This window comes from Bufo bufo, chromosome 7 (genome assembly GCF_905171765.1).
Source record: "Bufo bufo chromosome 7, aBufBuf1.1, whole genome shotgun sequence".
Lineage (NCBI taxonomy): Eukaryota > Metazoa > Chordata > Amphibia > Anura > Bufonidae > Bufo > Bufo bufo.
Window position 1 is genome coordinate 197,060,379 of NC_053395.1, and position 144,179 is coordinate 197,204,557.

At 42.2% G+C, this 144,179-nt stretch overlaps 1 protein-coding gene across 1 annotated transcript; it reads right to left on the bottom strand.

The window, feature by feature from the left end:
* Positions 1-1,864: 1,864 nt before the first annotated feature.
* Positions 1,865-112,337, bottom strand: SLC4A10 (solute carrier family 4 member 10). Its single transcript, XM_040441519.1, has 21 exons — positions 112,149-112,337; positions 79,247-79,338; positions 66,689-66,846; positions 61,470-61,557; positions 58,933-59,079; positions 56,831-56,931; positions 54,960-55,134; positions 54,727-54,860; positions 51,987-52,232; positions 49,779-49,884; positions 45,323-45,484; positions 45,004-45,117; positions 40,373-40,534; positions 39,812-40,063; positions 33,809-33,877; positions 32,839-33,012; positions 31,143-31,265; positions 28,499-28,566; positions 23,178-23,294; positions 18,594-18,673; positions 1,865-2,670 (listed from the first exon to the last, which is right to left on the bottom strand). Exons 1-21 carry the CDS (start codon positions 112,333-112,335, stop codon positions 1,865-1,867), a joined length of 3,561 nt encoding a protein of 1,186 aa, XP_040297453.1. The 5' UTR covers positions 112,336-112,337.
* Between the last annotated feature and the right edge of the window lie 31,842 nt (positions 112,338-144,179).

Sequence of the window (144,179 nt, forward strand, 5' to 3'; positions counted from 1 at the left end):
CGAGTGCATCGTGTATGAGCGGCATAGTCTCCACTCATTTGTATGGGAGTTCAGAAAAATTCTGAGCGAGCGTGCTCAGCTATTTTCTGAACCTACTTAGAAATGAATGGAAGGTGGCAGCGCATGTGCAGCTGCTCTCTGTTCCGTTCTGGAGATAGGTGCGGGTCTGGGACCAATACCTTTCTGGCCAATGTCTCAAATGGGACAACCACTTTGAAGGGCATCTGTCAGCCAATTTGTGCCTATGACACTGGCTGACCAGTTACATGTGCACTTGGCAGCTGAAGGCATCTGTGTTGGTCCCATGTTCATATGTGTCCGCATTGCTGAGAAAAATTATGTTTTAATATATGCAAATGAGCCTCTAGGAGCAACGGGGGCATTGTATTTACTTTGGCTCGGCTCTCTCTGCAACTGCCACATTCTTTCCACTTTGATTGACACAGCACCATCACGCTTGGTCCTTTCAAAGTGGAGAGGGACTGGTAGTTGCAGAAAGCAGAGCCTCTAGGTGATGATGATGATGATGTATAGTCTTGTGTACACGCAGTCTTACCCTTAGGGCCTTGATGCGCTTAGTTGGCTGATTCAAGAAGGCATGACACTTTGCCATGGGCCGTAAAGGCCTAGAGAATAAGGCACCTATTCCAGAGACCAATTTTCTAGCACTTATCAAATGGAGAATCAAGAAAAAGGGAGGGAAGGTAGGGGGATCTCAAGGTTTAAAGGGTTCGGACGAGATATAGAGAATGTGAAGAGAACAAAATTAATAAACGTGAGGAAAAAGTATCTTTAAAATAGAAGGGACATTACCAACCGTGAATTTATAGACTAAAATTTAGGAAAACCCCCAAAATTATATGAACCAAAAATAAGTGTTATATAGGAAGATCAAACGCCTGTTTGAAAAGTAAGGTTTTCAGTGCACGTCTGAATGAGAGAAGACTGGGAATCATTTTCAGGGCCAGAGGTAGGTGGTTCCAAAATCTGCCCCCTTGAGCCGAAAAGGATCTACCTCCACGTATGATCTTGTTAACTTGCGGGATGTTAAAATTTGCAGAGTTACTAGACCTCAATGTCCTCAACAGGGCGTACCTGGTGAATTTACGTCACAGGTACAGGGGCCCCACACCATGGAATACCCTATGCATGAAGCATCTAATCTTGAACATCACCCGTTGTTGGACGGGGAGCCAGTGCAAGGCATTAAGAGAGGGAGTGATATGCTCTCGACGGGCAACACCCGTTAGTAGCCTTGCTGCGGCATTCTGCCCAAGTTGAAGTCTATGCAATTTCTTCTTAGGAAGTCCCATGTACAAGGCATTACAATAGTCCAACCGACTGCTGATCGCTGCTCCGACCAAGGCTTTCCTGAGAGGGGATTCGATGTATTTTAAGATCCTCCTCAGAAGTTTCAGCTGGTAGTGACAGGTACTAACCACCTGATTTATCTGAGGAGCAAGGGTTAATCTGGAGTCCAAGACCACTCCCAAGTCCCTAACCTGGATGGCTGTCTCAGGGACAGGTCCAAAAGACAATGGCCATTGGGGTGCTGAGGGTGTAATTTTCTGGTCACTAAATGTAATACATTCAGTTTTGGTGCCATTAAGCTTTAGATGATTGGCACTCATCCAGTGATCGATCTCCAAGAGACATCCGGCCAGATCGACTTGATCAACTGTTCCTTTGGCAAGCCTAAAGTACAGTTGTGTATCATCCGCATAAACATGAAACTGAAGATTGTGGCTCCTGATGAGGTCGGCCAATGGTCTCAGATAGATGTTGAACAAGACTGGGGATAGTGCCGAGCCTTGTGGTACTCCACAGGACAGTGAAAGATCGGTTGAGTGAAATACCCCCAGCTTCACTCGTTGTACCCTGTCCTGAGAAATGAGACTATCCATGCCAAGGCCTTTCCATTTAATCCGGCTACCACTTTCAACCGGTTCAGTAACACTTGATGGTCAATAGTGTCAAAAGCGGATGATAGGTCCAGAAGGACTAGGACCATAGAGTCGTTCTGGTCTAATGCCATCAGTAGATCGTCCTGGACATTGACCAGAGCGGTCTCAGTACCCCTTCCGGGTCGGAATTCCGACTGGAAGTTGTCAAGAATGTGATTGGCCTCCAGATATCCCTGTAGTTGTGCAACAACCTCCCTCTCGCCTATCTTTGCAGCGAACGGCAGTCCCGAAATTGGTCTAAGGTTACTCAGATCGGTCACAGGTAGCGCCGGTTTCTTAGGCAGGGGTGTTACCACTGCCTGCTTCAGAATAGCCGGCACCTGACCGCTGGAAACTGAACTATTTATAATGTCTCGAATGTATGGTGCCATTGCAACCGCGGCGGACTTCACCACGGCAGCCGGGCATGGGTCTAGAGGCGAGGAGGAGGATCTAAGAGCTCCAATGATTTCAATCGTTCTCTCCTCAGAGATGGGCTGAAATTCTGTGAGGGAATAGGGTAAGGTTGAGAGTGAAGAAGAAAGTGTCTCGTCCGTCCTATGAAACATAGGGATATTGTCCCTAAGTTTCTGGATTTTTTCAGCAAAGTAGTCGGCCATTTGCTGGCACAGTGCTTGAGAGTGCTCCGTCGTTGCAATCTTACATCTAGAATTGGCTAGTTCTTTAGCCACTTTGAAAAATTCTCTGGTGTTGTTAGCCGCATTGCCTATTTTATTTGAATAGTATGTTCTTTTGATATTTTTTAATATTAATCTCTATACTTTCTCATACTTATTTTGCATTTAATTTTGGTGTCTTCTATGGGATTTTTTCTCCAGGCCTTTTCAAGGGCTCTGGTAGTCTTTTTATCCTCTCTTAATTCAGCAGTGAACCAAGGCGGGTTTTTATTAGGGGGACGAGGTTGCTGTTTATGTTTCATAGGTGCTAAGGTGTTTAGTGTGGCCTCTATACAATCATTAAAAGCTGTTAGCTTTGCTTCCGTGGATTCTATGGAGCGGAATAAATCTATATTCAGATTCTCCTTAACGCTATTGCCAAATTCCTCCAAATTAAGAATTTTCTAATTTCTTTGTTGGGTGAGAGTCTTTGTTGGTTGTAATAACAACGCCCTCATTGCTCCTAGAAGCTAATTTGCATGTATTAAAATATCAAATTTCTCAGCAATGCGGACACATATGAACATGGGACCAACACAGATGTCTTCAGCTGCCAAGTGCACATGTAACAGGTCAGCCAGTGTCATAGGTACAAATCTGCTGACAGAGGCCCTTTAAGAAAAACTAAATTTATTCATTTAAATTCAAGTTCATTCTGAGTTTTAACGTCAAGGAGGTAGTCCTACTGTTGACCAGAGACAGCCACCTCCTTGACTTCAAAGTTTAGAATGAAAATGAACTTAAATGAATAAAATACTGTATAAGTTGTACTAAATCTTTTCCCACAGAACTATATATCAATCTGCTCATCTTCTCCTGCTCCATAACATGCTGCCCACAGATTGCTCTGCACTTCATGATGACGGGAACATATGATTGATTATAGACGTTTTATTCTTCTACTGATTGTCAAATACAAACCAAAAAATGTGTCCGCAATGAGTTCAAAGTGAAATTTGTTGGTCTTTTCTGTTCTTTTTGTGTTGACCTAGAGCTTGGCGTCGAAGCAGATGTTGAATTCAAACAGGTCACGACACAGCGCAGATCGTTCTACTAAATATTTATTGTCACATGACAGAAATGTCTATGCAAAAAAAGCACACAACACATAAACATCTGTATTAAATTACATCCAAATCTGGGTGATTTTGACAAAATAATTGAAAATTAAAAAGTAAATCTAACAATTTGCAATCAGCTTCTCATTCGATGCAATTTTACACGGCTGAAACAAATGGTGAAAATGTGCTTAAAGCTGACATTGTTCTAGGAAGAAAAGAAACAGTCAATGGAAAAATGCAATGACATTTACATGTGTATTGCCCTTCCCAGTCAAACAGGCTATCAATATGGAGAAAGGCTACTCTGACCCTTCAACATGACCAGGTTTTTTTCCCAGTGGTTTTCCTTGAAAATGTTTTAGAAAAGTCAGATCAGACAAGTTAAGAAGGTTGTCCAGGATAAGAAAACATGGCTGCTTTCTTGCAGAAACAGTACCAAACGTGTCCACGGGTCAACTTGGAGCTGATCTGTGTTACCTGACACAACCTGTGAACAGGTATAGTGCTGTTTACAGAAGAAAGTATTTTTTTTTTCAATTCTGTACAACCCCTTTAAGAGTTGGACTAGTGGGTGCATTCAATGTATAGGAATTATAAAAGCCTATGAGTGAACTCTTAGGCCACCACCTATGTGACTTTCATGAGACATAAACAATGTTATAAAGGTCTTTTTGTGGAAGGCCCTCTAAGCCCATGTCCTTACAATGAGGAAATGCGTGAGACCTTCAAGGGAAGAATATTTGGTATCAAGTGGGTCATGTTGGAGGGCCAGGATATTACTGGTTCCTTTAAGTGTTCATTAACAATTTATAAATAAAGTCACATCTAAAATCTTACATAAATTATCTTAACAACAAATAAACCCAGTGGTCACTGGAGAAATATGCAATAGACTGGTAAAATATGCTTATCTCATTTATATTTTAAGTCACACAAAAAATGAGGTTAGACTAAAAAGTCAATTTTGCTGGATTTGTCCATAGATAAATGCACTTTATTTTCTTGTGGCCAAACAAATACATACAACAATCATTAGAAATCAATCATCATTAGACATTATCTCCAATTTACCAAAAGTGGTTATGGGTTGGAACAAAAAATTTGAAAACTGTCAACCAAATGTATAATAATCTTTTCATTTAAAAACTATTTAATCTTAAATAAGTGATCTCAATCACAAAGACAAAGAGTTACCTACAAAACTTGGTCCCATCACCCACCAAATCCAAAAAGTCATTGTGATTTGCTACTGGCCATGTTCACATCTTGGGCACTTGGAGTGGAAACTTGCCCTTCTCCTGTGACTAACACAATCTGGTGCCCACAGAAGCACAGAGACCTTTTGTAATCATGAAATACTAAAGGGATTTTCCAAATTTTTGATACTGATGACCTATCCTCTTGAACTGTCATCACTATCTGATCAGTGGAGGACCCCCACCAATCAGCTGTTTGAGAAGGCTATGGCGTTCCTGTGAGTGTCATGTTCATCTTGCAGATTACCATAGGCCAGTGATGTCATGTTCATTAGTCATGTGGCCTAGGCGCAGAATGGAGCTGAGCTGCGATACCAAGTGCAGCCACTATACAATGTATGGCGCTGTGTTTGGTAAGCTGTGAGAATGCAGCGGTTTCCTCAAACAGCAGATTGGTGGGGTTCCCGGGTGTCAGACCAACGCTCATCACTCACTAATGACCTATCCCGAGGGTAGTTCATCAGTATAAAAAAGTCAGAAAACCCCTTTAAGGACTTCATACTGAATAAGTACAACTGGAGGGTTCCTGTAATGCTTTTGCTATGTAGTGTAGCTGGCAGAAGTATTCCCTATACTGCTCTTCAAGAAATGCATATTAGTGTCGCTTGGTGTTCATGGCCAACATGGCTTCAGCTTTGGACTTGTAGAGGAATTCACATAATTAAAACTTTGTAGGATATGTAGAATTCTCAGTTATTGCCCAAAGGCTGATTTTTTTTAATAAGGATTTTTCATGTTAAAAGAAATGTCTCATGATATTGTAGAGAAAGGTTCCCAATTGTGATCCCCCTCTATGAGCCAGAGCATTCCCCATTCTGGATGTCAATGACAGCCATTCAGCTGAGAGGTCATCATAAGACAGATGGTCATAGCTTCCACTGGTAAAACCAACTGTTTGCTTGCATGCCAGGAGATGGACTCACTGATTAGAGAACCTCAATACTGGAGAACGACCCCACATTTCTTTTACAGAAATCCCTAAAAATGATCATAGCTGAAGAGCCGCCACATGTCAATGACACTTGTGCATCATGTAGTTCTCAACCAGAAGAAGCCCATCCTGGTAAATCCATTGTATTGTACTGGAAATGTCTGCATACTGTTTGAATGCCTAATGCTATTGCAAGACGAGCAAGTTAATGTCACAGCATCTGAGATTCTTTCCTGTAAATTATAATGGTTTTCAAATTTGAAGAATTATCTTGAACTTATTGATTATAAAGATGAATTCTAACCAGGAATACAGTATCATTTACTACATGATTAAAAAAGAAGCGGTCACAGTCGTGGCCCAATTGTCTTCCCATTCAAGATTTATTAACACTATAATTATATACCTGGTAAGTAGCATGGGTCCATTACTTACTACTACTATTTGTATCACCATTACTGGCTATTAAGATATTTAATAATACTTTTTTTTTCTTATTTTTATTTTTTTTTTACATTTATTTGAAATTTGGCAACTCTTTTTTATTACATTTTGAAATATTAACAGTGAACAGTCTGACAAAATTCTAAAAAACCATTAGACAAAATTAAAGAAAGTAGACCTAAAACCGTAGGTGAAGTCATACATGCATATTTATCTGAGATCCAGTTTTTGCCTTACCCGTAAATTAAAAAAATGTTGATCTTACTGACTATTTATACATTTACTGACAATTTGCAGCTAAAATCTGTTAACATAATTTGGCTCTTTGTGTATTTCTAAGTTACTCTACATCTATTTACAGACTACATTATAAACAGATTTGGTTCTTATATTATGAAAATGTGATATATTTTCAGAAATATTGTGTATCATTTATGTTCATAATATAATATTATTCTTATTATAAATCTTAACAAATTATAGGTTATTAAATCATTAAAATGGTTTTGACTTTTACATTGGAATATGTGAAACTGTAGTGCCAAACCTAAACTACAGTTACAAAACACAGATTTAAATAGATTATACATTATATCTTCTAGAAAAAAATGTTAAAAGCATAAATGGAATACTCTAAATTTAAAAAATTCCCCAAAAAGTCAGGTGTCATGAGTATGTGTTTTAATTCCAACATTGTTTTTCCCTGTGAACGCTTAATTTTCCATCTCTAAGCCCCTTGAAGAGGACAGAGAAGGGAAAAAAACAGCAAATAATTCACCAGCTTCAAAAATGCATACAGCACATAAATACTGAATATCTTATGGTGGTTAAAGGGGTTTTCTGATCGCTGGGGGTTTGACTTCAGGGACAAACAGCCTGTTCGGCTGTTTGCGAAGACACCAGTGCTCACATTAACACCACAGACTTCTCTCAGATCACCAAGCACAGCGTCGTACATTGTATAGTGGCTTTGCTTGGTATTGCAGCTCAGCCCCATTCACTTCAATGGGGCTGAGCTGCACCTAGGCCACGTGACTGATGAACGTGACATCACTGGCCTAGGCTAAGCTGCAAGAAGGCTGTTTCACTACTGCGAGCACCGATGCCTTCTCGAACAGCTGATTGGCTAGGATCCCGGGTGTTGGACTCCCACCGATCAGACACTGATGATCTTGGACTTTGGAATGAAAAATAGACCATTGTGTTTTTTCTGAGAAAACCCCTTTAACGCTTAATATCATGTTTTCACAGTTTTTCCAAGAGCTAAAGTACCGACTCTGTATGTACAGGGTGGGCCATTTATATGGATACACCTTAATAAAATGGGAATGGTTGGTGATATAAACTTCCTGTTTGTGGCACATTAGTATATGTGAGGGGGGAAACTTTTCAAGATGGGTGGTGACCATGGCGGCCATTTTGAAGTCAGACATTTTGAATCCAACTTTTGTTTTTTCAATAGGAAGAGGGTCATTTGACACATCAAACTTATTGGGAATTTCACAAGAAAAACAATGGTGTGCTTGGTTTTAACGTAACTTTATTCTTTCATGAGTTATTTACAAGTTTCTGACCACTTACAAAATGTGTTAAATGTGCTGGCCATTGTGTTGGATTGTCAATGCAACCCTTTTCTCCCACTCTTCACACACTGATAGCAACACCGCAGGAGAAATGCTAGCACAGGCTTCCAGTATCCGTAGTTTCAGGTGCTGCACATCTCGTATCATCTGAAGGCAATCGTCTATGCTGTGAAGATACGAGATGTGCAGCACCTGAAACTACGGATACTGGAAGCCTATGCTAGCATTTCTCCTGCGGTGTTGCTATCCGTGTGTGAAGAGTGGGAGAAGAGGGATGCATTGACAATCCAACACAATGGGCAGCACATTGAACACATTTTATAAGTGGTCAGAAACTTGTAAATAACTCATGAAAGAATAAAGTTACGTTAAAACCAAGCACACCATTGTTTTTCTTGCGAAATTCCCAATAAGTTTGATGTGTCAAATGACCCTCTTCCTATTGAAAAAACAAAAGTTGGATTCAAAATGTCCGACTTCAAAATGGCCGCCATGGTCACCACCCATCTTGAAAAGTTTCCCCCCTCACATATACTAATGTGCCACAAACAGGAAGTTTATATCACCAACCATTCCCATTTTATTAAGGTGTATCCATATAAATGGCCCACCCTGTATATTTAGATGCTGTACATCCAATAACTATGGCTTCCAAAAATTTCCACTCCTTTCCATCCTGCATGGGCACACTCCTCTGGCTGTAGCTCACCTTCCTTGAGAACAGGGTTGGAAAAATCCATTATCCAGAGACGGACACCATTCATTGTATGCCTACCAATCCTACATGTCTATTGGAAGGGGGTAAGTGGTTGATTTGCTACTAACCGCTATGAGAAAGTGAGTTTACCTTTATGCCTACTACAGAGTTTCCGTGTTTTATTGGGCAACTCTTGAACCCTGGATGTACGGTATGTTTCCATCCATATCGTGTTCTACATTGGCACCAACTCTTCATGTTCTGAAGGTTTTGATGGTTTAGTGCCCTCCTGCCTAGGATGTTCATTAAACAGGGACCCCTGAGTGTTTATTTCTGAAGGATCTCTTGGCCTTTAGGTGTATTAGTGGGCGTCTGGGAATAGACAACCCATTATACAACTGGTGAATTCACCATAACCCATAATTTGCCTAGGAGCACTGTCTACTATTTTTTTTAACCTATCAATTAGGATCAGACATGTTGAAATCTAACATCCTGATCCTTTGTTTCTCAAATCCACACACACGAGATAGCCATCAGGTCACACAAATTCAGTGGATTTGGCCTACATTAATTGAACGTGTAAGGCCAGCTTAAGTCTAACTTTAGAGTCATATGCCAGATAGTGCAGATAGTAAAATTATTAACAAGTGATAAATTACTATAGTTCATGATTACTACTACTTCCTGTTTAATGCTTACTTACCTATGCAAGTAACAAAACCTCTAATGCTTTCTTCGTCAGCTGTACATGTACATTAGATGTAGTGCAGCCAGAGGTGTGTCTAATCCACATATTGTGAGTCTTTTTCTTTCTTTCTTCTGCTTTCTGATGTCGGTAGCTGCAGCTGCATATCCCTCCTCTCCCCTCCTCCCAGTTATCTATCTACTGCTTTATATTAAATGACTCAGTTTTTAAACATGTATGGAGACGGAGAAAAGGGAAATTACAGGCTGAGTGATACAAAATAAAAAGATAGGTATAGATCAGAATCATTTATACTATGCCATTCTTTCATCTGAAGAGGTAAACAAGAACATATTACTTTTCGGTCTCGCTCCTAGATAGTATTGAACTTCTACAGAAATAGGACTATAACAACCATAGACCTTTTGAAGGCGAGAGATGATGTCATTTATAATAATTTATAATCCGTGTGCAATAGGGTAGAGCTCATCAATAACCAGACTTGGTGCCTATTATTGTACTTTTTTTTTTGGAGACTACTTTTTAGCATCCACCGCACCCAAACAGTGTAAGTATCAAAGGAAACTCTATACTTCTCAGCACAGGATGCGAAAATGCTCCGACCAGTGGGATATACTCAGTGACATAGGGGCAAATTGCATAGGTACTGCATACTTTGCACCATTATGTGTCATTTTTCAGTGTATTACGGTTACAATTTTCAATAAAAAACAAACATAAAGAGGTGCTTAGGAACAAGACTCTGGGAATTCAGAACAAAGCTCTGATTTATGTCTGAAATGTGCTTTTTACAGCAAGGAATTTCACTAAGCAGTCCACTAATAAACCTGACAACAGTAGGCCACCCATATGTCAGGAATATATTTAACACATGAAATATATCAGGCATATGGCAGCCAAAAGATTCCTCGGTATATACGGAACAATAACATAAAATACAATCAAAACTATACATTGATTTCTAAATAAATAAAACATAAATTAAACTGTAGCGTGTAAGTACTTTTCACTAGTATAACAAATAGATTGCGATAGTTCCCCTTTAATATATACTCTGTGAGTGAAGTCAATGAGTCTAATGGAGAAGGATGAGTTAGGATGTGCATTAATGACAGAGAGACCTACCATTGTCTTTGTGAGAATATTCAATATTTTTCTAAAATAGAAAATTAAAGGAGGTTCTCAAATTCGTATTTAACAACCCCTATCTATTGGACATACAGTATTACAGCTAGGAGGATCTGGCAGCAGATTTCCATTAACCTCGATGGGCACCAAGTCATGTTGTGTGCTTTAGAAACCCCATTTTAAAATACTCTATTAGGGAGCCAATAGAAGAGAATTTCCCCTTCAAGATCTTCATCTAGTGGAGTGCATCTTGAGGACCTGGACAACTTACGGGCATTAATGGGAAATGTTTCCTGTCTCATTTTTTCTGTGGTGGCACTGCAAGAAAATTGAAGACTTGCTACCCTGTGATTAGCTTATTGTTGGGGAACCCTTTTAACAAGAATACATGGAAACTTCTTTAACTTTCTCTGCAGTGAAAGGTTAAAAAAGTAATTCATATATAATATCTGAACTCTGGAGAACTCCCATCCAGCAGCTGCTTGTGGGGCGTCCTGCTGCTTTGACCGGAAACAAAGCTGAAAGCCGCTACTTACCTTACATTTAATTGTAGAGGAAGTTAAAAAAAGTTTCCAGTTTGATTTTATAAAAGATTTTTACCTCTTATATTATTTTTTTTCTTCGCTGCAATGGGACGTGTTCTTGGTCTACTGTGTAATCATGAATGATGCTGGTGGTCGACCTATACCAACACTCAGCACTAAAATGACGATATGGTTGCAATTGGAGAACCTCCTTTAAATCAACCTGCAGCAATGACTTACATTTCAGCGTCCATCTTTGTTCTGATCTCTAGCCACATACAAATGGGATGGAATCGTGTAGAATACCAGTTAGACCTGCTCTCGTTGAACCCTTTCCAGAATACCTAGTAACTTACCTACACACAGTTGAGGCAGACATTTTATTGAACGTAATATCCACGATAAAGCGTTTGAGGAACACGTGACAACTCTAAGACACTCGTCTCGTTCCTTGGTGATATCACTGCTAAAAAGTGCTCTGATTGGTGGTCCCAGCTTGGTCAAACTCAGTTCCACAAAATGGCCGCCTACACTGTGTTTAGGTGTCACCTAGAAACTTGACTTTGATATGGATGAGATAACAACAATGTAAAAATAAGAACAAGCCTAAGTGAAATGAGAACCATGAAATCCATACAGCATTTTCTTCGAAGAAAGTTACAGTAATGAGATCCCCCTCTGTCAGGAAGGCTTCATTGCCGAGTTCTCTGACAGCAAGTGAGCTAATACATTTCTTAAAAAAATATTGCACTGCTATATATTGCACTGCTAATGGATGTGATGATTTACAGTGTAAATAACCCACATAGAGCGGCAAGTATATTCTTTAAATTTGCTTGTAAAAATAGACTGAAGAGCAAGTCAGAGACATGTCTCCCTGTCAACACCTTTCCCTGAGGCAGCTTTCTTCTCTGTCTTGCTTTCAGAGCTGGAAACAAACAAAAAAAAAAGTCAGAAAATTAGTCAAGCATTAAGCTATCCCTTTAAATAACAACTCAGAGGAGGCCATTTTGTGGGCTGCAACCCCAATGCACTAAAGGGCTGATGACATCAAATGAGGACTTCAACAGAAGCATTGACCAAGGCCTCGACTAATAACTTGTACTTAGACATAGGGCACCCTGATCATTCTTTATAGGTGATATCACTTGCCTCTAGTCTTTGTTTCCATATCGATGCAGGACACAAAATGGCTTCCTCTACGGCATCAATGACAGGACATTTTAACAGTTTTGATCATGATAGGCATTGATTCAATATTACAGCAACATATTAGCCATGCCATGCAAGACAATCTGCAAACAATCAGCACGAATGCTGGGAGGAAAGTAGAGTAAGCAATTTGCCGAAGAATTAGGCATTGGTAAGGCAGCTGTGGCATGCAGACAAGCAGATATTCCCATTTACAGAAGCCAAGCTGGTTGACAGCCATAGGATTTTCGCATGCGTATTATTAGCATTTAGATTGGTTTAAGCATTCCAATGATTTCCATAGAACAAGACAATGAAGATATTGCTGATGTTAGGTTAAGGCTACAGCAAAGTTCTGGTATCCTAGGTGGCAGCATAGTTACTGCCATAGATCTAGTTCCCCCCACTGTTGCTTTGACTTTTCCAATCTAATGTCCACATTGATAACAGATTAGATAATAGATTAGTCTATAGATAACATATTAGTCTATAGCTTAGGCCAGGACTGAAGTACGAATCCCACCATGCTCCTGACTGAAGTTGGGTATCAGAGCATAGTGGTAGTTTTGAGACTACTGGCTTAGGCTATAGACCTCAATGAGATGCTGTCACCATGTTACCCTATGATTAAGATTATGAGATTGGTAGAAGAATAGATTTTCGTGGATTGGCGTAACCTGGAGCATTTAAGGTGTCACATAGTCCCTTTGAAGGTATACTTCCCTTACGGCCACTTTCACGCAGCAGGTTTAGCAAACCTGTAATGGCTGCAATAGCCTCACACTACTCTCTGGCGCTTGCATATTCTACATATTGGTAAGTTTTCCTGTCAGGCTGCTCAGCCATGATGGCATATCATAGGCAGGATCGCATCATTACGATTTATCATAAGGCAGTGCAGAGTGTAATGATTCTCTGCTCCCTCACCATCCCAGGCACCTCTGCAAGTGGTGGCACCCAGCCCTACTTATATTCTAGGAGAGGTTGCTGGCGGCCATTTTAAATCATTCCCGGGGAACCCCTTTATGAGCTTCCTGCATGCTGCTGAATGGAATGATAACACAGTAAGCAGTAACCTCCTAGGCTCCCTCTAGTGGTGACTGCGGGCATCCAGGATGTTATTATTTATGTCTATGGAGCTCTGCACCAGACAAACTGAGCTGATGGCTATAACGATATTTAAGAAATGAATTGGCACAGAGTTTGGATTTAAAAACAGTGATCATAAAGGATGGACATTCACTTTAAAGCCTCATGCACACAGCGCTCCCACAAAAAGGTTTATTCTCTGGCCCGTTAGAAAGGTACAAGATGTAAATTGTAGTGAAGGTAGACTATAGTTGTGAGTTATAACCTCCCTTCTGATCATCAGCTGTGTCATGTGTAGGTCACTTTATTTTCGAGCTGGGCACAATTTTTTTAAAACATTTATATAATTTATATAACTATGGATATCTAACCGTACGATTACCGCACAGATTTCTTACTATTTACAGACAAGTACCAATATATATAGAAGCAATTCTGGGTGACAACAAAAAGGAAAGCAGATTTTAATCAAATCCAAACACAATGTGATACAGTCTCATGAATTCAGTCTTTCGGTCACTGGAATTGAGCGAAAAATTATTTTTTAAGTAGCCAATTTTATTTATTTATTTCTGATTCTGAATCAGAATCTTTCCAAAACCCAGCGACATCATAAAGCAAGAGTTTTTATACAAAATTGAGCCCAAAGTCACTGAATTGGCGTTCCTAATTTTTGTACCTGTAGCCAGATTTCCTTTTTGTGTTCCCACTGGTAATCCATTGCAGAGCAATCAATGCGTATGGAGGCAGACAGCTCATGGTCATACAAGGGTTAATGCGATGGCATGTAGATGCAGAGAGATCTTACCTTTAGGGATCAGCTTCTACAGTGATTATGAAGGGGAGCTTATGGTGGAAATGTAATATGCAAAACATTAAATAAGGTCGTTCTGCATGGACACAGAAATTCAGATCATGCTGAGTCTATTGGGTAACGTGTGCTATAAAGGTCTTCTGCCTGTGTATTATAGTACGTACCCTGAAATTATCAAACGTGTTGGAGGAAGGGGTTGTCCAGGATTAGAAAAACATGGCTGCTTTTAACAAAAATACCACCACACCTGTTCACAGGTTGTGTGGGGTATTGAAGCTCAGCTCCCTTCACTACAGTGAAGTTTAGCTGCAATACCGGACACAATCTTTGAGCTGATGTGGCACTGTTTCTGGCAAAAAACAAAAACAAAACAGTAATCTTTGTCAATCCCTTTAACCTTTAAGAATCTGTTGTGCACATTTGGTAGAGATGGGTTTAGGTTAATTTTTTTTTTGTATTTGATGAGCTCTACATGTCCAAAATAAAGGGCCACATTTATTAAAAATGTCTAAGAGACCGTTCACATAGTATATTTTTGTACAGAATTTTGGAGCAGACAGCTGCGCTGAAAGTTTGTCGAGATCCTTCCAGAGGCCACGTCCTTTATGCTTTCCCTTAATTTCACTGGGAAGCAGCTCTAAAGATTTGGGAGCGGTGTTGTGTTTTAACGCCGTGCCCACATTAGTAGCGGCGGTTTAAGTCAAGAATGGACATGTCCGTTCTCGGCACAGCCGCAGCTGTAAACCTCTGCTTGACGATCTTCAGCGCTGCCTCTCATTCTAAAGAACGGGAGGCAAAAAGGACGCCTCCGCCGGCGAGAATTCCGCTGAAGGATACACTGTGTGAACGGACCCTAAAAGAAAAACCGGCCTTGTTGTCAATATATCCGAGCTCATTTGTTAACAGGGTTGTCCAGATAGAAACCCCATTTCCAAACACCTCACTGAGTGGACACAGAAGGAAGTCCTCAGTTCAGGGCGGAGAGAGAAACCACAAGTAGTCATTCTTCTTCTGGAGGACACAGAGCATTCATGCCTTACATCAACAGCCCACAGATTTCAATGGGAACTGTGCAATGCTTTATGTCACCTGTTGGGGCAGTGTAGGCCAACTAAACACTCACTGTAAGGTTCCCTTAGGCTGAGTTCATATCACCGTTTAGCTTTCTGTTCTTATGATCCGTCAGAAGAAGAGAAAAAAAACTAAATAAAACAGGATCCTGGACTGTACTGCATGCTGGACTTTTTTTCCGTTTCAAAAAACGGATTTTGGATGGAAATGGCTTTAATGGATGATATCTGATGCAACAGGATCTGTTTTTTTACAGGCTTCTGTAAAAAGATGGATCCTATGCAATCCTACGCATAAGGGCGCATTCACACGACCGCGCTGTATTTTGCACAGAACAGGCGGCCCATTAAAGAAAAGCCTATAATTATTAATAGGGGCCACTTAACATGGTGGATTTGGTGATCTCTGTAATGGGGACACCCCTTTGCTCGGTTTTCCTTCCTTTGAGGGATATCTGGCTTTCACTGTGTTGAAGACCCATAACTGGGGCTCCACAACTATTTCGCATATCACTGTTTCCCAGGGAGCTTTGCACTTTGGATTGCTGTCTTGAGACTTTTAAATGAGGCTCCACAGTGTTTTCTGTAGCTGGTCTCCCTAAGATCAGCCATTGCTTTGTTTATCATTATTAATAGGACATGCTCTATATTTTCTGCGGGCCCGCGGAACAGAACAACGGATGCTGACAGCACATGGTGTGCTGTCCGCATCTTTTGCGGCCCCACTGAAATGAATGGGTCCGCACCCGTTCCGCAAAATAAGGTCATGTGAATTTTACAGGATCCTGTTTTTTTTTCTCCTTTCTCTTCTTCTGATGGATCATCAGAACGGAAAGCTAAACGGTGATGTGAATGTTCTATCAGCTGGCACAAGGAAATATGTTGGCCAGCAGAAAAAGATAAGTAGCAGGTCACTGAAGTGTCACTTGCTAACAGACTTTAGATCTCTGTGTTGCATATAAATGATGTGTCTGTAACATGCTGGGATTCTTCCACGTAATGTATCACAGGGATAGGTAATGGCGTTCTGCGCTAAAATTTAGTGCAGTAAGGCTGGAATTGCACATTTAGTTTTTGATGCGATTTCTGCAGCCAAAGCCAGAAAGGGGTCCTATATGAAGGGGACGTATAAAGGAAGGAATGATATGTTTCCATACTAAAAATTGCATCAAATCTTAAAGGGCATCTGTCAGCAGATTTGTACCTATGACACTGGCTGACCTGTTACATGTGCACTTGGCAGCTGAAGACATCTGTGTTGGTCCCATGTTCATATGTGCCCGCATTGCTGAGGAAAAAGATGTTTTAACATATGAAAATTAGCCTCTAGGAGCAACGGGGGCGGTGTCATTACACCTAGAGGCTCTGCTCTCTCTGCAACTGTTGCCCCCTCTGCACTTTGCTTGACAGGGCCAGACAGTAAAAATGTGATGGCCCCTGGCCCTGACTTCAATTAAAGTGCAGAGGACATAGCAGTTGCAGAAAGAACAATGCCTCTAGGTGTAATGGTAACGCCCCCGTTGCTCCTAGTGGCTCATTTGCATATATTATAACATCATTTCTCTCAGCAATTCGAGCACATATGAACATGGGACCAACACAGATGTCTTCAGCTGCCAAGTGCACATGGAACAGGTCAGCCAGTGTCATAGGTACAAAACTGCTGACAGATGCCCTTTAATGTTTACGACTCCTCACAAGGGGTGAGCCATATGTCAACTAAAGGGGTTGTCTGAGATAAGAAAAAATAAAATCATGTGTCTTTTTACCTAGCAATGATGCAGTTTTGGGAATAAAAAAAAGCCATTATGTTTTCTAATTAGAGACAACTTTCTGTTTTAAAAATAATTGTATTCCTCATTAAATTACAATTTTGGAGCATCTTTACTTATGACTATGCTGTGCCTTTCCTCCATTATTCCTACAAGAAGTTTATGAGCAAATTGCTAACTAAATGTTTGTTTATTTTTGTCAGAGGAATTTGGCGAGGAATCCATGCCAAAAAAGCCTGAACCTGTCTGACTTTTTTTTTCAATGGTAGGCAACACTGCACTTACTGAGAGACTGCAGTTTATAACCACGACCACATCAAGAAAGGACATGTCTGGACGGACACCAGTCTGTAAGGCCTGACACTGTCTAATCAAAGACATACTGACCTTGTCCAGTGTGGGGATGCACCAAAAAGTGTTAACACCCAGTTGGCAAATCATTCATAAACTTCTAGTAAGGATAACAGAGGAATGACACTTTTAACTGGTCAATTGGGCCCCCGGTCTAGACAGCTAGACTCACTCTTAGAATGGGGGGACTCTCTAATGCTGGGGGACTCTCTAATACAATAATCACAGGTTGCTGGGGGACTCTCTAATACAATAATCACAGGTTGCTGGGGGACTCTCTAATACAATAATCACAGGTTGCTGGAGGACTCTCTAATACAATAATCACAGGTTGCTGGAGGACTCTCTAATACAATAATCACAGGTTGCTTAGTAAAAATAGCAAATTTACTTTATTTCATACTTGTTTTACAATATATTGATCAATATTTAGACAGACTATAATTGAACTACTACGTCATTCATATTGTGTACACCAGTATCCAACACACAAACGGCCACACCTTTTTTTAAAGGGGTTGTCCAAGATACAAAAAAAGGAGCAGCTCTTGTCCATGGTCTGTGTCCGGTATTGCAGTTAGGCTAGGGCTACACAACGACATGTGTCGCGCGACAACAAATCGCGAGACACATAGGGCACAACTACACTGCAACATGTGTCGCGCGACATTGATGTCGCACGACAATTTTTATAATGATAGTCTATGGTGTCGCACTGCGACATGCTGCGGCTGCGACATTCCCAGAAAAATCCATTTTGGATGAGTTTTTTGCGACTGTCGTGTCGCAGTGCGACACCATAGACTATCATTATGAAAATTATCGCGCGCCATTGGTGCGACAAAATGTTGCGGACAAATGTCGTCGTAAAGCCCGAGCCTTATTCACATGAGGCTGTAATACCAGACACAGCCTATGGATTGGAGTGCCGCTGATTCTGAGAATAGTCATGGACAACCCCTTTAAGAATATAGGATTGACCGTGACATGAATAGGCCAAGATCTACTTATAGAAAAATAAGGTAAATAGGCATCAAATCTAGAACCAATAGAAAAATGAATGTAATGAAAGTAAAGGAACAATCACTGACAAACGTCTGAAGCCATCATCTAGTACATATGATAGGGATGAAACTAATCATACGACACATGATATATTACCCTCAGCCTGCTTATGAAATTATGACTAGGTTAAATGAATTACAATGAACCCGGTCAAATCTCAGCAAATTTAGACTAAACCATGTTATGTCATTAAAAATAGCTGTCTCCGTTTAAAGAGACGCTCCAGTTCAGAGGCAATTTAATAAATTTAAGAGAGAATTTCATAAATGTATATTCTACTATTATCACAATCACTCCCTTTATAAGCAGTGGCTGGTTTGATTATGAATTGGAGTTCTGGAGGGATTTTTCTTTTCCTCGCTTGCGTGCTGTAAAAGTCATACGTTGGATACTGGAGAAGATGTTCATGATTCTGTCAGTGCAAATGCTCTAGTGCGTGTTTGTAAATTACATGCAAAGACGACGGCTGTTGTGGCGGTGCAAACCTGTGCAGTTCAACGGCAGGGGGTTTGAAACTCCCTGCAGGGTTATTACCTGCCTATAGAGGGAGTAATTCTGATAGTAACATTATATTAGGGAATTCGTAGTTGTGCAACTCCCTAATATAAGAAATAAAACTGGATCCAAAAGACGAACTAAAAGGGAACCTGTCATGAAGAAGATACAGTCTCACCTGCCAGCAGCATGGTATAGAGCATGAGGAGCAGAGCAAATTGATATATAGGCTTGTGGGGAAAGATTCAGTAAAACTTGTCATTTTTCTTTCATTTGGAGCCCTGCTCATTCTGAGCTTAGGAGTCCAGTGGGCAGAACTACTCAGTAACTGACAATCACAGATTAGCGCCGCCCACTGGACTCCTGGACCCAGAATCAGCTGGGATATACAGTGACGAGCAAAAGGGTAACAATGTTCTGAACTTTTGACTTTCAGGCTCCATATCTCACCATCCACTACAGCTTCGAACTTGAGACTACCATCATTTTATAGACAATCATCTTGGCTATCTGATACATAAATTAGACTTGCAACTATTTAGCATATGATTAGTTCTGCAGATTCTTGTCATGTGACTGCATTGTTACTGTTTTGCTCCGGGTGGTGGAACACTCTTTTTCTTCTTGTAGACTACAAATTACAACCTGTTTTCCCATTCCCTAATAGCTCAGTGTGTTATTAGGTTGATTCCCAAGCGAAAGGTCACTGGTTCAAATCAAGGAGCAGTCATGAAGAAGATTTCCCAAGAAAAGTGAAATAGCATCATCCAGCTCATCTATAGCGGTATCTCGACCAAGAAAATTGGCAAACTGCATCATGTGAGCGCCATCAGTGTTGAAAGAATACGAAATGAAGTCCGTTCATCCATTCCAGAGCCAAGAGGTGGACGTCCGGGCAAAATATCGGAGTCGACAAATTGCTCACCACAAGGTCCATCAGTTCTGGCGCGACAAACATGGCAGTGGGGGTGGCTTGTGTGCTTTGTAATAGTTAGGTCACAGATGTCCATGTAGACACCGCGTGACGCGCATTACACAAGTCTGAAATGGTGGCCCAAAAAAAAGGTGAAGAATATTGTCATAGCGCTGGCTTTAGTTTGCAAAAAGGTATGAACAGTGGACAGTAGAAGATTGGAAACAGGTGATTTGGAGCTATGACACGAAAGTAAATAGATTAGGCTCTGATGGGTGCAAACGGGTCTAGAAGAAACAAGGGAAAAGGGGGCTAACGGATCGAGAAATCAAGGGAACTGTCAAGTTAGGTGAAAGAAGCCTGATGATATGGGGTTGTTTCACAGCCAAAGGGATTGGATACTTGACCAGGATCGATGGTGGTCTCAATGCTGAGTAATATGTGAGTATTCTACAAGACGAGTTACTTTGTACACTCGAGTACTATTGGTATGAAAAGGACGACAGTGTTCCAGCAGGACAACGACCCAAAGCGTTACGTCAAGATTGGCGAAGAAATTGTTCAATGACAATGAAGTAGAGGTGCTGGATTGGCCACCACAGTCCCCAGACCTCAATCTAATCGAACACTTGTGGATAGAGTTGAAGAAAAAGCTATTTTCCTATCCAAGTGAGTCGACCAGTATGCACCAACATTGGGAACGTGTAGAAGAGACCTGGGAACAGATTTCGGTCAAGATATGCTTGAATCTGATCGAGAGCATGCCCAAAAGGATTCAGAGAGTGTTGAAAGTAAAGGCGGATTTACAAAATAATAAAGATTAAATTTAGAATTTTAGGAACAAAACTTGACAGCAGCAAATCAATGGATGTCGTGTATCTGGACTTCGCCAAAGCATTTGACACTGTACCACATAAAAGGTTAGTATATAAAATGAGAATGCTCGGACTCGGAGAAAACGTCTGTAAGTGGATAAGTAACTGGCTCAGTGATAGAAAACAGAGGGTGGTTATTAACAGTACATACTCAGATTGGGTCACTGTCACTAGTGGAGTACCTCAGGGGTCAATACTGGGCCCTATTCTCTTCAATATATGTATTAATGAGTTTGTAGAAGGCTTGCACAGTAAAATATCAATTTTTGCAGATGACACTGAACAGTGTAAAGTAATTTGCACTGAAGAGTACAGTATATTACTACAGAGGGATCTGGATAGATTGGAGGCTTGGGCAGAGAAGTGGCGGATGAGGTTTAACACTGACAAATGTAAGGTTATGCACCTGGGAAGGAATAATGCAAGTCACCCGTACATACTAAATGATAAAACACTCGGTAACACTGACATGGAAAAGGATCTAGGAATTTTAGTGAACAGCAAACTAAGGCTACTTTCACACTCGAGTTTTGGTGCGGATCCGTCATGAATCTGCACAGATGGATCCGTTCAGATAATACAACCGTCTGCATCCGTTCAGAACGGATCAGTTTGTATTATCTTTAACATAGCCAGGGACGGATCAATCTTGAACACTATTTATAGTCAATGGAGGACAGATCCGTTTTCTATTATGTCATAGAAAATGGATCCGTCCCCATTGACTTACTTTGTGTGTCAGAACGGATCCGTTTGGCTCAGTTTCGTCCGACGTACACTAAAATGCTGCAAGCAGCGTTTTGGTGTCCGCCTCCAAAGCGGAATGGAGACGGAACGGAGCTAAACTGATGGATTCTGAGCAGATCCTTTTCCATTCAGAATGCATTAGGGCAAAACTGATCCGTTTTGGACCGCTTGTGAGAGCCCTGAACGGATCTCACAAACGGAAAGCCAAAACGCCAGTGTGAAAGTAGCCTGTAAAAACCAGTGTCAGGCAGCTGCTGCCAAGTCCAATAAGATAATGAGTTGCATCAAAAGGGGCATAGATGCCTGTGATGAGAACATATTCCTACTACTTTAAAAATCATTAGTCAGACCACACATGGAGTACTGTGTACAGTTCTGGGCTCCAGTGAACAAGGCAGACAGCAGAGCTGGAGAGGGTCCAGAGGAGGGCAACTAAAGTAATAACTGGAATGGGGCAACTACAGTACCCTGAAAGATTATCAAAATTAGGGTTATTCAATTTAGAAAAAAGACGACTGAGGGGAGATCTAATAACTATGTATAAATATATCAGGGGACAGTACAGAGATCTATCCCATCATCTATTTATCCCCAGGACTGTGACTGTGACGAGGGGACATCCTCTGCGTTTGGAGGAAAGAAGGTTTGTACACAAACATAGAAGAGGATTCTTTACGGTAAGAGCAGTGAGACTATGGAACTCTCTGCCTGAGGAGGTGGTGATGGTGAATACAATAAAGGAATTCAAGAGGGGCCTGGATGTATTTCTGGAGTGTAATAATATTACAGGCTATAGCTACTAGAGAGGGGTCGGTGATCCAGGGAGTTATTCTGATTGCCTGATTGGAGTCGGGAAGGAATTTTTTCCCCTTAAGTGGGGAAAATTGGCTTCTACCTCACAGGGTTTGTTTTTTTCCCTCCTCTGGATCAACTTGCAGGATAACAGGCCGAACTGGATGGACAAATGTCTTATTTTGGCCTTATATACTATGTTGCTATGTTAAAGCAGTTACATGACAATAATCTGCTTAAGTTGCAAGTCCAATTTATGTGTAAGATAGCCAAAATGATTGTCTATAAAATGATGAAAGTCTCACATTCGAAGCTGTAGTGGATGGTGAGATATGGAGCCTGAAAGCCAAACGTTCAAAACATTGTTACCCTTTGGCTGGTCAGTGTAAATGAATAACATATGTTTCCCACCAAACTATATATCAATCTGCTCAGCTCCTTCTGCTCTACAACACACTGCCCATAGATCAGACATGATGTTCAATGTGACCAGTTCCCTTTAAGCTTAAAATGGTTCCCATCCAATCCACGTGTGGCATATCCACTGGCAACCCCATAAATGCCTGATAGGTATGAGTCACACCTCCAATTAGTGGGAGAACAGGCATATCCTGGCCCCTTTTTGCCAGCATAATTCAGTCACCTGGTGCTTTGGGCTTCCGCCGAGGGGTGGCTATGCTCCATTGAAGTCTACAGCAATGATGGAAGCAGCGCTGCTTGTTGGCTCTTTATGCATGGCCTTATCACTGACCTCTCCACTGAAGTCAAGGCAACCAGTGGCTTCTGGCATCAGCAAATGGGAGTCAGAAGAGCCTTGTCATCCTTGGGGTGGCAGTCCTAAAGGAGCGACCCACCACATTTCAGGCATTTGTGGCATATCCTGTGGATATACCACAAAATACATCACATGGAAACCGCTTAAAGATATCTAAATGTGTAGTATGGCTGAATAAAAAAAAAAAGTATTCTCTGCATATATTACAGAAAAATGTTCCACTACTAGAACTATGCAAAATGAGGAATGAATGTACTAAGAAAAAAAATTAAAACCTTTTAGAAGAAAAGCTGGATTCCTTAGTCTTTGCATTTTCTGAGGTTATTAGCAGAGTCTTCCACACAGAGGTTTTTGCCATTTCATCAGAAATGTTTATTACTGATGGGTCCTCTCTAGACAGAATGGACACAATAATGCACACAATGAATAAAGGCAATCTCTGGTCACAGAGCTCTCTCCCAAGTGAAAAATATTTGCAAATTGAAAAATACTGAAAATTTTACATTCAAAATGTGGTGAATACTACCGACACGGTGTGGCAACAGGACTGCAGTGTATAACCAGTCTGACACATCCACTTATGGTATTATGTCTAGGGGGACCTCGAAAAAAAAAGGGAGGGGGGTTCGTTTTTTGGTCCCTGCCAATACAGTGGTCCCTCAAGTTACAGTATTAATTGGTTCCAGGATCAGCATTGTATGTTAAAAACATTGTAACTCAATGGAAACTTAAAGTCCCAAAATGTCATCCCAAGTTAAGAGAAGATGAAGATTTAAGAAAAATAGCTAAGAGATAAAACAAGTTGTTACATATAAAATAACAGTCAGGATTAGATGATCGAAGTTGTAAACCACTTTCTATGATGAGGACAGGAGCTTCTGCAGGGTTCTGTATATCACACGTATTGTACCAGAAAAATAAAATTGAGTATTCCTCACTTGACATCCAAAGTAGCAGTTCACCCTGGTACAGACAGGGCAGTAGAGGAGATGTACTACCATACTGTACTGTAAAGAAGAGCTACTACACACCAATACAGTGTTTTACCAAAGAAATTCCCATGTTGATTGGCTGGATCTGAATTTGAGCCTAGTTTCAACTTTCAATGGTCCAGGAAAGACCCATGTAAGTTGAAATATTGTATCCGGATGCCATTGTGTTTTGGGGGACCACTATACATAGTTGGCATCAGTCCCGAATTTGGAGAGACAGTGACAGTGACAGTCCCTGCAAATTTGGGCTACTCAGGGTTGAAAAGGAATTATACTGAATATGCACATAAGTGGGCAGAGCTGTGTGTGTTTAGGGGAAGAGCTTACATGCCCCCAAATTACCAATTATAATGCTGGTAATTATGCCAATGCTGCAAGCATAGATGACATGCTGTATGTCATAATTGCCACTTCTACAAACAAGTTACATGTATAACAAAGCACCATCTAGGTCTAACCCTAATCATCATAGGGTGTACGGATCCATGAATGAGAGACAGAGGTACAGATTGTCTGAACACGTACATGGAAGGAGCAAAAGGAATGCAAATTTTGACACAAATTTAGGCACATGTCAACCGTTGAGCATCATTGTGTTTTTAGGCCTATGATTCCACCAGCCTACAGCAGCAACTAGGGGGATTCTTGGCGTTTTTTGCATACAGATGTGTTAATGAGTTTAATGGGAGCTCTATATAACCACATAAATAGAGCTCCCCCTTGTGGACACTACAGGCAGCCAGAATTTTATCAAAATGATGCTCCAACCCATTTTTCACAGGACATTATTGTGGACTTAAAAATGAAATGATGCTCAAATTTGGAGAGACACTTCAAAACTATCGCAACCTTTGCATCTTTGTGTAATTTTATAGATGTTTTACAGAACATTTATACACAAGCCTTTAGCCCTGTAAAATGGTATACTCCCTTAATTATATCGCCCGGTTATTAATAGCACATAAGCTATTAACCAACATACCGTGGATAGGTGATAAATGTATATTTGCTAGGGGTCCAACTGCTAGGACCCCAACTGATCTCGGGAATGGGGGTCCCTACGATCTCTGTGTGAATGGAGCAGTGGACATTTATTTCTACTGGTCAATGACCATTAATCCGAAGTGTTCTACTGGGCAGAGTGGAAACGCTGGGAGTAGTTGCGGCTCCCCTTGGAGGCCTCGGCAAGGGAGGTCCCTCAGACTTTTCCATGTTAAAGTAACATAAAGAGGTTTTCTAGGTATGATTGGTGGAGTATATTACAATACATAGGTTTTTTTAGTGAATTCTATGACATGAAAACTTACTGATCATAATAGTTGCATGTACAATTTAGAACATTGCTGTTGTTGACTGGGGAAGAAAAACAAGGATCAACGGGTCTCCCGAATTGTCTACCTTAAAGGGAACCTGTCATCAACTTTATGCTGCCCATACTTACGGCATCATAGAGTAGAGACAGGTGAGATGATTTCAGCGGTCAGTCATTTATAAGTTAAAAGTAAGTGGTTGTCGAGAACCAACATCACAATCATTGCAGACTGGGCCTGGAAAAGAGTCACGGCCACCTGAGAAGAGTCATGATTATTCATAAATTCCTGCTCTCCCGCCCACCTGCTGATGACTGACAGTCTTCTACCTAGTTTTCTCCCTTTCTCTCTAGGAGAGAACTGCCAATCATCAGCAGATGGATGGGGAGAGCAGGAGATTATGAATAACCAGGACTCTTCTCAGGTAGATTTGACTCTTTTCAAGGCCTCGGCTGCAATGATCATGATGCTGGTTCTCAGCAACCACTTACTTTTAGCTCATAAATGACACACCGCTGACATCAGCATTTCTGTCACTATTTTATGCTGCCCTCAGTGAGGTCAGCATAAAGTTGATGACAGGTTCCCTTTAACAGAATTACAATTTAAAACTTTTTGAATTAAGTTTTAAAATCCCTTCTTTTAGGGTACGGCTACACAGTCAGGTTTCTGCACGCAGTTTTGGAAGCCAAAATCAGAAGTGGATCATAAGAGAAAGTATAAAGAACAGATATAATGTCTCCTCTTTTCTGAATTCACACAAAGTTCTAGGCTTCCAAAACTGCATGCAGAAACCTGACCATCTGGCCGTACCCCTAACCCAAAGTATCGCTAGGATTTCGGAGCACATGATAGGAGGTAAACGTGTGCTAACAATGCAATGCCATATACGGTTTATCCTATTTTAGGACCACTAGATTGCATTAAAAAATATACATATATTACAGTGAAAGTGCTGATTTTTCTTTCACAGTTCAGCCGGCTTATCTCCGCTCTGCTCTCAGCTCTGTGACTTAAAGGGGTTGTCCCATGAAAAATATTCTACAGTTTTTAAAACCAGCATCTGGATCTGAATACTTTTGTAATTGCATGTAATTAAAAATTTTGCATAGCCACTGAGTTATTCAATAAAATGTATCTGTGTAGCGCCACCTGGTGTTCTGTTGTTTTCTTATTTCTTTATCCAGCTCACTGAGATGGCCGCACATGCTCAGTTTCATCCTTCAACTGCCTCCTGAGCTGTGATAGGTAGAGCTGAGACACGCCTCCTGAGCTGCAGCAGAATAGACACTCCCCTGAGCTTTCAGCTTGATATAAATCAAGCAGAGAAATGAACGAGGAGATCTTTGGATCCATGTGAGGTACAGGGCTGGTTCTAGCTTTGTTGGAAAGATATTGTCACATACTAGAAGATGTCTGGTCCTCATTTTTTACATTAATCAGGAGATAACCCCTTTGAGGACGACCTGTCTCCTCTCCTGACATTTCCGTTTTAGTAACTACTTGAATTCCCCATGTAATAACAATTCTGGAGCTTCTATTTTAATGACTCTATGTTGTGTCATTTCTTCATTATTCCTGCTAAAATTTTATGGATAAAGGTACAACTTGGTGTTACCGGTTGGGGGCATGTCCTTGCACAGTCTGACATTGTCCAGTCGGTGCTGCGAGTGTTATCCTCTGCAGTGACAAACCCCCCCCTGTCAACATCCAGTTGTACCTTTATTCATAAAATCCTAGCAGGAATAATAGAGGAACAGTACAGTATGGAGTGATAAGGACAGATGCTCCAGAATTGTAATTTCACATGGAATACAATTATTTACCAACATTAAAACAGACAAATCAGGGGAAGTAAAAGAGCCTCTGTAACAGCTTAGCTATATGGCTCTGTTCACATAACGCTACAGCTATACAATGGAGATATATGTACAGAGCATTCCCCAACATATACCTCTCTGACGTATGTCACAATGTTAGACAGCAACGTATTCTGCTTGGTATACACTTTATTTTGTGGTGCGTACTGATGGAGGACAAAAAGCACACTCTTTTGGCCTCTGGCAGGTGAGTGGGTGCATACACTAAACCTGTTCACATAGTGTCTTACTATGTCACTTTTATTCCAGCTCCCACAATACACTGTTCTCTGGAAACCCAAAAACAAAATCTGCAGAATTCTGAATTTAGCTTTGGACATAAAAAGAAAAGAAAACATTGTGTAATTCAACATAAAAGTAATTGCAAAGTTATTCAACATTTTAGGGTGGAATTTACCTAACGGGGGTTGTCCCATCACATAACACAATTTCTGAATGCCCATTTTAGGGAATCGTCCCATGAGAACAAACCCTTTCAATTAGCCTTAATAGGGTATATGAGCGTCATATGGGGGTGTCCCCCACTTAGAGCACCCCTCTATTCAGCCTTATGAACAATGCTGAAATACAGCTTCATTTTGCACAGACCAGTAACATGACACCTATAGAGGGGCATGGGGCCATACTGTACCTTTGTATAATTCAGGTTTATATATATATTTTCATATATATATATATATATATATATATATATATACACACACACACACATATATATTGTCTGATCGTTTCTCCCATAGACTGCAATGATTTACTATGACTTGGATCAGCATGATCGCCGATCCCAGTTGTTGAATCTGTGTGCGCTCCATACACTTTACACCACACCACAACGTAACTGTACATCATGGTGTGTGTAAGGGTTATACTGGTTGTCCCATGAAAATTATTCTACATTTTCAACTAGCACCAGGTTCTGAACACTTTTGTAATTGCATGTCATTTAGTATAGTAACTGAGTAATTAAATAAAATGTATCTGAATAACACCATCATCTGTTTGCTCTTTTTCTTCTTTCTTCTGTCCACCTTGCTGAGGTGGTCGCACATGTTCAGTTCCATCCTTCAGCTGCCATCAGCCATATATTGTGTTAGGATCTGTGACAGTTACACAGAGAGAGCTACAGCAAACAGGACCCACCCCCTGAGAAAAGACATGCCCCTGAAGTGCCACTAATGTGCTGGCTTGAAATAAATCTAGCAGAGCAATTAAAGCAATTAATGGGGAGATCTCTGGATCCATGTGAGTACAGGGCTGGTTCTAGCTTTGTTAGAAAGAGATTGCCATGTGCTATTTGATGTCTGCTTTTCATTTTTTTACATTCATCATGGGATAACCCCTTTAAGTAAGTTCTGCTGTGTCATTTGCTTTGTGCTTAAATAAGGAAGGTGCATTAACAATATCACGAGATTACCTGCAATTCTCTTCCATTGGTAACTGAACTGTCCCTTCGTCTTCCAACACAAGCATACTTTGTTCTTCCTAAAATGTCAAAGTACAGGAATAATGTAAGGCCAAATGGTGCAATGGTGTCACATAAGCTGAGCTGATAGCAAAAGGGAACCTAAATCCCACAGTGTAACCAGCAGAAGTGGACGTTATCTCCATGCAAACTAAGCAATCGCTTGAGGTCTCAGAGATCAGAGAACAATCAGCTGGCTAAAAAACAAAAAACAAAAGGTGCAGACATACCACCAGTTCAGTTAGTCCAGCTGCACAGGGTCCCCGGATAAATGAGGGCCCTTCCCAGCTGTACAACGGTAGCAGAAGTGCCCAGTCTGCAGTGCTAAGCTGAGTATGGGGCTAACTGGGTCTGCATAGGTGGAGCTAATGGGTGGAGGGGAGCTTAGAGGTGTTACGGGGTGGAGCCTTGTAATGCAACAGGGGCCTCCAGATATGACTTTGCTTGGGGCCCCAGAAATGGAAAATTCTCACTTGGTAACCAGAGCTGAAAGAATATGGTATTATTCTACATCAGGGGTCAGCAACCTTCGGCACTCCAGCTCTTGTGAAACTACAATTCCCAGCATGCTCTATTCACTTCTATGAGAGTTTTGAGAAGAGCAGAGCAAGTATGCATGCTGGTAGTTGTAGTTTCTCAACAGCTGGAGTGCCGGAGGTTGCTGATCCCGCTTCTAGATACTAAGCAATCAGTCAGATTGTGTCTTTCTGAGCTTTGTCCCTACATATTATTGGCTTACTCAACTCTCTAGAGCAATGATCTCTAACCTGTTGCTCTCCAGCTGTTGAACACTTACGGTAAAACTCCCCTCATGAAGGTCTGTGTCCATCAGGCATGCACTGTTTTTGAGTACCTAGTTAACTTTCCGTTTTGTGGGTCGACAATGATGAGCGAAAATCCAGTACAATAGTTATTTGTATTTTTCTTTGTGGAGAGGGCTAGAATTGGCGTATGGAGTCTTATAGGTCAGGCAATAATCCCTGGGAAAAGGGATATGCAGATTAACTCACTTCTAAGAGAAAGTAAGCTGTGGTGCTAGCTCTGTAGTGCCACCTAGTGGAGGAAGCTACCCTATAGTCAATGACCGACCCTTTAACCAGAGTTGCAACATGACTAAGGACATTGGGCCAACCTAGAGACTCCTCCAAAATGAAAAGCCCGTTGGATTGGCTAATATTCTTAGTCATGTTGCAAGGGCTATTAAAGGGTTGGACATAGGCTAACTACCTCCACTAGGTGGCTCGACAGGGACAGCTTCTTTCTCTTGGAAGAGAGCTAATCAGCATATTGTAACAATGGATCTGACTTCATAATGCATAACGGTTACCTTAAAGCAAATGTGAGTTTGAATTGAATATTTTGCCCAAAAAAAACTTATGGATCCTGCTAAAGCGCCATAAAAACAATGCTTATTTATACACATGTGGCAACTGCTATGGACCCCTAGGAAAGAGAGAGCCTAATCTTAGGTCTTATCCCCTTTGCAACTGGGTGGTGAGAACCTGTGAAGGGGTCTCGTTTCTCATCTCTCCATTACATGACATTTTAAAAAGTGAGTCATAAATACTGTACCTTTATTTTATTTTAGGCTATTTGCAGTCTCCTGCACCATTTTATTACAGGTCGGATAACCGCTTTAAATTATCTTTTGCTAACATTGCTGCAGTTTCAGTAAACCTTACCTTTCCAGGAGTACAATATTGATGGCCTCTCCTCAGGATGTGTCATCAATATCTGGTCTGTGAGGGTCCGACTTTTAGCACCCTTGCCCATTAGCTGTTTGAAGAGGCTGCAAGGCTCTGGTGAGCACCACGTCACCTTTCTAGGCCAGTGACGTTGTGCTCATTGGTCACATGGCCTAGGTGCAACTCAGTTCCTTTCAAGTGAATGGGTCTGTGCTGTAATACGAAGCACAACAACTATACAATGGATGGCGCTGTGTTTGGTATGCTGTGAGGAGGCCACAGTATTCACTGGAGGGCCGCGGCCTCTTCAAACAGCTGATTGACAGGTGCCAGGTGTTGGACCCCTACCGATCAGATAGTGATGACCTATCCTGAGGATAGGTCATCAATATTCTACTCCCAGAAAACCCATTTAACTTGACTTTCAAAGGTTTTTGGTGTATCAGTTTAAAGTTTTGTGCAACTAGGAATTTAATGTGTTAAGTGTTAAGTTAAAGGGGTTGTCTGGGCTGTTACTATTGATGACCTATACTCAGATTGGTAGGGGTCCAACACCCGGCACCCCGCCGATCAGCTGTATGAGCAGACGGCGCGCACAGTGCGCATGTGCTGTCTCCCTTCTCTCTTCCTGTTCAGCACTGCTGTCTATGGCAAAGAACATAGACTACAGCAGCGGACAGGAAAAGAGAAGCGAGACAGCATGTGCACACTGCGCACGCCGCCTCCTTATACAGCTGATCGGCGGTGGTGCCGGGTATCGGCAACCGATCTGATATGGATGACCTATGCTGAGGATAGGTCATCAATAGTAAAAGCCAGGACAACCCCTTTAATCTTTTCTACATCTGGCATATAATATTCGTAGCTCACTGTAAGTTACATAGTTTTGTACATGACAATGTTCCATTTACCTCTTTTTCTGCATCTTCCAACTTCTTTTTCTTACTTTCAGGCATTAAATCATCTAACCAACTCAACTCCCGTTTCGTGAAGAAAAAGTCCATTAGTTTCCTTACAAACACCAATGCCAGGACCTGGTCAGAAACATTGAATGACTAAAGAAGTAATGCAAAGTTTACATCAATAAATATAGAGCAACACAATGTGAACAGTTGGTCCAAAGGAAAAGATGAAGAAGACTAGGAAGAAAGAAGAAAACAAAGATAAGACGAAGCAGGAAGAAGATGAAGAAGAAATAAGGAACAGCAATTTCTGAATCAAACAGTAGGACTTTAAAATGTTTTAATTTAATTTTAATTACTTCATTTTTGTATATCTGGTCAAATATATGTTACCAGTTCTCTTAGGGCAGACATTTGCTTATATCTAATGTCCTTTTGCCCCTCCATTGCTTTAGACACCAATCAGCAGGGGGTGACAATGGGCACACTAAAAAGCTCTTTCCAATGTAAAGCACACGTAGACCATTTTATTTACTAATGTTAAAGGGGTTTTCTGGGCTAAAGTGAATAAGAGCTGAGCTGCAGAACCCTGTCATGGGCACTACACTGTTAACGGAGGAGAGCTTCCATGACAAGAGCTCACCCAGCCAAAACCCTGTGCAGGGCTGTGCTGGGAAGACTTCCATGCTGACCAGACAAGCCCCAACTGGTCAAGCTACCAGAGAGACTGGAAGCCAAGCCAACCAGGTTCCTGGATCAGCGCTGAATTCCTGAGTTAGGCGGGGGATTTAAGTCTACTACTCGGCTACAGTGGCTGCTGGTTACTGCATATATGGTATCCAGCTCAATTTGTTCCTTAGCTTTAGATCTGCTTGTTAACTCTCTGTGTATTGATCTTGGCTAGCTTCTGGATTAAGCCTTAGTCTGCTGTTTTGGCTCATTCTGACTATCCTGAATGTGGCTTGCTTTTGGATTAACCTCTCAACTGCTGACTTTCCTTTATCCGTCTCTCCTGGTGGTTGACTACTCTTTGCACCCCCAGTCTACCTGGTAGGTCTACTTCTAGCAAGCTTGCACCAGAAATCCACTACCTTACTCTGCAGATGTAACCTGGGTCTCTAGAAGCCAAGTCTATTCTGCCTTGCAGTAGGCTCTGATGAATATCTAGGGATACAAGAGGACACAGTTTTAAATTAGAGGGGCAAAGGTTTAAAAGTAATATAAGGAAGTATTACTTTACTGAGAGAGTAGTGGATGCATGGAATAGCCTTCCTGCAGAAGTGGTAGCTGAAAATACAGTGAAGGGGTTTAAGCATGCATGGGATAGGCATAAGGCCATCCTTCATATAAGATAAGGGCCGGGGGCTATCCATAGTATTCAGTATATTGGGCAGACTAGATGGGCCAAATGGTTCTTATCTGCCGACACATTCTATGTTTCTATGTTTCTATAACTGTCAGTTGTAATGAACAGTTGAGGGTGCCAAGTGTCGGACCCCCACCGATCGGATATTTATGACATATCCAAGTCATCACTATTAGGAGCCCAGAAAATCTCTTTCATAATTGCGTGTCATATTAAACTGAGACTGAAATTTCTTTTTACATATAAAACACAGTACAGTACCTGCTCTATATAGTACCCTTATATACAACACAACACTTTTTAATACTCGATTCAGAACTAGCCATTACTGCCTCTCACCATCATAGGAAATACAATGGCTGCCCGAGATACTTTGATGACCCATAGCAGTATAAGGCAAGTCAGCTGCAACACGGTGAATAGATGGACCTTCCGCAGGGGAACATGTCTCAAGTAGATGAAGTCTGGCTGATGTTTTGGTGGCATCCAGAACAACATGATTCGATCATAGAACTACAAAACAGAATCAGGTTAATCATTCACTTCATTCACATGAATCTTTTGTTTTCCTCTGAACTACACTACCAAGTTAACAAAGTTCTTGTCTGAATTTAAAAATGAGGGTGAACATCACCTTCCTCAACACAAGGCAGACCCCTGAGATAGATTAAAGCACTTAGTAGAAGTGGGTGTACTTAGAGAGAAAGTGTTCAGGGATAGATTGTTGGGTTGGCTGCTATATTTTCAAAATCTGGACCTGGAACTGTCTCTAGAATGGACCCTTCAACCCAGTCAGTCACGATACTGTGGCCTGAAGTGCACGGCGCTACGAAAACAACTGAATGGGCATGCTACGCTGTAGCTTCTATAAAAGTGAATAGGCGCTACAGAGACAACACACAACAGCCTGCCTGTTTACATAGCTCTGCCACCTCTGGCTACTTCATCCAGGTAGGACTAGGCCAGGGGGCATATAGTGATGGAAATTCCACTTTAATATCGCAAAAATGGGCACTGATAATACTAAAATCTTCTAGAATTTTAATAATTAATAAAAACATTTGATTGTCACTACAGATTTCCACATTGTATCAATGTACCCGGCCATTTTTAGAACCATAGCATGTAAATTCACTATGAACCCCTCTCAATGTAGATGGGTCAAATCGGCAGCAAAATCTGTCTCTTATTTGGATTTTTCTGCAGTTTGCAACAGATTTGCAGCAAAATCCCCTGCTGGATATACAGGGTATTCTTGTCAAGAAGGAAAAGAAGAATACTTTGTTTTAGCAATAATAAAACACATTACCTGAATTCCCTTTAGTGACGAGGCACCCATATAGAGAAAGACGCCATAAAGAACGGGCATAGGAATAAACTAGATCCCAAATAACAAGAAAAAAAAGAAAAAATCAAAGCATGCTAAAGTTTAGTCTCAAAAGATCTACGTAATCTAGACAAATACATTCATTATCATAGACATATTACGTGTTTTTGCATTCCTACTTGCATTATGGGCCAACTATTATGAAAAGTAATTTACAATACATAAGAATATTTTCACAATTATGCATTTTTTTATTTTTCAATTTTACACAATAATATATTTTAAAACATGTTGCTACGAGGGGTGTTCAATAAGTTATCTCCCTGAATATGAAAAAAATGTTTTTGAGAAAACTGAACCTACTACTTTTCAATGTAATACCCCTTGACTTCAACACACTTGTTCCGCTTCGCCTCCACTGATCGGATGCCCTCAGAATAGACGTAGACTCCTTGCTGCTACAGGAACCCTGTTACCACCTCCTTGACTACATTATCATCAGGAAATCTTTGCCCATGCAAAAATTTCTTCTTCCAAAAGAGAAAGTAATCACTTAGAGCAGCCAGGTCTGGACTGTAGGGTGGATGGTTAAAGTCCATGAAGCCGCATTCCCTGATAGCACTTGTGAGCTGGCGCATTGTTGTGAAGTAGCAACACACCTGCCGACAATTTCCCATGGTGTGTCTCTTTGATTGCCTCATGTAACTTTCGAGTTGACTGCCTCACACTAAATTTCTTTGGATTGGTGACCCCTTGTGCTTCCATTGCATGGACTTTTGTTTAGCCTCAGGATCATGGTGGTGGACCCATGTTTCATCACCACTAATAATTCGAGAATAGAAGTCTCCAGGATTTTCTCTAAGAATGTCTAAATTCTCTTGTCTAAATTGCTGGAGTTTTTTGCTCAGGCGTCAACATTTGTGGCACCCACCTGGAACTGACCTTTGACATCATCAAAACATCATACTGAAACTGAAATGCCTAATTCATGAGCTACAGTATAACACTGACTTTGACCCGACGATCTTCCAAAATCATGGCCTCCACTTTAAAGCACATTTCCTCTGAAGATGCTTCCACAGGTCGCCCTGAACGGGGGTCATCTTCAATTGATCCCCTACCCCATTTAAACCGCTTGGCCCAAAACTTTACTTGGTAGTAGGATGGTGCACCATCACCATATACAGCAATCATCCTTTCATGGATTTCTTTAGGCTTCTTTTATTCTTTTGCAAGAAATTTTATCATGGAACAAAGCTCCAAATCCCTCGCTTTCTTTGTAGATCTGCATTGTACTGCACTTGCCACCCTGTCACTTCCAGGGCTTTCATTATACTGAACTGCCACTGTGTGCGCTGCATGTCCAGAAATGTCTGAATATGCACAGACAAGCTCAGCTTTCTATCACTGACAGAACATGGGGTAGATAACTTACTGAACACCACTCGTATGTACATTTTTTTTTCATTTTATAAAGGAAATCTGTCAGTAAAACCATCAGCCTCTGTAGAACTGCGCCTGTCAGCATATTGTAATGATATTTGTTCTATCTCGATAAGTGCCGCCAATCTGGAGAAAAAAAGGCTTTTTACCCTATAAATATTAGCCCCCTGGTGCAAGAAGGGTGTTGCTATTGGGGGTGGCGGAGCCTGTATGCTTACATGCCGGACGCTTGAGCGCGAGCTCCTACTCCACAAACCCACGTTCCACTGCTAACTTGCTTCAAATTAGCCCATATGGTGAAAATAGGCAAAGACAGACCTGCTGAACAGATGGAGACCCCCAAACAGAAACAAGGTCAGTCAGAAATAGATAAAATCTGGAGGAGAAGACAGGTGTTGTCTCGAGCAGGAAAATCTAAGATGGAGCTGGATCCCGCGTTAGAGTCAGACGTCATTGAAGACTCAGACGTGATCTCGGCTAAAATGGGGGCAGCTGCACCTGACACAGACAGGGCCCCACTGTCTCTAAGAGCATCCTGAAAAGGACATTAGAACAAGCACTAGGCCCAGTACTAAAAGAATTTCTGAGTATAAAACAGGAAATGCAACATATTGGGAACAGGGTTGAGGCACTTAGATCCAACCAGGCCTTCCTTATCTCATTTGGCGCCACGGTGAAAAAGAAAATCGCTTCACAAAATGAGTCCCTAAACCTGGCACATATATTAATTGGAGAACAAGAAAACAGAAGTAGTAGGAAAAATATACATATAAAAGGCCTACCCGAGAAGCCAGGAGAAGATCTACAGGCTGTCGCCCAAACCCTCTTTTTTCTCCTACTGGGCCAAGACCGAGGAAAAGATATAACAATTAAGAGGGTCAACAGAGCTCTCAGACCCCTACCAAAGCAAGGAGAACCCCCCAGAGATGTAATTTGTGGCTTACTTAGTTATGTGGATACGGCTGCCATACTCACAGCCGCAAGAGAGCGGAAAGAGCTGGAACTAGATGGGGCACAAATCCTCTTCTTTCAAGATCTGGCGCCATCCACACTCACTAAAAGGCGCATGCTGGGCCCACTCACAGAGCCACTGAAACAACGTAGGATCATGTACAAATGGCTATTCCCGTTTGGGATGACATTTTTGGTGGAGGGCCAAAGAAGAGTGATTAAGACCCCAGCTGATCTACCGCCAATATGGAGCCTCCTGAATGTAGAACCTATGACCATCCCATCGTGGCTTGCGCTGCCTGGCACCTGAGATAGGTGTCCAGTCTTGTCAGAACAAGTGACGTGGTATACAGTCCCCAGTCAGAAGAGCAAGAGGATCAAAGCACAGTCTGATCATCATATGGACTAAACGTTGGACTCTGAGGGTGGTAAATTCAAGTTGGTGAATGGCGCTACCCAGGGTATGCAAATGTTGGAGGTCCAGGTAGGGCCTCTTTGTGGACCGCGTGGTTTCAGTTACTCGGGTTCCCTGGCCATTTGTTATAGTTAGAGGAAGATCTTAATCTCTGGCTTAGAGTTATGTAAACCATATTGTGCATTACTATCTACTCAGGCACTAAAGCAGGTTAATAATTCAGTTTAACAGTTTGTATTAGGGAAATGTTGGAACGTGGGTGAGGAGACACAGTTCAGGATAATGACTCTGAGTCATATTATCTCCTTTCCCATCATATGCAAAGTTCAGAGTGGTGAGGGATTTCTGTGCCTATTAGTACTATCTGTGCTGTGCTCTTTATCCACTCTCCCCCTTCGATTTATGTTTCTCTTGAGAGGATTACTCCTTTTAATTCTTATTTTCTATTGTTTGTTATATTCTGCTTTCCTACATCTGGTGGCGAAAGGTATGGGTGAGGATAATTGCTGGACTTGGTAACGTTGTTTAATGTGAGGGGTATGAACACCCCACAGAAGCGTTCACAGGTATTGGCCATGTTAAGGAGGGCCAAGACAGGCATTTGTTTTCTTCAGGAGACACCCTTTAGAACAGACCGTGTCCCATGGCTGCCGTGCTCCCTTTTCAGTAAATAGTATCATAGCACACATAGCAGTGCATCTAGAGGTGTTAGCATTGCCATTGCAAATTTACACTCCTGGACTGGTGCCGATCCAGAGGGCCGCTTTATTTTTGTTAAAGGGACAATAGGCTCAGTGAAGATATCACTAGCAAACATATACAGTAGTAAGAAAAAGTATGTGAACCCTTTGGAATTATACGGATTTCTGCACAAATTGGTCATAAAATGTGATCTGATCTTCATCTAAGTCACAACAATAGACAATCACAGTCTGCTTAAACTAATAACACACAAAGAATTAAATGTTACCATGTTTTTATTGAACACACCATGTAAACATTCACAGTGCAGGTGGAAAAAGTATGTGAACCCCTAGACTAATGACATCTCCAAGAGCTAATTGGAGTGAGGTGTCAGCCAACTGGAGTCCAATCACACCACACCTACAGTATCCTCCAACCACACCTTCCCCCTGCAGGCTGGCATTCTGCACCTCTGGGGACAATGCGGTGCAACGGCAATGCCCTCATTGCATCAAGGGGCTGATTTCCATAACACAATAAGGCTTTTTGTCTCCGAATTAGTGGCATACATTAAGATGAGATAAATATCATTAGAATATGCTGGCAAGCACAGATTTACAAAGGCTGATAGTTTTAGTTTCAAGTATGTAGTGACATTTCCTTTAAAGAGGCTCTGTCACCAGGATCAACCCTATTAAACCAGACATTCTGACTGGTAGGGCTCATCATGCTTATAAAAACAATACTGTTCTTTTGTCTGTATGCTAAACAGCTGCAGATTAATCTGTGTTTTTATTCATATGCAGCTCTAAGACACAGCTCTGCCCTCAGCCTGATGTCTGGTCCTGTTAATCAAGGGGAGAGGGGGGGGGGGGTGCAGAGCCCAGGGGGTGTTACATAGCAGTGCTCAAATGATTCAGCCCCACCTCTTGGTGCTCCAATTGCTCATTTGCACATGAATAAAAATGCAGATTTCTCTTTAGCTGTTTAACATACATACAAAAGAAAGGTATTGTTTTAATCAGCATAATGATCTCTACCAGGCAGTATGTCTGGTTTAAAGGGAATCTGTCACCTATTTTGACCATATAAAACTGTTAACATAGCAATGTGCAATGTCTTCTTGCTTTTATTCAACTTTTCATTTAGATCAAAAAGCGATTTTTCTGATATGCAAATTCAGCCTCAAGGTGCCCAGAGGGGCGTTATTACTCTCCTCTAGTGCCCAGTAACGCCCCCCTGCAGTGCCCAGCCCGCCTTTCTCCCAAGCCCAGCACGCCTCCTAAGAAATAAATTTACTCCCACATCCTTGCCGAACGGCGGCGCCCCGTCCACTACGTTATGTAATTTATTCACCCCACCATCCTTGCGTCCTCCTTTCTTGGCCTTCGAAATCTCGCGCAGTCGCAGTATCGCTGACTGCCTGCGCCTGTACGATACTACGGCTCCTGAGGGCAACAGCCTCAATAGTGTCACTGGGCATGAAGCCGAGCCCAGTGATGTAAACAGAGCGCTGTTGCCTCAGGAGCCGGAGTATCGTACAGGTGCAGGCGCGAGATTTCGGAGGCCAAGAAAGTAGGAGCCAAGAATGGTGGGGTGAATAAATTACATGACGTAGCGGAGGGGGCGGCGCCGTTCGGCTCCGATGTGGGAGTAAATTTATTTCTTAGGAGGCGTGCTGGGCTTGGAAGAAAGGCGGGCTGGGCACTGCAGGAGGGCGTTACAGGGCACTAGAGGAGAGTAATAACGCCCCTCTGGGCACCTTGAGGCTTAATTAGCATATCAGAAAAATCGCTTTTTGATCTAAATGAAAAGTTGAATAAAAGAAAGAAGACACATGCTGGAATGAAGGTACTTTATTGCATTGCTATGTTAACAGTTTTATATGCTCAAAATAGGTGACAGATTCCCTTTAAAAGGTTGATCCTGGTGACAGAGCCTCTTTTAAGCCTTCACAAGCTGATATGGTAAAGTGTAGATAGATTTTATTATGCATTATCCAAAATGTGCTTGGGTACTCCAAGTGGTGAATAGATGCAGACATTAGCACGGCCACCTCTTCATCGAGACAGGGTCCTAATCGTCAAACTCACGTCACAATATGGTATCATAAAAGTTATTTGTTTGAAAACTCATTGAACTCCTTCTGTTTTCAATATGGCAAATACATGGGATCATTTCATCTTAAAGGGATTCTGTCACCCGGATTTCACTTACTGCCCTGTAAAGCGATTTTATAGACAAATTACAAGACACAGGGCAGTAATACTAGTATTTTGTAATATCATGAAGACTGATGTGGTCATGTTAACAGCTCAGTAAGTGAAATCCTGGTGACAGAATCTCTTTAACTTGGTAATATACTGTAGCTTCATCTATTTTGTATACAATGGTCAACATTTCAATTGAAAGGCAATAAAACGCACTAAAAGTATCTTTTCATTGTAAGTCGCCAAAAAAAAACTAAAAAAAATTACATTAGTTTTACATACCTGAAGAACCCTTGTCATAAACACAGATGACCCCATAAGAACAAAGATCATGAGTCCCGTCACCCTTTGTTCCCGGATTCCCAAAAACTTAGGCTGCTCTCCTGGAGCGGAACACTCAGATTCCAGCTTCAGACTGTTGACATGTGTGATGGACAGGACAGTGGCAGCAACGAACCAGGGCAATCCCATCACAGAGCAAACACCAAGCATAACCCCAACCATGAGAAGATCGAGATGATAACCACAGCCTTTCTGTAACAACAATGTTAAGTTGCTTATTAGTACAATGATGTCACTAGTTTCAGGTTGATGAACCAGGGTACTCTCAGTTTGCTAAAATATCTGCTGTGGTCCACAACTCGTATGGCTTCCAGAACCCTAACCACTGTCAATTTTCTAGGTGAGCTCCTCAGTTCAGAAGGGAATATTCAAAATGTCATCTTGTTACAAGATCAGAAATGGCATTGACTGTGTAGGACTATGGACATACAGAATTATAGGGGGAAATGTGCCATCACTAGAACAATTACTGTCTTCACACTGAAGTAATACTTATTCTACCTTCAACTTGTGTTCTTTTCTATTAATGATGACAGCTGTGATTTGTTGGTCCATAAAGATCAAAATGGTACATAGCAGAGAGGGAATAATGGCTGCCAACACAGTCCACCAAGGGTTTGGTCCTAAGGGATTTACAAGCCAGCCTCGGTCGTCTCTGGTGGGCTAAAAAAAAGAACAAAGTAACATTATGTGGCAACTACAGTATATCATTGTTACAGTATATGTTTTCAAAGAATGTAATAAAATGAACAACCTTTTTCTACCTTGTGACATTCATTGAAAGGATGGTCCTCCTCACAACCATTTTAATCGAAAGTCTTAGCTAAAAAAAAATCTCCTACTATTTTGTGCCTTCAGCTCGAAGCTCCTATGCAGAACTATGTGTCTTCATGCTATCAGACTACAAACCAACCTGGTGTAGTCCAATCCTGTGGTCGGTCACATTGATATCATATATCCTCTATGTCCTGATAACCTACAGTACAAAATGTAAGTGTGGGACAGATGGAGAAGAGCATGGCTGCAGGATCAGACTGCTAAGGGTACGACCACACCGTCAGTTTTTTTTATTAAGTTTTGGAAAACAAAATCAGGAGTGGATCATAAAAGGAGTAAAAGTATAATGGACAGGTATGACCTTGTTCTCATGTGGACGTGTCTCTCCCAGAAATACATGCTGTATGTGAGGTGAGTGTGTCCAGGATGCTGCTGTCTAACCTAGCTCTCATGTATGCGCACAGCTTCATTCTTGTACTGACTTCTTCTTTTACAGCCCATGAGGAATCTCTTCTCTCCTGTGCTGGTATTTACATATGGAAATTTGACACGTCTGTGTTCTAGACGTGCCTGTTTATGACATGGTTATTGGAAAAAATCTAATAAAAACTATTGAAAGTGAAGAGAAGCAGCAGGACAGCCAGCTAAATACAGGAGTTTCAGATTCTGCGACAGAAAAATATTAGGAATTTTGAAAGAAGTTTATTTAGAAAGTTGCCTAATTTTGCATTTAGGAAACATATGATCATTAAAAAATCTGTGCAAAGATGTCTGTAGCCTTCACAGCAAGCACTATTACTACCTGTATTTGTGGTCCACATTTCACTGGCATGCCAATAGAAATCTAGCCAGAGTACAATACTATAAAATATTGACATCGCTGGGGACAAAGACATCTCACATGGTATCCTTTCCCCTTTTTGACTTAGTGTTTTTTAACAGATGCATTTCGAGGAAAACTTCCTAGACCTGCTTCATTAGGGCTCATGCACACGAACGTTAGGGCTCCGTGCCCGTGCTGCGGACCAAAAATTGCGGTCCGCAATGAGCGGGCACTGACTGTGGGGCAGCCGCATGCGGATCGCGGACCCATTAACTTGAATGGGGTCCGCGATCCGCCTCCGACGGACCGCACCGCAAAAAAGTAGTGCATGCACTACTTTTTTGCAGTGCGGAGGCATGGCCAGAAACACCACGGAAGCACACCGTAGTGCTTCAGTGGGGTTCCGATCCGTGCTTCTGCACCGCATGTCTGGTTTTGCGGACCCATTCAAGTGGTGGCGGCGGCGGCGGGGCAACGGCCATGTGCATGAGTCCTTAATGAGATATTTTAGTATCAGCAAATAAAACGTATTATTTTTATATTATGTGTTTTCATAACATACTCTATCAATTCTCCACAGTTTTCACAAACTCTGCTTGCTGCCATTCAATAGAAACCTGCATTATTAACCTACAGAGGTTGAAAAATAGGAGAAAGTGTAGTAGTAAAACTGTATAACTTGAACAAACTACCACATATAAAGTCATTTTTATGGGTTACTTTTGGGATGAATGAAGGAATCCAGTATAAGTAACAGGATGCATCTTACACAAAATGCTTTTCATTCGAAATGGAGGAAATGTGGATTCTTAAAGAAGAATCTCTCCAGATCTCTACTTAGAAATTCATATTTTCCGATGTCTCCATTACTTCAAGAGTAATTTATCACATTTATAAAATGTGTCCAGGTTGATGAATAGTTCCCTGCAGGAGCTCTTGAAGCAGCTTATTATAAAATGAGATCGATGCCTAACTATATACGTTGACAGGTACTTTTATAAATTCATGTTCCAGGATGGAAAAATATGCATTCTGAAGGCAAAATTCATTTAGATTCTAAAATGAATGATTCTAGCAAACAACAGCCCCCTGAGCATCAACCCTTTACTGCATTAATCAGGCGACGTATATATGTGGCCAACACTTTAAAGGGGCATTTCAGGATTTTATAAGTAATGATCTATCCTCAGGATAGGTCAGATCTGCGAGGGTCCAACACCTCACACCCACTAATCAGCTATTCTACAGCATCTCCTCTGTGGGAACTACACAGCTCCATCCACTGTGTACTGGACAGAGCTGATTACTGCAGAGCTGCTCCCATTCATTCAATGGACATAGAACTGCAGTAACCAGCTCTGTCTACTACACAGTGGATGGAGTTGTGTAGTTCCAGCGTCAGTGCTACTTGGTTTCAACTGATTGGTGGGGATGTCGAATTCCCCATTGATCAGATAGCGATGGCCTATCCTGAGTTTTCTGTGGTAGAACTTAACTGGCCCACACAGAGCCCTGACCTCAACCCCATGTTGGTCCTCTCGTCCAACATCAGTGTCTGACCTCACAAATGCTCCTCTGGATGAATGAGTGAAAATTCCCACAGACACCATCCAAGAGCTTTCAAGAGTGGAAACTGTTACAAAGGGAGGATCTACTCCATATTAATATTTATGGATTTAGAATAAGATGTCATAAAAACTCCTGTAGGCATCCCAATACATAGTGTATTTGGTGTTGTTCTACATGGGACAATGAGCATAATTTTTTGCATACATTTGTTAGATTACATTTTTTACACTGAATTACATATGGGGAAAAAAATCAGAATTTTTGTGAATTTGGCCAAGATAGAAGCACTTTCAATAGGAAAAGCAGCCAGTTGCCTGCAACAAGGTCCCAGATAGAGAAGACCACATAAATAAAAAAAAGTCCCAGCACTCAAAAATAGTGAAGTGTTTATTGCTCTATATCCATGCAACGATTCAGCTCTGTCCTTAGAGCTGAATCGTTGCATGGATATATGGATCTGCTGGAGCAATAAACACTCACTCCAGCAGATTGCTACTGTACTGGGTGTGAAATTAGACATCAATCCCAAGCCTAGGGTGGCAAACAGCATCTACAAAAACCATCAGAAGGCATTTGCATTCCATTGACCTCACGCCACTGCTCTCAAAAGATATCATGTGCACAGCAAGACAGGAATGGCCGCTGGAATGGAGGTCTATCTTCTTCAGAGGTGAGTCCTGCTTTTGTTACACTGGTACTACTCCTGGGATTATGATGTGGGGTGGCATAATATACGGTAGCTGGACCTCTATAGTCTTCACTTCATGTACAGTAACAGAATGTCGTTATATTGATTTGGTCATGAACCAGTGGTACAGCCATTTCTCCAAAGTGTCCCAGGAGTCATTTTTCAAAAGGACAATGCCCGGCTGCATTTTGCTTGTTCTACTGTGAGCAGCCTGCATGGCCAATATGTGCTACCATGGCCTGCAGCATCTCTGGACTTGTCTCCCATCGAGAACACCTGGGATGTCATTGGTCGGCAATTACAAAGGTTGCTGCCATCAACAGATCTTAATGATTTGAGTACCCAAGTGCAATTAGAGTGGCAGAATATTCCTCAGACAACCTCACTGATAGCATGTATTTCTGCACATGACGCTTAAACTCAATAAATCAAGAACTTTTGATTATTTTGCTTCTATTTGAATATTATTTCCATATCATTAACATGTCTATTGATCCTGTGACTTCCATAATGCCACAACTTTTCCTTCTTAGTGTTGCAATTTCAATGCTGAGTATTGAAAAATGCCGTATCTATATATATACAGTATATATATATATATATATATATATATATATATATACTGTTGATCAAGCCCTTATGGTCATCGATTTCACTCACATATTATACTAATGACCTATCCTTTGAATGGTATACAAAGAGAAGACCGGCACTCACAGGATAGATGCAATTCTATTTATTGCCACATCAGAAGAAAAATGATGCGTTTTGAGTCTACATCCGAGTCTTGTAGAGTTGAAACGCGTCATTTTTCTTCTGATGTGGCAATAAAAAGGAATTGCATCTATCCTGCGAGTGCCGGTCTTCTCTTTGTATATGTAAGCGGGACGCCGACCCTGGACACGTGCACCGCGCACCAGTTAAGCGGAGTGCCGACTGTGCTCTTGTGAATCTATCCTTTGAATGGGTCGTCAACATTTCATTACTGTCAGTCCCATGAGGGACTCCCAACAATCAGCAGAACAAAGTGGTCTCAACACTGCAGTATCTGGCACAGAGATGACATAATAATCTGCCTCTGCCTGGTACTGCAGCTCAGCCCATTCATGTGAATTGGGCTTATCATGGTTGAGCTACAGTACAGTATCACGTACAGGCACACTTATATGGAAGTTGCTGTGCTGGGAACAGCAGTAAAGGGGGTGCATGCCTCTTTATCCTTCTAATCAATGCAATATCCTAGAACACTCCTTTAATTACCAGATATTTTCTTACCTTGAAATCACTGGGAACCTGAAGCTTTGGAGATGGAATTCCAAGGCCATAATCTATAAGAACCATTGACATTATGGTAAGGAACACAGCAAAGTCACTGATAATTGAACGAACCTACAATTAAAACAAAAGGACACATGAATTTGTAGCTTAAAAGTTCCAACAGTCAATAATATTAGATACATTATGTAAAAAAATTACATTGTAATAAAATATAAAATGCCCCACCACTGTAAGGACCTAATAAACTCTATGACAAGAACTGCTCGGGGCAGCCAGATGTATATAGACTGGTATGTATGTGGAGCATGGTCGGTACCTTTGTTGGGAAATATCTGCTGGTTTTGAACTGTTTCAGGGTTGATGAAAGTGTAACAGTGGAAAAGAATAAGATGATTGACCAGAACAGGACATCGGGAACGTATGGGCCTTCATGCCCACAGGCATCACCCACAAAAACTCCTTTGTATTCCTTGCATGCCTGAAAATACAATTGATGTTAACAATTAGTTTCATGCAATGCATTCATCTTATTTAAGAGTATCTGTTAGCAGCATCAGTCATACTGCCTGGTAGAGTTGATCCTGCGGATTCAAATGATATCTGTCTTGTAAAAATTCATTGCAGCATTCCCGAGATGAAAATACTTTTATTATTCATGCCAATGAGGGCTTCAGTGCACCAAGGGATGGGGCCAGAATTCTAAAGCTGAGGAGCTGAGGTGCACAGAGGAGCTAGGCCCTGCCTTCAGTGCACTGAGGGGTCACTTGCTTAAAAAGCAAAAGTATTTTTTTCTTGCAACTTATTTTCATAAGACAGGTATCATTTTATTCAGCAGATTCAACCCTACCATCCAGTATGTCTGGTTTAATAGAGGTGACCCTTCTGACAGATGCTCCTTAGCCCCATTCCGAGCTCCACCCGGACATGTACAGCAGAAGTTGGGTATTTAAACATGGCACTTACTCATAATCTGAGCAATGGCCGTAGCTGCCAGGTGCCTGCTGTTTTACACAGCAGGCACCTGGAGGCAATGTCTGCCATCGGTGGTAACATTTAACCCTTCAGATGCCATGGTCAATTACAAGCTCGGCATCTGTGAGGTCTTTCCCCGGGAATGCTGCCTGAACAGCTGTGGCAGGGCTTCATAGGAACATGGCGAATATCCCATGGACTGAAATGGAAATTGATTGCAGTCAATGGGAGAAGCTATCAGATGACTTTAAAAAAGTAAGAAAAAGTTTTAAAAAACCTCTTCATTTATAGTAGGTACAGTACCACTTTAATCCAGAATAATCCCTAATCTCATGTTCTACTGTTTGAACGTGTAACAGTGTGCTGCCATATTCTGTTTGCTGTTCCATTATGGAAGCATTCATCAGTGTGCAGGAGGCACTGGGAGTTGTGAGGAAAGCACTGCGCTGGCTCTACTCATTCTTCCTGTTCTTCTTCCGGTCCCCGCTCTGCACTGTGTCCTGACAGTGTACAGTGTCTGGATGTAGTGCACGTAGGCATGCACTATGACCTGACACTGTGCGATGACAGGTTAAAGTTCAGCGCGGGCAGGAGGAAGACCAGGGAGCAGTGAGTGGCAGCACCGTCCGGAGCAAGCTAGGTAAGGTTTGGTTTTTCTGATCTGAGATCTGATGGGGTTCCGATATGAGGCTGATGGGGGACATCTGAGGTTGATGGAGGTAAGGGGGGGGGGGGGGGGGGGTCTGATATGAGGCTAATGTGGTCTTATCTGAGGCTGATGGGGGTCTGATCTGAGGCTGATGAGGGTGTTTGATCTGAGGCTGATGGGGGTCTTATCTGAGGCTGATGGGAGTATGATCTGAGGCTGATGAGCATGGGGGTCTTGAGGGTCTGATCTGAGGCTGATGGAGCTTGGGGGTATGATCTGAGGCTGATGAAGCTTGGGGGTCTGATCTGAGGCTGATTGAGCTTGGGAGTCTGATGAGCGTCTGATCTGAGGCTGATGAAGCTTGGGGGTCTTATCTGAGGCTAATGGAGCTTGGGGGTCTGATGAGGGTCTGATCTGAGGCTGATGGAGCTTTGGGGTCTGATCTGAGGCTGATGGAGCTTGGAGGTCTGATCTGAGGCAGATGGAGCTTGGGGGTCTGATCTGAGGCAGATGGAGCTTAGGGGTCTGATCTGAGGCTGATGGAGCTTGGGGGTCTGATCTGAGGCTGATGGAGCTTGGGGGTCTGATCTGAGGCTGATGGAGCTTGGGGTCTGATCTGAGGTCTGATGGAGCTTAGGGTCTGATTTTGGGGTCTGATCTGAGTTCTGATGAAAAATTGTTTTTTTCTTATTTTCTTCAAATCCTAGTTGGGCCTTATAATTCGAAAATTACTATGTGTATTACTTGATGAACATTCTATTAACAACAGAATTACAGTTACCATTAATAACCTTGAATATATATTAAACATACATTAATTTATGGTTTATCTGTGTGCCACCATTTTGCAAGTGATATGATACAATATGACATTACTTGACTATTATATGTCATTCACCCTACAGTATATGTGACTTTTATTTTGGTTTATTACAGCCATTTGGGCACTGTAATGCAGCATTCTTACAGACACTTCATGAGCACTGTATGGAAGTATTACTTAGGCGCTTCATGGCAGTAATAAATATTTTGTTGTTCGGCAGCAATGTATTGGCATGAATCAGATCATTACTTAGTCACTACATGGCAGTATTAACTGGCCACTACTTATTTGGCCATGACATTCCAATATTGTATCTATAGAATTATGTGATCAGTAAAATTGATGGAAATATATCTTTAATATGTGACTTAATTTTTCTGTGATGCGCACGCGCATGGCTAACCTTACTAACCATCACCCCCTTCTTCGCCATCTTAATATAGATATACCCATGCCCACTTGTGCACAGTTTTAACACAAATTGATTGCAATCACTTTCCACTTTCAAATGCAATCTCCTTCACCCCAGTATTACATGTCCAAAGCAAGGTCAAGACTCAAAAAATGCACAGATTCACAGACACAGCTAAAACAATATGCTGATTGCGCCCAACTGTTAAAAGGGAAGCAGAGTTTATGATAAGCTTAGGAATGTAAAATAAAAATTGTTATACTTTGATACATACCCTGAACAGCTGGGGGAAAAAAATATTTCAGAGGAAACATGAGCTTTTGGATACATTTTAGAATAGTCTCACTGCACCATCTGTCATGCATCAAGAGAAATCCTCTTTGTTCTATGATGTTTTTAAGTTGGTTTTGTTAAAAAAACTAAATAACTTTATTGCCGTGGTTTTAGCTTTATCTGAAAACGAACAGCCATAAAATGTGATGCATGAGATACTCGTGGATATTATTTCTTATTTCCTGTGTAAATCATAGATTTATATGACAGGAAGGATCTCAAGCAGAACGCTGCGAAACATGGTAAGCTTATTGGCTTTGACCCCACATGGAAATATCACATAAACAATCACATCCCTAGATATATTAGATACTGAAAGCAGGATATAAAGGGCAAAGGACAATTAATACTTGGCCTTCCTTGTTTTAATGAAGTAGAATGGGCAAAGTGTTAAGCGGACTTGAAACAAAATCGAATGAGAAAAAAAAACTGCTTTTGAAGAAAACAAGGATCTATTAGCTACGAATCTAGATGGGGATTAGATAAAGGCTTGGGGCATAGCTTTTTTCTGGGCTCTCAAGGTAGTCAGCTAGATTAAAAGGAGGGCAAATGGGGCACATGCTCTGGCGTCCAGCCACCTAGAGGACCGGTTGCTTTCTCTATTTTTAAGGGTACGCCCAAGCATACTGGAAGTAATCTGTACTGCATGCAGAGTTTATACCGAAAGGGGTGAAATCCATCCAAAAGAAAAAATTTGTGCACATTGGTTCCATGGTGCATTTCCCATCCAGAAATCCAGAATCAAAATTCACAGCATTTCTGCTATGTGAGAACATGCTGACTCAACTATCTCCATAACACCTTCAGTTAAGAGCCATGTGCATACACTGCCACCGCTCCATGGGTCAATTTCCAGACAGATCCTCGTGTGCAAATTTGAACCAAGGTGGATTTTCCACCCCGAAATCCAGAAGGAAAATTTGCAGCATTTCTGCTACGTGGGAACATACTGACTCAACTATCTCCATGACCATTGGTGGGATGGAGACCCTCACATACATCAGTCCAGCCCCGGCAGGACAGTAGTGGAAGGTTTTTGCTGTTGTATATGGGTCTATTACAAGAAAGTATCCAGATTTGCAGTGGATTTCAGTCCATTTCCAGAACTGAAATTAATTTTAAAAACTAAATGGGCCGTCAATATTAGATCTGTAAGGGTCGTGGCATCCTTGCTGATCAGCTGTTTGAAGTGGCTACACTTTATGAGTGCCAGAAACCCTTCATTATTTTCCATGCACTGCTCCATACTTTTACTAGCGGCTGTGACTGGTATTACAGCTTACTATATCTTCTTTCCATTCAAGTTGGTTAATAGAAGTATGGAACTTTGGTAAACGATGGAGGAGATGAAGCATTTGCCATAACCCCTATAAACAAGTGATTGACAAGGGTGTCTAGAGTTCCAATCTAAAATTAATGGCCCATCCTGAGGAAGGGCCATTAGTTTAAAGTCCCAGATAACCCTTTAAGCACTGGTTGTAGACACAACTAACTTGACACATGATGGGGTCTTACAAGACCACAATTTTTTAGAACCACAGTCAGATAAGTTTGGTTATTTAATCAAAAGCACCTCTACTCACACTAACAGTCAGGTTGTTCCAGGTTATCTCTGATGTGGTTATATTGGCTTCATCCCAATATTTCAAAGTCTCATTACTAGGGCTAGTGGGCTCCGCACAACTGCACCTACAAAAGACACAAGATCCAGACAAGATCTTTGGGAGATAGTTGGACAAATTGCAATGGTAAAATTTTGAAATGTATCTTAATTGGTTTTCTCAAACTAAACCTACATAGTAAGAAAACACTAGCATACTGCGCTCGACAGAACTCGTATTCATTCGCTGCATTGTGACATATGTTATGCCTGTTTTATTTGGGATGCTCATTAGTCCAGGGCTATCAATTAAATCCATATACTATCGGACGACCTTGTAATCACACAACATATTTCTCAAAGCAAACGATGAACTACTGATCAGTGCAATTCTAATGATCAAAACTGTGGGGAAAAAAACCCTAAGTGAGTTTTTAATTTATGGAAATCTACTAAAGTCTGAATTGAAAACATGTCCATATATTTTCTTGATATTGCTATTTGAATTAAGTCAATTGTCTACCAGGATCCTAAGGGCACATCCACACAGTCTGGTTCCCTGATGCTGTCTGGGATTGAATTAAAAAAAAGGGAGAAGTTGTATCTGTCTTGTATACCTTCTCTGCTTTTATGATCCACTTATGATCTGGGCTTCCAAAACTACATGCAGAAACCCGAGGGTGTTCCCGTATCCTAAGGGTTGGAGTCCATAGTTTATGGAGGCTAGAAATGCAGGTGCAATTGTTCAATTGTTCTATGACTCCAAGTGCACATTCCTTAAGAGAGGTAAAAGGACATATATCCACATCTCTTAAGGAATGTGTCCCTCAGACCTCTCAGGTTCATCGCATTCATACTGGATATCTATTAGAGGACAATAAAACTTCCACACTCTTTATCTTTAATTGCCACAACAATTTACTGCTACAACAGTTTGTTTCCTCCTCCCCTCATACTGATATGCTTTACAACACTCGTCTCATCTACCACATTATTCCTATGTACTCTGGTGTATAAATATGTGAATCTTCAGATACTGTCTTAAAAGACGCCTGAGGAAGAGGCCTAAGTAGTCTGAAAAGCTTGCAATTGTGTCATCATCTTTTCAGTTAGCCATCAAAAGGTATCAACCACTGAGGAATCAAAATATTTATTTTTTATCTTCTATGGACTGGCTAGCACAGTACAAGTACATTTTCATATAAATGCAGCAATTGTAGTTAGTATGGGAACAAACGATCGTTAAGGCGATTGTTTTTCCCTATACAGTTTTGTCGGTCAGCAGCTCACACACAGAGCGTTGTGCTGCCAAAAACGATGATTTTTGAATACAGTACTGAATTAAAGAACTAATGAACCAGCAATGATCAGGCGATCGAACGTTTGTACCAATGTCCGTTCTGGATCATCGGTCCATGTAAAAGAACCTTTAGACAGTCCTCTTTTTAAATTTTCTATTAAGATATTCTGAGTTAATAGAGGAAGGTCCCTTGTTCAGCACCTCCATATCTCACAGTGTCGAGAGGCTCTTGCCTAGGAGAACCTGACTCATTTGTGCGGTCCACTCTCTATGATGAAAGCCTTTCCTGTACTGCGGCCTGTACTTACCAGCTGATTTGCTTATTATAATGGACCACTGCTAATAAAATAGAGTTGTTAAAGCTGTAAATCCTTTTAGGAACGATCTGTCACCTTTCCTGACATGTCTGATTTAGCAAATACTTGAATTCCTTATGAAATGACAATTCTGCAGCATATTTTCTCAGAAGTCTGTATCGACTGTTCCTCAGTAAAAAAAAAAGAAAAGGGGGACGCATGGAAATGCTCCGTAGCTCTACTCATATAGAGTAAATAAAGAAAGAAGAGGTTATATACGGGTTCAGCCCTGGACAACCCCTTTAATGGATAAGGCAACTTGTATCTCAGGAGTTTGGCCATCTTTAGAGAGTGATATGAACACCAAGCATGTCCACATGGTTTCGGCCACACGATTTCTCATTTTCCCAATTCAGACTTTAGTAAATCGACTCCTTGTCATGTCCTCTATTGTATTCAGCAAGGACAGGTGGGAGATTGGGAGCGCGTACTAAGTGATCGTATAAGAGAGCTATGAAAGTATAGAGCTACAGGCCTCTAAACCTCTCCCTCCCTCTGGAATTCATAACTTAGAGGAAAAAGAGACTGTACTTACGAATACTGTGTTAGTAGTTCCAAATTATTATTCATGTTGATTGGATAGTTCTCACCTAGATGAATCAGCTTTTCTAAGGCCTCGTAAATGAAAATGACGCAGATGAGAGCCGCAAACGCTTCCTCAGTAAACCGTGTAATGTAACACACCAGGGAACTCGCATCAGTGGCCACCAGGACTATACAATTAAAAGCCGTCCAGAGACCGATGCTCGCTCTCAGTGAGAGGTACGAAAGCCCATATTCCCTATGGAAGGAAAGAAAGTGGAATGAGAAACTAATTGTAATATGTACATAGATATGAGATAGATGATAGATAGATAGATAGATAATAGATAGATAGATAGATATGAGATAGATAGATAGATAGATAGATAGATAGATAGATAGATATGAGATAGATAGATAGATAGATAAATAGATATGAGATAGATAGATAGATAGATAGATAGATAGATATGAGATAGATAGATAGATAGATAGATATGAGATACAGTCATGTGAAAAAATTAGGACACCCTTTGAAAGCATGTGGTTTTTTGTAACATTTTTAATAAATGGTTATTTCATCTCCGTTTCAACAATACAGAGAGATTAAAGTAATCCAACTAAACAAAGAAAACTGAAGAAAAGTCTTTTCAAGATCTTCTGTAAATGTCATTCTACAAAAATGCCTATTCTAACTGAGGAAAAAGATAGGACACCCTTGCCCCTAATAGCGAGTGTTACCTCCTTTGGCTGAAATAACTGCAGTGAGACGGTTCTTGTAGCCATCTACCAGTCTTCGACATCGGTCTGAGGAAACTTTACCCCACTCCTCAATGCAGAACTTTTTCAGCTGTGAGATGTTTGAGGGGTTTCTTGCACGTACAGCCCTTTTCAAGTCACCCCACAGCATCTCAATGGGATTCAAATCTGGACTTTGACTTGGCCATTCCAGGACTCTCCATTTCTTCTTTTTCAGCCAATCTTTGGTTGATTTACTAGTATGTTTTGGGTCATTGTCATGTTGCATGGTCCAGTTCCGCTTCAGCTTTAATTTTCTAACTGATGGTCTCACATGTTCTTCAAGCACCTTCTGATACACAGTAGAATTCATCGTGGATTCTATGATGGTGAGCTGACCAGGTCCTGCTGCAGCAAAGCAGCCCCAAACCATGACACTTCCACCTCCATGCTTCACAGTTGGTATGAGGTTCTTTTCTTGGAATGCTGTGTTTGGTTTACGCCAAACATGTCCTCTGCTGTTGTGTCCAAATAATTCAATTTTGGACTCATCTGTCCAAAGAACATTATTCCAGAAGTCCTGGTCTTTGTCAACTTTATCGCTGGCAAATGTCAGTCTGGCCTCGATGTTTCTCTTGGAAAGCAAAGGTTTCCTCCTTGCACACCTCCCATGCAAGTTAAACTTGTACAGTCTCTTTCTGATTGTAGAGGCATGTACTTCTACATCAACAGTAGCCAGAGCCTGCTGTAGTTCTCGAGATGACACTTTAGGGTTTTTGGATACCTCTTTTAGCATCTTGCGGTCTGCTCTTGGGGTGAACTTGCTGGGGCGACCAGTCCTGGGCATGTTGGCAGTTGTTTTGAAAGCCCTCCACTTGTAGACTATCTTCCGGACAGTGGAATGGCTGATTTCAAAATCTTTTGAGATCTTTTTAAATCCCTTCCCAGACTCATAGGCTGCTACAATCTTTTTTCTGAAGTCCTCTGACAGCTCTTTTGCTCTCACCATGGTGCTCACTCTCACTTCAACAGTCAGGAGCACACCAAACTAAATGTCTGAGGTTTAAATAGGGCAAGCCTCATTCAACATGCAGAGTAACGATCTACTAATTATGTGCACCTGGTGTGATATACCTGTGTGAGATCTGAGCCAATTTAAGAGGGAATACATGTGAGGGTGTCCTATCTTTTTCCTCAGTTAGAATAGGCATTTTTGTAGAATGACATTTACAGAAGATCTTGAAAAGACTTTTCTTCAGTTTTCTTTGTTTAGTTGGATTACTTTAATCTCTCTGTATTGTTGAAACGGAGATGAAATAACCATTTATTAAAAATGTTACAAAAAACCACATGCTTTCAAAGGGTGTCCTAATTTTTTCACATGACTGTAGATAGATAGATAGATAGATAGATAGATAGATAGATAGCAAAGGAAGTTTCAGGGCGGCACAAACAACAATAAGAAAAAGGAGTACCAGCAGTCAAGATGTGACCATGACCAAACATCAAACCATCGATAGATAGATAGATAGATAATAAATAGATAGACAGATAGATATGAGATAGATAGATAGATAGATAGATAATAAATAGATAAACAGATAGATAGGAGACAGATGATAGATAGCAGTGGCGTAACTAGAAATGACTGGGCCCCACAGCAAATTTTGGAGGAACGGGGCCACCCCCCCAGCAACTTCTTCGCAACCCTCTCCTCCCGTGCAACCCCCACCCCTGTGGCTAGTCAAGATCGCTCTCTCAGACGAGGCCCGGCATTCGCTCCGTCCTTTTCCTACAGTGTCTATGTATATAATATCATTGTATAATACTGTTGAGGGGGCCCTGACAATAAAATCATTTAGTCCTCATCCTGGGTGGGCCCCTTCTGAGTTCAGGCCCCAAAGCAGCGGCTTCCTCTGCTTCCCCTATAGCTATGCCCCTGATAGATAGATAGATAGATAGATAGATAGATAGATAGATAGATTTATAGCAGTAAACTGAGTTTTATCAATTACTTGCAAAATTTGAACAGAATCTTTTCGAACACCAGCACTGGTCCTGTACTGCCCAGAATGGTAAGGGGTTGTCCACCAAACAAGGAATACGCTATCCCTGTCATTGAGGCTCCGAATAAAGACTCTATTGCACTCTAGTAGAATGAAGAACATACAGGTTCATTAGTCAACACAATAAGTAAAACAGTAAGCCATTGGTGAGAATACCATATGCTGTAAGGTACAACACCTACTATACGACCTTCAGTTGCCTCTCCAAGAAGACCACCGAATGTGATAACAGGGGACATGCACGCACAGTACAGGAACAGGAATGAAGCTAAACACTGCAGGCTAAAAGCATCCCTGAAGTCACTCCAGAAGAAAGGAGCTTTCCTCTTAATATCTAGGATCAAGCCCCCAAACAACCTAGAATGGAGAAAGAGTACAAATCTAGGAACTGAAAAGTATTTTAAGATGCTGTCAAATTTATATTAATAAGAAAGACCAGTCATAAAAATCTGCCCAGACTTGTGGTGTCTTCTTGTACATATGAAAACTAGTGGGGTCATTAATTAAGACTTAATAACCCTGCGCTAGCACTTGATGCGCCTAAGTTATGTAGAGGCGTCAGCGTCAGCCTTTACATAACTTAAGCTTCCTTGCTGGCGTATATATTTAGATAATTTTCTACACCTAAAACAAGTGTAAAAAATGATAAATGAGACTAGCCTGCCGCCTGTCGACAGTACTTTTTTCCGTCCTGCATAACAGAAACCAGATGATTCCATTATGCATGCCCATAGACCTCTATTATGAACGGAATGCCTGTAAAGGTTTCCGTTTTGAATTCAGTCTTATGAATTCCATTATTTTCCATTCAAACACGGAATTCATAACGTGAACCCACCCATAAAAGTTACCCGCCCTTTACCCAGATTTAAAATAAAAATAAATAAAAAACATAATGATCATGGACATCCCCGCATCCCAAAATGCCTGAACTATTTAAATACAAAAATATTTATCCCATACAGAGAATGGTGCAACAGAAAAAGATCTAAATGAGTGATGTGACATTTTTTCATTACTTCCTTACCCACAAAATTGAATAAAATGTGATCAAATCAAAAACTCACACAAACTTTAAAAATGCAAAAAAATTTGCCCCTAGACAACTCCGTAGACGTAACTATAAAAAAGTTATGAAGGTCAGAATATGGCGATGAAAAGAAAGTGCAAATTGTCCTGCAAAAAAAACACATCACATGGTTATGTGAACGGAAAAATGTAAAAAAAAATTATGTCTCAGGGAAAAAAATGAAAATACAAAAATGAAAAAACCCTCCAGGACCCAAGGGTTTAAAGGCTATGTTCACTTTTGATGGATTTTTTTTTTTAATCTATGCATTGTACTCATTTTGAGCCAAATATATTTTTTTTAATTGGTTTCATTAAAAATGCTGAGTCCCTTTCTCTGTACAGGCTTGAGATTAGTAGCATGCTCTGTATTTTTACTCTTTCCATCAGGCAGCTCATCTGACAGCTCATCTCCTTATTTCTGACTTTATAAACACTCAATTAGTATCTTACTGATAAGAATGTGGCTTAAATAAGTGTTTATGATCTTTTAGTAAGAGATAAGCTTTAATAGATGACCGGCAGAAAGTGAAAGTGAAACTACCAATCACACAGCTAGACAAACTGTTAACCCTTTGTGACAGAACGGCTGAATATTGTTAATTAAGACCAATGAAAATTTTTTTTTTAGCCCAAAATGAGTAAAATGCAATAAAATAAAAATATGCCCCTGAAGGTGTACGTAGCCTTTAAGGAGATAAGAAACAGTCGAGAGTAATAAGAATAACATGGACAAGTTGGTGGTTATGCAGTATAATATTCATTCAGCTCTAAACCATGACTCCTCCAATGTGTGATGGCCAATTTCACTAGAAGTCAACTACAGTAACCTATGAGTGTGTTTTTGGAATGTGGGAGTCATTTGGGAGAGCATACAAACTCCATGCATATTTTTGACCATGTTCAGTCTCACCACTCCCACCCTATAGTCATTGCTGCCATGAACTGGGCTGTCCTAAATGCTGTGAAGTAAAATGTAACCAACCTTCCAGTCCTTTGTAGCTCAGGCCCGCTGTGACCCTCATGTTCTTCTGACTCCCCTAGTGCTGCCGTCCCATTAGGCACACCAGGAGTTTTTCTCTTTTCCTAAATGCAATTTCAAAATGAAAGGTTTGATTTCTGGAAGCACCATTTCAATCTAAGCCAAGAGTCCTAGGAGCTTCACTTAGCAGAGATTAGAGCATTATTTTTATCTGAGATGAAAAAAGAAAACCTGATGTCCATAAGAGGTATTCTCACCTAGAAGCAATGCTTTTAGATGGCGAAGAATATCTCTGTAATAAGAAGATCATTAGACTGCCTAAAGCTCCTAAGAACACAATATGCATGTCACGTAAAAGTGTCTAAACACTTCCAAAAGCTGCTTCCCAAATGCTTGTTTGCACAACCGCTGTTCCTCCTGATTCATGAGTAGAAATGCACAGTTGGGTTACTTCTTTCCTGAGAAATATTTAATGGCAGGGGGGATACATAGCAAGATTTTCCATTAAAGTGGTGGACCTATATATACGTCCTAGCTGCATGGCGCATCTTCAAAAAAGAATGTATACATACAGATGGTTTGGAGGGGTTAAGAAACTCACAATCTTCATTTCCCCCATCATAGTGTTGCCGTGTCTATGGATCATCCAAGCTAGGTGCTGTCCATGCCCATTAGATTAACTGGCAGATATGACCATTATGGTAGCCTCTCAATGGTTTCCGATGGTACTACAAGCTCTTTTTATCCCTCTCTTTATTGAAATGTGCCCATGCTCACATTGGGAAAGGGGGTGGGTCTAGGAGAAAGCTGTCAGCCAAAAGGGCCAACAATTACCATTTGTGCAAGGCAGCACTCACATTGGGCATCTTAGATGTAGTTTTTGGGAAAGCTGTGGGAAAAACACAACCCAACCACCACTCGTAAAAGCTGCTCAAAGGAAATTACATGCAGCATAAAGAGAAACAGAAATGGTGGTGCTGTTAAGAATGAGTTTTTCCAGGATTCTTCCAATGATGGCCTATCCTCTGGATAGGTCATCATTTTCGGATCGGTGGGGGTCCAATACTAGAGACCTCCGCCAATCAGCTGTTTGAGAAGCCTAGACCAGCTTAGCCTAGACCAGTGATGGCCAAGGTTCAGCTCAGCCTCACTGAAGTGAGCACAGCAGCTATACAATGTATGGCACTGTGCTTGGTGAGCTGAGAGAAGGCCCCAACGCTGCTGCGAGCACCAGTGCCTTCTTAGGGTCCATTCACACGTCCGCAATTCTGTTCCGAATTTTGCGGAACGTAATTGCGGACCCATTCATTTCTATGGGGCCACACTATGTGCTGTCCGGATCCACATTTCCGGATTCGCACTTCCGGGTGCGCAATTCCGTTCCCGAAAAAAATAGAATATGTCCTAATCTTGTCCGCAATTGCGGACAAGATTAGGCATTTTCTATTAGGGTCCATTCACACGTCCACAAAATGGGTCCGCATCCGTTCATTTTGCGGAGCAGGTGCGAACCCATTCATTTTCAATGGGGCCGGAATGTGCTGTCCGCATTTGCGGATCCGCACTTTCGTTCCGCAAAAAAATAGAACATGTCCTATTCTTGTCCGCAGTTGCGGACAAGAAAAGGCATTTTCTATGAGAGTGTTGGCGATGTGCGGTCCGCAAAATGCGGAACGCACATTGCCGGTGTCCGTGTTTTGCGGATCCGCAAAACACATACAGACGTGTGAATGGCCCCTTATAGTGCCGGTGATGTGCGGTCCGCAAAATGCGGAACGCACATTGCCGGTGTCCGTGTTTTGCGGAACCGCAAAAAACACATACGGATGTATGAATGAACCCTTAAACAGCTGACTGGCGGGTTGGACAACAACCAATCAGATACTGATGACCTATCCAGAGGATGGTCATCAGTTAAATAATCTCGGAAAACACCTTTAATACTTTAGCCCCATGTGAATGAAAACATAAGGTTCCTAAGGCCTAGCTTTTATAGCTCTTTGATAAAATAATCGTTATCTGTCCCTCTTTAGACTTGGTTGATCTAAAGCCTGGATTGGAACAGCAGAGATAAGCATTTTCATAAGTAGTCGGGTGTAACTCACTTGTGATGGGACGTTTTTTGGTGGTTCAATACGTATTGAAGGATCCCACTCCCCTGGAGGAAGAACTGTGACTTGGTCAAGAAATTCATCTATTCCAGAGACCAAATCATTACGATCTTTAGCTTTGTACGCAACATCATGAAATACCTATAAAAAAGAAACGGACATTCTGCACTTAGAATAGGACTGGTTGGATTTCAACAAAATAAATAATCAAGAGAAACAGTAAAAACTCAGGTAAAAAAAGGTGCCCATACATGCTGAGTCCCTATAGACTGAATGCTTGTTCGGCTGACAGCCATGCCTCCTAACTGCCCCAAACACTTGCAGACCAATTTCAACCAAACAAGCGTGTGTTGTCAATGGGATAAGGGATTATCTCCCTATCATCTGTCATGGGAGTACCAGTAGACCTTCATACACATAAGATAGTCAGTCTCACCGATATCAATGGATTTGGAAAACTTTTCTTTTATCTGTATGGGGAACTAAAGGTTTTAGAATCATGTTGCATCAATGGTGGGCTGGTGGTGACTACCAGAACAACAACGAGTCGTGGACACTGAATAGAATAGACTGTCTTAAAATGATGCTGCTGGCAAAATCTGAAGATAAAGCTACTTCTTGAGGTGGAGTTTCCTACCAATTGGGGGCACCTTGGGTGTCTTCTGGTAAGCTTCTCCTTCAGCGGTTATACACTCTGGTTCTGGGTAGTGGTTGTCATAATGCAATTGTGGACAATAATAATTATACAAGAAGAGTACAGGAGCAGATACACATGGATCTACCAACGGGGGAATTATGTATGTGAGACTCCAGTAGTGGATGGGTGCCACCACTCTGGTCAATAGCTGAATTTTCAGCTTCTTATATGAGTATTACTTTGAATTGCTTGTCTCTTGCAGGATCTGGTTAGTACATAAACTACAGTTCCGCCAACACTCAGCAGTGAATAATAGGCCCTAGATCAAGTGGGCAGATTTAAATTGCTCTGAACCCTATGCCACAAGGCAACAGGGAACCAACCAAAAGTTCTCAAGATATGTGAACATGGGTCCAAAGTATGGTAGCTCTAACCACTAACAGGAGGGTGTAGGCATCATTGGGATGTTTGCTATAGGGCTCCCCCTCCTTCATCTATGCCCCTCTTCAGAACAAAACAAGCTGCCAATGTGTTGGTGAAACTCACTTTTCATTTTCCATCACACTCTAGGGGTATGAATGTAGAAAACAATTCCTGAGTTCTATATCAAGAACCGAATAGGTTGATTGCCAAAAAGGGCCCTGAGTCACAGACTAGATTTATCCAATCTTCTCCAAAAGAATTAGTAACGGCCTTGTTATTTGCAGCATCATTCTCCAGTAGATGTAGGAATTTGCTGCTTCAATGTGCTTGTCATTCATTATTAATGAGAATCATCCTTAACCCATTTACAGCAGTGCACATCATATCTTCGGAACGATTCATTTATTTCCATAAGTCTGAAACAGATTGTCTGTGTCCTTATGTCCAGATTTAGCAGAACTGTAATTGTCATTCGGCACAGCGCCTATGAATATATTTTCTATTTCCTCAAAGATAATGTGTTCTGAACAGTGTGAAACAATGGAGGACACTTAATTAGAGGTTATCGAGCCTTCTGTTTGTCTTTATTTTCTAGCGCCCCCTCTTTATTTAGTAGGTCCCATGCTCAAGAAAAAAAAAACTCTTATTATTCACCATCTATTGTGTCTTCCCTGGCAGACTTTATGTGATCTAATATTACATGGCTGCCTTTACGACTGAATGGACGTCATGTAATACTACATTTGTCCACTAGTGGCTGCTGCAGAGGAAATGACCTCAGCTGATTATCAGGACATTTTCATTTTAAAAAGAAGCTGCTTTGTTAATGCCATTCTTTTAAAGTACCAAGTATAAAGATTAAAACTTTATATAATGTTAAAGTTTAAAGTACCAAGTATATAAAGAATTATACTTTAACTCTATTCATAGGTGATAAGTGTCTGATTGGTGGTGATCCAACCACTAGGACCCCCACATATTACTTGGGTTAGGTCTGACCAGGTAAATGAAGAAGTGCTCATTCGTGCTCACTGCTACTCTATTCAAAGCCTATGAGACTGTCGAGGACAATCAAAAGCTGTAGTCCACTATCTTTGGCAGTCCCATAGAGACTGATTGGAGCGTCATCACCACTTTATTCAAACTGCAGCCTCGTGATTGGTCGGATCCCACTGGTTGGACCCTCACTGATCAGACACTTGTAGAGAGGTGATTTATCTTAGTACAACCGTTTATTAAGGAAGAGGTGGATAAATGATGTTACTTATTGTTACTATATGTATTTAAAAATAAATGATAAATGATTGTATATATTTTTCTAGAATTCATTTCTGTAGCTGGGAACTGGACATTTACGTAGTTTTTACTGTAATATCCCTTCTTCATGTCCAGTTATTCAGTTTCTATAAATTTAAAAACATTCACACGGAGCGAGGTCAATACGTTGTAAAGAAGATGGAATAATAATTACCTCGTCTGTCATCAATGTAGCAATTGAGCGCCCAATCTCATGATACTGCTGTCCCTTTCCAAGCGGCCCCAGAAGTATGAACAAAAATCTGAAAAAAGGGAAAAAGATCAAGGGCAAGTTCTTTAAGGTTAAGACATGCAAAACAACCTCTAAAAAACTCAAATACTAGTGACTGCTCGTTTCCATGGTTATGACCACCCTGCAATCCATCAGTGGTGGTCGTGCTACGAATGTCCATATACCGACGCTTTTTCCTACAGTGTGCAAGTACGACCACCATTACTGTATTACAGGGTAGTCGTAACCCCTGGATACGAGTAGCGTATAATGTGATGAAAAAAATGAATCAAGCCAGCAAAGGAAGCAATATGGACAATCACAATACATTAGTAAGTGCCTTGTATTAACTTTCTCTACATGATAAAAGCCATTTGCTGAAGTCAGACAACCCTTTTAATGAGATGAGCTACAATGAGTAGAGTTGAGCGGACACCTGGATGTTCGGGTTCGGCAGGTTCGGCCGAACTTGAAAAAAAAGTTCGGGTTCGGGACCCGAACTTGACCCTGACCCGAACCCCATTGAAGTCAATGGGGACCCAAACCTTTGGGCACTAAAATGGCTCTAAAATAGTCCTGGAAAGGGCTAGAGGGCTGCAAAAGGCATCAAAATGTGCTTAAGAGCATGGCAACTGTTCTGTGGATAGGGAAATGACTTAAAATAACATAAAATACAGAAGAAAAAAATATCTGGATCTAGGAGTAGGAGGTTGAGGAGGCGGTGGATGGGTGGATGTGGCGGTGTAGGTTGACGTGGCGGTGTAGCTGGAAGCGGCGGTGAAGGAGGAATAGGTAGCCAACACTGATTTGTGTTATCTTTTATTTTTAAATAATGTGTGCCAGGCTGCCCAGAGGTAAGGACAAGCTGTCCTCTGTGGGAGGCGTATCGTCTGCGTCCTCCGTATCCCCCCAACCACGCACCAGTGATGGGCTCGAGCTGCGTTGGATGCCAGCCCGCTGTGAACATGCTTCATCCCCATCCTCCTCCTCCAGTAGTGGGCCCTGGCTGGCCAAATTTGTACCTGGCCTCTGCTGTTGCAAAAATCCTCTTTCTGAGCCACTTTTAAAAGACTGGCCTGAAAGTGTTAGAGATGACCCCTCTTCCTCCTCCTCATCCTGGGCCACATCCTCTTCCATCATCGCCCTAAGTGTTTTCTCAAGGAGACTCGAAACAGCGCAACAGGGCACACAGGTCTCGCATGGATGCCCAGTCATTGGTGGTGAAGTGGTGCTGTTCCACAGTGCGACTCATCCGTGCGTGCTGCAGCTGAAACTCCACTATGGCCTGCTGCTGCTCGCACAGTCTCTCCAGCATGTGCAAGGTGGAGTTCCACCTGGTGGGCACGTCGCATATGAGGCGGTGAGCAGGAAGGCCGAAGTTACGCTGTAGAGCAGACAGCCGAGCGGCGGCAGGATGAGAACGCCGGAAGCGCGCACAGACGACATGTCGGGGTAGTTGTGAATGAATTTCTGCACCACCAAATTCAGCACGTGCGCCAGGCAAGGGATGTGCGTCAAACCGGCTAGTCCCAGAGCTGCAACGAGATTTCGCCCCTTATTATCGCACACCACACCACACCGGGCTTGAGGCTCATTGGCAGCAACCACTCGTTGGTCTGTTGTTCTATACCCCGCCACAACTCCTGCATGGTGTGGGGCCTGTCCCCCAAACACATCAGTTTCAGAACGGCCTGCTGACGTTTACCCCTGGCTGTGCTGAAGTTGGTGGTGAAGGTCTGTCGCTGACCGGATGAGGAGATGGTAGAAGAGGAGGAGGAAGCCGAGTAGGAAAAGGAGGCAACAGGAGGCAAAGAATGATGCCCTGCGATCCTTGGCGGCGGAAGGACGTGCGCCAAACAGCTCTCCGCCTGGGGCCCAGCCGCCACTACATTTACCCAGTGTGCAGTTAGGGAGATATAGCGTCCCTGGCCGTGCTTACTGGTCCACGTATCTGTGGTTAGGTGGACCTTGCCACAGATGGCGTTGCGCAGTGCACACTTTTATCGGATACTCCTGGAGAAGTAGTGGCGGCTGGGAACGACGTACTGTGGGACAGCAAGCGACATGAGCTGTTTGAAGCTGTCCGCCTCCACCAGCCTGAATGACAGCATTTTAAAGGCCAGTAGTTTAGAAATGCTGGCATTCAGGGCCAGGGATCGAGGGTGGCTAGGTGGGAATTTACGCTTTCTCTCAAAGGTTTGTGAGATGGAGAGCTGAATGCTTCCGTGTGACATGGTGGAGATGCTTGGTGACGGAGGTGGTGTTGTTGGTGGCACATCCTCTGTTTGCTGGACGGCAGGTGCCAACGTTCCTCCAGAAGCGGAGGAAGAGGCCGAGGCAGCAGCAGAAGAGGGAGCAGGAGGGGCCTGAGCCCTTTCTTGGTTTTGAAGGTGCTTACTCCACTGCAGCCCGTGTCTCGCATGTAGATGCCTGGTCATGCAGGTTGTGCTAAGGTTCAGAACGTTAATGCCTCACTTCAGGCTCTGATGGCACAGCGTGCAAACCACTCGGGTCTTGTCGTCAGCACATTGTGTTAAGAAGTGCCATGCCAGGGAACTCCTTGAAGCTGCCTTTGGTGTGCTCGGTCCCTGCTGACGGTGGCCAGTAGCAGGCGAACTGTTTTGGCGACGGCTGCTCTGCTTTTGCACCCTGTTCCCGCTTTTGGTACGCTGTTGGATCAGTCTCACCACTGCCTCTTCCTCCAAACTCTGAAAGTCAGTGGCACGACCTTCATTACATGTGGGGTCTAGGACCTCATCATCCCCTGTATCGTCTTCCACTCAGTCTTCCTCCCTGACCTCCTTTTCGGTCTGCACACTGCAGAAAGACGCAGCAGTTGGCACCTGTGTTTCGTCATCATCAGAGACGTGCTGAGGTGGTATTCCCATGTCCTCATCAGGAAACATAAGTGGTTGTGCGTCAGTGCATTCTATGTCCTCCACCCCTGGGGAAGGGCTAGGTGGATGCCCTTGGGAAACCCTGCCAGCAGAGTCTTCAAACAGCATAAGAGACTGCTGCATGACTTGAGGCTCAGACAGGTTCCCCGATATGCATGGGGGTGATGTGACAGACTGATGGGCATGGGTTTCAGGCGCCACCTGTGCGCTTTCTGCAGAAGCCTGGGTGGGAGATAATGTGAACGTGCTGGATCCACTGTCAGCCACCCAATTGACTAGCGCCTGTACTTGCTCAGGCCTTACCATCCTTAGAACGGCATTAGGCCCGACCAAATATCGCTGTAGATTCTGGCGGTTACTGGGACCTGAGGTCGTAGGTTCAGTAGGACGTGTAGCTGTGGCAGAACGGCTACGTCCTCTCCCTGCACCAGAGGCTCCACCAACACCACCACCACGACCATGACTCTTATTAGATGTTTGTCTCATAGTTAGCGTTCACAAAGCAAAGTAAAAAGTGGTTAAGTATGTTAAAAATAATTAACCGCCAATATAAACCCTGATGTAGGGTATTGCACTCTATTTTTTTTTTTTACTCTATATGACAGCGTATTTGTGGCCTAAATGTGACACTCACTTATGCACGTCTTATCCCAGATGTGCAGTATATCAGAGTGTTTTTTCACCCCAGTATGCCAAAGCCGTATTTATGGCCTAAATGTGACAGTCACTTATGCACATGTAATCCCAGATGTGCAATATATTAGAGGCTTTTTTCACCCCAGTAAGCACAAAGCCGTATTTATGGCCTAAATGTGACAGTCACTTATGCTTGTCTAATCCCAGGTGTGCAGTATATTAGAGGCTTTTTTCACCCTAACCAAAAAGCTGTATTTCTGTCCTAAATGTGACAGTCACTTATACTTGTCTAATCCCAGATGTGCAATATATTAGAGGCTTTTTTCACCACAGTAAGCACAAAGTAGTATTTATGGCCTAAATGTGACAGTCACTTATGCTTGTCTAATCCCAGATGTGCAGTATATTAGAGGGTTTTTTCACTCTAACCAAAAAGCTGTATTTCTATCCTAAATGTGACAGTCACTTATGCACGTGTAATTCCAGATGTGCAGTATATTAGAGGGTTTTTTCACCCTAACCAAAAAGCTGTATTTCTGTCCTAAATGTGACAGTCACTTATGCACGTGTAATGCCAGATGTGCAGTAGTATATCAGAGGGTTTTTTCACCCCAGTATGCCAAAGCCGTATTTATGGCTTAAATGTGACAGTGACTTATGCACGTGTAATCCCAGATGTGCAGTATATTAGAGGTTTTTTCACCCTAACCAAAAAGCTGTATTTCTGTCCTAAATGTGACAGTCACTTATGCTTGTCTAATCCCAGATGTGCAGTATATCAGAGGCTTTTTTCACCCCAGTATGCCAAAGCTGTATTTCTGGACTTGCAGATATCCTGTGCTGGTGCACTATCGTTGCATAAAATGGCTGCCGATCATGTATTGATATTGACTAACTGAAGAAAAAAAAGTTCGTTTTCAGCAGTAGTTGGCTCAGGGCAGGCTTAAAAAAATTGTGCACTGCACCCACAAAACACTTTTTCTGTAGATCGCTGAGTACATAAACCAGTTCTTGATAAGATTTCTCCCTGATCTCTCCCTCACAGCAGCTGCAGCCTCTCCCTACACTAATCCGAGTAGAGTGACGGGCGGCGCTACGTGACTCTAGCTTAAATAGAGGCTGGGTCACATGCTGCAGTTGGCATAATAGTAGGCATGGCTGTGATGGCCTTTTGGGGCAAGTAGTATGACGCTTGTTGATTGGCTGCTTTGCAGCCTTTCAAAAAGCGCCATAAAAATCGCCGAACACCGAACCCAAACTTTTACGTAAATGTTCGGGTTCGGGTCCGGGTGCTGAAAACCCTAAAGTTCGGTAGGAACCCGAACTTTACAGTTAGGGTTCACTCAACTCTAACCATGAGTAGATGGGAAGTTATAAGATTAAATATAAATAATAAGAGCCATCAGCATTTTGCATGCTTGTTGGTGGTTTCCAGGCACTAACATATTTCTGTACAATCACATAAAGTAAAAATAAATTAGAATATGAGTGGAAACAACATAAAAAGCAATAAAGGGGTACCAAAATGCTAAATTATACTCCTGCCAACCAAAGTACTCAATGAGGGATATATACTGTGAACACTAAGAACGTTATAAGAAGGTTATTCTTATATATTACATTCAATACCTGGACGGAATGGGCACTTCTGTAAGGCCAGAAAGCAGGACTGCAGGAGAAAGACGAACAAAAGCGACTACAGCGCGGTCCAGGAATTCCAGCTCACCGACTAGGATGTTTGATGCTTCGGCTCCAGCCGGGATCTTCTTCATGAAATGCAAGTCAAACTACATTGGGGGAAAAAAAAAGGACAAATTACACAAAATATTAGTTAGTTCCTCCAACACTTTGGTCGGGGTCCCTTTACTGTAACAACTAAAAACCAATTTGCATAATGATCAAGTTTTCCCTGTTCCTTTATTGCAATTTTTTACACTTGGACCGAGCTTTACATGTTACATATAAAATTAACTTTGTAAATACACCATTACATTGCATCTGTATTATAGAACAGAACTGCAGTCACAGTTCTGAAGGCTGCAGAGCTGAAATTTCCCAGCATTCCTGGCTCAATGTCTGCATATTACATACAGCGTATATTAAAAACTAAAAATGGCCAAATATTTTAGATAACTGAACAAGCTATTCCTCCTACCCCCACCCCACCCAATATATATATATGTACATTTGGCCATCAGTGGTTGACAACCTTTTTAGCGATGGAAAACCCTGTCCAGACACAGGGGAAAATTCCCTGTGAATTTGCAGCGTATCCACAATGAGAGCTGTTACATGAGGGGTTTCTTGCAAACCTTGATGGAAATGTCACCATTTGAAATGCAAAAGTAACCCATAGCAATGGAATGGGAATAGTGCAAAACAGTCAGAGGATGCATTTTTGTGCAAGAGGGGGTGCTTCCATTTTCAACCCTCTTACTAATGTCTGAACCCAACCTAATGCTGTTGTTTTTTGTTTAGAAAAAAAGACTAAAACTAGTGATACACAACACAAAATGGATTCAGATATTTTCGTATGATGGGAGGGCAATTATAGAGATAGGTGAATATGCCATAAATGTCTCAGATAAGAATACCCCTTTAATACAGCCATCAGACCCCAAAATTAAAGTGTAACTCATGTTTTTATAAAAAAAATCTATTTTAGCATATGTTACTGCTGCTGCAGCATTATGCATAAAGCAATCTTTAGTTTCTTCACATACCACTGTTTTCCTTGAGCTTTTCCCTTAGTTACCGCAGTTTTGAACCCTACAATATGAGGATCTTCTCAAGATGGCTCCTCTGCCAGTTCTCTGAGGCCAATACTGCCTTTCCTCACATTTGCTGTAGCCAGCAGCTCCCTTCCAGCCAACCAGATTGGATTACTGAGAGACACGCCTCCGCACTCTGAAGCCTAATGCAGCCATGCAGTGTGGAAGACCGCCCCTCTGCCTTCTGTTTACAATTAGCCAGAGACAGACAAGCCATATCGACGGTCTTTTAAGGGACCAGTGGAAAGGGACAGGGGACATTAATGAAAGCTTCTATTATAAGGTAATTACAGATCCTTTGGCAATCATTGACAGTCAAACTCAGGTATACATGCCTAACTCTAATAAACTAGTAAATTAAAAGAAATATACCAAAAAACGAATTCGGGTATTTTTGTATGATGGGAGGGCAGTTATAGAGATAGGTGAGAGTTACCGAGGTGTATATGCCATAAATGTCTGAGATAAGAATACCCCTTTAATATAGCCATCAGACCCAACATTAATTCAGACTCCAGATATCTTAATGAATTAGATCCCCACACCAGTAACTGTAAATCATTGATCATGGTTGGTTCCACCTATATACGGTGTTCATTCCATGGTCTTGGCACTGCCTGGCTCTTGTCATCTCACACCAGCCAGCGCTGAGCCTGAAGATCTGCTACCCTGGCTAAGTGTGACCTTCAGGCTGTTTCTGTTGTCTCCTCTGTAGGGGCTCATGGCCACCCCCTAGCATTGGTATACTGGGTGCTCTAGTACAAGACATCTAGGAAGACAAAAACACATTGGGTAACTAAAAGGAGAAGGCCTCCAACTGACGTGATTCCAGGAAGAGGGCAAAGGAGGATGAGATGAAAGAGAACAATGGGAGGTGGAGGAGCAGGAAGACGGTACAGGGGCAGCGGTAATTTAAGTCTGCATAGCCAGCATAAACATGTTATACGCTACACATGCAGGACGTCTACTAAATGGAGGTACAATTGAAAGTGCTCCAGATAAAATTAACCGGCCTAATGTGTACGTGCAGCTTAACGGTCCCACTGCTTTATAAGAGGCCAGCTAAGCAGCTAGAAGTGTGTCTGATGACAAGCTTGTCGACTGCTTCATATGACCACCATCAGAAATGCAGCTTTTGACTATAATACAGGCCGTACAAGATAAGTAAAGCAATGTATTTACCTAGTTACCCAACTTTTTATGGAGATGACTACTTTATGTTTCTTACTTTGTTCTAGAGAAGAACTTAGTGGTCAAGTAACTAAGCAGTAAAACACTCCCATCTTCCCAGAGGACCCAACACCTGAACCTGCTTGACCAAGTATCAATATAGGAAAATAATCTTCTCCAGTGATGGAATGATTATCTGATATTATTACGTAGTTCCAAATCGAAGTCCAGTCCCAGTCCTCTGTCACTTCCATACCCTGCCTCCATTACTTCCCTTATGGGCCTATGTTTTGCCTTATCAGGTGCGGTTTTCTTAAAAAGGGATTCTTATCTTCTTATTTAAAAATTTCCCAGGGCAACAAATTGTGATAAAACAAAAGTATACGCACATGTTCAATCCCCCGCCACATCTAGTGCCATACTCCGGTCCTCCCCAGGCAGTGGTGTAATGCCCGTATATCCCACATGACAACTGCAGCCAATCATTGGTCTGAGCGCTATAAGGCACAAGACTGCAGAGGCCATTGATTAGCTGCAGTGGTCACGTAGTTAAACAAAGACTGGTAGAGAGGACTGTAACATGGAGATGGAAGCTGCGGAGGATTAAACTGTTAGGTATACTTTTTTAAAAACCCCTTTAGTGCAGATACGTGAAGAATGTTTTTCTAGAATTTTTTGATGCAAAAAAGCAACATTCTTACATGTGGTACGAATTTTTTTTATACTGAAGCCTGATTCATCCCTTAATATATTCTGAGTACTAAAAATATCAATGATGCGAGATACATAATACTCCGACATCAGTAAAGATGCGCCAGTGACGTCATCCTAGCCAAAAATAATTAGAAAAGTTAAAAAGTGCGTCCTGCGATGGATGGAAGCAGACGCTGCACTGACCAGATTCCCAGATACACTATGAAAATGGCCGTTATGTTTAGATTGTTCCGTCAGCCATCTGTTATACTTCGATATCCGCACACGTTCTGTGTTAGCATTTACAAGATTATCTATGCAAATTTAGCTGGCATCTCTCCAGAGTTTTTGAATACGGCACCAGAGATTTCTGGATTTTGTCAAATATTTATACATTTGGCGTTCCAAAAAAATATAACAATATACACATAACATAGTGAGACGCATTCAAACAAAAACTCCGCAGCCGCATTACAACTTGGGATTAAGGATGAGTAAACTGGTTCCACAAGTTCGTGATTCATTCCAAACTTCTCAAAAAGCTGGGATTCAGACTTAACCAATTTTTTTGTGGTTCGAAAGAGAGAGAGCATATTTTAATTTGGCTGGCTAAGGCTAAGCCAGCCTCACATCTGCAACTAGCTGTCTCAGGACAAAAGCCTTTTATCACAGTAAGGCCTCATGCACACGACCGTGCCGTTTTTTGCGGTCCGCAAACCACAGATCCGCAAAAAACGGAAGCCGCCCGTGTGCCTTCCGCAATTTGCGGAACGGAACGGGCGGCCCATTGTAGACATGCCTATTCTTGTCCGCAAAACAGCCAAGAATAGGACATGCTATATTTTTTTTGCGGGACCTCGGAACGGAGCAGCAGATGCGGACAGCACGCGGAGTGCTGTCCGCATCTTTTGCAGCCCCATTGAAGTGAATGGGTCCGCACTCAAGCCACAAAAACTGTGGCTCGGATGCGGACCTGAAAAACGGTCATGTGCATGAGGCCTAAAGCAGATAAGAACAGCTTTTCTAGTTGCAAGGCCTTAGGGGGAACCTCTGGGTGGGTACTATTTGTATTATAGAGACTAGTTGCTATACATGATGACTATTGTAGGCTAGACAATGCTCCTCTTGATTTCTGGGGGGAATATATGCAAATTATCATGTCTAACATCTGCTGGTATCAGATAGGTTCAGGAAAGCTAATTTGAGTATCTTTCCCCAAAACCCAAGGGGCCATCGCCTGGCCTACAATACTGCGCACAAGTACTCGTCATACTAAGGGCTCTCCATAATGAGAAAGAGTACCCCATATTGTTGAGAGACACACATTTGTATACTAGACTCCGTCTTTCTCTCTCTGTACAAACTGGTTTGCAACTGAACTTTTCGAACTTGAAACTAACTAATTCTTACCAAGTTTGCTCATCTTTACTTGAGATTTTTAGAACTTTCAGTGTGTGCAACCTGCTCTTGTGCATGGGTTAGTTCGGATATTGCCGCTCCTTCTATATCTAGTGAGTGGAGCTGAGCTGTGATTTCAGCCCATCAATAAGAGTGGAGGGGAAAAAAAACAGGCCAGTGCCCTGTGGGCGTTACAAGACCAATTAAATGTCCTTGTAAACCAGCCCCTAGTCTGTTAATTGCTTCAACTGTCATCCACAGTCCATTGCACTGCATTATGTAGAAGAAGAGAATCTGATATATATGTACTATGGAGGAGATTTACACCGGTCTGTGATATCCCCTATCCACATCGTGGTAGAAATGGTTAATGGGGTAAAACCTGGTGACAAATTGAGTTTTTTTTTTTTTTAAATACTCCACCCCCCAACCAAGTGGGACCTTTGAGGGAATCATACTTGGGCTACATGCACATGACAGTGAAAAAAGGTCATTGAATAGCAGCCATCAAAAACCAGGACATGTCCTATTTTTGGATGTTTTCATGGCCTAACGGAACACATTGAAATCAATGGGACCATTTTTAACAGGCGCTTAGGAATGCACATATCTAACAGCCGTTAAAAAACGGGTACACTAGTACGCTATGGCCTTTTAGTGGTTAGGAAAAAACACTCACCTCATCCACTTGAACGCATCAAGGCAGTTGCTCCTCTCTGATTGTGAAGGACCTGCCCTCAGCGTGACGATGTCACTACGCAATCATGCTGGGTTTGCGCAGTGACGTCATCACGCTTAGCGTAAGTCCTTCACAATCAAATAAGGAGCAACTGCCTCTACGTGTGCAAGTGGATAAGGTGATTTTTATTTATTTTTTTAAAAGAAACATGACAGCTGAGGACCACTATGTTGGATATTGAGGGCCACTAGCGGGAACGCTAACGGCCATGAAAAACGGATGCAAAAACTGACAGAAAATGGATGCACACATGGTTGAAAAATGTAGCTGTACCCGCTCCCCAATGCTTAGTTCCAGCTCTATGCTAGTTCCTGCATGTAAACTACCACCATAGACGGGGTCATGTCCACCACTGCAGCCAATGACTGACGCCAGGGATGACATGTCCTCAAATGGTAGATCACTGCTGGTTCATGTGAAGCTTTGGGACACGTCGTCATTGCAGCCAGTCATTGGGGGTCAGACTCTTGGAACTCTCACTGATTAGCTGTTAAAAGGGGTTGTGGTGGGGGTGTGGCCAGCAGCAAAGAGGAGAAGACGTGTTTTCCAGTAGCTCCCACGATATCCTACTCCATCTAACCCACCAAAAGCATCTAGAAGAAACTACATTCTGCTGTCTGGTCACATCACTTCACAATCTGCAGGCAGAGCTTTGTCCGAAGCTCCCCGGTCCATCAGAACGGGAGATACAGACACGGCCTAATCGGGCCTGTGAATCCCCGGCCTCAATTAGCTCAGGTAGCGGCACATGCGGAAGGGAGGCGGAGCCTACAGCCAATTGAGCTGAATTAGCCAAATTCACCTCACTGACCCTAACAACCAGCATACCTCGGCTGCCTCCTTCCGACACTCTACTCACAGGATTCTGACACTCCTGAGGCAGAGAAACGTTTGCAGCTGGCCTACAGCAGAGAGGAGCGGATGATCGACTTGCGAGTTCCCCTTCCATCAAACCCGATCTGCGTGTATTACCTGAACGCCGGCACAGGTGGAGGACAAGTGGCTCACACAGAAGTCGGATCCCGGTGAGTCAAACAACCCCTCACCCTTGCAGAGTCACCTGTCCGGCGTGCAGCGACTGGCACTGCCAGAGATATTGTGCCCTTGCCGACTTGGCCCCTGAGAAGAAGTCGGCCATTTTAACTGCCCCTGCCCTCAGCCTTCGCTGCGAGGTGCTCTTCAGGTGCACTACCTACTAGGTCCCAGACAACAAGAGGGACATAGAGGGACTCACCTAAAAATCAGTAACAAGGAGAGACCATACGAGCCCGCAGGTCAGAGTCCCCCTGCGCAGAGTTTCAACATATCTAAAAGGCGCCATCTGGGGCAGCACACCTAGTTCTGCAAAGGCTTGTCAACGCCTCCCCGCAGGCACACTACCTTCATCGTTGGTGGCACCCCACTATACTCCCAGACACCTCAGGGCAGTTGTATATGAAGTAACAGCCTTAATGTTTCCTAAGGAGCTCTATAAATAATATTCAGAGTTATGCTCATCAACTTAGATATTTAAAGGGCCAGCGACCCATTTTTTTTCATCAGTTTGTACACTGAGCTACCCACAATCCCAGCCTTAGATAAGACCTCCAACATGCTATACTAGACCTCCTTAGTCTAGCACAGAAGGGGCTAGCAAGTGGAGAGGCCCAGAAAATTACATTCAAATACTCATACCAGGGAAACAGCACTATCCTTGAAAGTTATGGTGAAAATCAGCTCACAAAAATCCTGTAGTATCGTTCCTCAGCGCCAAACAGGATCCCTAGACTCCTTTATTAAGAAGAGCAAACCACAAAGCACAATCAAGCCTACTCGTCCTCATAACAACTCTCCAAGTAGAAACACAGAAGGAGAGCTCTCATTGAACGTACAAGAAACGGAGAGCGACACTGAGGAAACTCCTAAGGATAGAGGCCTACCTATATCACGGTCCTTCCTCAGCAAGGCACTCACAAAGGCCCTAGAACCTGTTGTAAATAAACTGCAAGACATTAAACAAGATATGAAGAGTATTGGAGGCAGGGTAGAACAATTAGAATCTACTCAATCCCAATTGATATCCTACACTGAAGCGGCAACCACAGCCCTCACATCTTGCCAAAAACACATGAACAAAATGGTAAACTGGATGGAAGACCAAGAAAGTAGAGTGAGACGAAACAACCTATGCTTAAAAGGGGTTCCAGAATCTATCCAAACAGAAGCTCTACCAGATACCGTCAAACAGATCTTCATTTCAATACTTGGAGACTCCTATCCACTAGAAATCAACATCGAAAGGGCACACAGATCTCCCAAGGCTAACTCTGGTCCCTCTGAAACTCCCAGAGATGTTATTTGTAGACGATTACCAAAAGAAACATCTTGAGACCTTTGACGGAAGTACTCCACCACAAGAACATTGCCTATAGATGGCTCTTTCCTTTCAGCTATACACCCTGAGAGATCATTCGGAATTACCAGAACTTTTACAACTTCTGAAGATCAATGACCTTGATATCCCAGAGTGGTCCCCTATACAAGATCTGGGCATCATGCCTGCTATACCTCCGCCCACTCCCTGGGAAACAGTGGGCGCTGAAAAAAGAAACAAGATACGCAGGCGTCAAGGGAAGCAAGCCTCCAGAAGGATGGAAGAGGATTTCACCTGATTTATTTGACCGCGAATAGGTTTAAAGTTAATACCCATCTCAGGGGAAATTTTCTGAGTTTTTTCTGTTCTTATCATGACTAAGAATGTAAGTACTTAAATGTTATTGTGGGAAGACCAGGGCCGGCTCAATCACCTGATTAAGGGGTGGTAGATCAGTTTTTTGGGCAAGTTGGGCGTAGTTGGGCTCTAGTGGAACGACCCCGGCCTGTCACCAACTTTGATGTTGACAGGCAAGACCAGGCTCTAGTGTCTTTAGTTCTTTTATCAAGCGTATCTTGCCTGTTAACCCTCGCCACCAGACCATGGTCGCACATGCTCACTTCCATCCTCCAACTGCCACCAACAGTATCCTCTGTTACAAGCTGTGACAGTTAAAGACCTCATGCACACGGCTGTTGCCCGGCTATTCCCGTAATGCGGCCCACATGCAGGGGGTCTGCAATATACGGACCCAGGCTGTTTGTGCACTGCATCACGGATGTGGACCCATTCACTTGAATAGATCCGCAATCCGGAAGGTGCGTCCGTGGGGTTTCTCTCTGTGCCTCCACACCGCAAAAAAAAAATAGAACATGTTCTATTTTTTTGCAGTGCAGACAGATCACAGACCCATTCAAGTTGAATGGCTCTGGATCCGTCTGCGGCAGCCACACAGATGGTACCCATACATTGGGAACTGCACAGAATGGCCGTATGCATGAGGCCAAAGAGAGAGAGTTGCGACAGAAAGGACATGCCCCACTCAGCTGTGATAGGAAGAGAGCTGCTGCAGAAAGGACACACACCCTGAACTTCCTGCTTCAAATAAATCTAGCAGAGCAATTGCAGCAATGAATGGGAAGATCTCTGGACCCATGTGAGGTACAGGCAGTGGCGGATTGGCCATAGACCTCACAGGGAAATCTCCTGGTGGGCTGATGCCTAGGCGGCGGCCTGAGCCCTCCTCACGGCCGTCCAGTGGAGTTTTTGGTGATGTATTCTGTACTGCTGGCAGTATTTTGTGATGGACAGTGGTATTTGGCTCTGTTGGGGTGGTATTATGTACAGCAATATGATATTGCTGACCCCGCCTACTTGTGTTGCCCTGCTGTCCATTAATTTGGACCTGAGTACAGAACAGGGCCACTTTTAGTGTTTTTTCCAGGGCGACTTTAAGTTCCCAGTCCGCCCCTGGGTACAGGACTGGTTCTAGCGACGTAAGAAAGGAAGCGTTAATTTTAACGTAAATTTGTTTTCCCTTAGTCCTAACAGCAGCACAAGTGGGGAGTTATCCCCTGTGAAACTGGTAGGACAGGTGAAATTTTTATTGATTAAAATTGCTACCAAGACAATTAAACAATTAACCCACCCCCTATAAAGGGACGCCCGCCCTTAAACCAGTGCTTTATTAGCAAGTACACAAACAAAAATAGGGTGGGAAATTTGTGTGCTACTGTTAGGACTAAGGGAAAACAAATTTACGTTAAAATTAACGCTTCCCTTACGTCCTAACCAGCAGCACAAGTGGGGACCTAGCAAGGAGCGACTGACAAATTGGGAGGGTTCCCCTTTTTTTTATTTTTATGAGAGGGCGGCACTGAGAATGGTACGTCCAAATGCCACTCCCTCAGAGCGCCTAGAATCTAGGCGGTAATGCTTCATAAAGGTGCGTGGGAGCTCCAAGAGGCTGCAGCACAGATTTGTTCTAGCGGGACCAAACTTTTCTTTGCGTACGAAGTAGATACTGCCCTTGTAGAGTGGGCAGTGACAAAGCATAGCCCCTGGGCTAGAAAAGCTTAATGGATTGCCTCTTTTACCCATCTACTCAAAGAGGGTTTAGAGGCCTTTAGACCTTTGTTTTGTCCCGACAAGGACAGCAGGAGGTGTTCGGATCTTCTGAAGTCCTCAGTTCTGTTCAGATAAATTCTGAGATTTCTTGAAATGTCCAAGGAATGGAGGGCTTTTTCCTCTGGAGATGAGGGAGAGGGACAAAAAAACGGTAAGGTGATGGTCTGATTAGTATTTATAAATGATGGTACCTTGGGGACAAAGGTCGGTAGGAACCTCAACAGAACTCTGTCCTGGAGGAAGAGGGTATAAGGCTCAGCGGCCGCTAAGGCCTGCAGTCCTCCAATCCTCTTGGCCGAAGTTATGGGCAGTAGAAATGTGACCTTCAAAGATAAAAATCTAAGGTCCACATTTTCCAAGGGTTCAAAGGGGAGAGAGGATAGCCCCTTCAGAACCACAGATAAATCCCATTCAGGGATAGGTCTCAGGATTCTAGGTTTTAGTCTTTCGGCTCCTTTGAGGAACCTCCTGAGTAGGGGGTCTTGAGCTAAAGGTCTACCTAAACAGGTAGAAAGCGCACTGGTATGAACTTTGAGCATTGACGGGCTTAGACCTTTGTCCAGGCCGTCCTGCAGAAACTGTAGAATCGCTGAAAGAGGAGGATCTGAGGGTACAACCTCTTTATCAGCACACCACTGAAGTAAGATCTTGTATATCCTTGAGTAAGCTTTGTTTGTAGACTCCGCCCTGGAGTGTAAAAATTGTTCTCAAGACCTCCGCAGAAAGCCCTCTAGCTTCTAGTAGGGACCTGTCAATCTCCAGGCTGTCAGATTGAGTTTCCTCAGATCTAGGCAGGGGCCTGTGTCCTGATACACAAGGTCCTGCGTTAGGGGAAGTCTCCAATATGTGCCCTGACTAATCTTTATGAGCTGGGTGAACCAAGACCGCTTCGGCCAGAATGGTATTATCGCAATGACCGGGGTCTGGTCTTGCTTGATTTTCGTCAATACCCTTGGTATCATGGAAATTGGAGGGAATATGTAAGCCAGCCTGAACCTCCATGTTACGGACAGAGCGTCTATCGCCAGAGGATTGTCCTCCTTGTAGAGGGAGCAGAATCTGTCCACCGTGGCGTTTAAACGGGTCGCCATCTCTGGAACACCCCACCGGATTGTGATCTGGTTGAAAACGTCTCTGTTCAATGACCATTCGCCTGGAACTGGCAGACCCCGACTTAGCCGATCTGCAACCACGTTGAGATTCCCTCTGATGTGAACAGCCGAAAGGTGGGATAGACTGGTTTCTGCCCAAGCAAGAATTAAACTAACTTCCTGGAGGAGAGGTTGAGATCTTGTGCCTCCCTGTCTATTGATTTAAGCGACTACCGTCGTATTGTCCGAGCGGACTCTTACTGCCTTCCCGCGGATGAGAGGAGCAAAGTGGTAGAGAGCGAGACGAACTGCTCTCAATTCTCTCAGATTCGATGAGAGAAGCCTCTCCTGCGGACTCCAGGTACCTTGTACTGGATTGTCCTCCAGATGGGCTCCCCAACCTAGAAGGGAGGCGTCTGTGGTCAACGTGATCCAACGAGGTTGAATCAAGGACCTCCCATCTGATAGGTTCCTCCACCACCTGAGGGAGGAACGGACCTCGGTAGACAGGGAGTGCGTCTTGTCCAACTCTTGGGGTTGCGATTCCAGACTGCTAACACTTCTTCCTGAAGTGGACATGGGTGCTTCTGTTTATGGGAGGATTTCCCATGCTGGTCACCATTGGGAGACGCCATCTGAAAAAACAACTTGGAAAGTAGTTTAGAATAGACTAACTGCAGGGGCAGAGAGGGAGAGTCTGGTGTCTGCTGAGCTTTTATAGCTAACAGACCCTCCCCCTAGCGTAGCCCCCCCCCCCCCCCAAATACAAATTAGGCACACCTGGGGCCGAAGTGCAGCTACAATAGGCGCCGAATATACGTGCGCCGCTGACCCGGAAGTCGTCATCTGACACACTTCCGGGTATGGCGCGCATAGCGCCGAGCGCGCCAGCCGGGACCGCGGCCGAATATAGGCCGAGCCTCCACTCCAACGTGGGTTGCTGGGGGCTCACTCACCTGATCTCAGGTGACACCATGTGAGGGCGGAGAGGGCTCCTGCAGGGGGATATCGCCGGGATATAGAGGTGCAAACAGACCCCTATCATCTAACTGCGGCAGAGGCCGCAACCCAGCAAAACCTAGGAAAAAAACGGCCACAAGGACCAAGAACTTGGCAGCAAATGAATCAAAAAGGTAACAGGCAGCGCCTGAACCTGTCCTCAGTCCACAGGACAAATAAAAAAGCACTGGTTTAAGGGCGGGAGTCCCTTTATAGGGGGTGGGTTAATTGTTTAATTGTCTTGGTAGCAATTTTAATCAATAAAAATTCCACCTGTCCTACCAGTTTCACAGGGGATAACTCCCCACTTGTGCTGCTGGTTAGGACGTAAGGGAATAGCTATGTACCATATGATTCCTGATTTTCCTTTTTTTACATCAATCATAGGATAACCACCTTAAAGGGATTTTCCTAAATATTTTTACTGATGACCTATCCTCTGGACAGGTCATCAGAATCTGATCGGTGGGGGTCCGACACCCGGGACCCCAGCTGATCAGCTATATGAGAAGGCACCAATACTCACAGTAGCGCGGCGGCCTTCTTCCTCACTTCAAGGGAGCTGAGCTGCACCTAGGCCATGTGACCAATGAACATGACGTCACATAGCCTAGAAAAAAACTGCTAGAAGGCCGCGGCACTACTGTGATCGCCGGTACCTTCTCAAATAGCTGATCAGCAGGGGTCCCAGGTGTAGGGCCCCCACTGATCAGATATTGATGATAGGTCCTCAATAAAAATATCGCAGAAAACCCTTTTAAGTATGTCACTTCATACGTAACTCTTGATTAGCATTACTAAGTTTTACTCTTGGAAACGTTCAATGATTTCCTCAGCATCACTCACCTTGGTAACATCTAAAGTGCTGTTTTCCCTGCTGACGTCAGTCTTAGGTTCGATGCAGGAAGGAGCAGACTGCGGAGACACCAGCTGACCTGCTAAAGAACACAGACTGTTATTTTCCAATCACTGTTCTGAAATCCCTTTCACAAGAAACATTCTGTATACAGAGAAATGTTCCTATATATATATATATATATATATATATATATATATATATATATACAGTACTGCCCATAATTATTCATACCCCTGGCAAATTTTTTGACGGGAAATGACATAGGTGTCTCCCAAAATATAATAAGACGATGTACAAGAGGCATTATTGTGGAAAAAAAACATGTCTCAGCTTTTTTTTACATTTGAGCAAAAATACAAAATGTTCCGCACTGTGGAAAATCTCAGAGGACGTGGTCCGAAGCCAAGTGACACCTGTGCTGGCCAGGAGGATAGATAGAGAGCTGAAAAAGAATCCAAGGATCACCACCAAGGCCATCCTGGTGAATCTGGGCTCTGCTGGTGGCAATGTCTCAAGGCAGACAATCCAACGGACACTGCACAATGCAGATCAAGGAGGACGCCACTTCTCCATATAAGGCACACAAAAGCTCACTTGGTCTTTGCAAAAGCTCATCTGGACAAAGAAGAAGACTTCTGGTCTTCTGTGTTATGGTCAGATGAAACAAAAATTTAATTGTTTGGTCACAATGATGTTTCCTTCATTTGGCGTAAAAAAGTAGAAACCTTCAACCCAAAGAACACCATCCCCACTGTCAAACATGGTGGTGGGAACCTAATGCTTTGGGGGTGTTTTTCAGCCAATGGACCAGGGAACCTAATCACAGTAAACAGCACCATGAAAAAAGAGCAATACATGAGGATTCTCAACGACAACATCAGGCAGTCTCCAGAGAAACTTGGCCTTGGGCACCAGTGGACATTTCAGCATGACAATGACCCAAAACACACAGCAAAAGTGCTGAAGAAATGGTAAGCAGACAACAACATTAACGTTTTGGAGTGGTCCAGCAAGAGTCCAGACTTGAATCCAATTGAGAATCTGTGGAGGAAGCTAAAGATCAGGGTGATGGCAAGAAGACCCTCCAACCTGAAAGATTTGGAGCTCATTGCTAAAGATGAATGGGCAAAAATACCTGTGGAGACATGCAAAAAGCTGGTCTGCAATTATAGGAAGCGTTTGATTGCTGTAATAGCCAATAAAGGCTTTTCTATTGATTATTGAGAAGGGTATGAATAATTTTGGACTGGACACTTTTTGCTCAAATGTAAATAAAAGCTGAGAAATGTTTTATTTTTTCCACAATAATGCCTCTTGTACATCGTCTTATTATCTTTTGGGAGACACCTATGTCATTTCCCGTCAAAAAATTACTTGCTGGTTGAATAAAAGTAACTTTAAGTCAAAATTTGCCAGTGGTATGAATAATTATGGGCAGCACTGTATATACAGTATGTTCATGTGCTATACACCTTACAATGCAAAGAGCACCAGCTGCTGATGGTTTATACAGCAAGACAATCCATGGAATACACAAATTCAGTAGAGCTGAGCTGCAATACCAGACACAACCTATGGACAGAAGTGGTGCTGTTTCTGGAAAAGATCAGGCATGTTTTTCTAATTCTGGACAAACCCTTTAAATATTTACTATCCGTGCCCTTAAAAAGTGTATTCCATGGATTGTCTTGCTGTATAAGAATAAGCAGACACATTTTTTCTAATTAGGGGCAACCTCTTTTAGCTAATTTTTTATTAACCCTGGAAAATATTTGTCCAGTGTCTTAGCCCTGTATTTAAACCCTTTTGGGCATCCACCGTACACATACAGGAGATGACCGGCATTTAAACATGACGCCTGCTCGGAAGTTCATGTGACCGTATGGTTTTTCGTTCTTCTGATTCGTCAGAAGAGAGAAAAAAAAACTGGATAAAAAAAAAACGGATCCTGTTGCATCAGTTGTCATCTGTTTGAGCCATTTTAATCTTAAATACGTTTTTCTAAACAAAAAAAAACTACTGCATGCAGGACTGTTTTTTCCCCCGTATAAAAAAAAAAACGGATCTCAGATGGAAATGGCTCAAACGGATGACAACTGATGCAACAGGATCGTTTTGTTTTTTTACAGGATCCAGTTTTCTTTTCCCTCTCTCTTCTTCTGGCGGATCAGAAGAACGGAAAGCTAAATGGTGGTGTGAACTCAGCCTTACTGCTGTTTTAAATGGTACCTGAGAGGCTTTTTCATTGTGAGCACTGCACTCCTGGGGCTGAACGGCTTCCCCGCGCCGAGATCTGAGGCTACCACAGCAATAGTTCCTATGGAGCCCTGGCTCCATAGGAACATAATGAAACTCCCACAGGCTGCAATGGTAACTCACTGCGGTCTATGGAAAGAGCGATCAGAGAGTCGCATGTTCAAGTATTTATTCCATAGCGTGAACTTCGTAAAGGGGAAAAAATCAAAATGGCCAATTAGCAATTTTTTTCCTCGCCTCATCTCCCCCCAAGAAATTGAATAAAAACTGATCAAGATGTCATACACACTCCAAATAGGTATCAACAAAAGCTACAGATCCAAGACTCTGCTCTGTAGACATAACTATAAAAATGGTTATGGGAGTCAGAATATGGAGATACAAAGGAAAAAAATCCTTGTTTTTTTTTCCATGTTTTAATTTTTTTTATGGAGAAAAACGATAAAAATGTGGTGTCGCTTTAATCGTACTGACCCGGAGAAGGAAGGTAACAGGTTAGTTTTACCACAAAGGGAACGAAACCCACAAAACTGTCGTGTATTTGTTTGTTCTTCCCATTCCAACCTACTTAGAATTTCTTTCCAGCTTCTCTTTACATTTTACGCAATATTAAAAAAAAACAAGCCCTCATATGTCTATGTGAATGGAAAAATAAAAAAACCTTTGGCTTCGGGAGAGTAAAAGTAAAAAAACAAAAGCGCTAAAATTTAAAATTGCAAGGTCCTGAAGGGGTTAAAGTATTGTGGCTTGTTAGTGCTCCTCGAGCACACATAACCTGGGGCAAATTGCCCACCAGTCCCACCTCTCAGAAGTTCTGCCCTATAGTACTGTTAGTACTGTTAGGGAGTATTCTAGCAATGTTAATCCTTAAAAGTAATCCTCTGAAGTTAACACCTTTGGGTGTAGCTTTTGACCCAGTCCCCAAGAGCTTAAAAGGGGTTTTCGACATTTTAATACTAATGACCTATCCTCTGGATAGGTCATCTTTATCTGATCGGTGGAGGTCCGACACCCAGGACCCCCGCGATCAGCTGTTTTGAGAAGGCAGTGGTGCTCCTGTGAGCGCTGCTGCCTTCTATCAGCTCACCAAGCACAGCGCCGTACATTGTATAGTGGCTGTGCTCGGTATTGCAGCTCAGCCCAATTTACAATTTGCTGCTATTTGCTACTTGTTGCTGCTATTTTGATACTATATATGATATTTATGTTTGATTGCTACTATTGATATTTTAGTGATACATTTTTATGCTGATACTGTATGCTGTTATTGTATATGATTTTAGATAACTGATTTTAATAAATATCTCGTCTGTTGGTCACATATATAGAGTGCCTGGTCTATCTTTACATATTTTTCCATTGCCTTCAGTGGCTGGGTGGGCCACTCAGACCAAGAGCACCTGTTCCACATTGTCTAGCTGGAGTGATCCACAGATACTCTTTTCCTTGTATCAGCCTAATTTACTTCTATGGGCCTGAGCTGCTCCTAGGCCACGTGACCGAAGAACGTGTCGGCCTAGAAAAAGCTGGAGAAGGCCGCAACGTTCACAGGAGCGCCGCTGCCTTCTCAAACAGCTGATCGGCGGGGGTCCTGGGTGTCGGACCCCCACCGATCAGATACTATCCACAGGACAGGTCATCGGTATCAAAATTTCGGAAAACACCTTCAAAGGCTATGGACAGCTTTGGTGCAATTTTTTTTATGATTGCATTTTACACACACATGGGGTCATTTATCAAACTGGTGTAAAGTAGAACTGGCTTTGTTGCCCACAGAAACCTTATTCCACCTTTAATTTTCCAAAGGAGCTGTCAAAAATGAAAGGTGGAATCTGATTGGTTGCTATGGGCAACTAAGCCAGTTTTACTTTACACCAGTTTGATAAATGACCCCAACAGTTTTTGAGGAACGGGTTAAAAATGAGTCTGTCTGTAGAGTATCACTTCTGAGTGCTGTCAGCTGATGGCTGGCCATGCCTGTCATAAACACTCATTTAAGCCATCTTATCCGTTTGAGAAAAGATTAGCTATAATGAGTGTTTATGAGGTCAGGAGATCAGAGATAAGGCTTCACATGAACCAGCAGCTTACAGAACTCAGATACTCTGCAAACAGACTGATTTTGACCCCTGTTTCTCAAAAACTGCTGAAAAGTTTTAATAAAGACCAAATAAAAATATTATTTTTAGCCCAAAACAAGGAAAATGCATCCATAAAAAAAATGCTGAAAGATGTCCATAGCCTTTAAACCAGGGACTATGCCAGAGCAACATGAGATAAGTATACATTCACTTGGGCAGCATGGTGGTTCAGTGGTAAGTGCTGCTGCTTTGAAGTCCTTGGTTCAAATCCGTGTGTAACATCTGTATATTCCCCTTTGGATTGCCTGGGCTTTCTCTGGTTACCTCCCACATGAAGTATATATGAACCTCTAGTGTTTGTATACTGCTGACAACTGTAATTTTTGCTCATCTTGTTATCTGAGAAGTGTCAATGCCAAGTCATGTGGAGAGCCAGAAAATATGAACTGTCAGCTTCATATGTCCCAGCAGGTGGCGCTGTACCAACATAATGAAATACAGCGTGCAATGTGACGCTAGCAAGTTCCTGAGATAAAAGGTCACGAGTGGGTATGCTGACACCTGCCATGTATTCGAAATGAAGTGACGTCTGACAAAGCGTTTTATGAGCCAAGAAACAAAATAGTGCTTTATAGTAAAGCAATCCAGAATGAATGTTAACACAGCAGGATTCATATGTACAGGTGCCTCTTTCATTTTTGCATGGTTGAAACTACAGACATAGCAATTGCAGCAAGTGAGAAAAAGATATGTTGGGAACTTTCTGCTGTCTGCTACTACTAGGAGGCTCACTTTATGCAACTCTGCTAACCATTCCTTTGACTCTGTTTGCAATACTACAGTTCTGTATGCTAGCTGCTTTGCTATGTAGCAGTAGCATACCCATAGTAGAGCCGGGACAGCAGACTGCTATAGGGGAAGTGTTATCAAAGGGCCAGGCACTTGTTGTGATACTGACAAAGCAGCTACTTGCAGGTGCCACTGGTTGGAGCTAACTGCAGAAAAAAAAGAATCCAAGTGCAGTGAGCTCCCCCTAGTGGTGACTGCACTCAACAAAAATTATTTCATTTATAAAATGTCCAACAAATATATCATGAAATTAATCAGCACAGAATGCTGAACCAACAAATGGAGGGGTGGACATTTAAAAGGTTGTCCAGGCTACAGATATTGGTGAGCTACCTTCAGGATAGGTCATCAATATCAGATCAGTGGGGTTCTGATACCGGGCACTGATCATCTTTTATAGGCAGCCAAGGCACTGGGAACTATACAGTGTATGGGGTAGAAGAAGAAGGCTCTGTAAACGATGTCGTTTCTAGTGCCAGAGTACTGCAGCTCAGCAAACGTTCACTTGAATGGAAGCTGAGCTGCAGTACCATGACACAGCCACTGCACAGGGTATGGCGCCTTCTGCTTCCAGCTCTATACACTGTATAGTTTACTGCACTGTCTCTGCCTGAAACAGCTGACCAGTGGGGGTGCTGGGTGTTAGACCCCCACAAATCTAATATTTGTTTATTTTAAAGTGGTTGATAAAAGTTAAAAAAGAATTACAAGCCCTCTTCATAACAAGCAGAAGGCCACTAACCCTCTATCCCAAAAGGCTTTGCAAGGTAGGGAACCAGTGACCTCCTCTCTGACATTTGCACAGACTGCCACCTACACATCCAATGGAACTCAAAGTCTATTACAGGGAGTAAGGGGCCTGTTGGGCGCACACACACCTCCCCTACATCGTAAGAAGGTGTGGCAACTCCAGGTTTGAATGTGCCTTGATTTTGATCTATGGGTAACATTCAGGTGCGGCCTCCTCCCATTGTATGTGTGATTTCATGCTGGAGGTAACTGGGAGTTGTTCGCTGTGTGTCGGACCTTATGCCCCTGTAAATGCCCATACGGCCCCTGTAATTGCCTATACGGCACAGGTAAGTTAGCGTTAGGTCCTGTGCCACTTTGAGATGTGAGGTGCGCAGGCTCCGGAATGTTTTTGATATAAGAATATATTGGCGAAAGTCTTATTTTAATATCAGTGTGAGGGTTTCGCCATATATTGTCAATTGCATTTACCATTGTAGTGCACCATTTTTTGTAAATCTCTGTTTTATATAGCCAATCACATCCACACATTTGGCTATCCTGTGTAGGATGTCTTTGTGGTACATGTGGTCCGCTGCTGGCATCCTTCATTGTATGCATTTTTGCTGGGGATTGCTGTTAGCAACGGATCACATGTGCAGGATTTGCTCAACATCATATGGGGTTTTGAGCATTTTCTGCCTTTTAAGACCACTTTATTCTGTTATTCTGCTTTTAAGAATTGACATGCATAAAGTCACCCTACCCTGAGGTCCGCTACCTGTCGGTGAAGTGCAGCTGGAGAGACAGTTTTCACAGAAATGGTGATAAACTACACCGTTCTTTCTTCTAGGACAATAATCTCTTTTTTATCAATATAACTGACTCCCTTTATTGAAATGTTAACATTCTGGAGACAATTGAAATATAACTTTGACCTTCGCTGATGAGGCCTATGCATACCATGGTCTGCCAGTGCAGTTCTTCTGCAAGAAGGCAGCGCCACCTAGTAAAGCTACCCAATGGTCAATGTCCAACCCAACAGGTATTACTAGAGCCCTCTCCAAAAGGAACCCATCTGTAGACATCTGTTTTATGGTCCTTGCCTACTGTTAATACAGAGCATGATGCTGGGTTAGCTCAGTGAGATGTCTTTATTGTAGGGCTCTGTTTTCCCTTGTGGAGACATCCAGAACTCAGTGCTCCATGGGAAAAAGGATATCCAGATTAGCTCACTTCCAAGGAAAATCAAGCTGTCTATCTAGTGCCACCTAGTGGATGGAGCTAGCCTATAGTTAATGTCCAACCTTTTAACAGGCCTTGCAATATGACTAAGGATATTAGCCAAACCAAGAGCCTTCTGGCTGCATAGTTGCCAACACTCTCAAATTTGCAGGGACTGTCCTAATTTTCAGAGCCTGTCCCTGCAAATATTGGTTGTCCCAGGCAGAAAATAGGCAAGGCTTACATAACCCTCACACATAAATGGGCGGTTCAGCGTGGTTTAGGGCAGAGGTCCTGAACTCACCAACTGAAATGTTGGTAAGTATATGGCTGGTGATGCCCCAGTAGAAAAAGTTTGAGAAGCCCTGCTGAAGACAACACGTCATCATGGGCCTGATTTCGCTGGAAAACTATCAACAGTTTGGAATCATTTACATAAGGGAATATATATAATATGAAAATAAACAAGCAGCATTTTTATGCCTTTTGTATCAGCATCTTCTTTTTTCAGCTTGGAATTCATTAGGCCGGGGTTACATGCTGCAATTCAGCCTTCAGATGTGAATAAGTCTACACTGATTCTCTACGTGCAGCCATCAGCGATCCTCTCCTCCGTGACAATGATTACAATCTTATCATTATTAATCTGAAGACTAAAAGGGCTGCTGTTTGCATGCAGCAGAGGTTTTTATCATCCCAGATCATTTAGTTTTGGTGTCCATTCATTGCATTTTTTTTCTTTTGGTGGTTTTGTATCAGTTTTTGAGCAAGCCATAGTTTTTGTAATAACAGGATCTGTTCCACAGGATTGACCCTTAGCAAATGTGGTGCCAATATTCAAAAAGGGGACAAAAACTGAGCCTGGAAACTAAGTCTAACATCTGTCGTCGGTAAACAGTTTGAAGGTTTTCTCAGAGATGCTATCCTGGAGTATCTCAATGAAAATAAGCAAATAACGCCATATCAGCATGGCTTCATGAGGGATCGGTCATGTCAAACTAATTTAATCAGTTTCTATGAGGAGGTAAGTTCTAGACTTGACAGTGGTGAATCAATGGATGTCGTGTATCTGGACTTCTCCAAAGCATTTGATACTGTGCCACATAAAAGGTTAGTATATAAAAAGAGAATGCTCGGACTGGGAGAAAACGTCTGTAAGTGGGTAAGTAACTGGCTCAGTGATAGAAAACAGAGGGTGGTTATTAACGGTACATACTCAGATTGGGTCACTGTCACTAGTGGGGTACCTCAGCGGTCAGTACTGTGCCCTATTCTCTTCAATATATTTATTAATGATCTTGTAGAAGGCTTGCACAGTAAAATATCAATTTTTGCAGATGACACTAAACTGTGCAAAATAATTAACACGGAAGAGGACAGTATACTACTACAGAGCGATCTGGATAGATTAGAGGCTTAAGCAGATGAGATTTAAGACTGACAAATGTATGGTTATGCACATGGGAAGGAATAATGCAAGTCACCCGTACATACTAAATGGTAAAACACTGGGTAACACACTGGAAAAGGACCTAGGAATTTTAGTGAACAGCAAACTAGACTGTAGAAACCAGTGTCAGGCAGCTGCTGCCAAGGCCAATAGGATTATTGGGTGCATCAAAAGGGGCATAGATGCACGTGATGTGAACATAGGGGCACATTTATTAAGACCGGCGATTTAGACGCCTGTCTTAATAAAGCCCTAAGCTGGCGGTGGTTCAGCCAAAGTTATGAAGAGGAGCCGGCCTTTCCATATCTTTGGCGCATCCAGCGCCAGTTGTAAATGTAAGACAGCTTCCAAGATGTCTTACATTTGGACCTTTTCTACACCTAAACCAGGCGTAGAAAATGGTAAATGAGACGGGCCTGCCCACAATTTTAAACCTGGCGTGAGCGGTTCCGATGCAGAATCTGGCAAAAAAGGACAAAATGCTGTTGTATACCGATGCATTTGGTATGGCAGAAGGCCGGAATTCATACCGGAAACCGATAGACCCCATTGTGGTGTTTGTCATAAGCCAAATCCAACAATTCAGCAGTGTCTTTTTTTTGCTGGATTCTGCAGTGAGAGGCTTCTGCCGGAACCTTGGCTGCAGATGCGAACTTTGCCTTAGATGACATAATTTTGGTCTGCAAAGCTATGGACAACCAATGAATCTGACCAAATGCAAATACACATGGTATAATGAAGTGTTTTTCAATCCCACTTTGGAACCTAATGTCCTTGCAAACTGATCTAGGGATACCAGAAGGAGAAGCAAAAGTGGCCACTTGAACAACATGGTTGGCAAAATAGTCTGAGAGTTGGGGGAAGCCAACAAATCTCAGCCAAAACATGGACTGGTTGAGAATCATAGAATTCCTTTCCAGTCTCCATGCTAAACTAGGTACTGAGGTACGGACAGAAGTCCCCCAGCTGGGAATGGGAACATCTTATGGACTCCCCATGATAAACTGGTTGAGAATCACCAGTATAGACCATGACTTCCTCCAAGTAGTAAATTGTCCTGTAAATTGGCTATATGCAAAGGAGACACATTTGTACAATTCTTTATAAATGAGGTGAAAACATCATGACTTAGACCAGACAAGATGACACAAGGCAGACAACAATATGACTTTTGTACTTTATATGTTTAGTTCAGGAGCAGATTGGCAGAATATCCCAAACTATATGAAATATTGTAATAATAATGTTATTATTCTTACTATCAATCTAGTAATCAACATTGATATTGTAAGCCATTACTTTAGGCCATCAATGACTACTTTTACTTGCGGACTATACATTATATCCACATGACCAGATATGGGCCATTTTTTCCAAAAACAAATTATAAAGCCATTGGTTATCAGCCAATTCGGTAGAAATAGACTATATGTACCAATCTGTCTCTGAAGAATGCAAAATTTGTGAACACGTAGTTAGTTACATGCGATGTACATATAGTAATAGTCATCTAGAGTCCAAATGTGTACGTTTTACACTACCTCAAAGGCCAAGGGGAGGAAGATGAGAGAGGAACATAGATGAGATGATGAGCCTGTTAGAGACACATACAACAAAGACAGAGTAAAATAAGGAAGGATAACGATGAATGACAAAACACACAGCATATGGCTACATACATGACCTGACCTGTGCTGTTGTCATAGGACGCCACTGAAAGCCTACTGTTGTTGAAGCATCCCACCTACCACTGATGTGACATTTCTTTCATGTATGGAAGATATTTTTAAGTTTTTAGTACTCAAAGAGTTATTGATACAAATCAGGTGGACCCAGTGACCACTCACATATGTTAGTGAAAACATAATTTTATTAGATATTCTATCAGATATCGAAAAAAAAGCCAAAATTCTGTCATAAAGCTGGTCCTGCACATGCCTTCAAATTCTTCCAGGACCAAGTATTGGTAACACCAATACTTCAAGGTTGTTGATATAAAAGAATTAAAAATAGCAGATTAAAGGGGTTCTCCAGTAATAAAGAAAATTAAAATAATTAAATATTACTTTATTATAAACGTATTCCCAAATACATTTCTCTAAGTGCAACCAGAAAAGGCAAAAGTTTTGTAAGGCCCCTTATGCGGAGGCTCTGCCCTGTGCATGGGACCACCATGGAGTCTCTATGGATCTGTACTATGGAGCTGTAGAACTCACTGTAGCACCACGCAATACTTCTGTTGTAAATATATTTATATGAAAGTACTGTATGGTCCCATAGGGTGCCCTATAGCAGCTCCACGCAACAAAACATTTGTACAACTGTGTACATGAGACGTCTAAAATAAAAGCTGTGAGAGTCCAGATCACGGAGGCATCATGTACAAACATAAACTTGAATACTTTTAAAGAGCACTTGTCATCTGACTTCATGGGAATAATGCCCTTATAGCATAAGGTGGGCCAAAAACTAACTCCTTCAAATTGTATAGGTTCCATGGGGAAAAGTTGTGTGCATACCTACTAACACTGCCATTAGTAAATTTGGGGTATGTAAGCACTTGCCCCAGGAATGCCCACAAATCCACCCACGAATGCTCAATTATTGGTAGGGTTAACACAAGACGACCCATTTCGGCCTGGGATATTCTCTGAAAATTAGGGACTGTTGGCAACTATGGTTGTGTCATACCTCTTGATTGGTCAGTGGCATCCCGCTGGTTTCCCCATTATTGCCCTAGGACTTGGTATCTGTGACATCGGTGAACGTCGTTAAGCTTCTTTATATAAGGCGGCTTCTGTTTTACCTTGGCACCATATGATAACAAAGGAGCATTTCACAAGGCGTAATATCCGTCACCTATCTAAGACGTATTATTTAATGATCTGCTTGGCTGAGCAATCCAATTTACCATGTAGAAATGTAGTGACATCTGACACTGCTCTAGAGACAACATTAATACAATGAGGGATGTGTTCCAGGGATAAGATTTCGAGATAGCACACGTATCATTCAGATCAGGCCTAGTAATGGTTCTGCATGGCTTCCTGTTGCTTAAGACCCAGGCACTGCTTTATGTAGTGCACCACAATTAGGTGCCTAATATTTCTAATGAGAAAGGACACAAAAGGATTAGTGATTATGGTGGGCACATCAAGGTTTTATGACAATGGCTGATGTTGGATAATCACAAATGAGAAATTAAAGTTTTATTGCTTGAAATACAATGAATTACAAAGTACCGTACTCATTTCCTATAAAGACCTGGCAGAAAACAGAACTGACAGTTTTGTGATTACAGGAAAACAGGAGAACAATATTTATTCCCGAGCTGTGGCTATACTACAACTCCTAGCATGCCTTTGTAAATCGGTGAAACCCCGTCAAACCCCCCACCTAGGTGAGAATCCATAGCATGATTGTTCTTTACTGTTATATACACTGTCTGGCCTCAAAAAAAGGTCCCCACCAGGATTTAAATAAGCAAATAGGTAACCAGGATTTAAATAAGCAAATATCACGATCATATTCCAAGATGACAATGTCAGGATTCATCTGGCTCAAATTGTGACCGAGGGTTTCAGGAAGAAAGAGACATTTTCACCCATGGATTGGCCACCACAGAGTAGAGACCTGAACACCATTGAGAATCTTTGGGAATTTGCGCAGTGATCCAAACCACCCAAAGCAAAATCTTGGGGAAAAATTCATGCAACGCTGGACAGAAATAAGCGTTGTGACATTGCAGAAGCTTGTGGAAACGACGCCACAGCGAATGTGTGCCGTAATCAAAGCTAAAGGTGGCCCAACAAAATATTAGAGTGTGTGACCTTTTTTCTGGCCAGGCAGTGTATAACTGCTTTAACCATTTGTTTCAGCAAAAGACTTGATGGATGATGATGTTCACTGGAGGTTGTGATGCTGCATTTATTGCGTTGTCTTACATGTGCGCAAGACCTGAGGTCACTTGACCTTATCTGTGGGGGTTCTCAAGTCAGTGAGTGTTAGCGGTTCTTTGTATGGACATCAATATGGGGGACAGGTCATCAATATCGTTATCCTGGAAACCCACCTTAAAGTATTGTGACTTCCTGTAGAAACACTGTCTAGGCCTCCTACTGGGGAAGTGGGAAGGCACTTTTTAACTACTGGTGAACTCCATTCTGATGATGAGGGGCCAAAACTCAAGAGATGTGTAAGTCCTGGTTCACACAATGTACATCAATTGCTCTTCAACCTAGTTCCATAGACCCAGTCTTCAGCATGTCCTTTCTGGTTTCTAAGTTTTAGAGCTGGCTCCTACACCTGGTGTATACTATCCCTAATATTTTATGCACCACAGGTTAATCATTTAAAGTGGTTGGCCGCTTTAGAGTATCCACGTTTTGTGGGCTTTGTGTAAAGCATGGATGTGCCGGGTCCTCCACAGTGAGGGACTTTCCTGGCATTTCAGTTCTGCTCTGGCTAATATATGAAATTCCTGCATAGGAGAACCTCCCTCTACTCAGAACTCACTAAGGCTACTTTCACACTTGCGGCAGAGTGATCCGGCAAGCAGTTCAGTCGCTGGAACTGCCTGCTGGATCCTGCAAAATGTATGCCAACTGATGGCATTTGTAAGACTGATCAGGATCCTGATCCGTCTTACAAATGCATTGAAATGCCGGATCCGTCTTTCCGGTGTTATCCGGAAAAACGGATACGGCATTTATTTTTTTCACTTTTTTTCGGTCTGCGCATCCGCAGTCCAATCTAGCCTTCCTATTCTTGAGGCTTATGAGTGGCTTGCACTGTGCAGTGAACCCTCTGTATTTACTTTCATGCAGTCTTCTCTTTATGGTAGATTTGGATATTGATATGCCTATATCCTGGAGAGTGTTGCTCACTTGGTTGGCTGTTGTGAAGGGGTTTCTCTTCACCATGGTAATTATTCTGTGATCATCCACCACTGTTGTCTTCCGTGGGCATCCAGGTCTTTTTGCATTGTTGAGGTCACCACTGCTTTCTTTCTTTCTCGGGATGTACCAAATGGTAGATTTTGCCACTCCTAATAATGTAGCAATTTCTCAAATGTTTTTCGCACATGAAGGATGGCTTGTTTCACCTGCATGGAGAGCTTCTTTGACCGCATGTTTACTTCTCAGCAAAATCGTCAATATGAAAGCACCACACCTCAAATCAACTCCAGGCCTTTTATGTGATTAATTGAGAAGGAATTACCCACACCTGCCCATGAAACAGCCTTTGAGTCAATTGTCCAATTACTTTTGGTCCCTTTAAAAACAGGGTGCTACATGTAAAGGAGCTGAAACCCTAAACCCATTATCCAATTTTAATGTGGATACCCTCAAATGAAAGCTAAAAGTCTGGACTTTATGTCCATGTCCATCATATAACTATACCTTGAATATGTTTTAGTAAACAGGTAATAAAAACTAAATTTGTGTCCAAATATATATGGACCTAACTATATGTCCACAGGGATGCCATGTCGACAAGTGGAGTCGCGAGATAAAACAAATCCCTAAACTAGCCCTGCGGCTACCCCTGCCTAAAAGCAGAACACCCACCCCGAAAGGAGCGACCCCACTTATCGGTGGCTAAACACTAGGATGACACCTGAAAGGCCCTAAAGAAATCTTCAAATTTGGCTCTAGACGGCCAGTCCCGACGCGTTTCCCCAGTTAAAGCTAAACAAGTGGTTCATTGGGGTGCTCATTATTTCAGGTTAAAAAGAAAAAAGAAATAGTGGTAACCTAGATAATATGGGCGCACCAACATGTTGAAGGGTGCCCATATTTATAGATTAGATGGTCTGAACAGACATCCCACATGGTACCGCTTCCGGTTGATCACGTTATTCCGGTAAAAAAAAAAAAGAAGCAATATATGATCAAGGATTTAAAGAAAAGATTATCCTTATATAGGTAGACAGATGTAAATACCCTACCATGTATTATTAACGACACAAGGTGCAAGATAAACGGGCAGCGGGCAGCATATACAGTCATTTCCACATTTGAAGGTACCACATAGTCTGCAGTTCAGCCAAGTGCCTTTACTTTGAGGCCTTTGATAATGGCTGTGTACCAATCTACCTCTGATTGATCTTCCACTCCTGTATGTAATGAGCGGTTTTGGGGGATATGATCCCTTAAATCAGGATCCAATAAAAGGATACCGCAAAACCTTCTCAGGATACTCAGGATTTTTTGGTTTTGTACAGGGAGTAATTAAAAGCATCCTTGAGAACCTCTAGGGCAGGGGTGCACAACTCGCGGTCCACATGCGGCCCCCAGAGCCAAGGTTTGCGGCCCCCGTCCTCCTGGACAGAAACACAGATGATCGTGTGATCAGCTCTGTTTCTGCCCGCAGTGCCACGCGATGGAGCATTGTAGCTCCTGCTCCCGCACTGTAGCAGGAGCAAGTCTGCTCCTGGCTGTCAGTGACAGCGGGGAGCCAAGGAGAAGGTTAAAGCAGTGTATCAGTGCTTCTGCCTTCTCCTCAGATAGGTGAGCGCTATGGAGGGTGGACCTGGCTTGGGGGCAGAAGAGCGCATAGCTGCAGGGTCAGGAGACCCTGCTCAGCCCCCATGGAGGCTGGTTTCCCCTATAACTGGGGCTCCTCAATCAAAGGGTAATACCCATGAACATGTATCATCTATCTGAGGCACTCCATTCCCCCATCCATACCCACCATAATGACCATGGTGGACAGCAATCATGTGGGATGATGCGTGATCGTGCTGGACTTTGTCATTACTCCAACAGAGTTGTATGGTGTGTGCTCCCTCAGCAGTGGGATCCCTGCAATCTACCATTTACCAATTTGACGAAGGATAAATACCCCTTTAAAGGGCATCTGTCAGCAGATTTGTACCTATGACACTGGCTGACCTGTTAAATGTGCGCTTGGCAGCTGAAGGCATCTGTGTTGGTCCAGTGTTCATATGTGTCCGCATTGCTGAGAAAACTGAAGTTGTAATATATACAAATGATCCTCTAGGAGTAACGGGGGCGTTGTCGTCACACCTTAAGGCTCTACTTTCTCTGCATCTGCTGCACCCTTTGCACTTTGATTGACAGGGCCAGGCAGTGTAAATGTGATCACACCTGACCCTGCCAATCAATTGTATAGAGCAGGCATGGCCAACCTGCGGCTCTCCAGCTGTTGCAAAACTACAACTCCCACCATGTTTAGACTGTCTAAAGCTATCAGCCTGCAGCAGGGCATGGTGGGAGTTGTAGTTTTACAACAGCTGGAGAGCCGCAGGTTGGCCATGCCTGGTATAGAGGGTGCGGCAGTTGCAGAGAGAGCAGAGCCTCTAGGTGTAACAGTAACGCCCCCGTTGCTCCTAGAGGCTCATTTGCATATAATAAAACATCATTTTTCTCAGTAATCTGGACAAATATGAACATGGGACCAACACAGATGCCTTCAGCTGCCAAGTGCACATGGAACAGGTCAGCCAGTGTCATAGGGACAAAACTGCTGACAGATGCCCTTTCATTCTGGATTTTCAGCACAACAAACTACCTTACTAACTATAAAACATTTGTGTCCTCAGAGGAACAGTATTCTTTACTTTTTTTCTCAGCAGAATGACTTGTTTTTCTCTCATTGCATTAGTATAGTGCCCTGAGAGCACAAGCCATCGTCTATCATGGTAATGTCAGGAGTTAGCGCAGTGACCTGCAGATCAATGTGACTGGGGGCACTGAGAAGGTTCCTTGACGCTAATCAACTTTAATGATGCATAGGAAAAAAATGTCATTGTCTCATTCAGATTAGATAATATGGACTGATCTCATTAGGATGTAATGCTAAGGAATAATAAACGATGGACACATTACAAAAAACTGGAAAAAAATCCAGGAGGATATTACACAATGCTATGAGGAGGGATTCAAGGTGGAACATGTCTGGGATTATGCATAGCAATATACATTATAGTACACAAGTGACAATTCCAGATGTCCTTGTATTAATAAGACACCAACCACAGAGAGACTGGCACTGTACACATGGATAGATTAGATAGATAGATAGATAGATAGATAGATAATACATAGATAGATAGATAGATAGATAGATAGATAGATAGATAGATAGATAGAAAAATTTGAATATCATGCAAAAGTTCATTTACTGTATTTGAAAAATGCAACTTAAAAAGGTGAAACTAACACATGAGATAGACTCATTACAGGCAAAGCGAGATATGTCAAGCCTTTATTTGTTATAATTTGGATGATTATGGCTTGAGAATATTACATTAAATTAATTTAAAAAACGATGTTAAATAGAAAAATGTATGATCTCTGAAAAGTATAATCATGCATATGTACTTAGTACTTGGTCTGGGCCCCTTTTGCATCAATTACTGCCTCAATGCAGCGTGGCATGGATGCTATCAGCCTATGGCACTGCTGAGCTGTTATGGAAGACCAGGATGCCTCAATAGCAGCCTTCAGCTCTTCTCCATTGTTCAGTCTCATGTCTCTCATCTTTCTCTTGGCAATGCCCCATAGATTCTCTATGGGGTTCAGGTCAGGCAAGTTTGCTGGCTAATCAAGCACAGTAATCCCATGGTCATTGAACCAGGTTTTGGTACTTTTGGCAGTGTGGGCAGGTGCCAAGTCCTGCTGGAAAATGAAGTCACCATCTCCATAAAGCTTGTCTACGGAAGGAAGCATGAAGTGCGCCAAAATCTCCTGGTAGACGGCTGTGTTGACTTACTCAAGCACAGTGGACCAACACCAGCAGATGACATGGCTCCCCAAATCAACACAGACTATGGAAACTTCACACTGGACTTCAAGCATCTTGCATTGTATGCCTCTCCATTCTTCCTCCAGACTCTGGGTCCTTGGTTTCCAAATGAGATGCAAATGAGGACTTTGGACCACTGAGCAATAGACCAGTTCTTTTTTTCTTTAGCCCAGATAAGACGCTTCTGACGTTGTTTGTTGTTCAGGAGAGGCTTGACAAGAGGAATACAACATTTGAACCCCATGTCCAGGATCCGTCTGTGTGTGGTGACTCTTGATGCACTAACTCCAGCCTCAGTCCACTCCTTGTGAAAGTCCCCAACACTTTTGAATGGCCTTTTCCTGACCGTCCTCTCCAGGCTGCGGTCATCCCTGCTGCTTGTGCACCTTTTTCTTCCACACTTGTCCCTTCCATATAACTTTCTATTAATGTGCTTTGAGACAGCACTTTGGGAACATCCAACTTCTTTTGAAATTACCTTTTGAGGCTTTCCCTCCTCATGGAGGGTGTCAATGATGGTTTTCTGCACAACTGTCAGGTCAGCAGTCTTTCCCATGATAGCGATTCCTACTGAACGAGACTGAGAGACAATTTAAAGGCTCAGGAACTCTTTGCAGGTGTTATGGATTAATTAGCTGACTAGAGATTGTGACTTTGGGGTTTTCATAAACTGTAAGCCATAATCATCCAAATTACTGCATTTTTCGCCCTATAAGATGCACCAGACCATAAGACGCACCTTATTTTAGAGGAGGATAATAATATTTTCCATTACACCTCAGGTCAGACCAGCAACCAGATCCCACAATGTTAACCAAGCCATCAGCCCCCATTGTCAGACATCATGCCCCCATGTCAGCCAACATGCCCCCATGTCAGCCACCATGCCCCCATGTTAGCCACCATGCCCCCATGTCAGCCACAATGCCCCCAGGTCAGCCACAATGCCCCCAGGTCAGCCATCATGCCCCCATGTCAGGGATTATGCCCCCATGTCAGCCATCATGCCCCCCCATGTCAGGGATCATGCCCCCATGTCAGCCATCATGCCCCCCCCCCCCCCATGTCAGCCATCAGCGCAAATAAAATAAAAAATAAAAACTTACCTCTCCTGCTCCTGGACACCGCCGCTCCTCCACACCAGCGCCCTCTCTTCTTCCTGGTGAGCTGTCAGCTGTGAAGGCTGCCCACAGTGAGGTCACATGGTGCGCAGCCCTGCACAGCAGACAGCCGAGCGGAGGACCAGAAAGCGGTGAGTACAGATCCTTCACCGCTTCCCGGTCCTCCGGTACTAATAAAGTGCTCCCAAAATGGAAGCGCTTCATTAGTATTCGCCCCATAAGACGCTTTGGATGGGGGGGGGGGGGTCATGCGTCTTATGGGGCGAAAAATACGGTATAACAAATAAAGGCTTGAAATATCTTGCTTTGCATGTAATGAGTCTATCTCAGATATAAGTTTCACCTTTTAGGTTGCATTACTGAAATAAATGAACTTTTGCACAATATTCTAATCTTTTGAGTTTCATCTGTAGATAGATAGATAGATAGATAGATAGATAGATAGATAGATAGATAGATAGATAGATAGATAGATAGAAAATGGGAGATAGATAGATAGATAGATAGATAGATAGATAGATAGATAGATAGATAGATATGGGATATAGATAGAGATAGATAGATAGATAGATAGATAGATAGATAGATAGATAGATAGATAGATATGGGAGATAGATGGATAGATAGGAGATAGATAGATAGATAGATCGATCATAGGGTGAAACCCTGACTGTACATTATACAAGCTTCCTGTCTCCCATTATTGACAGTCAATAAGAGAAAACAGTTTTCTGACTTGATTAATACTTATAAAGTTATCTGAGATCAGATCTACCAAGAAATGTTTCATTTTAATGGCAAAAATGTCTGTCAGAAGCTGAAGCTGTTCTAAAAATACAGAAGAGATCTGTGCTGAAAGCATCAATTTGTCTTCACATTGACATATAAAATATAGATTTTTTTCATACTGAACACAGAGTAAAAGCTTACAAGGGATCTTTGGGTGCGATTATAGCAAAGCTTGGCAAAAAAATAATAATGGGACCACGTAACTGGTATTTTGTCAGGATATGACCTTATCAAGTTCTCTACAAAAGACTTTTCTGGGTTTCAAAAAGCAAAAATATTGAAATATAGATTGTACAGCGGGTGTGCTTGGTATCGCAGCTTAGCCCCATTCACTTCAGTAGGGCTGAGCTTTGCCTAGGCCACGTGACTGAGGAACGTGACATCAATGGCCATTGGTGGATTGGTCATAGACCTTACAGGGAAATTTCCCGGTGGGCTGATGCCCAGGGGGCCGTCTGAGCCCTTCTCACGGCCGGCCAGTGGCAGTTTTTGGGGATGTATTTTGTGAAGGACTGTGGTATTTGGCTCTGTTGAGGTGGTATAATGTGCCACAATATGGCATTGCTGGCCCCACCTACTTGTGTTGTCCCTGCCTTCCATCAATTTGGACCCGACTACAAAATAGGGCCACTTTTAGTATTTTTTCCAGGGACACTTTATGTTCCCAGTCCGCCCCTTTCAATGGCCTAGGAAAAGCTGGAGAAGGCTGCAGCACTACTGTCTTCTCAAACAGCTATTCGGCGGTGACCCTAGGTCTCAGACCCCCACCGATGAGATACAGATGACCTCTCATCTGACAATTTACCTAGTGTTGGGCTCTAGAAGCAATGACTGGAGATTGGAAATGGGGGGTGGGGGCGGGACTAGAAGAAAAACAGCTCTGAAACCAGTGAAGAGGTGGATGTAAAAGTATGCCGCCAGGTTCAGTTATGTGACGGTCCTCTTTATCTGAAGTCAACTAGAGCAGAAGCCACTCAGAAGTAGCTCTTCAATCTGGTTCTAGACGACAACTCTGGGTGCTAATAGGGCATATAGACAGAAGTTGTCCTGATGGGACAACACCTATAAAGAAGAACAATGCAAGTAAATATGGCGTTGTGGGCATTATTGTCCCATTATTGTCCTATCAAAGCTACATTATTATATTACAAAGTGTGGACCCTGCCCAAAAGGTCCACACACATTTGAGAGAGAGGGGGAAAATTCTACTGTGAATATTCCTAATTTGATTAATTAAGAAAGATTTGGCACCGGAATAATGTACTGTAGTGCCATTTTTCCCAAAGCATTTATACAAAGTCAAGGACTGAATCCTCACCGCCACTGTGAGCTCACCGCCAGACAAGGTTTGCTTTCCTGGTGATAAACTCTTTAACACTGCCCTTTTTTTTCAGTAGTTAGCTTGAAAATTTGTACTTAAATTAACAATATAAAAGAAATCATATGATTACAGCATTCACGGCTCTCCACAGAGAGTCCCTAACACAGAATTTGGAAATTATGTTGGCACCGGATTAACCCTTAGACATGTACGGAACTGGGAGAGTCATTAAATATGGCGCCCGCTCGCAAGCTCATCGGGCGCCATCGCTGACGGGTCTCTGCTGTTTCAAACAGTAGAGATCCGCGGCTAATGTCTGCGACCGGCAATAATCGCAGTCATTTAACCCTTTAGATGCTGTGACCACGGCATCTAAATAGTGAAAAACCCAGAAGCGCATGCGATCAGGTCTCTCTCAAGAGATCCAGAGTATTAGAGCTGAAGTTCCTAAGGAGGCCTGCAGGTGGCAGGTCAACACAGGATAACTGCAAATTTAGCTTATATTGTAGATCTATGGAACCTCAGTATAAGCTCAAATAAAGCTCTAATTACTGAATATTGTAGCATTGTAGAAAAGCTAAATGCTAGCTAGTGAAAAATGTAAAAAAAATATATAAAAATAAATAAATATAAACCTTTAAATCACACCCCCTTTCCCTAGAATAAAAAAATACATAAACAATAAAAAAAATAAACATCATGGGCACCGGCCCGTTCTAAAACGCCTGTACTATTAAAATATAAAAATATTTATCCCATATGGTGAATGTCGTAACAGAAAAAAATCAAAATGGCCGTTTCGCCATTTTTTTCATTGCTTAATTTACCCCCAAAAACATGATCAAAAAGTCAGACACATAATAAAACTGCAGACCATCCCGCAAAAAAATGAGCCCCCACACAGCTCAGTATACATAACTATAAAAAAAAGTTATGGGGGTCAAAATATGGCAATGCAAAAAACTAAATTTTTTATTTTCAGTTTTTATTTTATTTTCAGTATTAAAGCACAGATAATAAACGGCACAGGTCAGTTTTTCCGCACAGGGAATGCCGTAGGGACAAATCCTGTAAAACTGTAGCGGAATTGCATTTTTGTCCAATTCTATTCCATTTGGAGTTTTTTCCTGCTTCCCACTAAATTGTAAGCCATGTTAAATGTACAACTTGTCCCGCAAAAAACAATCCCTCATATGGCTATGTGAACGGAAAAATAAAAAAGTTATTGCTCTGTGAAGACAGGGAAGAAAAATGAAAATGCAAAAAAAAAAAAACCTCTGGTATCAAAGGGGTTAAATCTCCAATCTAGCAGGGGCAGGTTGGGTCCCCATCTGTCAGTGACAGCCAGGGACCCTGAGGAGAAGACAGAAGCATATTATTACCGCTTCTGCCTTGTGGCAGTGTATAGAGGAAACGGCTATGCTGCTTCCTCTACTGGATGTAGTGATCATGTGATCGGGTGTCTTGGGTATAGCATTGCTGCAAGGTCTTGGTCTACCCTGATCAGCTTTGCCTGTGTACAATACCCCCACAGGGGGATGTTTTCCCCTGTAACTGGGGCTCCTTTGGATGTCAGAAGATTCTGCTCCTTAAATTAGTTATCTAGGTCTAAATTTTTCTTTTCCCCTGTCTTTCTCCTGCTAGATCCTGCAATTTACCAATGTCCTTGCTCTACTTTATCTGTCTCACTCTGGAAAATGGGAGAGTTGTCACGTGACTGCACCCTATGTGGAGACTGTGTTTCCTCTGACATCACGGCCAGGCCTCGCATGATGCCCTCCGTCAGAATCCCCAGCCAAATGGTAGTGATGTCAGACCCATGTGATCTTGGAATGGGCTGATCTACACATAAACAAGGTAGGTGGTCACTGCTAGCCATATCAAAACTGTGTGGGAGGAAACAGCAAGGGGATGATGGAGGGTGTAGTGGGCAGAGTTGACAGCAAAAGGAAGGGTGTATTAGGGGGTCTACATATCTGGTTGATCTTACAACACTATGGGAAATGTTGTGGCTCCTGCTCCTCTACACCCACAACCTGGATGTTCGGGTTGTAAACAATGGAGCGCAGCGTGAGTATGGAGATTGAAGTGAATGAAAACTCAGGAAAAGTTGACAGATACTCTATTATGCTCTGTAGGAGATTAGACTGATATTAGTCTGATATTGTCCACACCCCTCATCTTTCCTTCTCATCCTGGTATGTCTACATTGAAGCTAACTGCTGCACCCAGCTTTTCCACAGTCTGATATTGTCCCCACCCCTCATCTTTCCTTCTCATCCCTGGAATGTCTACATTGAAGCTAACTGCTGCACCCAGCTTTTCCACAGTCTGATATTGTCCACACCCCTCATCTTTCCTTCTCATCCTGGTATGTCTACATTGAAGCTAACTGCTGCACCCAGCTTTTCCACAGTCTGATATTGTCCCCACCCCTCATCTTTCCTTCTCATCCCTGGAATGTCTACATTGAAGCTAACTGCTGCACCCAGCTTTTCCACAGTCTGATATTGTCCACACCCCTCATCTTTCCTTCTCATCCCTGGTATGTCTACATTGAAGCTAACTGCTGCACCCAGCTTTTCCACAGTTTGATATTGTTCACACCCCTCATCTTTCCTTCTTATCCCTGGTATGCCTACATTGAACTTTTAATGTCTGTTTCCCTGCTGGATTTATAGAGTATTTGTTTACATTGACTATTTCACCCCTGTATCTGGTCCTCCCTTGATTAGGCCAAATGTAACCCCCTTCCCTCTTGGTCACACCTGATTGAACACTGAGTGGTATAAATCTAAGTCCTTAGGTCTTTTCAGACCTTGGTCTTTTCAATGCAACATCTTTTAAGTGCAACTCTTTAAGTGCATATACCGAATTATACCAGAATTAGACCAGAAGGGAACCACAGGTGATTACAGAAATATTTAATGCAAACAATGTTTCACCTTTTCATCTTACTCTTTCCACTTTTCCACAACCTCCTGAAATACCCCCACATCCATTCACCCGGCAAGGAACTATTCATCTCTTCCTCCATCTTACCTTCTCATCTGACCGCTTGCACAAACCTGTTTGGCAACATAAAACATTTCCTTCCCAAACACACACAGATACCTCATGCTCTCTCTTATTCTCATCTATTAACACTTTCTCTGCTTCTCCTTACTGCTGGTGATATCTCTCCAAATCCAGGCCCCCCATAGCAAATCCCCACTATCACCTCCATGTCCCACTACAAATCTCCTTCTACAAATTTCTGCAACCCCTTAAACCTAATAACCAATCCTCTGACCCCTGCTCCTTTGGTTCCTCTTGTGGGAGCATTATGGAATGCTTGCTCTGTCTGTAACAAACTCTCCTACATTCATGATCTTTTCATCTCTCAAAAACTTTCCTTTCTGGGTCTCACAGAAACATGGCTGGCACCCTCTGACACCTCCTCCCCTGCTGCACTCTCATGTAGTGGATTTCAATTCACTCACACCCACCGCTCCGGCTGCAAACATGGTGGAGGAGTTGGTCTTCTCCTATCAGACACCTGCTCCTACAGCCCAACTCCACTGCCACCCTCCAATACGCTCACCTCATTTGAAGTACACTCTGTTCGCATCTACTCCACCTCCAAGTAGCTGTCCTTTACTGCCCCCCAGGCCCAGCCACCATCTTTCTTGACCACTTTAACACCTGGCTACTACACTTTCTTTCTGCCGATATCCCCACTATCATCATGGGTGACATCAACATTCCTATTGACACCTGCTACTCAGCCGCCTCTAAACTGCTATCACCCTCTTCCTCCTTCGGTCTATCACAGTGGTCTTAAGCTCCCACCCACAGAGATGGTCACACTCTGGATCTTATCTTTACCCACGTCTGCTCCCTATCTAACCTTTCTAATTCGCCTCTCCCCCTATCCGACCACAACCTACTCACCTTCTTTTCTTTGGTCTCTTCTGCTGCTCCACCGGTCCACAAACTAGCACCTCCCCCCCCCCCCCCTGCAGGAACCTTAAACAATTAGACTTTCGCTTGCTTTTTCTGACTCTCTTCTCCCACTCTCTACTATCTGTTTCCTCCAAGACCCAGATGCTGCCACCACCCTATATAACACCACAATAAGTGCAGCTCTGGACATTGTTGCCCCCCTCACACACAACAAAACCCAAAAAATCAACAGACAGCCCTGGCACACCGACCTGACCAAAAAACTCAGACAAGCTTCCAGGGCTGCTGAGCGGTGATGGAAGAAATCCCCTTCTAAAGATCAATTCACTGCATACAAGCAATCCCTCCTCATTGTCAAATCCTCAATCGCTGATGCAAAACAGGCCTACTTCTTTTCTCTCATATCTTCCTTGGCCCACAGCCCTAAACAACTTTTTAACACTTTTAACTCCCTTCTCCGTCCCCCAGCGCCCCCACCCTCTCCTCTCATCGCAGCTGAGGACTTTGCCACATACTTCAAACAAAAGATAGTCATCAGAGAAAGCTTCAGTACACAGTCCCCACAGACCCTCTACACAACTGCTCGGTTCTCTTCTTCCAAAACCCGCTTCTCCACCAATACAGAAGATAAACTCTCCACTCTACTCTCCAGATCCCATCTCACCACCTGTGCACTTGACCCAATCCCAACCCACCTCATCCCTAACCTCACCACAGTGTTTGTCCCAACCCTAACTCATCTCTTCAACCTATCACTAACCTCTGGTGTCTTCCCCTGTGCTTTTAAACATGCTACCATTACACCCATCCTCAAAAAGCCTTAACTTGACCCATCTTCTTTGTCCAGTTATCGCCCCATATCACTTCTTCCGTATGCCTCAAAGCTACTTGAACAACATGTCCATTCGGAACTGTCCTCTCACCTCTCTTCCTGCTCCCTCTTTGACCGACTACAATCTGGCTTCCGACCCCACCACTTGACTGAGACTGCCCTTACCAAAGTCACCAATGACCTACTAACAGCCAAAACCAAAAAACATTACTTTGTCCTCCTTCTCTTTGACCTGTCCTCTGCCTTCGACACTGTCGACCACTCCCTTCTGTTGCAAACTCTCTCATCTCTTGGCATCACTGACATGGCCCTCTCCTGGATCACATCATACCTCACAGACCAGATGTTTAGCGTCTCCCACTCTCACATCACCTCCTTGTTTCATTCCCTCTCTGTTGGTGTCCCGCAACGCTCTGTCCTAGGACCCCTGCTCTTCTCTATCTACACTTTTGGCCTGGGACATCTCATAGAATCCCATGGCTTTCAGTATCACTCTTATGTTGACGACACACAAATCTACCTCTCTGGTCCAGACATCACCACCTTACTAACCAGAATACCACAATGTCTATCTTCTATATCATCCTTTTTCTCCTTTCGCTTTCTAAAACTTAACATGGATAAAACAGAATTCATCATCTTTCGCCCATCTTGCTCAACCCCCCCAACAGACCTATCTATCACGATCAATGGCTCCACACTCTCCCCGGTCAACCAAGTCCGCTGCCTTGGAGTGACTTTGGATTCTGCCCTCTCCTTCCAACCGCACATCTAAGCCCTTTCCACCACCTGCTGCCTCCAACTCAAAAACATCTCCCGCATCCGCGCTTTCCTTAAAGAGGACCTTTCACCGATCCTGACATTGTGAACTAAGTATACAGACATGGAGAGCGGCGCCCGGGGATCTCACTGCACCTACTATTATCCCTGGGCGCCACTCCGTTCTCCCGGTATGCCCTCCGGTATCTTTGTTTACTAAGTTATGGTAGGCGGAGATTTCGGTCACTAAGTTATGGTAGGCGGAGTCTGCCCTTGTTCTGCTGTAGCGCTGGCCAATCGCAGTGCAGAGCTCACAGCATGTGAGCTCTGCGCTGCGATTGGCCAGCGCTACAGCAGAACAAGGGCAGACTCCGCCTACCATAACTTAGTGACCGAAATCTCTGCCTACCATAACTTAGTGACCAAAGATACCGGAGGGCATAGCGGGAGAATGGAGCGGCGCCCAGGGATAATAATAAGTGCAGTGAGATCCCCGGGCGCCGCTCTCAATGTCTGTATACTTAGTTCACAATGTCAGGATCGGTGAAAGGTCCTCTTTAACTTTGAATCTGTGAAAATGCTTGTACATGCCCTCATCATCTCCCACCTAGACTACTGCAACATTCTCCTCTGTGGCCTTCCATCTAGCACTCTCGCACCCCTCCAATCTATCCTGAACTCTGCTGCCCGACTAATCCACCTCTCACCCTGTTACTCCTCTGCCTCTCCCCTTTGCCAATCCCTTCACTAGCTCCCCATTGCCCAGCGAATTCACCTCAAAATACTAACAAATACACACAAGGCCGTCCACAACCTGTCCCCTCCCACCATCTCTGAGCTACTTTCCCGATACATCACCACACGCAATCTCTGATCCTCACAAGACCTCCTTCTCTCCTCTCCTCTTATCACTTCTTCCCACAATCGCCTCCAAGATTTCTCCCGTGCATCCCCCACACTCTGGAACTCGCTACCCCAACATACCAGACTCTCACCTAAAGTGGAATCCTTCAAAAGAAACCTGAAAACCCACCTCTTCAGACAAGCCTACAACCAGTGACCCTGCTGCTGTAAGCCCTCACGGGCAAGGCCCTCTCTCCTTTTGTACCAGTTTGTAACTCGTCTTGTTTATGCTTAGTGCAACTGTCTGTATTATGTATGTATACCCCTTTTCATATGTACAGTGCTATGGAATGAATGATGCTTTAATAATAAATATTAATAATATTAATTAGACGAGGTTTACACAATTAAATTAAATTTTCTAGGATCCCCCACAACCCCTTTAATAAAAAACACAAATGTCTTTGTCACATGTGACAATCCCTTAGCTGTCACATACAGGTAGCCGCAGACCTTAACTATAGTTTGGCATCTGTAGTACAACAGAGCGGGCACTACCATTCCTACAACCTGTTACTGTCTTAAATGCCTAAACAATGTGTAACGCCACCTTGCCTTCTACAGGTATGTTCATTAGGTGCTATGTAAATGTTATTACATGCTCTTTGCCTGGTTCTCCAGCAGGTGGCAGTGTATCTAGCAGAAAGTACCTTTATTTAGAATGGAAGTTGCCGTTCAATTATCCCCCTTTTGGGCAGAAGTGGGCTAGTTTTACTTCTTACCAAGGGAGGGGTTGCGGGAAGCTGTTTTAGTTGGAGAGTCAAAAGTGGAGTTGAGAGCTGGAGCGAGAGAGTGAAGAAGTATGGTATGGTGAGGGAGTGTTTCTCCTCACTGCTGCAGGAGCTTTGGGAGAGCAGCTCAAAGAGCAGCCCATTCCTGTTATATAAAAGCACTTAGTACATCTGAGAGGGAAAACAGTGCAAAACACACCCTACTCAAAAACAAGGTTACAGGATACCTCACTCTCATAAGAAACAGTAACTGAAGCTGATAGGAACCAGACTGAAGCCAGAGATTAGCACAGCAGCAGAGCGATAAAGCTAAGTATTGAAGTTCACCTGCCAGTTTACCCTTAGCCTGCTGGAACCAAGAGAAAGGTCAAGTATTGTTTGGATGACACAAGTTTATTGCAAGTTTATTCAAGTAAAAACCGTTGAACTCTAGTCTGGACTCTACTTACTCCACCAACTACAACTCCTTTGTTGCTATGGAGCTTAACCCCAGAGAGCGACAGTATGCAGGTATGAGCACCCTAACACAAACTATTAGGGCCACAACATACCACACCGCATTCCTAAATACTGGGACCCGATCGCCCCTGGCAGGTAGCCCACCGCACATTTCCCAATGACTTTGACAGGATTTACTTATAATCTAATAGCTATGGAAACTGTCTTTGCTCACTGTTTAATTAGAAAAAAAAATTTAATGAATAGGTTGGAGTTTTCTTGTCTGATTTTATTATTTCTGTGGGATAAGTGGCACTAGAAGAAATCTCCTCCTACTTCTATAACATTAGTGTATAGGCAATTTTATGATGGCAGGGCAAGTCTTCTATTAACAGAATGGCAAAAAAACATTGGGCTATTTAGCTAATCAAAGAATACACAGGATTATGAGCTTGCTGTATTATTTAGGAGAGCGCTGCCACTGCCTCTTTGCCCTTCTCTGTGGAAACTCTGCAGCTGCTCAGTATATGAGGTAGAGATCTGTGCTGCTGATGGTAGACAGGGTTAAACTTTGATCAAGAATCCAGTTGGAGGGGAGACGCAGGGCAGACAACTCAGCCAGCAGACGGCGCAGTGCACGGGCGCTTGGTCATCAGATCGGGCAGTGCAGGGGGTATGACTTGTCTCTCCAACCAGCACGGCCCAATGACATTCCGCACAGACACAGACCTGCTGCCTCCTGCTCCCTCAGGCTTGTGCACGGAACGTCATTACAGCAGGGAAATAAGCTGACATCACAGGCCATGTGACGCTCACCTAGCTAGGAGAACAAGGCCACTGTAGATGAACTAAGTGAACTGAAAACCCCTTACATTTTCTTAGTTGGAAACATACAAAGAACAAAAAAATAAAAAATAATAACTTGGACAACCCTTTAACAAGTTAAACTAAAAGTTGGCAGAAATGTTTACTGGACTTTTTCAAAAGAGTCTTTTAGAATCTCGAAGATCTACAATGAAACTTCTTTGAGATGACCAGCCAAAACTGCATTGAAAAGATGATAGCAAGTATGTATAATATATGGAAGAACTGAAAATCTGTCACAGGAAATTTTGTCTGGATAAGGGGGTGTTCTTCTCAAGGGGATGGTCTTTTGGAGAAGTTTTACAGTGCAAAACATGCTTCTCCATGAACTTGATAAATGGTAACTTTTGTATTTTTGCATTAGCGTCTATGTGTATCACAACTTCAGTCCAGATTCCAGTGTGGATCCTATGGGGCAGGACTCCCCCAAATGCCTATGTTACAGGTGGCAGAAAACAAAGGTATGCTCGTTTAAAGGTTGCATATATACAGTACAGACCAAAAGTTTGGACACACCTTCTCATTCAAAGAGTTTTCTTTATTTTCATGACTATGAAGGCATCAAAACTATGAATTAACACATGTGGAATTATATACATAACAAACAAGTGTGAAACAACTGAAAATATGTCATATTCTAGGTTCTTCAAAGTAGCCACCTTTTGCTTTGATTACTGCTTTGCACACTCTTGGCATTCTCTTGATGAGCTTCAAGAGGTAGTCCCCTGAAATGGTCTTCCAACAGTCTTGAAGGAGTTCCCAGAGATGCTTAGCACTTTTTGGCCCTTTTGCCTTCACTCTGCGGTCCAGCTCACCCCAAACCATCTCGATTGGGTTCAGGTCCGGTGACTGTGGAGGCCAGGTCATCTGGCGCAGCACCCTATCACTCTCCTTCATGGTCAAATAGCCCTTACTTTCAAAGTTTTCCCAATTTTTCGGCTGACTGACTGACCTTCATTTCTTAAAGTAATGATGGCCACTCAATTTTCTTTACTTAGCTGCTTTTTTCTTGCCATAATACAAATTCTAACAGTCTATTCAGTAGGACTATCAGCTGTGTATCCACCTGACTTCTCCTCAACGCAACTGATGGTCCCAACCCCATTTATAAGGCAAGAAATCCCACTTATTAAACCTGACAGGGCACACCTGTGAAGTGAAAACCATTTCAGGGGACTACCTCTTGAAGCTCATCAAGAGAATGCCAAGAGTGTGCAAAGCAGTAATCAAAGCATACATATTTTCAGTTGTTCCACACTTGTTTGTTATGTATATAATTCCACATGTGTTAATTCATAGTTTTGATGCCTTCAGTGTGAATCTACAATTTTCATAGTCATGAAAATAAAGAAAACTCTTTGAATGAGAAGGTGTGTCTAAACTTTTGGTCTGTACTGTATATATACATAAAGATATAGGCACTGAAGTGGTCTGAAGTTCATTTTTTTTCATATAATTGTATTTTTTATTGAAATACAACAGTACAAATCAGTTTCATCTTTTGCTTAATGTATAAAGTAAAATGAGCAAGGCTGTACGCACAAAGCCTTCAGCCAAAGAAACAAAAAAGAAGCATCAGATGTCAAATACAATGTAAGTTGAATATAAACTATTAAAGAATGAGAGATAACCTAGCTTCTTGTCGTATTCGGTTATTTGAAAAGAAAAAGGGGCAGATATCAACGGTATTCCACCATAGAGAAAATGCTCCTGAAGGAGGTAGCTGCATAGATTTTACTATTAGGATCGATATAATCCGCCCTGCAACTTATCAAAACATTACAGTCATAAAGAAAGTAACTACCAAAGAGAAAAAGAAAAAAGACTTTGACAATACAGACACATAAGGAGGTGGAGAGGGATTATGTCATTCTCTTGGGCTCATCTCAAGGTTGCCTACTAATCCAATAGGTGTCCCATACATCCCAAATAGCATGAAACATGTCCACCTTATCCTGAAACATTGCTGTCATATATTCTAAGGTCCGTATTTCTGTCACCTTGGCATATAGGTCAGAGATCTTTGGAGGGTCAGAACGTTTCCAAAAGCGGGCAATAAGGCAGCGAGCTGCAGTCAGCACTTGTACTAACAATTTAAGAGAACGTTTCCTTATATGCGCCGGTGTAATATTGAGTAGTAAGGATATGGGGTCAGGGGGTATACTACAGCCAAAAAGATCACTCAGAAGAGTGCTAACTCAAGACCAGAAGGTACATATTAAGGGGCAATCCCAAAAAATGTGGTGTAGCATTCCCCGAGATGTCCCGCATCTCCAGCAAACCCCCAGGACTGCCGGATTCAATCTATTCAGGAGATCAGGAGTGTGGTACCAATACATTAATATCTTATACTGGTTCTCCTGAGAGAGAACTGACATAGAAGACTTCGCCGATCTCCAAGTGGTCTGAAGTTCTAATTGCTATACAACACATTGTACGTATCTTAAAAGATCTCTTTACACAGGCTGAAACAGCAGGCAATTATTGGGAACTGTTTGTTCCCCAATAACTGCCTACTAGTTATATGAGGTGAGAGCTGCATTTACATGCAGCAATCACTTCCACTGTATGGGACCAGTGATCGGTAGAGTTATCACTTGTCCCAATACACCATCATTGTTTCTGGGCAGTAGATTCCTGTTACGACAGCACAATCTGCTGTCCAGAAATAATTATTTAGTTGACTGCAACATCAAGCATTTCCTCGTTCATCACGTCATTGGCAGCACCTTTAAAGAGGGGAATAATTGGTAAGGAATATTCCTAGGAATGCTCATTTCTAATAGTTGCCCCAATGATTGCCCAATTGCTTAATCACAAGAAACCATGTAGCACTTGGAAGCATCAATGGGATCTAATTAGGTTTTCAGAACTACAGTAATCCACTGGACAACTTATTGAAGTTGTCCTCTTCATAAGGCTTCTCTAACACTCTCTTCTGTTGTGATGGAGGCGGAAAGCTGCTTGTACTACTCAATAGTGTTAATTATATGCTTCTCATTCAAATTAATGGTTTCAAGTTCGCAACAATAGGACCTGTTCTACAGCATTTATTTGTCCTATGCCTCATAGGATAACCCACTTTTTGGAATTTACCAGAAGGCAAACTAAAGTGAAAAAACTAATATAGATTTGCAATTCTCTATATGCTGACCTGTAGTGCAATCATGAAGTTTATGTTCCACTTAAAGGAAATCTGTCAGGAGGTTGCAGCCAGCACTATGCTGGGGAGAACAGTGCAAACATACCTGGTGGAGTTTTCATCATCAGGTGTAGCGAGAATATGAACTTTTATTCTGCCAGATTCTGCTCCTTAAACACACTGGAGGCAGTTCACTAGGAAGCTCTTTTAGTTGCATTTAAGAAGCAAAATCTGGCAGAATACAAGTGCATATTCTCACAACTCCTGATAAAGAAAACTGCACAAAAAGTATTTTTGTACTGTTCTACCCAGCGTCTACCTAGTGCTGGCAGCAGTTTAGAATGGTCAAAACTGCTAATAGGCTGCCTTTAAGTCAATATAACTATCAAATAAATGAAAAGCAACATACAGTAATACAGTAACATGGCGCGATGTGATGCCAGCTAGCAAGAATTTGTATGCTCGAACAAAAAGATACCAGCACTTGACAAATGAGCTTGTTTTTCAGCTGATTGTCACACTGGGAAATGATCAGAAATGAATGCTCTTATGATTAATCGCTGATCATCAGCTTATGTAAGAGATCCCTAACATAGACATAACATGACCCTAACCCTAACTATTCTTTATCACTGCCTAAAATCCGCTCCTAAAAATGTGAAACACATAACGTGAAGATTTACCATTTTTATCCATGGAGTGAGGCTCTGACTGTTTCTTGCCAATGTCAGCAAATGAGCGCACAATTGGGATTCTGTTGCTGAGCTTCTTTTGGTTTTGGTGATAGTGCCTTTTCAAAAGTGCTTCGTGAACTCTATGGCGGACATCTTCACTGAGCTGCCCTGATGCGACTTGCTGATCCAGAATCATATCTGTTAGAGAAAAGGTTGGATACATGTCAGTGGAGTGAATTCACATTTTTGTTCTAATAGTCAAATTATGGGAGGCAATTTTGAATAAGTGTTGGTGCTCCTTGGGAGGGTTACCTCCCAGTATAATGAAACAGAATGCTAAGATTATCAGTTCTATGGTTCATCAGCTAACATTTTTATTTCGTTTATTAAAAATTTTATTGCTAAAAAATGTGTACAAATATCTATCTATATATATATATATATATATATAACATATATAAATATACCTATATTCTATAGACGTCATCTATTAAACAGTGACCTCCATTTAACACACATAGGACAAGTTATATACATAAAACAGAGGACAGAGGAGGCTGGTTCAAAGCTGGATCAAAAGTATTGGAGGTTATATATTAAGACTAGCATTTCATACGTCAGTTAATCAGAAGTGTGCTGGAGTAAGATGCTCCAAATTTATTATGAGGTGCAGGCCTCTTTAAAAATTTGGCCTCCATGCATTAGAAATGCAAATCTAAATTCATTGGGCCCCTGCAGGCCATGTCCCAGCCTGCTAAGTCCCACCAACATTTTTAAAAAGTGTCCTGAGTGCTGTAAAATTGAAAGAAGATTCACACTGTTGCGCAAATTGATGACCATCACAAGCACTCTGGCTCCCATCTCTGTTGCTTCTAGTCCCCGCTGGACCGGAAATGCTGTCCACATGCATGTCACCGGTGCTGTCCAATCAATGGTCTCAACAGTGATCTGTGTAGGAACGACACATGACCAAGTTGACCGATGAGGCCATTGAGGCATTTTTATGTCAGAAAGCTGGCATTTAGGCTGGAAAGCCCTGTATTCCTGCCGGATCTCATTATGGTGCATAGCAGTGTCCGGCTAGGTCGGATATAATAACCCCAGTAGTCTGTTCCTCTGCTGGAACAGAAAATGAAAAAGAAGAAGGGGTCCAGCTTCTCCAAAAAGTGACAATCTTTATTTTCTTAGTGCAGATTAAAATCCATAATCCAATGACAGCGTCTACGCATCTCGGACCTCTTTGGCTGAGTCCTTAATTACCAAATTATCTTAATGGAGATGTATCGTAGCCTAATTGTAAAACTGCAATCTTTTACAAAAAGCACAAGGAGATCCAGGTTGAAAGCATCCTGGAAGTTGTAGTTTCACTACAGCTGGCGTGTTGGAGGTTACAGACTCCTGATCTAGAGGTTCTGCTATTTGATTGTTGTTAAAATGTAGCCCCTCCCCCCCCCCCCCCCGCCCAATATCATCACCGTCATCATAGGATAATAATAAACTGATAAGAAGACTATCTTGCACAAATTGTGTACAGAGTGGTGCCTATGCACACAATGAACACAATCTGAGTTCTACTAGTTCTGGAGACAAAACTACCCAGACTACAATATCTTCCCAATTGACCAAAGGCATTCAAGTTCTTACTATATTTTTGAAGTTCCTCGCTGGGTAGTATAGTATAGTTCCTAGGTCAGACGGCCAGTCCATCCTAGGAGTGTGGCCGGCACCGGACGGAATATATCCTGCAGTAAAGTCTACAGCTGTATACATGTGTTACCTTCACTGGCTTTCATGTCCATGCATGTCCATGGTCCTCAACCATCTGTAGTAGTCTGTTACACTCTCCCTGAGAGGGTAGCTCTTGCCACAGTTGCTTTTCTATCAGCTTTAAATCGCACAGGGATGAAGTTTCCCCGGATAAATTCAGCTTCAGCTATACAAAGATTTCTGACTTGGCTTACTTGTCGGCAGCACACACTAAACACATCCTCTCTTATGGCCTGCTTGCCAGGAAGTATTTCACTAGTGAGGGGAAAGTGGGGCCAGCCCACTACCCAGAAAATTTTAATAAGGCTGCCAGTAAACTATTCCCCTCCCATGCATAGCCTTTTTGGACTACATAGTGCATAAGGAATCACATTAATCACTTACAGTGAACTACAGAGTTAACTCTTTTAGCAGTAAACCATTTTCTAATAATAAGTTAAGCACTGGGTCACTGCCAAATGGCTTTAAAGATAAAATATCTTAATAAGTATACTGTTTGTTTCCATGTGTAAGTATGACGTTAGTGGAATTGGTAAAAATGGCAAATACCACATTTTATTTTCACAATGGCTTTTTATGGTTTGAAGCGCACAGTCTACTAGTCGATTATTTTATTTTCTGGAGGCCAAATACAACAATGCAGGTAAATGTTTGACGTTCGCACTAATCTTGGCAATCTGATGCCTCATGATTCTGAGTCATGAGAGAGAAAATAGATGCATGAATTTCATTTTAGAAATAGGTGTGCGACACAGAATATTTTATTTCCATTTACAGCAAATCATTAAAGATCACTGTTCTTGCTCATATTGACAATTGCCTCTAGTGGGTCAAGTGAACACAAAGGCTACCCTAATGGACGTGGGTTGGTAAAGCTGGGCGCCATAAAAAAGGGTGCTCGTCCATTTCTGCTTCCATCTTACATGCTTTTCTTTAATATTTTCCTACAAATGGACAAGTAAGAGTTGACTTTAAGAGCTTAGACATGGTGGATGTTCAGTTAGACTTCATCTATTGCATTGAAAGTCAATATAAGATGTCTTCTACAGATCTAAACTACCTGGACAATGGTGTGGTCTGACTTTTAGTTTCAGCAATCATGTTCATTTCTGCTACAACAGTTTATATTTCTGGTAAAAACTGAAAGCTAGCTGAATAATATTTTGTAGGCCTGAGGAAGCTTTTCTGGTACCCAGCTTTGTCAACCCATGTTGAGACTGACCTGTCACAGTAATGCACTTGGAAGGTCCAGAAGCAGAAGCCATTGTGAACCAGTCATTTGCCACTAGAGTCTATCTCATATGGATTCTTTCAAAATTAATATATTTGATCTTGTGGATGATATGTCCTATGTGTGCATGTAGGACCTCCTGTAACTAAGAGTTGAGCCCGAAGGAAGAAAGAATGACTCTCAAACCCAAAGAAAGTTATTTTTTATTTTTTACTCAACGAAATTTATCACTTTGTTTTTCATTAGCAATTAAAACGAGATACTGACACATATTATTTTTTTCTAATCTATTTTTATTTTGGTAGATTTTTATATTTACTCCATTAACTGTACATGATTATGGGGGCAGCCATCTTGCCCTAGCTGTTAGCAGCATTAAAAAATTTGCTTAACAACAAGCTAAATGGACAATTGGAACCTATAGCCAAGGAGATAACTCATTGAACTCTATGCTGTGGCCATGCTCTGAGACCTGGGCAGAAAGGGGGAGGATGTGATTTCTGACCATCACCTTTTGTGAATAATATAGGTGCTACCTATCATTCTATACCTGAAAGTGGTAACCATGAGATGACTTCTGAGAAAGTGATATCTACAGAACAGGAAATATCAGCCTACTACGAGGCTCAGTAGTTAGAAAGTGAAAAGTGCAAGATTTCAGGAATAGAATTTTTTTTTTTAAAAATCACCAAAAATTCTTAAAAACATAAAATACTTTATGTAAACAATAGTTCATTTTCTAATGACACGTTCACCTTTAAAGTGTAACTGCCATTTTAATTTTTTTTCCTTCTAATGTGTAGAGACATTGATAGGGAACATTTTTCTACAATATTTTAGAGAACTTGTACATTTATATGAGCAGCACTCTCTAAATGAGCATTGCTAAGGCATGTCCGTCTACATAGTTCAGAGCAGTGCTCACTGTGAAGACAGCTGGGGTTAATTCTTTTTCATTCCCCTAAGGCATGTCTGTCTACACAGTACAGAGCAGCGCTTTCTGTGAAGATGGCTAGGGTTAATTCTTTTTCCCTCCCTGCTGGCTACTATATTTTTCTAGAACCTAAGATCTGTACTATGCATTTATATATGCTCTGCCCTCCTGCTATAGGCCTCATGCACACGACAGTTGTTTTTCTCGGCCTCCGTTCCGGTTTTTTTGCGGATAGGATGGGGACCCATTCATTTCAATGGGTTTTTAAAAAAATGCTGATAGTTCATCTGTTTGTGTTCCGCGTCCGTTGTCAGTGTTTCCCTTCAGCAAAAAAAATAGTGCATGTCCTACTTTTTTCCCATTTGCGGACAAGGATAGGCATTTATTACAAGGGATCTGTGGAAAAAAACGGATCCTCCCAAAAAAATTAAAGCACAATTTGCGGACGCAAAAAACAACTGTCGTGAGGCCATATTGACACTGATCAGTGTGGCCAGCACTGACCGTGAATAATTCTACAGTATCCTCGTCATGCTGAGTAGCTAACCAGCTGTCCCTGTCTCTCCTCCTCAATTGCTAGTACTGACTGCATGATCTGCCCTGCATCTGCTGGCAGTTGGTTAGTTGCTCAGCATGTTGGGGATACAGTAGAAATATTCACTGTCAGTGCTGGCCACTCTGATCAGTGTCAACACAGCAGGAGGGCAGAGCAAATATATATATATATATATATATATATATATACAGTACAGACTAAAAGTTTGGACACACCTTCTCATTCAAAGAGTTTTCTTTATGTTCATGACTATGAAGGCATCAAAACTATGAATTAACACATGTGGAATTATATAAATAACAAACAAATGTGAAACAACTGAAAATATGTCATATTCTAGGTTCTTCAAAGTAGCCACCTTTTGCTTTGATTACTGCTTTGCACACTCTTGGCATTCTCTTGATGAGCTTCAAGAGGTAGTCCCCTGAAATGGTCTTCCAACAGTCTTGAAGGAGTTCACAGAGATGCTTAGCACTTGTTGGCCCTTTTGCCTTCACTCTGCAGTCCAGCTCACCCCAAACCATCTCGATTGGGTTCAGGTCCGGTGACTGTGGAGGCCAGGTCATCTGGCGCAGCACCCCATCACTCTCCTTCATGGTCAAATAGCCCTTACTTTCAAAGTTTTCCCAATTTTTCGGCTGACTGACTGACCTTCATTTCTTAAAGTAATGATGGCCACTCAATTTTCTTTACTTAGCTGCTTTTTTCTTGCCATAATACAAATTCTAACAGTCTATTCAGTAGGACTATCAGCTGTGGTATCCACCTGACTTCTCCTCAACGCAACTGATGGTCCCAACCCCATTTATAAGGCAAGAAATCCCACTTATTAAACCTGACAGGGCACACCTGTGAAGTGAAAACCATTTCAGGGGACTACCTCTTGAAGCTCATCAAGAGAATGCCAAGAGTGTGCAAAGCAGTAATCAAAGCAAAAGGTGGCTACTTTGAAGAACCTAGAATATGACATATTTTCAGTTGTTTCACACTTGTTTGTTATGTATATAATTCCACATGTGTTAATTCATAGTTTTGATGCCTTCAGTGTGAATCTACAATTTTCATAGTCATGAAAATAAAGAAAACTCTTTGAATTAGAAGGAGTGTCCAAACTTTTGGTCTGTACTGTATATATATATACAGTTGCAAGAAAAAGTATGTGAACCCTTTGGAATTTTATGGATTTCTGCACAAATTGGTCATAAAATGTGATCTGATCTTCATCTAAGTCACAACAATAGACAATCACAGTCTGCTTAAACTAATAACACATTAAGATTTAAATGTTACCATGTTTCTATTGAACACACCATGTAAACATTCACAGTGCAGGTGGAAAAAGTATGTGAACCCCTAGACTAATGACATCTCCAAGAGCTAATTGGAGTGAGGTGTCAGCCAACTGGAGTCCAATCAATGAGATGAGATTGGAGGTGTTGGTTACAGATGCCCTGCCGTATAAAAAACACACACCAGTTCTGGGTTTGCTTTTCACAAGAAGCATTGCCTGATGTGAATGATGCCTAGCACAAAAGAGCTCTCAGAAGACCTACGATTTAGAATTGTTGACTTGCATAAAGCTGGAAAGGGTTATAAAAGTATCTCCAAAAGCCTTGCTGTTCATCAGTCCACGGTAAGACAAATTGTCTATAAATGGAGAAAGTTCAGCACTGCTGCTACTCTCCCTAGGAGTTGCTGTCCTGTAAAGATGACTGCAAGAGCACAGCGCAGACTGCGCCATGAGGTCAAGAAGAATCCTAGAGTGTCAGGTAAAAACTTACAAAAGACTTTGGCATATGCTAACATCCCTGGTAGCGAATCTACGATACGTAAAACACAAAACAAGAATAGATTTCATGGAAGGATACCACAGAGGAAGCCACTGGTGTCCAAAAAAAACATTGCTGCACGTTTACAGTTTGCACAAGAGCACCTGAATGTTCCATAGCAGTACTGGCAAAATATTCTGTGGACAGATGAAACCAAAGTTGAGAAACACACAACACTATGTGTGGAGAAAAAGAAGCACAGCACACCAACATCAAAACCTCATCCCAAATGTGAAGTATGGTGGTGGGGGCATCATGGTTTGGGGCTGCTTTGCTGTGTCAGGGCCTGGACGGATTGCTATCATCGAAGGAAAAATGAATTCCCAAGTTTATCAAGACATTTTGCAGGAGAACTTAAGGCCACCTGTCCACCAGCTAAAGCTCAACAGAAGATGGGTTTTGCAACAGGACAATGACCCAAAGCATAGAAGTAAATCAGCAACAGAATGGCTTAAACAGAAGAAAATACGCCTTCTGGACTGGCCCAGTCAGAGTCCTGACCTCAACCCGATTGAGATGCTGTGGCATGACATCAAGAAAGCGATTCACACCAGACATCCCAAGAATATTGCTGAACTGAAACAGTTCTGTAAAGAGCAATGGTCAAGAATTACTCCTGACCGTTGTGCACGTCTGATCTGCAACTATAGGAAACGTTTGGTTGAAGTTATTGCTGCCAAAGGAGGTTCAACCAGTTATTAAATCCAAGGGTTCACATACTTTTTCCACCTGCACTGTGAATGTTTACATGGTGTGTTCAATAAAAACATGGTAACATTTAATTCTTTGTGTGCTATTAGTTTAAGCAGACTGTGATTGTCTATTGTTGTGACTTAGATGAAGATCAGATCACATTTTATGACTAATTTGTGCAGAAATCCATATCATTCCAATGGGTTCACATACTTTTTCTTGCAACTGTATATATACATACACATAGTGTAGATGTTAATGTCTAGAAATATATAGAGGTAGCAGGGAGGGAAAAATAATTAACCCCAGCCATCTTCAAAATGAGCACTGGTCTGTACTGTGGAGACGGACATGCCTTAGAAACACTTATTTAGAGAGCACTGCTAAGGGACATTTCAGGGCAAGTTTTCTCATGTAAATGTACACATTTTCTAAATAACGTGGATTAGAAAAATGTTCCCTATCATTGTCCGTACACATTAGAAGAAGAAACAATAAATGGCAGTTACACTTTAAAATTTGACATTTTGCTACAAATTCTTCCTAATCCCTGTATGGTTTTAATGTTGACATACATTAGCAGCCTTAAAAAAATATCAGTAATAGATTTCCATCAGCTAAAGAGCCACTGTCGTGGAAAAACTAGGACACATGGCAACCCAACCCTAGTTAATCCAGGCTTGGCCACAACGCTGCAGTCAAGCCAAGTTTCCCTGGTATAGATAATGAGCATTACTTATCATTTTCACAATAAATATGGATAATTAAAGTGGATTATTGTTATAACTTGGCTTTTATTAAATTATTGCAAAAATGTTATATGAAATGCCTGCCATGCAAAAAACAACATAACGAGGTTTGCATAAGGCTAGGACTATGATTTCGATCCACCACATTAAATATGGAGATTAAAGAAAAACCCTGTTACATGTCAACAGAGAACCTGAGCGCAGATTACATAACGTGCTGTTCGGCCGCAGAGGATCATTTAGAAAGCCTGACGGTTTTCAGTGATCTTATTTGAAAGGCTCTGCCTACAGTGTATTTCATTCCACTAATCTCCTTCCAGCAAATTCACAACGTTTCATTTATTAAAAAACCTTAAATAATTGTAAAACAAGTCCAATTTAAAACACGCAGTGGCTGTTGGCAAGAAAAGCTTGATCAGAATTAACTCTTAATTAGAAATATGGAAAGAGCCACTTGGACCAAAGGAAATGAATACTTTTTGGACAAATTCATCGGATTATCAATTTTACGCAAGTTGTCGTCAGAAAAAAGAATTTAAGTGACCGTGAACCCTACGTCAGCATTTTACGTTTTTCATTCTAATCAGGTTCCAAGCCTTGAGCTGATTCATTTCATGATACAGACACCTACACACCCATAGAGGCAGATTTATTAAGAATGGTTCGTCAGAGTGAACTGTGCCAAATGAATAGATTGGCTGCACTTTGGTCTGTCTTAAATGAGTTTTCGCACAAATTTAAAGGCTATGCACACCTCTTTTGTGATTGCATTGGGCTACAAATCATTTTTTCAAAAATGATCAGCCGTTTCTTAGATACAAGGGTTAAAAATCTGTCTGTTTGCAGGCTTTGACTTTGTGTTTTCTTTGAATCTTGCCATCTGACAGCTCATGTGTAGTTCTTATCTCTGATCTTCTGACCCCATAAACACTTATATAATCCCTATTGTTATGAGTTTGCTAAGAATTCAGAGGTCAAGAGATTAGTACAGTCAGATGAAGGGATTTAAAGAAAACACAAAGTGATTGCTAAGAATTCAGAGGTCAAGAGATTAGTACAGTCAGATGAAGGGATTTAAAGAAAACACAAAGTGACAGCTTGCAAAAAGACAGATTTTTAACCCTTGTAACTCAGAAATGGCTAAACATGGTTAATAGACCCCATATGAAATAAAATGTCTCCTAGCTCAAAATGAGTAAGGGCAAACATAGGAAATTCCCCCGACAGTGTCTATAGCCTTTAAAACTCTTTTATTTGCTCAAGAGGACTTTCTTCCCTTTCTGTGGGTGAGCAGCAGCTCATCCAGTACCTTCATCTTCCAGTATGCATTTCAATTATCTCCTGTTAACCCTTTCCTCCCCTGCACATGAAATAGTCCCTCACATATAGCCCCAGAGGTATGTACAGTAAGTAATGCCCCCACGATTTTCTAGAGAGCGATATATAGCTATATACTTATACTATATATAAAGGAAAGTTGTCTGGGCTGCGTCATCTGCTGCACTGTGAGGTCACTATTCTAGCCATGAGAGGAGAGGCACAGAGCAAGGCATGTTAATCCACCTTTAAATAATGCAGCCTGTAATAGGCAAAATTCCCATCGAGGTGTCTATGCCAGGGGCCAACACAGGTCACCAGTATGTCATAGGGTATAGGCTTTTATACTAACATCCTATAGCACAGGGGTGCACAACCTTTTTTGGTCTGAGGGGCACATTGCCACATCGCTCTATTTGAAGGGGCGACAAACAAAAGGTGATCAGCGCTTGTTTTCATCGGCCTATTACACAAACCGATGCAAAGTGAATGGGGGGAATGATCACTACCACAGTCATTCCTCCCACAGTTCCCTCATATTCGGTAGCACATCCTTGATTTACACAGGATACTGTAGAAACGCTAGACCATAGATATCAAGCGGACTCATGGACGGTACCAGGCGCAATGTCACAACCAAGTGTCAAAGTAGATTTCAGTTTATTTAAAGACGGCGCATTTCGGGGTACAAGACCCCTTTATCAAGTCTAAAAAGGGTAACACAATATAAAATGGTATAAAAAATATTAAGACCTGTCTCATACCATTGGGAAAACACACCCAAAAGACAATGTAATGGACATAAATCTCTGTGTATATAAATATGAGGAGGGGGGGGAACACTCAACCCCAGTAATTGGCCCGAATGTCGCGCAGTGTAATAGGAGCATAAAGGAATTTGCCAGTAAAAAGTAGTTTTCAGCAAGTTCCTGCAGAATAGTCCCTGAAAATTAAGATTTATACTTACCTGCTCCCCTTAGCTCCGGTCCTCCGTGCTGCCCCCGCTATCTCCATCTTTCAGTCCCTGTGCTGTTTACATCTGGCTGGCTCTGGGAATAGTCACATGCACCTCTCCTGCCAATGACTGGCTTCAGCGCTAAAGCCAGTCATTGGCTGGAGAAGTGCATTTGACCATGTCCATGCACTGCTAGGTGTAAACGGTGCCAGGACCGGAAGATGGACACAGCGGAGGCAGTGTGGAGCAGGAAAGTATGAATTCGGTAAAAAATAATTTTTACCGGAAAAACTCTTTAAGTGGCGACATTACCATCCATCCTGCCTCCTACTCATAAATGAGCGCTTTCCGTCATTGCAGAGGATGGTGTTCACTGGTTATTACCGCCTCCTGCCCCAGTTACAGGTGCCCTGCAATAACCAGTAAGCACTTTCCCTTACTAGCGGGGAAAGCGCTTATTGGTTAACCCTTTAATGAGGCCTTAATGACCAGACACTTTTTTACGATTTAGCACAAGTGGTTCAAACAGTTATAACTTTATTTGTTGGACTACCAAAATAACTTTTGCAACTTTTTTTTTTTTTTTTACGTGACACATAGGGCTTTATAATATATTTTTGAGTTTTATTTGGGGAAAAGTGTACAAAACATTTTTGAAAAGTAATTTTTTTCAAACTATAGCTCCTTAAGCTGTGTTTTAAAGCCGCCACTGGGGGGAGCTCAGTGTATAGGAATTTATGCAGGTAAAATTTACTGGAAGCTGAAATACCGTATTTTTCGGACTATAAAACACATCGGATTATAAGATGCACCTAGGATTTGGAGGAGAAAATATGCAAAAAAATATTTTTCATCAGACCTCAGAGCAGACCCCAATCCTTATCAGACCCCCAAATCAGACCCCCATTCTTCATCAGACCTCAGCTCAGACCCCAAAATCAGCCTCAGATCAAACCCCCGCATCAGACCTCAGATCAGATTTAAAAAATAATAATAAACTTACCTTGTTTGCTCCGGACAGCGCTGCCCACTCACTGCTCCATGGTCTTCTTCTGGCCCATGCTGCACTATGACCTGACGTCACACAGCGCCTATGTGCACTGCATTCTGACACTGTACACCATCAGGACACAGTGCAGAGCGGGGCCCAGAACAAGACCAGGGAGGGGGAGTAGAGCCAGCGCAGCGCCTCCCTCATCGCTCCCCGCCTCTGCCGCATGCTGATGAACGCTTCATTAGTCATTAGCATTCGGAGTATAAGAAGCACTGCCACTTTCCCCTCACTTATAGTTGAAAAAAGTGTGTCTTATAGTCTGAAAAATACAGTAATCTCTTTGCATTCAGCTCCCCCTAGTGGCAGCTGTGTGAAAATGTTATTTATTTTAGATTTTTTGCATTGTGAAGAGAAAGAAAGAGTTCAGCACCGGGCCCCATAGCAGTTGCATGGTCTGCCTCCATTGAAGGTATGCCACTGACTGTATGTTGTGTCATTCCTTTATTATTCCTGCTAGAAGTTATGAATGAATTGCCAGCAGTCTGTAATAAAGGTGCATCTGGGTGTTACCAGTTTGAGGTGTGTCCAAGCAAATTCTGAATTATACAATCAGTGCTGGCAGTGTCAGTCTGTGCAGGAACACAACCAATGGGGAACACCCATCTTCATCATCACAGACTGCAGGCAATTCATTCATAAACTTCAAGTACAAATAATACAGGAATGGCACAAGAGAGTTGCATGAAAAGATGCTCCAGAATTGTTATTACATGGGAAATGCAAATAGTAAAAAAAAAAAAAAAAAAAGAAAATGTCAGGAGAGGTAACAGGAACAGTATTGAAAGTAATACTTCCATAATGTGGCCTTATTATATATGCACTGCGTGCAGAATTATTAGGCAAATGAGTATTTTGACCACGTCATCCTCTTTATGCATGTTGTCTTACTCCAAGCTGTATAGGCTCGAAAGCCTACTACCAATTAAGCATATTAGGTGATGTGCATCTCTGTAATGAGAAGGGGTGTGGTCTAATGACATCAACACCCTATATCAGGTGTGCATAATTATTAGGCAACTTCCTTTCCTTTGGCAAAATGGGTCAAAAGAAGGACTTGACAGGCTCAGAAAAGTCAAAAATAGTGAGATATCTTGCAGAGGGATGCAGCACTCTTAAAATTGCAAAGCTTCTGAAGCGTGATCATCGAACAATCAAGCGTTTCATTCAAAATAGTCAACAGGGTCGCAAGAAGCGTGTGGAAAAACCAAGGCGCAAAATAACTGCCCATGAACTGAGAAAAGTCAAGCATGCAGCTGCCAAGATGCCACTTGCCACCAGTTTGGCCATATTTCAGAGCTGCAACATCACTGGAGTGCCCAAAAGCACAAGGTGTGCAATACTCAGAGACATGGCCAAGGTAAGAAAGGCTGAAAGACGACCACCACTGAACAAGACACACAAGCTGAAACGTCAAGACTGGGCCAAGAAATATCTCAAGACTGATTTTTCTAAGGTTTTATGGACTGATGAAATGAGAGTGAGTCTTGATGGGCCAGATGGATGGGCCCGTGGCTGGATTGGTAAAGGGCAGAGAGCTCCAGTCCGACTCAGACGCCAGCAAGGTGGAGGTGGAGTACTGGTTTGGGCTGGTATCATCAAAGATGAGCTTGTGGGGCCTTTTCGGGTTGAGGATGGAGTCAAGCTCAACTCCCAGTCCTACTGCCAGTTTCTGGAAGACACCTTCTTCAAGCAGTGGTACAGGAAGAAGTCTGCATCCTTCAAGAAAAACATGATTTTCATGCAGGACAATGCTCCATCACACGCGTCCAAGTACTCCACAGCGTGGCTGGCAAGAAAGGGTATAAAAGAAGAAAATCTAATGACATGGCCTCCTTGTTCACCTGATCTGAACCCCATTGAGAACCTGTGGTCCATCATCAAATGTGAGATTTACAAGGAGGGAAAACAGTACACCTCTCTGAACAGTGTCTGGGAGGCTGTGGTTGCTGCTGCACGCAATGTTGATGGTGAACAGATCAAAACACTGACAGAATCCATGGATGGCAGGCTTTTGAGTGTCCTTGCAAAGAAAGGTGGCTATATTGGTCACTGATTTGTTTTTATTTTGTTTTTGAATGTCAGAAATGTATATTTGTGAATGTTGAGATGTTATATTGGTTTCACTGGTAAAAATAAATAATTGAAATGGGTATATATTTGTTTTTTGTTAAGTTGCCTGATAATTATGCACAGTAATAGTCACCTGCACACACAGATATCCCCCTAAAATAGCTAAAACTAAAAACAAACTAAAAACTACTTCCAAAAATATTCAGCTTTGATATTAATGAGTTTTTTGGGTTCATTGAGAACATGGTTGTTGTTCAATAATAAAATTAATCCTCAAAAATACAACTTGCCTAATAATTCTGCACTCCCTGTATAGTGCCTAAATAATACTACCACAAGATTCTTTGCTGCCACATATACCTGCTCCATCCCGGTATGTTCTTTATATTACAATATTTAATTCAGCATTGTATGGCACAACCCATTTGGGTAATCTGATTTATGACTGAACAACTAAATAAAGGTTCATTTTTCTATGAAGTAACTAAATTGCAAAGAATTTAATTTCTATTTGTTCAGTAAAAATCATGGCAGGACACAAAGGGGTCTTTCTGTGATAGAAGGTATGGCTAGGTGATAATATGACAGCACATTTAAATCGGTTCCTTTGACTAAATCTACAAAAAATCGATGCATTGTTCCCATTGTCCTCAATATGGAGCTGTCCTGATCACAAACTCCCAGAAACTTTGATCAAGATAAAAGGGTAGGTGTATTCCTGGCCCGGTAATAAGTAACATTTCTCATGGAAATCAGATATGAAAAGGAAATGTAAAAATAACTTTGAAGTTCCAAAATAAAAGGTGACTAGCGGCTTAAAGGGGTTGTCCGGGATCAGAAAAAAAGGATCTTTTTTTTTTTTTTTTTTTTTAACAAAATCATTTCCAGCTCAACTATATTCATGACACAGGGATTAAATAAAAAGACAGAATCCCTGTGTTATGAACCCCCCCCCCTCCTCCAGCTCAGTAATAATAATACATTGTATAGTTTTTATGTATCAAAAAGTCGCACATACCACAAAAATTGTACCACTATGACGGATCTCAATAGCGGAAAGAGAACGCGCAGATGTGAATGTAGCCTAACAAGTGTAGTTTAAGTGGCCACTAACTTTTCACATAACTTTGCATTAATTAATTGTATGAGTGTAAGAAACGTTGTAATATATCTTATCAGAGAAAAATTCTTTCATACCCGCATGAGGTAACAATCTCAAAGACTGATAAGGTACATTACAAAGTTTCTGTACTATGGAATTATGCAAAGTTGTGTGGAAAGTTAGTCACTATTCAAAAGTTATTTATTAGGTCTGCAGCAATTTTACAAAAATGATAGAACTGGAAAAAAATCCATTAAAATGTAACCCTTTACATACATGTACGGCATTATGCACTTTCATTTGTATGGAGCAGGCTGCTGCGGAGAGCTCGCCGCAATGATGGGGAATGGCGAAAGTGCCACACCCAGTCATTTAACCTCTCAGATGCCACAATCAATGCTGATCGTGGCATCTGTGAGGAAAGGCAGAGGGATGCGACTCCCTCTACCTTCCGATCGTAGCCCCCGCAGCGAAATCGCGGTGCTCCAATCAGTTACCATGGGAGCCTGGAAGCTGCTGATGCCTTCCAGGCCTGCCATGATAAGCTCCCTGCTGCGCTGTGCACCAGGCACAGCTCAGCAGGGAGCATATAAAAATCCCTATTAGGGTGAATAGGACAAGGGATCAAAATGGGGTTATCAGATCTAGAAAACCCATATTTCAATTACCCTATCAGGGAATCCTGAGGTAAAAGAGAGGAAAGTCCCATTTGTCTATTAGCCAGAGGAGACAGCTACAAAAACAATCTCTGTATAATACCTCATTTCCCCTGTGGGGGCGCTGCAGAGAAATATAACACTTCCCACCGGGATTCATCACAGACTACAGCAGATGTTGGGTGTCCTAGAAGTGGGAGACCCTCTGGTTAGGTTATCAATAGGGGATCCTTCTAATAAAAAGGAGTATTCCAAAGCGCAATAGTCCCTAAGCTGCAGAATGTATTAGAATAAATATGATTCCATTAAGTAAGAAAACATATAAAACATATTTCATTGATACAAGTTTAGTCAGATTAAGTCATTTTAGACGAATGCAGTTAAGCATAACATCTGTGGATTTATCCTGTTACGGACATCAGTTGTCAAAGCAAAAATGCTGACATTGTCAAGGCCAATTAATTTGAGGCGTAGAATCTGTATCTTATCACGTCTCATACGGCTTTACTGAAATAGAAGGCAGAATTGGGGGGAAAAAGTGAAAAAACAAGAAGTTAACATCTGCAGACAGCATCTGAAATAAAGGAATAAATATAGAATTTGTGATAGTATAATTTACTCTCTTCCTTTTTTCTGGTAAAAGCCTATAATTTGGAACAGAAGCTTTTTTCTTTTAAAGAGACAGAACTGTGATTTTCTTGCCGTGCTGCTTTATAACAGGCACGAGAAATGTGATAAAACTAGAATTAAAGGAGTCATCCCAAAAATCAGACATCATAGTATATATTAGCTTCTTTTTAACAACCTCAGAACCAGCCCTGTACCTCACATTGATCCAGAGATCTCCCCATTCTTTGCCCCTAGATTTATTTCCAGCTGGCAGCTTAAGAGGCATGCACTATCCTGGGGTGCGTCCTTTCTACTGCAGCTGAAGGATGGAACTGAGCATGGGCTTCCATCTCAGCCAGGAGGACAGAGAAATTAGAAGAAAGTAAACAGCAGGTGGCGCTATACAGATAAATCTCAGTGACTACATGCAATTACAAAAGTATTCAGATCCAGATGCTGGTTTGAAAAATGGAGGATATTTTTCATGGGACAACCCCTTTAATATGCCTCTTCAAAGATAAATTTGCCATTTCATACTTTCACATTTTGATCTTCCATTTTTGATACCTACACTCATTATTTTTTGACAGCCACCTTCTCTTACATGGAAGTTGACACCTATATCTAGTTCTTTCCAATTAAAATGGCAGGTTTTTCTGTTGGCGTACTGGATGACCTGGGCTACATGGAGATTGACATGACAGCTGCAGCCTATTAATTGTTTGCAACTCAATGTATTGCTTTGGAATAAAGTTGTACCTTTATAGTTAATATCAATCAGTAATGCTATAAAATGTCTCATGTAGCCCTTGCCTAAGGCTGAGGTTATATCTAGAATTTTTTGTAACACCTTTAATTAATTTTAACTATTGAGCTACAGCAGCAATCCAAAGCAGTATATTGACGTGAATGCCTTATTGTGCACTGCAACTAATAGCTAAAATCAATCAAAAGCTCTACAAAAAGTCTAGGTGCAGCCTCGGCCTAAGGGCTTGTTCACACGGCCGTTGTGTACCCACATACGGCGGGTCCGCAATACATGGGCACCGGTCCGTGTGCACTCCGCATTACGGATGCGGACACATTAATTTGAATGGGTCGGCAATCACGGAGATGCAGAACGGAAGCATGGATCGGAACCCCACAGAAGCACTACAGAGTTCTATTTCTTTGCAGTGCGGACGGATCACGGACCCATTCAAGTTGAATGGTCTGGATCTGTCCCGGCCGCCGCATGGATATTGCCCGTGCATTGGGGCCCGCAAATTGCGGTCAACATCCAGGTTACTTCCCCACAGGGAAAAATAGGGGGAATATTCCAAAAACATCAAGCATTAGATAAGCACTCACAAACCTTGACAGTCCATGATATAAATGCTAATTACTATAGTGTAATAACTAAGCAATGTCAGTGCACAAACGCTACCTATAAATGCCTGCTACATAGTGACAAAACCACTGATGTAAATGTCATTGGTGTATTTGTGAGGTATTGTCACGACTGTGTGACGGTCTTGTCGTAGTGCGCCATGACACATTAACCGTGCATGTTGGTTGCCAGTGGTAACGCGTTGTGGTGCAGCATGTTTGTGCTTTCCTCCTCCTTCTGGTTCTTTCTCTGTCTGGTGCTGGAGGGGTTAACTTCCTGGCTAGGTGTGTTCTGGGTATGGCTTCATGGCTCTTCTTAATCTTGTGCTGTGAGCGTGAGGTCAGTAGTTATCCAGTGCTGGAGCTTTGTTCCTGCCCTGGATATTCCATCCTTCCAGTGTGAGGGCCACATAGTTAGACATCAAGGTCTTCCGATGTCATCCTTATGTATTTTTCCCCTTCCTTCCCTTGTATATGTTTGGTGAGGGTTTATGTACAGGGTGTGTTATTATGTCTAGTGTTGTGTTCCATGTCTGGTCTGTTTTGTGTGTTGTCCAGCATGGTTGCTAGACATTCCCCTGTCTGTCTGTGCCTTCAGTGAGAGGGCCCCTGCGTTCCCCGGAGGGGGAACCATAAGTCAGTGAGCAGCTCTGCCTGGCGCCGCCATGCATTCGGTCCACATGGGGGTCCAGGTAGTTTTGGTGCTGGTGTTCCACTTTGTTGCTGCAGCAGGTAAGTGCTTCTTGTTCCAGTGTGTTCTCGTATCACTGGGTTCTTACCTGCCGACCCAGTTGCTGCTCACTGTCTTCCCTTACCCTTGCAGCTTGGCTTGTGAGACTCCTGTTCATCCGTGGTCTGGAGGAACAGGTCGTCTCTAGCTCCTAACCTTTATTCAGGGATCACCATGGCGACTCAGGGTCCGAGGTTCCTGTGTATTAGCCCACCTACCATCTAGGGTCTGCTTTTTTTTTTTTATGGTACCTTATGTAAATATTATGTAAATATAAGTAATATTATGACACATTATTTTAATATTATGTAAATATGAGTAATATTAGAGTACCTGCAATTTCTTCTAACGTGTTGGCTCTCATGTCCAATAAGACAGTTCCATGCAGAATACAACTTCTCAACTCAAATAGGCTATGAAGAGACAATGTAGCTACGTAGGGCTTGCTCCACCTCTCTCCACCATCTTCAACGTCTTCTTCAAATTTCAACCATCTGCCCGAAGAAGTTTTGGTTAAGTACAATGAAAGCTAAACTCTGATGACATCTCTATCGTACAGTACGGAGTAAGGGAATTGTCTTCTTATTCTATCTAGTATTGTTCCTTTCCTAAACCCACCCCCATTTCATAAAACAATTTAATTGCATTAGAGGGGATCTTCACTTAATGAGATGGTCTGCATCGACTTCTGCAGCTGTAATGGACATCATGGATATCACTTGGCAATATTTCTCCTTTAAGTTGAGATGAGTTTTGAAAGATGGGCACATAAAATCATTGAAACATGTTGGGATAACCAACTATGTCATTATGTACCACAATATATCAGATTGTGACTTTTTTTTATTAAAAGGACCCTACCATTTAAAAACACTCTGTCATGGTGTCAAGTCAGAAGCTTTCAAAATTGGACATCCAAGATCTGAGACCACCAATCATCTCTAAAAGGAGAAGCACTCACCTGAGATAGCAGTTAATATATGCCGGTATTGAGATCCGTCATAGGGTCTCAATACCGGGAAAAAACGCTTCCATTTTGTCCCCATTCATTGTCAATGGGGACAAAATGTAACTGTACAGAATAGAATGCTACAAAATGCATTCCGTTTCATTTGGTTGCGTTCTCATACCAGAGAGCAAATCGGAGCATGCTGCAGTTTGCTTTCCGTCATGGGATGCGGAGCAAAACGGATCCGGCATGATCCACAATGCAAGTCAATTGGGACGGATCCATTTTCTCTGACAAAATCTGACACAATAGAAAACGGATCCGTCCCCCATTGACTTTCAATGGAGTTCATGACGGATCCGTCTTGGCTATGTTAAAGATAATACAACCAGATCCGTTCATAACGGATGCAGATGGTTGTATTATCAGTAATCGAAGAGTTTTTGCTGAACCCTGTCGGATCCAGCAAAAACGCTGGTGTGAAAGTAGCCTAAGTCCATGTACCGGCATTGCTCGCTCTCCGAACAAACCGATCAGAGCCATAGGGACACAATGCCCAGCTAAGGCTAATGCCTCTCCATTTCAGCACCAGAAACCCGCGGCACTCCCATCACTGGGCCAGCACTTCAACGGCTCCCTGCCTGACCACGACCACCAGCACTGCTCGTTATCTAATCTTTTTTTTTTTGACCATTATGGAAAGCTTGGAATCTTGAAATTAGGACTTTAAAGCGTTGCATAAATACTGACCTGGCCATCTCTCTCCATTCAGCATCATCCCCCTCACGTAGGCATATTTCATCCAGCTCTGTGAATAAATCATGGGGAATGTGTTCTTCGTCATCATCTTCCGTTCCCAGGATGAACTGGACCCTCTGAGACGGAGTGTCTACAACCAATGGTAAAAATGGGGTCAGAGTCTAAAAACCATCAGCTTGCTTTTCATTTGTGTACCTTAACCCCTTCCTGCCTGCCCCACGTAATGAGCTAATGACACAGTCAATGTGTCTCATGTCCTTGTGCCGCATGTACGGGACTGCTGCTGTCTCTGGTATAGTACCTGCTAATCTCACACTGATGGCCTATCCTAAAGTCAGTACATCGATGCAATTTAAACCAAGACCCTTATAACTATTTGAGAACTGCTTGAATTACATTTATGGTGTGTTATATTTCTACAGGAACTATTCATCCAGCTGCCACATGAGCAGAGGAGATGGTCTTCGGAGTGTCGTGTGACCCGGTCCCAGAGAGGCTGATCCACGCAACTTACAGATGGTAACCATATTGGAAAATTTCTATTGCAGGCAAGATATGATTAAATAAGGTGGGTTGCTGAGTCCCGCTGGGTCATGGAAAAACCCCTTTAAAGACAACAATGATTCACAATACAATATAACCATTCCTACTACATCAGTGTTCCTCAACTCCAGTCCTCAGGGCCCACTGTTCGGTCATGATTTGAGAATATCCCACAGAGTGAAGACCTGTGGTAATTCCTGATGCACTGACACTAATTACATCACCTGCTCAATAATAAGGAAATCCTGAAAACATAACCGGTAGGTGGTCCCTGAGGACTAGAGTTGAGGAACACTGTACTACATGCAGTACTATAGGCCAGGACCATGGACAGCGGCACATCCACATACAATACAAGGCTAGGGATTTCTGGTTTTATCTAAATAATTTGTGCATATTGTATACCAAAAAGTTCTTCAACTTCCTCATAGACAGTACTTTTTCAATTATTCACCCTTCTCAAGATCTCTGCTTGATGTCAATGAATGGAAACCTTATTGTTTACACCCAGAGGCTGGACTATCACGTCAAGATGAAAGTGAGCTAAGCTTCCATGGCTATTTCTGTTATCCCCACAGACTTAGGCCTCATGCAGATGACTGTAGTTTCAGTCCATATCTGATCCGCATTTGTGGACCTATTTGTTTCAATGGGGCCAGAAAAGATGTGGACAGCGCACTGTCTGCTGTCCGCATCCTCATGTCCATTGGCCCAGCCAAAAAAATGATATATGTCCTATCCTTGTCCATTTTGCGGATACGAATAGCCATTTTTAACATAGTGCAGGACCTGTGGAAGGGGAAATGCGGGATGCACGTGGCCGGTATCAGTATTTTGAAAAAACGGATACGGTTATGTGCATGAGGCCTTAAAAAGGGGAGATTTGATCTCTTGTATGTGACCAGCGCTAATGATTTGGCTTGCCAGGGCTACACACAACATAACTGGATAAGGGAAAAGTCAAACTTTACTATCTTAAATCCTGAAAGTGGATCTGTCAGTATAATGTGCCTACCAAGTCCAGCTGATTCTGGAATACGGGTGCTGCCCCTGCCATCCCACAGCAATCAGGGTTATACGGCGGCGGCCATCACTCGGGATATTCTAATTGTCCCACTGATATTCCTTACCATAAGTAGGAGAGTCCCGTCCATCTTCAAGACCTGAATCCCGTTCCCGGTCTCTTTTTTTGTGTTTGTGTCCCCGATGCCGGTGACTGTGACGGCGATGACTTTTTCGACCTCCTAGAGGTACATGAACGCCAATGAACAATGTGCGGTGCCCTGAAAAAAATTGGGAAAAAATGATGAAAAGAATATATTTCAACCTCAAAATTATGAGCTGTAAAAATAATGCTACCTTCCACGTCAGTCAAAGCTGTATAATAATTAGCATATTTAAATGGTTACTTTTTTTATCTAAGTATTGTGCAAATTTCTGTGTTGGTTAAAGAGTACCCATCACCTGTCCTACATGCATGTTTTAGTATACACTTGTATTCCAAAAGAAATAACAAATGTGTAGCATCTACTCTTACAACTCTGCATTGTTCCTGCATTATTCCACTTGGAAATATATGAATAAATGAACAATTGAGTGTTATTGGTTGGATGTTTTTCCCTACACAGTCTGATGCCCAGACAATACCAGACTGGGCAGGACAAGGGGTCCTCTTCGACAAGGGGAATGGTGAGACCCTGTTGTCAATTTATTCTTAAATTTCCAAGAAAAATAACAGAAAGAAACTCCAGATTCAAGTATGTATCAAGTATGTAACAGATCAGGGGAGCTGTCAGGACCTTTTAAGATTTACATTATAATATAATAGGAGCCCTTGTATTCCTTACAGCCACCACTAGGGGGAGCTTAGGAGTTTAACCAGAGCTATTTAAATCACAATTGTCTTTTGTGAGCTCCCCCTACTGGTAGTTTGGGGCAGCTATAGTTTTATATTTCAAATTATAATTGTGTGTAAGGAAAGCGCTGGTATTTGGAGCACTGTCGACAAAAAAATATAGCTCAACTCCTACACACTATAGAATTAATTTTTACCTGCTGTAGGAAGGAGCAAGGGTCCGTCATTGACAGAAGGTACGTCTCACCGAGATTCCTGGCCTTGGTGAGGTAAGAGCCGGTAATTTTAAGTGTCAGCGGCAGTTAGTGCTGACTGACACTATTTGTTATTTAGTATGGCTGTAAAGCCAGGCCGGCTCTTACTGGGAGCAGCCAAAGTGCAGGGTGGGTGGCTGCTCCCCACGCTCCAGGCCGGGTTTTGGCTGGGATATAAAAACCCAGCCAGCAGTCTCAGCTGTGTGTATTTTACCTCCATCTGACAGTGAAGCTGTGGAGCCTCTGTGATGAAGGCTGAAAACTGCAAACAGGCGTGCAGGCCGCCTGGAAGAGGCCAATGAACTTTTCTGTGGCTGAGCATTCAGCCGGGTGTGAACTGACACCTAGGATTCCAGGTGACCATTGTTTTGTCTTGCTGTGAACAAGCAGCAAGATTGTTGTGTTTTTGCTGAGTGTGAATAAAACACTGAAGTTGATTTACAACCTGGTTCCTTGCCTCTATACTGCGTCCGCTAACCTTTCTACCAGAGCAAAACCCCACACTGTTTAGGCAAAAATGTCTACACTCTGGTTTGTGGCTGCTTCCTCCTGTAAGGAGTCTAACATACATGTTGTTTTATCATAACCATAAACTGTATACAGCTTTGCATGATGTGGTCTCACTAGTAGAGAAAATGGCATTTAGGATTTTACGGATATCCGTGTGGACTAAAAGAGGATCCTGGCTCCATACTGTAGAGCTAGACCTAATTAAGAATCCAGTACATACTGTCACGATCAGTGTGGGGGGGGGGGAGCACTCCACACTGAACACAGGAGGGAAGGGGAACAGAAACTGGGCCTGGAAACTAGGGAAGAAACAGGTCACCTCCTAGACAACCCTAATCCGGGCCCTGACTACCTATCAATATGAATAGACCTTGAAGGTAGAAATATTCATAAGCAGGATACCTAGGCCCTGATTTCCCTATAAGGCCCAGGAATAAGTATAGGACCAGAGACAACCCATTCCTCCCCAGATGGACGAATGGAAGTCTCTGTCTCAGGCCCAGATACAACAGCAGGGAATATAACTAATACAAACAAACGCGACACTTAACTTCTGTAGAGATGGAAGAACAGGAACACTAGAGACAACCTCACACCAGCTCAGCCAAACCCAAATAAAGCTATCAACTGCATAGTCAGAAGGGTGGGGTGAGACTATAAAGGGTAGAAGTGATGACCACCGAGCAACAGCTGAGAAAAGGGAAGTGGTCATTAACTCTATCAACACTGAATCAAGAGAAATCAAGGAGGTTGTTAGATTCTTCCACGCTCAGCCAATCTCCTTGATTTCCTGACATCAGTCACCTGAGGGACCATGACACATACCTCCCGTAGGTTTCTACAGGTTCTATAAAGCTGTAATGTTACTTCGGAAGTCGAGAGATATTTTCTTCTGCTTTTTCTTAGGCGTGTATTAAAAGAAAAGTATCTTAAAGTTTATTAACTGATGTACATGAAGTGCAGAGAAGTGTATAAAAAACATAGATTTCTTAGCACTTGACTGAAACTAACAAGCAGCCGTATTTGCATTTCATTCTGTTTTTTTCCCAAGATAGAGTATAATGATCAGGACGCTGACAAATGTATAATGAACAGATGTTAGCTTTGTAAGAAGTTTGGGAATATTTAGTACACCGTGTACTTGTTGTTTCCTAAATTGCAATGAAACATTTGATAGAAGCACCATTGTCCTAATCTTAATTGAGCTGAGACAAAGAAAAGAGGAAAAGAAGTGTTACTGGTTCACCTGTGGTGGTAGGGAGCCCCATCACTATTATTGGAGGAACCGCATGTCTTTCTTGCAGATGAAATCCAGCGCCTGTGCGCATCACCTGCAGGCCCCGAGGTTACTTAACTGGCGCGTAAGCACTGCATATCAATATGCCGCTACCCACAGTGGGCAGTGTACTGCAGTACTGCACAAGAGCCAGATTTCGGCTGCAGGAAAGAATGACGTCACAAGGATACAAGGCTGGCCAGAGGATGCATAGGTGAGGAGTTAGGCTTGAGTAAGGCCGGGGGGTTCTGGGCACTTGCAGAAAATGCACCATCCCTGGGCACTTACAGAAAGCGCGCCACCCCTGGGCACTTGCGATGGCTCATTTGGCTATCTTTAAAACGTCTTTTTTGGTGCTTTGGAGACTCTCACAAACTAAACAAAGGTAACATCGGCATCATGTATTTGTGTCCCACAGAGCTATATAATCAGTTTAAAATGTGTCAAGTAGGTGACAGCAGTGGCGTACCTACCATATAGGCAGACCACGCAGCTGCTATGGGGCCCGTGATGGCTCCTAAGGGCACACAGCTTAAAAGCTTGTTGATTGGCTGCCCTGCAGCCTTTCAACAAGCTTTATTAAATGCCCAAAACCGAACTCAAACTTTTCCAGCAAAGTTCAGGTTTGGGTCCGGGTACCAAAAATCGTAAAGTTCGGGTTCGCTCAACACTAATTGTAAACAATTCTCCGGGAATTAAGAAAATACCTAAATAGTACTTTATAATAAATATATGTCCAAATACCTTTCATTAGTAATAATGGCTCTTTTTGTCAGGGGAGCAATCATCAGGGGAAAACTAAATGGCCACTGTCCTACCAGTACACACAGAACCTGTCCTAATCACACAGGAGGACAAGTTACTTCACAACACTGAGGTAAAGAGCTGCCTCATCCTCTTCTCTGCTCTACTTGTCAGTGATTATGATCCTGAATACAGCTGATAATATCTTCAGCTGAATCTCTGTAGGAATGGAGTTCATGAGGAGACAAAGTACAGAAGGGATGGACAGGACAGACTGTGGTAAAATGGAGCTGTGGTAATGGAGACTGCATACAGAGCAGAGAGGAGGATGAGGCATCTCTTCAACTTAGTGTTGAGAAGTAACTTGTCTTCCTGAGTGATTAGGACAGGTTCTGTGTGTACTGGTAGGACGGCGGCCATTTTATTTCTCCTAGTGATTGCTCCGTAGACAAAAAGAGCCACTCTAACTAATGAAAGGTATTTGGGAATATATTTATTATAAAGTAATATTTAAGTGTTTTCATTTTCTTAATTCCCAGAGATCCCCTTTAATATGTATGGACAATACACAGGTTTTAATGAGAACATGATTGAGGAAACGAGCATATACTGTAGTCAGCAGTTGGCCTAAACTACAATGTCACCTTCAACAACCGCAGCAAATTAAATAGTGTAATTAAAGCAGAAGGAGTTTTAATCAGGCAACACATTTCTGGGATAACTGAGACAAAAGTATATTGTTCATGTCAGATCTACACACAGTGACTATAAGCTGCTTTTGGCCACTTGACGGTTTACTATGCTCTTTACCACAGCCACTTTTTTTTACAGACAAATTTATAATCTCACGGATAAAAAAATAAAATAAAACTTTTAAAATTTTTAATAGATTAACGAAAATAAAGATTTATAAAGAAGGTGGGGTCACAAAAACCTGCCCATACCTGTCCTGGAAGTCATATAGGTGGTCCTGAGCTAAAGCTCCTGATTTGGTGGACCTGGATTATCCTTATATGACTAGCTATTTTTAGTCTTTTGAATGGACAGCATGTAATACTACGCTTCCCCAGCAGAGGCCGCTGCATGGAGAATACTTGACCAGAATAAACAGATGATGATGCAGCTTCTGGGAGACCAGTTCTCATTTGGGAAGGCTGGGATGTGCTCCAGGATGGCACCAGTCAACTTACATGTCTTACAGATGTACCACTGAGAAAAGTCCTGGATGGAAGGTCATAATCATTCTCATTTTGCAGTACAAACCAGGATGCTATATGGATATTGTATATACCCCACTGCAAAATGAATAAAATTCAGCACTTCTATTTCCCGCAGAAGTGGCTGCCAAATACAGCTCATAGGTCGGGTGCTGGGTGTCAGAAGGCCAACAATCTGATGTCGATGACCTATCCTGCAGATATGTCATCAGTATCTTGAAACCAAAACACCCCTCACCACAGAGGATCTTCTGGTGTTCTGGTGGACAATTCCAACACCAGGAGACTAATGCAACATAGAAAGTAAATACAGTACAAGTAAATATAGAGAGTACATAAAACACACATAATAATAATAATAATAATAATCGTGATGACAAAGACAACAATAAGCAACGTAGCCTAAAGAAAGATTTCCTGCATTAGACAGATCTATCAAGCCACAATGTCACATTGATTTTTAGACTATTCTCTACTGAGCAAAACATTATTAAAGGCCGTTGATTCAGAACTCAATGTTCTAGATGAAGCATTTCCCCAAGATCATTATGAAAAACGCCGTAGATTAATAAAAAGTGAATTGTCTTGTAGAACATTCATTGTCAGGGAGAACTTTCAGACTGGATTTGCTACATTCATACAAAAGCCCTATGCGCTACGATACTGAATACAGATTTTACCATAATGGTTTTATTACACCCAACAGATGTTCCTTTCTTGAAGTAAATAACCGGGATCAGCAATTCAGAGCCATCTAAAGCGGAATTCTGAAGGGCAATATGGTAATTCTTCAGATTTGTGATGCAAATGCACGCAGAGGCAACCATATTACTCCCAGCAAGTATCGGGTCTTATTCTTATAAAAGGGGTTCTCTCAAACTGGGGACCCCTTTTAATATAGCCAGGCAATATGCAGGAATAAAAGAAAACAATTGTCAACTGCACTGGTCGATAAACCAGAAGTGTGACGTGCAGTCAACAAGCACGTCACCGCTTCCGGCCAACCAACAAACTCAGCAGTGTCATTCGTAGGCACAGTACTAGATTGATGTCACCACTGAGGCAACTGACTGGCCAGCAGCGGTCAAGTCACTTTTGGTCCAGAAGGCACAAGGAGCACAGAAGAAGGGAGTCCCACACTAGAACTGGAGCACTGGTGACAGGTGAGTTGTTTATTTTTTTTGTATTCCTGCACCATGCCTGGCAATATTAAAAGGGGTTCCCAGTCTTGGAGAAACCCTTTAATGGGAATCATGCATACTGCTCTCTCGAAAGTTGCTCAGTAAGCCAACTGCACACTCTGGAGTTGCTTCTGTTCATGCCTAATGTCTGACCAGGAGGGGCATGATACCTAGACCACCCCTTTAAAAAGGGACCTGTCGAGGATTGGGATATATATCAGGCAGCAGGTGAACAGTCAGTTGTTTTGTTGGAAGCATGATGCATTGGTCAAGAGGAAGGATCTCAGCAGTAGCTCCGAGGGTGGCCACTGCCTCCCAATATCATAATCCGCCACTGTTTTACACCAGAGCCTATTTCAATCTGCTGCAGGGCCAATCGTCATCAGAGCAGAATGTCCAGGACTGACAGGGTAGCACTGCTGCTGCCATGGTTTGAACCTACCAAAGTGGCCTAAGGAAGGACAACTGGTGAATTGGCAACAGTATGATTGGCAGTGGCACCCAAGGGTTACTGATGTGCCACAGCTGCTAGAAAGGTGTCAGAACAACCAGGGCATCACAGCTGACCTCCATGTCCACTGCAGAAGGTGCCTACTGCGGGCATCAGAGCTAGACCATTAACCAATGGAAGAAGGAAGCCTTCTTCTTTTACATCTTTTAATGCAATGTTTTCAAATTAATAGAACAATATTGGAAGGAAATATGGTATAATTAAAGATAAATTAGCATGGGCATTCAAAACTGTTTACGTGAGGTCTAACAGTGGCCTAACTAAAGAGAGTTTGAGGATGCACTAGGGCCCTGTTAAAGTTTGGCCATTGGGGCATAGGATCTCCAAATTATACTTGTGGTCACAGTTTCCTAGAGCATCCTGCAGAAGACAACAAGTATATTGCTTGATTATCCCATCTAAAACTGCAAATATTCTTATTCCACAGACAGCCTGATGTATTGATACAGTATATGCTACTAGAACATGGAGGTGTAAAGCCTGAAGAGCATCAGTTGACCTTTTGATAAAACTAGAAAGGCCAACACCAACAGCTACAATGGAAAAAAAAAGTCAGAATGTGGTAAGGCAAAACCAAAAACATTGGCTGCTTCTACTTGCAGACTGCCCATAGACTATAAACATCTCAGCCAGTCCCCTTTCAACTCTGCAGAGATATTTTTTAATGTCCTCAGTAGCTGCAGGAGTCGGGAGATAAGTGCCTAAGCAATGTATGGCTTCCACAGAGGCAAAGTCTTTAGCCTTAAATGGTCTGCACTTTGCTGGTGTTAACTTGCATAACCCTGATGACTCTTGCCAGGGGCGTACATAGAAATCACTGGGCCCCATAGCAAGAATCTGAATTGGGCCCCCATTCCCCTTTTATAGCACATCCCAATACCCATTCCAGGCCTCTCCCTTTGCTCCATAAACTATGCTTGCTGCTGCGTTTTATGCTGTATACCATCAGGGCCGGATTGGGATGCAGTGTGTACAGATGTATAGTATACACAGCAGTGTACTGTTATGTGAGGTACAAGGTATAATAGATGCAGTGTGTACAGATATATAGTATATACTGTAGTGTACTGATATGTGAGGTACAGGGTATAATATATGCAGTGTGTATAGATATATTGTATATACAGCAATGTACTGATATGTTAGGTATGAGGTATAATAGATGCAGTGTGTACAGGTATATTGTATATACAGCAGTGTACTGATATGTGAGGTACGAGGTATAATAGATGCAGTGTGTATAGATTTATAGTATATACAGCAATGTACTGATATGTTAGGTATGAGGTATAATAGATGCAGTGTGTATAGATTTATAGTATATACAGCAATGTACTGATATGTTAGGTATGAGGTATAATAGATGCAGTGTGTATAGATATATTGTATATACAGCAATGTACTGATATGTTAGGTATGAGGTATAATAGATGCAGTGTGTATAGATTTATAGTATATACAGCAATGTACTGATATGTGAGGTACGAGGTATAATAGATGCAGTGTGTATAGATTTATAGTATATACCGCAGTGCACTGATATGTTAGGTATGAGGTATAATAGATGCAGTGTGTACAGGTATATTGTATATACAGCAGTGTACTGATATGTGAGGTACGAGGTATAATAGATGCAGTGTGTACAGGTATATAGTATATACAGTAGTGTACTGATATGTGAGGTACAAGGTATAATAGTATATACAACTGTATACTGATATGTTAGGTACAAGGTATAATAGATAAAGTATGTACAGATATACTGTATATACAGCAGTGTACTGATATGTGAGGTATGAGGTATAATAGATGCAGTGTATTTAGATATATAGTATATACAGCAGTGTACCAATATGTGAGGTACAGGGTATAATATATGCAGTGAGTATAGATATATAGTATATACAGCAGTGTACCAATATGTGAGGTACAGGGTATAATATATGCAGTGAGTATAGATATATAGTATATACAGCAGTGTACCAATATGTGAGGTACAGGGTATAATATATGCAGTGAGTATAGATATATAGTATATACAGCAGTGTACCGATATGTGAGGTACAGGGTATAATATATGCAGTGAGTATAGATATATAGTATATACAGCAGTGTACCAATATGTGAGGTACAGGGTATAATATATGCAGTGAGTATAGATATATAGTATATACAGCAGTGTACCGATATGTGAGGTACAGGGTATAATATATGCAGTGAGTATAGATATATTGTATATACAGCAGTGTACCGATATGTGAGGTACAGGGTATAATATATGCAGTGTGTACAGATATATTGTATATACTGTAGTGTACTGATATGTGAGGTACGAGATATAATAGATGCAGTGTGTACAGGTATATAGTAAATACAGCAGTGTACTGACATGAGTTATGATGTATAAATTACAGCTCGTACCTCACATATTATATACTATATACCTGTACACACTGCATCTGTTATACCTTGTACTTCACATACATGTATTGATGTGAGACATAGAAAGGTATAATCACAGGTCCTGGCAGATGTACCTTTCAAACCTAGGAACTACACTTTACATTGTGCAGTTCCCTTAAAGGACCTGTGATGACATCATCAAAGGTCCTTTAGCTTTAGGAAGATAAACAGAGCAATTAGGGGGCGGAGCCTCTCCTCCACTGCGGCCCCTCCTTCCTCACTGGCCCTATAGCAGCTGCATGGTCTTCCTATATGGTAGGTACGCCACTGACTCTTGCTCTTCTCAAGATGTATGTTCTTTTCTCAGAAGTACCTTTGTGTAGAGGTTGTTCTGTAAGCAGAGTCACAGAGATAACAGTTCTGAAACTCAAGGCCTGATACGCAGAGCTTCCTCACACACACCTTTCCTTCTTCTCTGCACAGGGTAGACTCATTAACTAAAATAAGTGGGTGGGCCGTGGTCAATCACCCTAGTAACCTATCAAGTAAACAAATGTTAACCTTCTAGTTGCCTGTACACTTGCCACTGGGCTTATATAACACAGGGAAAATAAGTACTTTAACTACAAATCACATTATATCACTAGGTAAAAATATATATATTTCTTAGGAGAGGATTTTAGTTCCTGCCCCCAATGAATCATTTAAATAGCAGAATGCGAGAAGCAATTTATAAAGTAAAGTTGGGAAGAAAGAGATAATTAAAACGCAAAATTGCAAGTACTGAAGTAACAAATCCAGAGGCAAAAAAATATATCTACATGTAATGGTAATAAAGCGATTATCGTCGTGATCACATTAATGTTGCTGTGCTGAGCTGTAATGGCTTTAGAATGGAAGTTTGTCGCCTTATTAGATATGTGTTATCTCATTTGTGGATAATCAGCAGGCAAAAAGTGGAAAGGTAATTTACAAAACCTGTAAAGTGTACCGCATGTATGGTTAGACGGGAAACACATAGCTAAAGCGAGCTCAAACTTTAAGAATTCTGCATATTTTTTTGTACAGTATAATGTTAGAACTGCTTTGTGAAAGGTTGTCTCACTAGAGACATTGATGGCATATTGTCAGGTTATGATGTTAATGATGAATCAGGGGAGGTCTGACCGATGTGACCTAGAACGATGTGGCAGTGGTGGTAAGAAGGTTCTTTGCCTTCCAGCTCCGTTCGTCTTTCCTTTAAAGGCCACTGACTATAATGTGCCGGCCATGTGTCCTCCTAAAACAGCTGAGCACCGCTGACAGAAGTCAAAGTTGTAAAGTGCTTACATAAAGCCGCTGTCATATTCTTGTGGCGATCCAACCTGATTTCTTCCGGAGCATGTACAGATATGACCTTTTTTAACGTTCCTTTTGGTTTGAAATATCCAGAGGTGAGTGGTACAAGATGACCAGCTCCGAGAAAGAAAATCCTTACGTTTCAATGCTGGTCATGTAATGCTGGTCACCTTGTGCCACTCAACTAGGGATATCTCAACGAGGGCTTAGAAGCAGATTTGACAAGGACTGTTTAGCAGAATCCTCACCTTAAGGGTGCATTCACACGATCGTAAGTGTTTTGCAGATCCGCAAAACACGGATACCAGCCGCGTGCGTTCCGCATTTTGCGGACCGCACATGGCCGGAGCTATATCGAGAATGCTTATTCTTGTGGACAAGAATAGGACATGCTCCATATTTTTAGCAGGGCCACGGAACAGTTGATGCGGACAGCACATCTTTTGCAGCCCCATTGAAATCAATGGGTCCGCACACGTTCTGCAAAATTGCAGAAGGGATGCGGATCCGTTTATACGGTCGTGTGAATGCACCCTAATACTCTTCAAATAAAGGTTGTGTGAACTAGGGCCGGGACGATAACCAGGGCTTCATCTCATTAGAGGTAAGGGGGTGCAATTTTATTTTAGAAGGAAAAAATGGGCTTCATTTCTAACTTTCTAATTGTAACATATGAGCGCTTCCATTGGTCTATAAGTGACTGAAACTTTAGTAGTAGGCCCAGGGAGTAGTGGGCATGCCTGGCATTACTCTCCACTCCAAGCACCTGGCATCTTACAGTATGACCTGACGCTGTATGAGGCGTCAGAGCTCAGTGCTGCACCAACAACATACCGGCGGCAGAGCAGAAGACGAATGAGGAGAAGTGAGGTTCTCTGTG

Coding starts and splice junctions, on each gene's coding strand:
- SLC4A10 (XM_040441519.1), bottom strand. CDS start 112,335: ATGATTCTGGATCAGCAAGTCGCATCAGGGCAGCTCAGTGAAGATGTC. Junction 61,558..66,688: donor GAAGTGCCCATTCCGTCCAG/GTATTGAATGTA, acceptor CCCTTTTTTCAG/ATTTTTGTTCATACTTCTGG. Junction 18,674..23,177: donor TCCAGCTTTTCTTCTAAAAG/GTTTTAATTTTT, acceptor TGACTTTTACAG/CACGCAAGCGAGGAAAAGAA.